At 43.5% G+C, this 119516-nt stretch overlaps 3 protein-coding genes across 7 annotated transcripts; all 3 read left to right on the top strand.

The window, feature by feature from the left end:
* Nucleotides 1-1927: 1927 nt before the first annotated feature.
* pld1b (phospholipase D1b) lies at nt 1928-41632 on the top strand. Of its 4 annotated transcripts, none has more exons than XM_086150736.1 (27): nt 1928-1981; nt 5462-5550; nt 17710-17880; nt 17962-18125; nt 18568-18710; nt 18850-18961; nt 19047-19112; nt 21287-21345; nt 21455-21547; nt 22430-22582; nt 22673-22822; nt 26258-26341; nt 26772-26853; nt 26959-27069; nt 27150-27332; nt 30019-30238; nt 31511-31639; nt 31713-31831; nt 32648-32761; nt 32855-32965; nt 34496-34584; nt 35243-35356; nt 35440-35489; nt 37479-37613; nt 38366-38519; nt 38601-38718; nt 40070-41632. In XM_086150736.1, the coding sequence occupies exons 3-27, from the start codon at nt 17742-17744 to the stop codon at nt 40292-40294; spliced, it is 3117 nt and encodes a 1038-aa protein (XP_086006862.1). In that variant the 5' UTR covers nt 1928-1981; nt 5462-5550; nt 17710-17741; the 3' UTR covers nt 40295-41632. The 4 variants fall into 4 exon arrangements, with proteins under 4 accessions (XP_086006862.1, XP_086006861.1, XP_086006863.1 ...); XM_086150735.1 differs by lacking the exon at nt 1928-1981 and adding an exon at nt 4166-4186; XM_086150737.1 differs by lacking the exons at nt 1928-1981; nt 5462-5550 and adding an exon at nt 14231-14350.
* Nucleotides 41633-45274: 3642 nt separating this feature from the next.
* Nucleotides 45275-104026, top strand: tnikb (TRAF2 and NCK interacting kinase b). Its single transcript, XM_086150747.1, is given in 34 exon segments — nt 45275-45527; nt 51472-51537; nt 62569-62625; nt 62835-62960; nt 64903-65013; nt 65143-65233; nt 66031-66161; nt 68370-68424; nt 69042-69092; nt 69095-69119; nt 69950-70125; nt 71225-71291; nt 71371-71569; nt 71667-71783; nt 72372-72458; nt 74246-74446; nt 75562-75843; nt 77951-78115; nt 79518-79757; nt 81950-82056; nt 82275-82390; nt 82820-82908; nt 84847-85028; nt 85188-85302; nt 85894-86019; nt 87372-87480; nt 88103-88285; nt 88363-88506; nt 89749-89883; nt 90828-90928; nt 92532-92681; nt 94091-94250; nt 98729-98868; nt 102962-104026. Coding segments are annotated over 34 exon segments (4296 nt in total). The 5' UTR covers nt 45275-45419; the 3' UTR covers nt 103046-104026.
* A 4646-nt stretch (nt 104027-108672) lies between these two features.
* On the top strand, nt 108673-117112 carry eif5a (eukaryotic translation initiation factor 5A). Of its 2 annotated transcripts, none has more exons than XM_086150749.1 (5): nt 108673-108813; nt 110939-111127; nt 112729-112833; nt 115037-115168; nt 115964-117112. In XM_086150749.1, the coding sequence occupies exons 2-5, from the start codon at nt 110960-110962 to the stop codon at nt 116027-116029; spliced, it is 471 nt and encodes a 156-aa protein (XP_086006875.1). In that variant the 5' UTR covers nt 108673-108813; nt 110939-110959; the 3' UTR covers nt 116030-117112. The 2 variants fall into 2 exon arrangements, with proteins under 2 accessions (XP_086006875.1, XP_086006874.1); XM_086150748.1 differs by having other exon boundaries at nt 108809-108938.
* Nucleotides 117113-119516: the final 2404 nt, after the last annotated feature.

The raw sequence follows: 119516 nt of genomic DNA on the forward strand, positions 1-119516 counted from the left end.
ATTCAACCATCCTTAAATACATATTAATGCTAATCCAAAGTATAGGGAATGAATAAATGGAGGAAGAATATGTTTCTTTTGAGTCAGATGCACACATGCAGCGACACATAGGAGCTGTCAAGCTTATTCACTCACTAGCCTTAAAAAGACAGAAACTGTTCATAACTTTTATAGCTCAGTTCTGCATATCCAATCTTCTTTCCCTTTCTGCTGCTCCCTTCAGGGGTCGCCACAGCAAATCATCCGCCTCCTTCTCACCTTCTCCTCTGCATCCCCCTCTCCCACACCAGTTTACTTCATGTCCTCTTTCACTCCGCTCATAAATCTCGTCCTGGGTCCTCCTTCAGGACTGCTGCCTGGCAGTTACAACCTCAGCATCCTTCTACCTATTCATTCACCATTTCTCCTCTGTACAAGTATTTTATGCAAGATAACAGGTCTGTATATACATGACACAGATACTAATAGTAGTACGCTTATTTTCATTTCCACATTTCTGTTTGAAATAATGAATTAGCTTGTGCGCATGATTATCGTGTCAGTGTTGATGTTGGCATTTGTATACTTGTTGACGGCAGCGACATGGCTGTACTTCGGCACAGTGGTGCAGCGGTTAGCTTTGGCCTCACAGCGCGAAGGATCCTGGTTCATATTCTGACAGGGGGAGTATGCATATTCCCTTGTATCTGCATGGGTTTCCTCCAGGTTTCCTCCCACAGTCCAAAAACATGCAGCAGGTTAATTGGAAAAAATTGGAAAAAATTTCCCAGAGTAAGGAAGTGAGTGAATCGTCTGTCTGTATATGTGGCACTGCATATAAGTAGCGACCGGTCCAGGTTTGACCCTACACGATGACAGGTGTGTGTGCAGGATAAGTGGCAGAAGATGGATGGATGGATGTATACACTATATATATATATATATATATATATGTATATGTGTGTGTATACATATATATATACACTGCTCAGAAAAATAAAGGGAACACTTAAAAAACACATCCTAGATCTACCTGAATGAAATATTCTTATGAAATACTTTGCTCTTTACACAGTTGAATGTGCTGACAACAAAATCACACAAAAATGATCAATGGAAATCAATTGTATCAACCCATGGAGGTCTGGATAAGAATCACACTCAAAATTAAAGTGTAAAAACAAACTCCAGGCTGATCCAACTTTGATGTAATGTCCTTAAAACAAGTCAAAATGAATCTGTGTTGCTTCCTGAGTGGACACTATGATTTCACAGAAGTGTGATTGACTTGGAGCTACATTGTGTTGTTCAAGTGTTCCCTTTATTTTTTTGAGCAGTATATATATATATATATATATATATATTTAGGGAGGAAATATTACTCAAAAAGGACGACACGGTTGAAGCATGTCGTTCTCTTGATTTTTTTTGCAAATATAATTTGAATAATTTAAGGTATTTGCTGCTGAAGAAGGTGTTCAGCTATGTGCCGGAGGTTGTGTTGCCTTGAAAAAATAAATAAATAAATGAAATCCACTTCTTTTTCTCATTGAACTATAATAAATATTTGACTTTGAATCCACTTGATCATAATTCATGCTGCAAAAACTTATGAAAAACAAAATCCTGGAACTACCCATGTTGTTTGCGGGGGTACGTATATTTGAACAAATTACATTATCTAGGGCTCAAGTACTCCAAGAAACAATAAAAAAAAAGAAAATTTAATTCAGACTTCCAATTGTGGCTATTCACGATAGAGGAGTGCAACTTGGTCAAACAAAATGATGCAATGAAAAAGTCTTGTTTGAATCAGCTGTCCTTTTCAAGGCAGGATCGGGTATGCTTTGCTTCTCTGGAATGTATGCTATTTACTCACACACACACACACTCATATATATATATACCTAACCTGTTTACCTGTCAGGTTTCCGTTGGTGGTGGATGCATACAGAGTGGATGTAGGTGACATTAAAACAGACAGCATTGCTTGGATATTTCTGTGAGTAAGTTTCCATTACAATCTTAACTCTGGAAAAAAAAAGAAAAACATCCAAATCCTGGGCAAATGACTGATTTGTCAGTCATTTGTTGCAGTTCTCCAAAGAACCTGAACGCATCAATTTCCAATGCAGGGGCACCGACCCAGGGTACCTGCTTCAAATTAAATTAAACGTGATTACAAATCCCATGTTCACATGCCTCAACAGCAGTAAATTAAGAAGAGATACACTTGGGGACCCCGAGAACTTCTCTTGCAAACTTACTTCTGCCTTCAAATGCAAACACCTTTACAAGGAAGTAAAAAAGCAGCATAAAGTACTTGTTGGATAAATGTACTGCGGCAGTTATATGACACCGGGCTCCAAAATGTGTCGTAGTACAACAATCTATGTTCCCCATTGCATTATTTGTGGCCCTTTTGCACCGCCGGTGAAACTGCTCTGAGCTATTTTGGTTTTAGGGTGTTATCAGCAATAAGCAGCAAATTATCAGAATGTGGCATTTAGGGGCGTGCGAAGGTGGTGGGGAATAATCACAACCGTCACATATCTGCTCTAATAACCTCCGAGGAGACGGTTTGGATCAGCAATGCGTCGAGAGGTTTCCAAAAATGTGATATCTGATTATATTACTTATTACTGAAATGTGTGTTTCAGTGCAACTTCGGCGCTAAAAGATTACTTTATTTTTGGATGGATGATTTTGAATAAAATCCTGCTTCTAAAGAAAGGGTAAACATCAACTGATTTACAAGAGATTAAAATATCATTTTAATCCATTAATCTTCTTCTTCTTCTCCTTTCGGCTTTTCCTTTCTCGGGTCGCCACAACAAATCAACCTTCTCCATCAAAGCTTGTTCTCTGTATCCTCCTCTCTCACACCAACTATCTTCATATTCTCTCTCACTACGTCCGTAAATCTTTTTTTTTCCATTAATGCCTGATTGAATCCCTTTTAGTGCAAGTGTTCTGGTCTCTGGGGAAGTCTGAGCACAAACAAGCATCTGTAAGGGAGGCTTGAAGATGTATACTTCTGCTTTATCAATGTAGTTGTGGATATTCACATTTTGTTCGCACACAAAACTTGCAAATGGAAACAAAAAGGGGCAAACAAAATTCTCATTTTTTAATCCTCGTTGGTGTCACTCCACTCGCATCATGTTTGTTTTTTTGTTGTTGTCACTCTGTTTCTGTTCTTATCCTTGTTGTTGTCATTTTGGTTGTCTATTCTCACCCATGCTGGTTTTTTTTTTAACATTCTGTTGTCTATTCTTATCCTTGTTCATGTTCACTCTGCTGTCTATTAATTGTGTATGCCTTTTGCTGTCTTTTAATTGTCTTGCTTATTCATATTTAATCGCTTATTTCTTGATACTATCACTGTTGTGCTGCTGTGGCAAAAGAATTTCCCCTATCGGAATCGATAAAGTATATCTTATTCTTATTCTTACAACAGACAAGGCCCCCGACAGGTTCCTTTGGGGACCCTGAAATTGTTCAATCAAATCAAAAGTCTGTCAAAACTTGTGATTTACAATGGTCAATACTGCCTTCAAATCTTAAAGAATTTCACGATGCGTTTGCAATGTGGTGATCTGTGGTGAACGCACTGAATTTCAAAACTGAATGCAAACAATTGAAACTATTTTTAATGTTATGAAAATTTGACAAAAAAGAAAGAATGGAAGAAAGAGAAAATTCACCAAATAAAACAAATTATGTTCAAAACTTTTATTTTCAAGCTTTTTTTTTTTTTTTTTTAAAAAAAAGAGCCCATCATTTTCTAAAAAAATAAAAGACATTTGGAATTGGTAACTTTCGTTCCAACAAGATCTTTTTAACAGACTAATTTTGGATTTCAACACTTTTTTTTTCAGCAAAACTCCACACTTTTTTTCAAATGAATTTCAAAATAACTTCAAGAATCATTATTATTTTTTTAATATAAGAGGCTTTAAAAAAAAAATCACCAACCACTACTACTACGACTACTACTACTACCACTACTACTACTACTACTACTAATAATAATAATAATGAAAATAATAATAATAATAATAATAAAAATGAAAACAAACGTTCTTCACCGTCGGTTTTATTTTGAAGGAACCGGAAATGATACTCGCGCGTGTTACCGAGCTGCCTGCTCAGCGTCTCGCGCTCCCATCCGCCAGCTGTTGGTCTCGTGCGTCCGCATCGGGAGGTAAGGACCGTGGTGCGCTCATGTCACCGCGCGTTTCCCCGCATGTCTTCGCCCGTGCGTGCGGGACCGAGCGACTCGCGGTTCCCGGGAAGTTTGCCACCGTACGCACCGTCCCGCACGTCCATTAATTGGTGATAATTAGGGTTAAAGTTACCGCGTGATTGCGGCGGCGGTGGTGTTCATGTGTGTGTGTGTGTGTGTGTGTGTGCGTGCGTGCGTGTGCGTGTGCGCGTGGGACGAGCATCCTTCCATTGCGGGGTTCCCGCACAGCATCAGGCGCGTGCGTCAGCTCGGGGGGTTCAGCGCGAGCCCGAGCGGATCAGAATGGGTCCGACCTGTAGCGGGCGCGTCCCCGCAGCCCATGCGTGTCAGCGGAATGCGCGTTCCCGCGACGCTCTTCCTTTTTTTTTTGGGCGTCATTGGCTTGATTGCACTATAACGCGAAGCACTTCCTCCTTCCCCTGCTGAAGGTGACAAGGAAAATCAAACTTTTAAAATGAATCAAAAGCTAAAAAAAAAAAAAACTTTCTAAATAATTGACTTTCTTCCATTATCAATACTGTTCCATCCTATTAAGGCCTATTGAATAATGACTGAAAATACACAGATACCCCAACAAAGTGAGGGTTAACTCAGATTCCTAACATGTATTTTCATTAGACTATAACTCAACTATTTACACAGATGAGAACAATCACAGAAACAAAAACATTTTTCTGTTTCTTTTTATTGCAACCTTTGATTTATTTATACAAAATTGCGCCGCACCAGTAATTGCCTTTGGCTCCCTGGATTAATGTTCACGGAAATGTGACTTTCTGTGTTGGACATTTGTTTTCTTGAGCTACAGCCATTCAGAGCGCATGGATCGGTCCTATGTTCGTGTGACGTGGCGTGCGTAGGGACCTGTATGCACTTGCAAGCCCCGGTGGTTATGGACCTTGTATCTGCCTTCGTGCTCATAGACCAGAGCATCCTTTTATGGTGAAGAGGTGGCGGTGATGGTGCGCCCTCCCGTGCACACCACAACACCCCCGCTTACCGGACTTGATCTGATCCGCTGATGTTCACCGGAAATATATCATCGTGGAGTAAAATTAGAAAATGACTCGTGCTGGTGAAGAGATGATCATTTGAGGAGGAACTCAAAAAAATATCAGTATGCACTAAAAAACAGCAACGCCACTCCTCAGATTAAGCGGAAAAACAATGTCCGAAAACTGCATCTGTTGGTACCCAAAACATTTTTTTTTTCTCTTCCTTTTTTATCCAAAGGTTGAAAACACAAGGAGACGGGAGCGGGACCAGTCAAGGGTGCGGACCCTCCACGCCGCTGGTTTGTCCTCGGGTTTCCTAGCGCTAAGGTAAAAACAGACTCCAAACAGAGGTTAAGTCAGATTTCATTTATCTAGCTCAAAAGCAATGTTGAGCAGGTGTGTACCACGCTCTTTCAAACTGAGCAACTGCCACTGCTAATAGCTGACAGTGATGCTTTTATTTCACGAAATGTAGCATGGTGGCAGGACGGCCGCCCCCTCGGGAACCCGCAGAGTCGAACTTCCTGCCCCAAAAAGGGTGAAAAAAACAAATCGTGTCATTTATCTCATAGAGATAGCAAACGCCCGCGCTTCATGCGTCGCCAGTGATACGAACAAGCTGAGCTTATTACCATTAAATTAGATCGCTGTCGTTTAAACGTGGAAACCGATCAGGGCGTCCCTGATATTTGTGAACCTGTCGCACTTGCAGTTTTCCCAGAATCGAGCCAACATCAGTAAATCACCTGTCTGGAAGTGTGGTGATGTTTATGGTGATGATATATCCATCTGTTTTTTTCACTTAAACGGATCTTGACCGTTTCTCCTGCTGGGGTTGTGTTGGTTTGCGAGGTCAATAGAAGTACTTTGCCTCGGGCTGTCCTGGAGCCTTCATTAATGCAACGCCGTTTGTTTTGACCTCGCCCCTCTGATCCCGCCGACGTTATATAGCCAGCTGTTGCGACTGGTCTAGATCAGATGTTTTAATGGTCTTATATTTAATCTCCCCCACAGCTCTTTTCTCGATAGTTACTGAAAGTCCAACGGCACGACTCAGCACTTTTAGTTGTTAGGAGACGCGCGGAATGTGGAGGAAGAGTGCAAAGCATTTTCTTATCATATACAGTTGTGCTTTTTTTACACTTGCTTAGCAGGTCAGTGACGTCTCGCGGATTTTAAGAATTTAATTATCTCACGCGGTTGCGATGAGAGGACAGTCATTGGTCGCCCCCGGCAACTAGCCCCGGCATTCCTGAGAGTGTTATCTTTTCAGAAAGACCTGCTCCGCAGGTGACGCCTTGTTGTTGGCGTAAGGTCAATGGCGTAACGTTGACTCTCCCATCCGGACACGGGGCGTCGTTTAGCGCTCAGTTTCAGTGCAGCCGCGCACGTGAAGGCTCTAAAGCAAGGGCGTGCACAATTGACTTTGTGGGTGTGCAGACTTTTGAATAAACACACAAACACTCGGAGTTTAAGGGTCAGTGTGCGCAGAAGGAAGGCCTCAATAGGACACAAATACCGACAACGGCACTGAACAGTTTAAAATTTTACATAGTGGTGTGACAGTGAATGCACCACGTGTCCAAGAATATCTGATATTTTTTCTTTCTTTTCAAAGTCAGTTTCTGCATTTCCGCTAATTTTTGTGGCAATTTCTAACACCCTCGAAAGACCTTTTTGGTTCAAAAAAAAAAAAACAAACTCGAATGAACAAGTAAAGAATTGTCAGAGCCAGAAATAATGCAGCAAAAACTTCGGGCTGGAATTTTTTCAGCTTCTGGCCAATCGATATTCCTCGGGATCTCCTGTGGGCGAACGGTACGACTGTTAATCAGTTATGAGAATCCTCGTTAGCCGAGAAACTAATATTTAACAACCGTTGCCATGGCAACATCCTCCACCCTGCCGATAATTGAGGTTGCCGGTTTGGTCGGAGCAGCTGCTCCCACAGAAGTGATGACACACCTGCACAGCTTTTGCGGCAGTTGATTTGATTTCTTGTTTTCCGGTATTTCCTGAAAGGTGAAACCATTTATGTGGCCGCCGTGCACGGAGCCAGGGCGCGGTACTGCTCTGACATTTAAATGCACAGTATTTGTCCCTGGGCTAGGATAGTGGTGCAGTGGTTAATGCCTCCGCCTCACAGACATGAGGTTGTTGGTTTGATTCCCTTTGTGTGCAGAGTCTCCATGTTCTCCTCCTCACAGGCTTCCTCCAGCTTCTCTGACTCTTTCCCATGATCCAAAAGCATGGAAACCAAAAGCGGAATCATATGAATAAGAGGGGGAATGGCCTACGCCTACGAATCCGCCTCCGCCTACGAATTAGTTTTCAATCAAATTCTGAATTGATTTCCAAATGAGCTTCCATGTACAAACACACAACCAAACAAACAAACAAACAAACAAACAAACTCATAGGCTTTCAGCGTTTTGGCGTTGTACTGGAGCAGTAGTCTAGTGTGCTACTCTGCGTTGTGTACATTGTTCATTGTTGTGTCCTCCTGTTATTATGCCCTTTTTTTTCTTTTTACTATTTTCAGTAAGTTGGCCCTCATTATGGCTTCCAAAAAATGTCTAGTGCTAGTGGTGTTTAGAAGAAGTTAACAATTACAGTCAATCTGATATAGTTGAGATAGTTGCTAAACCCGAGAGCGGCGTTCATGTCACAGATCTTTCCAAAAACTACAACATGGCTCAGTCAACCATCTGTAAAATTCTGAAGACCAAAGATGTGCTAAAGACGGCTGATGTAGCTAAAGGGGTGACCATGTCTAATCTTAGAAAAAGTAGAAAAGTGATTGTTAATGACAGACAGCTTGCTAGCATTAGCAAGGGGCTCAAACGCAAGACGGCTTTACTTCTGCTGATTTAGTGAAGGACACAAGCACAAGTGCTGGCAAGAAGAGAAAGAACATTAGAAACACAGTCATAATTAAGTTTTGAAAGAGCGCAATATGTTTTTTGGTGCTGGAGAACGGATCATAGGGAAAAATTCTACTTGTTCTACTGTATGTACCTATAAGTGGCCCAGGGATTGACTGACAAACTTCTTGCTCAATGGCAACTGAGAATAAACACAGTAAATGAACGTTCCCCCTTGGTTCTGAAAAGTGTGTGTGTGTGTGTGTGTGTGTGTGTGTGCGAGTGTGTGCATGCGTGTGTGTGTGTGTGTGTGTGTGTGTGTGTGTGTGTGTGTGTGTGTGTGTGTTGCAGAGTAGCAGTCGGGGTTAATTTGTGATTGGAGTGTGTTAACAGGAGGTGACAGCAGTGCCCCTGGGTTACTGAGTTGATCTTGTTACCGAAAGGTCACATGTTTCTGTCAGGATTTTGTTTGCCCCTTTTTTTTTTACCCCCGAATGTGATCCATCACAGTTTTCATCCCATCTGTCAGTCACTGTCACTCAACCTTTGGTCAGATTCTGCAGATTATCTCCTTTTTTGTTTTTTGATTGCCCTTTTTGATTTTTTTTTTTTTTTTTTGGAGTTTTTAAAATACTTTTTAAAGTGCCAAGTGTTAACTTGATTCAAGACAAGCGGAGCATCTGTCTCTTGTCATGGCGCAGTGGGAATTCTGGAGATGCCTATTGAATGAAAGGCAGCCCGTTGTGGCTGAACAGAGCAGCGCTCATGAGTCGGGAGGTGGAAAACAACAATCTGACCTCAAGACATAACGCTCAGTGTCAGACTCAGACACGTACGGACGGAGGTGATTCTGTCTTTATTTTTTTTTTAATCCTCTCTGCATTCATCGGCCCGCAGCGACTTTTAGTCGGCCTTGTGAAACAGGATGTTTTTGTAAAGGATTTCCATCAGAGCTCATTTGAATCGGTCAGAGTGGTGAAAGCAACAGTTGGTTGGTAGCAGACCAGACCTCAAGATGGAAAAATAATTGACATTAACCTTCAGTGCTTTGGATACAGTTTGATACTATTTTTTTCACAGTCACCTATTCTCTGCTAATGGGATCCCCAATTACCCATATTAGTTTGTGCTGCGCACAGTCCTGTTCATTTTACCCTACGGAGCATAAATCATGTAATCTTTGCAACCCTTCCCATTTGAACCCGAGAGAGACATGAGTGAGGAGGGAAATAATGAAGACAGAAGTCAAAATGAGCTTCAAAATGAAGACAAAGACTCGAAGAGGAAAGAGTGCAATAGTCACTAGTGTGCCTTGCTATGCTAACAGAGAGAGAGCGTCTGTTGTAACCACCTCTGTTTTTGTGACCGGCTGTTGACTGTAGACTAACACAGCGCTGTGCTGACTGACCGGGTAACTCATCAGCTTCCTTCGTGACCGCGCTGGCACTTGGTCTTTCATCATCAGATGCTACTTCTGCAGTAACGGGTTGTTGACATCCTTGCAGGAGAACAGCCAGCGTCTCTTGCCTGTGGTGTTTCTTCAAGCGAACTGCACTCATTACCCAAGGACCTTTTGTCTGCTTCTGAAAGAAAACTGTCAGCGCGGCATTCGGCTTTAGCCTCCGTTCAAAACTAGCAGCAACTTTCAGCATTATCTGGATAGAAGCGAGGAGAACACAAACGCAGAAGGTGTGTGCAATTTCCCACATTTTTCTTCTCTTCTTGTCCCTTGAAAAGCCGTGTTGACTAGCATCAGTCCCTTTGTTTCCCTCGGGCTGGAAATTGCACCCAAAAGCAGCACAATTTAGCATTATCACCATGTAATCTTGCCATACGAGAGAAAGTTAACACCACTGGAAAGCAAATGTTAACATAACGCAGCCTGTATATGTCATCAAACTAGCATTGCGCTAGTAATAGAATGGCTGGTGGTTTGATAGAGGAGTCAAAGTAGCCATCTATGTCAAAAACGGAAAAACTGTCTGAACAGAGGAGGGGACCCACATAAAATGCCGCACTGGGATCAATACCAAGACAAAAGAGCACACACGGACCAGGCCCATCTGCACCCTCCAAACAACCCTTAAAGATCCACTACCAGAACTTCCACCTGCGCCTCAGTCCATGTGACCCAACAGGTTTCATTCCTTTCTTGCTCACTCTTGTGACGTTTGGCTTCACTTATTCAGATCATTAATCGAGATGAATCCCCAAAAGTTGCACCTTTGTCCCCACCTTACAACACCCCCCCACTAGCACAACAACCCCCTTTGACCTAGTTTCCGCCTATCAACTCTACCATTTGCATAACAGGGCATCGTGAGCCAGACCCGCCCCAACCCTGGCAGTTACTGTATATCCGGAAACTCCCCTCTGGCCATTAGAACTGAAGAAGCCTCTCAGGTGAAGGGTGAGATGTCTTCAAGTGAAGAAAATCAAGTCCAGTTGCCACAACAAGAAGATTTTGACAGGGATTTTTAAAGAAATAGCATCGTTCATGTTTTGTTAACAACACATTCTAGTATGAGACAAATATTAAAGCATATTTATGCCTAGGTTCCCTTTAAAACATGCATTGTTCCATCTCCCGCAGCACATTCCCATGTTTTTTTTAAAAATATTTTTACATACTGGAAGAATCAAATTATGACTTTTTCTCTCTCCGTGACGGCAAATCTTAATTTTCTATTTCTTTTTGTATTGATTATTGTTACATCCATATTCATACATTTATACAATGAAACAATAAAAAACAAGATGAAACTAAAACTATCAAGACCTATTTTTATTTCTAAGTGGTTGCAGAATAGGTTGGTTAACATATTTTTTTTAGAAATTGAATATGTATTATATAATAAATATTTATGACTAAAAAAAATTACATCATAAACAAAGCACACTTGACATAAAATAGCATAAAGATGCTAAAAATCTTAATGAATATGAAAAGTTTATTTTGTTTAATGAAAATTAAATCAACATGCAACATAAACTGGATGATAATTAGAATACAATGAAATGGAAAATGCCTAAATCGGCCCACAATGGGGAAATATCAGTTTACTGCAATGATTTCTTGATAAACAAATCTTGTACTGATCCTCTGCCCATCCGTGTCAAATGTGGGGCTTTTATTTTGAAAAGACAAAGCTATAATATTTTTCAAGCACAGCTGGAAGCATGATTAAATGACTCTGCAGTAATAAGCTGAAGTGCAACACATGGCCACTGGGTGGCAGAGTGCACACATCGTCCAGCAGATATCCAATCCCCTTTTGTCCCACCTGGGGCCCTGAACCCTTTCACCATTTCCCCATTTCAACCAAGTCCTAACTTGAAATGTGTCAGCCTTCTTTTTTCCTTCTGCCAGTAAGTTCTTTCGCAAAAAGACGTTTTGAAAGGGCTCGTGTCAAAACCAAGGGGCCGTACCAAAGACGTGACAATACCTTCAAACATCGGCCTCATCCTGCTTGAAAATGAGCAAGAACTGAGAAACAGTAAAGGAGAAGCTGGACAGAAAATATTGCAGAACTGTGATAGGACTGCCCCAAAATATTAATTAAGAAGGTGATCGGAACAGCAGGAATTGGTGGGGACCAACTCGGTTGATTCGTTGTTGTAGGAGGACATTTTGAAGATGGTGCAATCGACTTTTAGCAAATCAACATCACAAGGGTCTGACATATTTCCTCCGGACGGTAAAGTATTTCACATGGTCGAGAGAAGTCTGCGATCGGAGATACTTCTGTGAGAAATGTGGAGGTGTAGGATGTGTGTCTGAAAAGTGTATTTAGAGTTTTAACTGTAATGTAAAACACATTCATTCAACGTTTTATGGGCAGGGATCATTTGAAATCAGCTCTTCAAAAAAGTAATGATTTTCAACGATCAACCCTTCATGTTTAGAAGGACAATTAGTGAACATTTGCAAAATCTTCCTCCGTGGATCTCCACGGAGGAAGATGACCCGGATCGCGCGTCCCTCCGACCTGAGCGATGGTGTGTTTGGCGTCACGTAAGCGCGGCAACTCCTCAGCCAGGTGGCGGAAAGACTGATTCATAATTAAACACCCGCAGAACCTCATAGGGAAAATGTGCAATTTAAGCCGAATCGTCGCTCCTCTTCCAATTTTATCTAGTCTCCTATGAGCTTGTACATGCCCTTGAGTTCGTGTGCGTGTTGCTTGTGGCCGTCACTCGTGGGTGGGAATCCAAATGCCTCGGTCCTGGTCTGGTATGTCAACAATGACTCATGTCGCCCTGCGCGTCTCCAGGCAGCGAGCCAAGCAGCTCTTCCATTCAGTCCACACTGGTTCAGCCTGTTTCCACAGACAATACCCACTCAGTCATGCACTCCACCTGATGGGGCGGGTGGAGTGTTGCTGACCTGACGCCGTCATGGCGTCTATTTCAGAATTTCTTTCTTCTTTTCAACCAGAATTGTGTTTCCTTCTACGCGTCATCCATTGGTTCATTTGTGAACTGTGTTCGTAAAATGCGACAACGGCTTTAAATATCATTGAAAAAAAAGATACATATGGCTAGGTCAGGTGATAAGGTGATCAATAATCACCAATGATGTATGTGAATGGGGTTTTCATTTTAGTGCCTTTTATTTTAAAACGCATTGACCTCCCAATTTTTTTTTTGTTTGTTTTTATTAGATTTAGTTGATAACCTTGAACAAGGGCTCCTCATATTTTTCTTCTAACTCTGGATTTATGCTAACTAAATCTTCTCAGAGCTACAACGGTGATACCCCCCCACTGGGACGAATAACCATGCACCGTTAAACTGAGCTGACTTCATTAAGGTCATGATCACCTGATTAATTGGTTAGCACAAAGCTAGCTCGTCTATTACAAGTTAGCATATGTCCAGCTAAACAAGCTATGTCAATGTTATCTGACCGTATGCTAACCACTTCAAGGCGTAGTTGTTTAGCAACTACTAACATTTCCAGGAGTACCATTCTGTCACGGTTGATTAGCATTTTAGGAGGTTGTTAGCCGGTCCCGGTTTTTGCCAACTGAGGTGGCTAAGCCAGGTTTTAACTAACTTTCCTTTGGATATCACTGTCCAGGATGTTTTTCCTCTGCTGGGATGTTCATCCATTTGTACTTAATATGGCTACAGAGCACTTAGCATACTTAGCTGGTAACGTCAACATCTTGCTAGCTGTTGTGTTGAGACATCACATTAGTTGGGCAGCAGAGTCTGAATGGATTGTTAATGCAGATGTTTTCTGAGCAAAGGTCTGTTTTTTTTTATCATTTCCCTTTTTTATAGCAGCATTCAATAATTGAAGTTTAAAACCCATTCAGCGTAATGCATGACTTTCGTCATGCTAGCAGCTTTTGAATCAATTCTAACGGTATCATGGCCAAAATTGCTTTTGTTACAAATCACTGAAATATCTATTCATGTCAGAAACCTGTGATTTACACTCCCAGTGGTACGTCTTGTAATTGCAAAGGCGTACGTTATTTTAAGTCGGTTTCAGTAAACTGAAAAAACACAGCTCTTCATCTGCTTGCACTTCATCACTGTCGACGTGAAACTGTGCACAGCGGTCTGGGGATCATTTTGAGTGCCGGGGGCTGTGACTCCTGGAAACAGATGATCTGACAGAGTTGCTCAGAAATTGTTTTTTGTTATTTTTGGTCAATGATAAAACGTCCTTCTCTGCAGATGATTTCTCAGCAACATGATCGATGTGTATAAACGGGCCCGCAGGCGAGCTTTGTACCCAATCAGCCTCTGAAAATCAAATGTTTTCACTTGGCCTTTCTAGCTGCAGTACACAATTAAGCCACAAGAGGGGGTAAATTCATCTATTGAACGACCCAAAAGAACTAAATGCAAAGGAATACAGATGTCATAAGCAACATGAAACCTTTGGCAGCTTCCTATTGCCCCTTCTCATGAGTTTGACCAACGCACAGGTGGCCCACACACTCTCACACACACAGCTGGGATTGGCTTTCTATGAGCAACTCACTGCCCCTCTGCACAGTAGCGCCTCCCATTCAACCGCCTCTTCCCTCCTCTGTCCCCACGTCGCTCCTGCACTCAATCCGCTAGACCGTCAACCAGGAGTCGCGTGAGCGTGTGTGTGTATACGCATGTGGCTGTGTGGGCGTGTCTGGGTCTGCATATGTGAGCGTGTGTCAGTTTGTAGTTTTGTGACAGGAACATTTTAGAGAAGTGACAGAGATGAGGACGTAACAAAGATGGAAAGCTCTCGACCTCCGACGGCTCAGGTCAGTGCATGCCGACATTCATGTCTGTGTGTGTGTGTGTGTGCATAAAAGCAGAAATTCCCCAACTTGTTGTGTCATCCCAGTGTCCTGTAGCGGCTCTCCAGTTTCCAGGTCACCTGCGACTGTCTGCTAAATCTCACCGTTGCAGCTGCTGCTTCTTCACTTGTTGATATTAATAATTAATGCATCAGTTCAGTTACTTATTTAGCCTTTCAAGCAGTAAAACACCAGAAGCAACCATTATTACCATTATTACTGTTATATATTGTACTTATACAGATATCAGCTGTCCTCGTGACAACTTTTTGCGCATGGCAGCCCGCGCTCCCACTTTCAAGATCATCTGTTTTTGGTTTTTGGCCTGATAAGTTGTGAAGATAAAACAAAGAGTTGTCAAATAATATCATCATCGTGAAACATATGATCGTCAAATCCCTTCGCGTGCCGCAGGAAATTCCAAAAATTCAACTCTGGAAAGGGAAAAAGCTTTTCACAGGTAGATATTAGGTTTTGATGCTGGAAAAAAACTAATAAATCTCACATTGGGTTATAAAGGATACTTTGACACTTGCTGTGAGTTCATACCATGATGTGATAGGCTGGGAGCTCCGGTGGCTTCAGGATTGGTATTAAATGTTAGCAAAAAATAAAAAACGCTTTCACAGCGTGTTCAACTGTAATGCTACATCACGTACTTAGCAGATTTAAATTTTCTGCAGGTAGGATGGCGTGCGTGTCAAATGTATTTACCCTATTTTTCCTAAAGGGACAGTATTCCTGTATTCCTTGTAAAAAACATGTTTTTTTTCTCTCCTGACTCCTTGGCAGGGATGACATTTGTCAAAACTTTTTTTTTTTTTTTTTAAGTCAGCGTCTCCGTTTTTAATTTTTTTTTATGTTTTATTTTTTTGGGACAGCTACAGCACTCTCCCATTTTCTCCACCTGGGTAAACATTCAGTCACTGAAGAGGCCAATAGGAAAAAGGGCAATGGTGCAAATGCTGCAACATCCCACCTTCAAAAAGTGGAACTCAAAATTAATAGCCCTTGGGAGCTACACACACACACACACACAGACCTAATTAAAGAAGATAGCAGCTGATCTTAGCTGTCTTTCACCTTGTGGTTCACGCTGCTGCACACAATCGATGCAAAAAAGTAGAGAATATTACAGAGAAGTGGTTTTGTTTTAAAACTGCCCTATTGTGTGTGTGTGTGTGTGTGTGTGTGTGTGTGTGTGTGTGTGTGTGTGTGTGTGTGTGTGTGTGTGTGTGTGTGTGTGCGTGTGTGTGTGTGTGAGGACTCAACGGTCTGCCACCCGGCTGGCGAGTGATCCAGTCTGCTGTTCGTACTGTACTCAATTACTGTGAGTGCTCACTGGGCACACATGCAAATGCACGCTCACACACACACACACACACACACTCACCTTCGAATATACTGTCTGACTTTCAAGGTCAGAACTGAATCTCCGAGCTCTTGTTTTCCCTTTCTGATCCTGGCTCTCCTCCTGCAGCACCCCAATGAGTGGGAGCCCCCACTGTCTCCAGGCCTCCTAAGTTTTGGTTTTCTCAGCCAGTTTCCTCCCTGGGGATGTAAAACTGTAATTTTACAGATTCAGCCGCATCCGATCCTTCGAAAACAAGCGCGTTCCTCTATAATCAGTGCATCCATATAACCATCACGCTCAGTTTACAAAGTTAGGCTGCGCATCTGTACTTTTGAATTCCTTTGGTTTTGGATGTTGCTCTTGTACAAGCCGTGATAGCGAGACCATCTTATGAAAATTGCATTTTTTACCTGTGCGATAAAAGGAGCGAGAATACTAAAAATAACATCAAGAATCTTTGTAGTCCTTATGCATAAAGAAATTCTGATCTGTAGCTCTCAGCTTTGGAAAGCACGCAGTTTAAAAATAAGGTTAAATAACTGTCAACACGCTGCAATAGACAAACCAACAAAAATAGACAACACTATGAATAGATGTAAAACAATAGCATAAATACATAAGTAGAACTGTAGCAAGAATCCGTTTTGAATCGTGGGTCTTGGTTCACAGAGTTTGGGACGTGGCGAGTGTGTGTGTGTGTGTGAGTGTGTGTGTGTGTGTCTGTGTGGGACGATAGGTTTATGTGGAAAGCTGACTTAACTGTTTGTACCTTTTCCTGTAAGGAAGAGGAGCTAACTGCCCATTTCCCAGGTGGGTGTGATAAGGGTCTTCTTGCTTGTTGTGAATCTAGATCTGGGAGGTGGAGGACGTTCTCAATCGTGGCTCTGTAGAAACTCACGTGAAGCTGAGAGGTCCATCCTGTCCCCCCAAGGAAGGGGGGCCTTCTTGTGGGCACACCCTCAATACGCAATACAAATTTCTTTACAAATGTTGGTTCAAAAAAAATTCCCAGACCCTGTTCTGGAGGTCGGTATTCTTTTTTTTTTTAAATCCCTTCATAGACAGGTTGCGGCCAAGCAAAATGCACAGTCACGGAGTTTTGAAATGACATCCTACTGAAGCTAATATATTTAAGAGTATAAAATGTGATAATTTACTGATGACTCCCAGGTGTTTTTTAGGCTCTTTAGTTTTTCGCTTTAGAAGTTTTGCTTTGGACGAAACTTTGAATCCACCGTGGCGGCCGTGGTTGCGGGTCTTGGCGTCCGACGGAGGGAAGGGAGAGCAGACGTCTCAGCACCACAGAGGTCTTTTCTTTAGACGTTCACTTTTCAAACCAACAAGGTTTTCGGGGTTTTGAGGCAAGAAGATCTTGGAAACATACCGTTTGATGTTGACCGATGTGATGGGAGGGAGGAAAAAAGACTTGGATGATCAGAGGATTAAATTTGATCCAAGTTTTTGAAGAACATACATTTAGCACAGAGAAGACCAGAGGGAGGCTGAGCAGAAGCGTGTAACTCTGTTTCCGAGACTCTGAGGAAAAGACCAGAAGTGGAGCTGGAGGTAGCAGAGATGAAGATGATAAGGTTCTCTGGAAGTGAGGAGGATGGATAGGATCGGGAATGTGTTATCAGAAGATGTTCTGGAGATAAAGTCACACTGAGATGGTTTGCACATGCAAGAAATGTCTGGGTAGGATACTGAGGTTCGAGTTGCCAGGCAGGAGGCCGAGAGGAAGAATAAAGAGATTTCTGGACAAAGTCAAATAGGACATGAAGTTAGTTGGCCTGAGAGAGGAGGATGCAGAGGAGAAGATTAGATGGAGGCAGATGGTTCATTGCGGTGATGCAGCCAAAAAGGAAGTGGAAGTGTTATTGATTATCTGGACCAAACCTGTTGCTGGGCAAGGGTTTGTTTGGATTTCTGGATAGAGGCATTGACGCCGCCCTCCTCCCCGTGTCTGCAGGTGAGCCCGGGGCTCCCCACCCAGTGCTAGCCATGCTGCGGCAGACCGAGCCAACCTCCAGCACCCTACAGCTGGTAGCCAATGACATGACCGGCATCATGGAGAAGCTGGACACCCGGGAGCTCGACCTGGGTGACGGCGAGTACGACACCACCGACGGCGGCACTCCAGGTAAGAGGGCGCTGTCGTCCTGTGGCGGCTGGTCATGCACAGGATCTGATGTGTACTAAGAGATTTAGTTTTCTTCCCCAGCGGAGCGTTTGTCCTTCATGGCCGTCTACAACACAGTGGGCTTCAAAGAGGCTGGGTCTAAGGTCTTCCTGTCCTCCCCCATCACCGTCAGGATCCTAGAGGTGGAGCGCTTCACCTCCGCTCAGGACCGTTTCAATGTCAGCCAGCAGAGGAGCGTCAACAAGGTGAATTCCCCCCTTGCCATTTGCGATTATTTCAGGAAACACATGTTTTTGTCGACATTGAGTTATACATACAACACAACATCAGTGAAAGTCAACCACTGCATTTCAGCCATCCTGGATGAACCATGAACAGTAGGCAGCTGCGTGAGTAGCACTTTGGGAGCAGTTAGGGGTTCAATGCTGCTCAAAAACACTTCAACAGGCTAGCGATAATGTAGGAATCCCAGGAATCTACCCAGGAATGAGAGCTGCTCTAACCCCCCGAGCCACAAAGCCCCAGAATACAGTGCCCAACCAGTGGTCCATAGCTTAGCGCACCTTAATTTAGTTGGAAATGCTAAGAGTTCTCAAAAATGCCACTAATGGTTGGTATTCTCAGTCAAATGTAGCATGTTTTCCAAAATGGGTGAATCCCTCTTACTGGGGCATTGGTGTGTTTCAGTCAATGCCGGCAGTATTCCGGATGGAGCTCAAACACGGAGAGTTCACCTGGATGGTGAAGAGGAAGGAGAAGCACTTCCTAGAACTTCACCGGGAGCTGAGGACCTACAAGACCTTCATGAGGCTGCCGCTGCCCACGCGTAGGTGAGCAAACAACAAACGCGCATCTAAAGCTTAATCACCCTCTAGAATGTAAAAACACCCCCCAAAAGACTGTTCTGCGAGCAACTCTTATATCTTGTATGTTCACGGCCCCTGTCATGGTTCGTCTTCCCATCTGCAGCCACACAATTAAGCGTCAGTCAGGGACTCGGAATGAGGCCAGGCAGATGCCCGACCTTCCCCGCAGTGGAGGGGATGAGCTTGTAAGGGAGGAGCAAGTTTCCAGCCGCAAGGTGACCTGCTGCTGCAGACTCCCGTAACCTAGAGCCCTGCCCTATGACCTAACCCAGCTTATGTTATCTCTGCTCCATGTTATAGAAACAGCTGGAAGACTACCTGAACAACCTGCTGAAGATGTCCATGTACAGGAACTACCATGCCACGGTGAGAACAGGGGGGTTCAGAATGAACAACAGGGAGAGATGCTTTTACTGTTCATATTTGACTGAAGCCAATGCTACTTGCAGTCTGGTTCAGGAGTTGCTATTATTTACCAACTTCTTACAAAAGGAACAAAGTGGAGAACGTCTCATTAATGAAACGCTCAGAGCATCAATAGCCACATTTGGACTGGACTAGTTCTACCAACTGTCCGGGAACTGGATTCCAGGAACTACCCTCCTCCAGGGAAACCTTTTTAGCTTTTCATTGTCACACGCCGTTAGGGACGAAGGTAGGGATGCATCTGCGACATGTACCTTAGGCGCCACACTCAGAAACAAAGCACTACAAAGAAGAAGATGACCAGGAAAATATAGAGAGCGAAGTTGTGACAGCATTAAAAACCCCACCGTGTGCTATCGCCAACCTCATTTCGGCACCCTCTATGGTGCAGCAGGGCAGAAGAGCTCGGACATCTTCGGCGGCCCATTTCTCACAGGTTCTGTCCATTTTATTGCAAGATACCAGTTGACGTATGACCACAATGGTTTGTAAAAATGGCTCTCCAATAAGAAGTGATAATGAGCGTTGCTTATGAGTTCTACCAATCACCAAGCACCTACGTCACATCGTTCCCATGGAGCTGTAAAAAGACCCTGCATCGGAATAGGAGCTTACATAAACCAAGAACTGAGGTCTGTGGTTCCCATGCTGTCCGAATGCATGAAGACATTACCTTGCTCCTGAAAAGGTTCGACTTAATGCAAAAGGTTCAGACGGTGTGAAAGTTTAACATCCCAAAGATGGCATTTGATGCCCATAGGGCTTTTATTTTATTATCCCAGCACTGTCTGATGAGCTTGGAATGAAGTGAAGGAAAGGTAGAATCTCTTTTTTGGGGGGAAAAAAAAGCCAACAAAAATACCTGTGACTTCATGTCCAGATAGGAAGGATCAGATAGGATGTGCTGAATGTAAAAATGATGCAGGGTGCTGCGGGTCTTTGATATCAGAAGGAACTTGGGGCAAACTACAAGCAGCCATGTCAGATAAATACTTCAGAATGATCCTGTTGTCCAGGTGTGATCGGGTTATTTCGGTTTCAGTTCAATTCTATGAATAGGCAGTGTGATGCCTCACCTGGCAGCAACTGTTAAGCTATAGATTGTAGTAGCACTTGGGGACCTAAAACCAGGAAGTAGCCTGGGGATGCAACTCCACATTAGCACGGCAACGACTGTTGCACCGCTGTAAACTTCACCGCTGGGACGAAGATGGCAGCATCTGGTTCCCATTTCCACACCGACACTGAAAGTTGAGGTTTGCCGTCCAGATTCAACCGCTGTGGTGTAAAGACGAATGGATGCAGCTTTGGGATAAAAGTTGCTCTGTTTGTGGAGCCAGTGCCACCAATCCCCCCTTTTATTCTATTTGGATTAAAGTTCCTTTGGGTTGTCATCCAGGGTGTTGGTTTCATGGTTTCTCCATAGTTGATGAATCAGTGTCATTGCTCTGTAGAACCAGTGCAGGAACTTTTTCCAGTTCCCAGAACCTTGACAGGAACTCAGCTGTTTCTTTGTGTGTTCAGACAATGTAGGAACCAGAGACCACGCACCCCAGTTCCCAGAACTATTTCACATTCTATTTTGAGGCTATTCCGAGGATCCATAGGAACTCATGCTGTAGGTGCTTGGTGATTGGTGGAACTCTTAAGCAACGCTCATTACCATATGCTTCTGGCAGACTGCAAGAGTGCCATTTTTAAGCTGACCAGTAACCACTATGGACTGAACCAGCGAGACTCAGATAAACATTTTGGCCAAAATACGAACGGAGTTAACTAACGGCAGGAGTTCTTCCAGTCCCACCCCTCACTGCCTGTGCAAATACATAACTAAAAGGTTCCCCTGGAGGAGGAGAGTCCCTTGAACGAAATTCAAGCCGGACAGTTCTAAAAACTTTTCTGTCCGAAAGCTACTATAGTCTAATTGGCTTCTAACCCATAGTACCTTGTACTGCTCTGTGGGTTCAAGGTAGTATTAATACTAGTAGTAGATATTATTTACAAAATGATTAAATGTCCTATCAGATTTCATGCAAAATAAACCAGGAACTTGGAAATACTGATTTATTCATTTTAATTGTGCGTTAAGTCACAGCGAGCTCCATCTCTTTCAGATGGAGTTCATCGACGTGAGCCAGCTGTCCTTCATCCACGACCTGGGACCAAAAGGCTTGTAAGGATATTTCAGTCTCTAAGCATAACTGCTTTGGTCTTCCTTGGAGGACTAACGTCTGACACGCCCTCTGCTTTCCCCCGATAAATCCCGGTGCTGCTTCCCCTAGGGAGGGAATGGTGCTGAAGCGATCTGGCGGCCACCGCATCCCTGGGATGAACTGCTGCGGTCACAGCAAGATGTGCTACCGCTGGTCCAAACGGTCAGTCAACCCTGATTGGCCCATTTGAACTCCCTTTCAGGAAACTCCCTTTACAACGTTTTTTAATTTTCATGTTTTTTTTTCATTATACTTGGGTGATACATGGCCATCAGACTGCATAACAGCAGTCTGGACGGACAGCCAGAGGTGCATCTGTGCGACAGCGACCTCACTATCTCATTTATTCATGCCCTCACTCTGTTGTCTCTTTTTAGCCTGTTGGTCTCAGCCACTTGCTTCCTGCCTATTTTTGTTTATTTTATTCCTATTATTGATATTGCCTCTGTTTATGTTGTCATTCAGTTTGTCTACTTTCACCCTTACTGTCCTCCTTGATGTTGTTACTGTTGTTTTTCTCTCTGCTGTTTGTTTGTTTGTGGCTGTCATTTGTTTTTTCCAGTTGTCTCCTGATTGTCTAATTTATATTCATATCCATATTTATTTGACACTGTTACTCTGCTGTGACAAAAGAATTATTTCTCCCTTAATCCATTAATTTAATTTAAACTCCATCTTGCATATTTTTGTTTTCTAATTTTACTCCTCCACAAGGCTTTTCAGCCAAAAGTAAATATTTCTTTTTTTTCCCTTCGCAGACCGTAAAAGTTGGTTACTTTTTCATGATATTCTAATATTTTAAGATAGGATTTTTGAATATTTTTAAGATGTAAGCCATAATCAGCAATATTAAAATAATAAAAGGCTTGCAGTATTTCATTTGATCTGTAATGAATCCAGAATATATGACATTTTTGTTTTTGTAATTGCATTACAGAAGATAAAGAACTTTATCACAATATTCTGATTTTCTTAGACAGTCCTGTACATATGTATTAAGGAAAATACATCTTAAATGACATTTGCTGCGTTTTTTGCCTTCAGCTGGCTGGTGGTGAAGGACTCCTTCCTGCTGTACATGAAAACAGATTCCGGCTGCATCTCCTTCGTAATGCTTTTCGACAAGGAGTTCAGCATCAAGATGGACTCCAAGGACACAGAGACCAAACATGGCATCCGTATCGACAGTCTTTCCAGGTCAGCCTTTCTTTGTAAATCACTTCTCCTTTTGAAGGGTTGAATGTGAAGCGGGGAAAACAAAGATTGTGTGTGTGTGTGCACATCCAGGTCGCTGGTCCTGAAGTGTACCAGCTACCGACATGCCCGCTGGTGGGGCCAATCCATCGAGCGCTTCGTTCAGGCGCACGGCTCAGCCTTCTTGACCGACCATCGCTTCGGCTCCTTCGCCCGGGAGGAGGACAATGTCCTTGCCAAATGGTAAGCGCGGCAACTAGCCAGTTAGTCATACACCATTAACGAGTAGCAGGACATCCTAAAACATGGCTGCTCAGGGTACAGGATGTGCTACTAAAGGTGGCCACTGGTAGTAGTACCGTATTTTCTGGACTATACGTCGCTACGGAGTACAAGTCGCACCAGCCAAAAATGCATGATAAAGAACGGAAAAAAAACTTATATAAGTCGCACTGGAGTATAAGTCGCATTTTTTGGGGGAAAATTTACTTAAGAAAATCCAACACCAAGAATAGACATTTCATCTTGAAAGGCAATTTAAAATGAAAATAGAACACAGAACAACACGCTGAACAAATATGGCCTATATGACGCATAAACAACGAACTGAGAACGTGCCTGGTAGGCTATGTTAACGTAACATATTACGTTAAGAGTCGTTTAAATAATGATAGCATATAACACATGCTACAACCAAACAATTGGTGTCACTCTTAATCACTAAATCCAACGAAATCTTCTTCTTCGATGTCACTTCTGAACAACTCCGCCAACTCCGAAGGTAGACAGTGCTACGCTTCCTCATCTACCGGTGCGTCGCTTACGTCAGAGTCATCGTCACTTGCAGTTCCTATTATTCTAGCCTTTCTGGATCCCGACAGAATGGCATCCTTGCTCTGATAGAGAGGCGATTGCGTTGCATGAAGCGGTAACACCAGGAAGGTCCTCCCGCAAAGTCATTTATATTCATCTCCTTGGCAACTACCAGGGTGTGAAGACGTAACTGTACTGTTGAGAAGCCTCTCCCAGCAGCACCTTGTTCAAGCACCCATGTGTGAACTCCTTCCTCTGGCTGTGGCCAGCTAGCTTTTAGCCCGCGATTAGCTTTTTTAGTTTTCTTCATTTCAGTAAGAGTAACCTCCGCTTTTCGCCAGTCCCTTACAAGTTTCTCACTAACTTCAAACTTTCTCTCTGCTGCTCGATCGCCATTTTCGGCTGCATATTTCACTACTTCCAGCTTGTAACTTGCAGAAAATTATTTTCTTTTCGTGCCATTTTTGTTCAGCCCTTCTCAGTTGTTTTTATAAGTTAGCGCGAATGTTGAAATGATCCATTGTCATAGGTACAGACGTCGTTGGTAGCGTCTTTTCTCACAACGCACTTCTGCCATGACCCGTCCCCGCTGAATTTTGATTGGTTTGCGTGTGTCTGACGTTCACTGTTATATTAAAGACACACACGCAGACACAGACACACAAACATCAGAGCAAGAGAGCTCAATTATTTCACACATAAGTCGCTCCAGAGTATAAGTCGCACCCCCCACCAAACTATGAAAAAAAACGCGACTTATAGTCCGTAAAATACGGTAGTACTCGATATTATTACTCTTGGCGAAAGGAAACCTCTTATAGGTGTGTGTGTGTGTGTGTGTGTGTGTGTGTGTGTGTGTGTGTGTGTGTGTGTGTGTGTGTGTGTATGTGAGAGAGAGCAGAGGGCTTGCTATGGACCTAACCACATCAGCAATGTTAGCTACATGCTAATTCAATTTGAGGTTGATATGCTTCCAGAAAAAAACTACAGTTTTGTTTTTCTGTACATTTGACTGTACGCAAAAATGTTTACTTTATTTTTAAAAGGATCCAAGGTGACCAAGAAGTTTTTTTCCTATTTAATCAATATTTGTAGCAGCTACACATAAATGATAATAGAATGTGGCAGTTTGTACATAATTGGAAAAAAACTCGAACCCATAGACTGCCATTGTTGTTAACGTTATAACGCTCTCGTGACGTAACATGTTTGCACTGGGCTCGGTACCTTTCATTTTACCATAAGGTGCAGAAAGCCATCATCTGTGCAACCCTTCGCATCTTAACCTAAGAGAGACGTGAGTGTAGAGGATAATAATGAAGACAAATATCAAAATGAAGATGAACAAAGACGTGAAGAGGCAAGAGTTAGCAAAAGTCCCTGGTGTGCGTGCAGCAACTATGTTGCTATGCAAACAGAGAGAGCTTCTTTTGTTAAGGAGCTCTGCTTTTTTACATCAGCTTCCTCCGTGATCATGCTAGTCTTTCATAATCAAATGCTACTTCTGCAGTAGCTGGTTGTTGTCACCCTCGCAGGAGAATATCCAGCGTCTCCTGCCTGTGGCGTTTCTTCAAGCGGGCTTCACTCTTTTCCTGAGGAACTTTTGTATGGTTGTGAAAGAAATCTGGAAGCAAAGTATTTAGCTTTAGTCCGTTTAAAATTAGCAGCACTCGTGAGCTGTTTCAGCAGCTGAGCTCGGCTAATAGCATCCGCAGAGAAGTGGCGAGAAAACAACAGTGGATCCTTAGGAAGTGGAAAATGCACCCAAAAGCAGCACAATGTGATGTTCTTACTGTGGAAACTGTACAGAGCGTAAGTTAATACTAGTGGAAAGTTAGCATAAACCTAGCATGCATTGTGCTAGTAAAATTAGGTTAAAAGGTTAAAATTAGTTTTTTTCCTGACATAACAATAATTCATGCTTTTTTTTCTAATACATCCTAGCATGAGACAAACAAGAATGCATATTGATGCCAGTTAGCCCTTCTGGTTAGGGTTCCCTTTAATTAAAAAAAAAAGGAAATCCGTCAAAGTCATGTGGTTTTAGAAGAGCAGGATCATCACCTCTGGTGTTGCTGTAAAGTTGACGGCATCGGTTCCAGACAGCGGAGGCAGATGTGGTGTGACTGAGACTCGAGACAAAACGCTTTAACAGCAGGGGAGGTGTGTGTGTGTGTGTCTGTGTGTGTGTGTGTGTGTGTGTGTGTGTGTGTGTGTGTGTGTGTGTGTGTGTGTGTGTGTGTGTGTGTGTGTTTTCATTTGTTGCACTGGAGAAATCTGACACAGAAAGAGAAAGTGAACCTCGCTTGCTCATCACCCCTGCTGGGCAACACTATACTGTCTGTGAGACATAGTGGTGTGTGTGTGTCTGTGTGTGTGTGTGTGTGTGTGTGTGTGTGTGTTTGAGTCAGACATTTCAACAATAAAATTACCGTAATTTTTTTTCCTCTACAGAAGCCCTAAGTTGCCGTCCCTTCCCATATTTTCTTTCGTTTCCGTTTTTCTTGAGATAACAGGTTAATTTTCTTCTTATCACGCTGATGACAGTCAAATAATAAATAAGTGAAATTTTAAATAGTAATGTAAGGATTAAATCGTTATCACGAGAAAACAAAGAGAAAAGGAAGTTAGAAGGGATGGCTGCCTAGGGCTGCCGCATATTTCTTATGCCACTGTTTGTTATAGGTTGCAGATTGTTTATATATTTGTGAACATTGAATCCAAATGTTGATGGATTAGATGGATTTTGGATTTTTTATTTTTTTGAGATTTTTGAAGCGGTGGTGTATCGTCTTCAGACACCGGAATATTTGGTTACATATCATTCAGAAAGTGAGTAGTGACTCCCATGCGCGTCTGCTATAGGTACGTGAACGGGAAAACGTACATGGAGGACGTGGCCAACGCCCTTGAAGAAGCCAAGGAAGAGATCTTCATCACTGACTGGTGGTGAGAGACGTGCGCACCCACACAAATACACGTGCACACACACTCATACACACACGCGTGCTTCCAAAAACCAATAGCAACGGCAGGTGTGTGATATCGATTTTACCTAATTTTTTTTTCTGTTTTCTTTTAGGTATTTGAATAATCATTTTGTATCATTCCTCTTTTTTGGCTTATTTGTATTTCTACTTAGTTTATTATTTTACAATGCATATTTCAAATGATGGTAGTAGTTTTATGATAGTGTCGTCGATATTAAAAAAATGTGGAAAATGCACAATATTTCATGCTCAAGTATGAAAAAAATCCAGAAGTGAAATGGCGGGGTTGGGGGGTTCTAGGAAAGGAAATAAGGAAATTAGGCAGTAAGTCTACATGGGGAGGGGGGGTGATCCAGTTTCTGTGTAACGTGAGCCATCGCTGGATGCAGGTTAAGCCCAGAGATCTTCCTGAAGAGGCCTGTCGTCGAGGGCAACCGCTGGCGCCTTGACTACATCTTGAAGCGCAAAGCGGTGAGTTCCTCCCCGACGACCGTTTAAATGTTACGACCTCAGGCCCACCCTACCCCCAAATCCACAGTAATGTCAGAGCGGAAATTAAATGTGCCGTTTCCACAGCAACAAGGAGTGCGGATCTTTGTGATGCTCTACAAGGAGGTGGAGTTAGCGTTGGGCATTAACTCCGGGTACAGCAAGAGGACGCTGCTACGCCTTCACCCCAACATCAAGGTGAGCGCCCCCGACCTCCCGCCCTGCATGGAAACACACCGGCTCCTTCCTCACCCTCCCACCCCGTCTCCGTTACCTAGGTGATGCGTCACCCGGATCACGTCTCCTCTGCCGTCTACCTGTGGGCGCATCACGAGAAGATCGTGGTCATCGACCAGTCGGTGGCCTTCGTGGGAGGGATTGACCTGGCGTATGGCCGCTGGGATGACAGGGAGCACCGGCTGACGGATGTCGGGAGTGTGACGCTCTCGCACATGGAGCAGGTACCTCACACGTGCGCGTGCGCACACACACACACACACACACACACACACACACACACACCAGGGGCCTCACTCGTCATCGCCGTGTATGCAAGGAAGTGTGCGTAAAGATTGCGCACAAACATTTCCAAGCGATGTATAGGATTGTGATGAATCCTGCTTGCGTGTAGGAATCAGCGTAAACGTAAAAAAGCTAGTGTTATAACAAGGAAACTACAAATAGAAGGTATTCGGAGTCACAGCGCTCAGCGATCTTAAACCTTACATGTGCCCCTTATAAATTGATTATTATTACTAATATTTCTCAATGACTAATTTGTTAGACGATTTGAATACTTAAATTATAAAATACTAAATTCTAAATGACAGCTTTGACAGGACATCCCAAAAACAACTTGAAAGTCATACGACATGGTTTATGCCGCACTACGGGGGTATCCGGAGTTTTCAAAGAGCGCACCGATCTGCTTGGCTGCTAAGCAGATACCGCTTTCTCGATGAATTTCTCAAAAATGCATCGGCTAATTTACGCCAATATTTACAACCCGCGTTGGAGCAAGAGACAAAATGCGCAGAAGCTGTCCCAGTGTGCCTCCCACTCCAGCCGACCCTGGGATTTTCGGCCACCAAAACATTTCAGCGGTAGATGTATAGGCCATTTCGTAGCCGACATTAAGCAGGCTTGTACCGAACATAATACTGGCCACAACTTACATCAAGTTCCCACGCAGCCATTAGTAACAAGTTGATGTTTCAAGTTGATCGCCAGATTCCCAAACATGATTGGAGCCATAGATTGCACCGGCCTCGCAATAAAAAAGGAAAAGGATTTAATTTAATCAGTGAACCGATAATCTGCAATCCACATATGTTTGTGAAACGTTGTTTCCCGGTGGCCCGGAGGAACGCATGACGGATCCATTCTGCAGAACAGCTGTTACAACAGTTCAAAATGTATTTTCTGGGCTCCATATGGGTATTGCAAGGTCTCTATGGCGACATGATTTTTGGCGGTGAATTTTATGTCATTTCTTTTTTATGTCTGACACTGCTCCATATCCTGAGCCAACAGAATGAACTGCAGCCGTTACCCTCCCCGTTGGATTCTTTCTTTTTTTTTCGCGTTAAATCATCCAAACAGTATTTTGTGGTTCGTTTCAACTGCCCCTACGAGAGTGTCAGTCTCTGTCTCTGTGAAATTGCTCTTCTCCGCCCTCTTGATTCACAATGGTTTTGGAAAGGAAAAAGAGTCAATTTGTAGGGATTGCCCCTTCCGTACATGGTCAGTTGGGTTTCTGAATGCAAATGAGGCTAAACGTACTTGAGCATGAGTGTTTCGAATTTATTCGGGATTTATTGACGGAGATCACTTATGATCCCTGAACACCAGTGTGTATGTGACAGGTGTCCACATTTGATACAGATTTTTTTGTGCGTACGTGCACTCTAAATCAAAATCAGCTTTGTTGTCAATTTCTCCACATGCACTAGACAGACGAACGTATCGAGAATGTGACATCAGATTAACAAAATATTATACTCTATTCAACATATTTCATACATGGACCATACATGGTTATATATTGTGTAGAATCCTATTCCACATATTTCTGCACCACACACCAGCACTTAAGAGTTTCTGAGTTTCTTACAAGTTGGATAAGAGTTTCTATGATTTATGAGCATAGAAGAAAAAGTCAGTCTCTAATATATGATACAGTCAGAGCATGATGGATTTTACAGTAACCATGTAAAAATTGCGATGTTACAAAGCGCAAAATAGTACAATAGAGTTATGTTGGTGAGTCTTTTTTAAAAGACGGAGAAATCCATGTTTCATTCATTATTCTTTTTCTCATATCATCACACATACGATTGCCATGTAGCAATGTGAAAACACATCATTGCTCAAGGTGGATTTTGGGGAATATAAAAATAGCGATAATAATAATAATCATGAATAATGATTAGAAAGTAGAAAATTAAAAACTCTGTATGCATTTTTCCCCTTAACAGCCACTTTTCTTTCTACTTGAAAAGTAGGCCTTTCAGTTGTTTTTTTTTAATGCCGGGACCTCTTTAATTTTAGAAAAAAGAAAAAGAAAAATGTAAAGTCAATGCTCTGTTTGCACCTGGTCTTTTCCTAAAAGAGCACCTTTTTAAATATTGTTTTCTAAAGATTTCTTCAATGTAAGAGGAGAAGAGGTTGTGCGGCTCTGTTTGCACTTTTTAAATTCATTTACTCTGAGGTTCCTATTTTCCTTTATCTGAAATAAAGGCCCTCAAATTATTTGTGTGGGACTGCTTTTATTTCTGGTAAAAGAACTACCTGTTAACCACACAACTTAGGCAAATATTTATTGAAACCAAATGAAAATGTGGACCTATGGTATGTCGGTTTCAAACCTTTTTACTTGGAAGAAATTTCATAACTTGGCCTGGGTTCTCCAGGTTCTCCTGCCTGGGTTCTCTTCATGTTCTCCAGCTTCCTTGCATGGTCCAAAAAGCACATTCATTGAAGACGTCTCTTCAATGAATGTAAATGACTGGTCCTAAGTCTCCATACCTGACCCAGTGATTGACAGATGATGTGCCGAGGTTAAGCTCGGCCTCTCCTCAGGTGTCTGCTGTGATTGGATCCTCCCCAGAAAAAAAAAACAACAAATAACTGTCTTCCTCCTTTAAGGCTGCAGCCTCCTCATCCAACATGGCCACCCATGCCAACGGCAGCAGCGGCGCGCACCCGAGAAACGCGCAAGCCATTTTCACCGTCACTGACTCTGCAGACCAGCCGAAACTGAAGTGCCACGGGAGGATGAGCAGGGCCAAGATGAGCATCAAGAGGCACCTGCAGAAACACGGCTTGGCCCACACCGACAGTGACAGCGACCTGGAGAACGAGGAGAGTGAGTGGAACTATGGTTTTCATTATATTTAATTGCATGCCGTTTCCAAGGATATTGCTTTATTGCATCGCTTTTTTTTGCAATTTCATTGCGTTTTTGAAGTGCAATGACAATAAATAGGCTATTCTGCTAATCTAATCTATAAATACATATATATATATACATAGGTATGCATGTATATATATGTGTGTGTATGTATATATGAGATGAGATGAGAGATGAGAACAACTTTATTTATCCCGAAGGAAATTGTTGTGCCAGAGTTTCAAGAAAAAACATAACAATAATAGATAATAGTAGGAAGGAGGGAGAATAAGAAATGCAATAAAATATAAATTGTCAAGGTTAAGGCTATCAAGTGTTCTAAGGTCTATATACGTGTGTGTATATTTATATATATATATATATACACACACACATATATATATATATATACACACACACACACGTATATATATATATATACACGTCTATATACGTGTATATGTATATGGGTGTGTGGTGTGTGTGTGTAAATATATAAATAAAAACAACAACCTCTTATATCAAACTACACAGAGCATCACAGATTATACAGAGGTTCTCCATTTTTGTAGTCTTTTGTAGTCTAGCAGCACTCTGTCTGTTCCAGAAGGCTGCAAATCGTCTGTGTGAGTGAGAGGGTGGTAGAGTGGCTCTGTGATTGACAGGTGGGCTGGTCCAGGTTAAGATTTACCCCTCACCTCAATGCAAGCTGGGATTGATGTCAACCCTAACTAAAATAAAAGTTTCCGGGGCAATGAGTTTTTTGAAAAATCAATTAAGTTGGGGTTAATTTTCTTAATTGTTCGAGCTGGAAAGTGTTGATAGGGAAAAAAAAATGGAAAAAAAAAAAGTGGCAAATGAGAAGCAGATCGGAACCGAAAATAACCCGGACTGGATGGGTTTTCGCAAAAGCACACAGCTGATATTGGAGCGATTGCAGCCTGTGGCTGTTTTTTTTTTCTTTTTTAAAACCCTCCTAGGGTTTGATTTAATGAGATTCAGGAAGCCTGTAATCACTCTCCCTTTTTATTTTCTCAAACAGTGTCATATTTCTTTCGGCACGCCGCAGCAGAACAGATGTTTTGTTTTGTTTTTTATTAGCTGCAGGGCGGATCCTGTTTATTTGCCAGGCCGATCTGGGTTCTAATCCCGGTGATCGACGGATCGCGTCAGAGATGTTTTTTTTTTTTTTCCTCCGGGTTATTTGGAACCTGGCGTTAATTAGGATTATTTGTGTGTGTGTTCCAGGAGGCAACTCAGCGGGCAACCTGCAGACGGGAATGGGGGAACTCTTCGGGAACACGCGGTTCTGGCACGGAAAAGATTACTGCAACTTTGTGCACAAGGACTGGATCCAGCTGGAAAAACCCTTCGACGGTAAGTTCCCTTCCTTCGCTCGTCACGGCGTCCTGAGAGATCACACAACAGAGTACCACTCTCCCTGTTTCAGATTTCATCGACAGGCACACGACGCCCAGGATGCCGTGGCACGACATCGCCTCGGTGGTCCACGGCAAGGCGGCGCGGGATGTGGCCAGACACTTCATCCAGCGCTGGAACTTCACCAAGGTCAGAGGTCATGATGTGGTCATCACTCAGAGGCGGGGTGGTTCGGGTGCTTTTTTTTCTTCGGTCGTTTTCAAAGAATAACTTAGTAATATGTTGGTTATAAATCCTCAAAAAAAGTCCTCAACTGGCTGTCTTCCATTGACATCACTCACACTCTGTTAGACTGTCTCACCTCTCTGGCCGCACTTAGTTCATTCACCTTACGTTCTTTAAATCCACCCCTTCCTTTGACTGCAGGTGTGCCCCAGGGCTCTGTCCTGGGGCCCCTCTTCCACTGTTACGCAAACGACCAGTACCTCACCACTAAACCCTCGTCCGCTCTCCCGCCCACCTTGCTCACTGATCGATATAAAAAACCCGCTTCACCCTTAAACATCCTTTAATTAAACAGTAACTCCTCCCCTGAGGGTGAGTGTCATCTGGGGAGCAGAGCATTCAGCCGCTCTGCTCCCCCCCCGTCTCTGGACTCCAGATTCCAACTCGGAAACATCCGTTCATTCCCCCACTTCAAATCACTACTCAAAACACATCTTTTCAAAGCGGCCTATTATTTACTTTTTTATCACCTTGTCACTTTTTTATTTTCTGCATACGTTTATATTTTAAACGTATGCATATTTTATTTTCTTTTTTATTTAGTGAATATGTACATGTCCATACTGTGTCCTTGAGTGTCGGGTGAAGCATGTTAAATAAATGTATTGTAATTATTAGTACTTCAGTCATATTTATCATCACCTGGCCCGGGGCTTCAGTGATCTCAAATCTCTAATATCTTTTTTTTGCCTGATCTCCTCCGCTATGCCACCCCTCCAGCTTGTGAAGCCAAAGTACCGCTTGATCTCGTACCCGTATCTGCTGCCCAAATCCCACACTACGGCCACAGAGCTGCGGTACCAGGTGCCCGGCTCCATCCTCACCAAAGTTCAGGTCGGTGCCTGAACAAACCCCACGGAGAGTGACCGTCCAGAGATGGCGGTTCAACCCTTCAGTATCCTTGTAACCTCCCCTCCTGAATCGCAGGTGCTTCGCTCGGCGTCTGACTGGTCTGCCGGCATCAAGTACCACGAGGAGTCTATCCACAACGCCTACGTCCACACCATCCAGAACAGCAAACACTTCATCTACATAGAGGTACCCTGTGCATGTGTAACCATAGAAACCTTGTTTCTACCCAAAAATCCATAGCCATATTTTGTTCCAGTGACTCTCAACATTCCAACCGTGATATGTTTTCCATGAGTGTATCATAAGCATATTTTCATTTTAATTATTTAAGTTTTCAAATTTTCCCCTCCCTAAAACAAAGTACAGTTCCGAAACTGTCGGTTCTACACCAATCAAGCATCGCATTATGGCCTCCGAGAGGTTAATTGAATAACACTGACTTGCTCTTCATCGTGGCACCTGTTAGCGGTTGGGATGTGTTAGACAGCAAGTGAAAACATCGTCTTCAAAGTTGATGCGAGCATAGGGATTTTAGACGACTGGGTGAAAGCATTTCCGAAACTACAGCTGTTGTGGGTGGTGCCCAGAAGGCAGAGGTCAGAAATCCAAGGAAGGAACAGTGTTGAACTGGTGACAGGGTCACGGGCGACCACGGCTCGTTGATGCACGTTGGGAATGAAGGCCGCCCCGCGAGGTCCGATCCGACGGCCGAGCTACTGTCGCTCAGATTGTCGAGGAAGTCAATGCTGGTTTTGATAGACAGAAGTCAAGTGCCCATACTGACCCCGTCCACTGCAGCAAGGGCCAACAATGGGAGCATCACATGGATGGCACCAGGATGCAACATGAGGTGAAAGGAAGCAGGGGGATGCTTTGGAAACTGCTGGGAAACCTCGGGTGCTTCCATCCATCCAGACTTAATTTTGGATAAAAAAGGTGCATGTTCCTCTTTGGGCCCTGGATATCCTACTGAGGCGTAGCAAGCCAGAACAGCTCAGATTTTGTCATCGCTTCATTTCTTGTTGGTTCCATTCAGTCACTAAAGACAACAGACGACTACAATTGTTTTTAAAAATGGCACTCCGCAATAAGTACCTGGAAATGGGCATAGCTTATGAGTTCAACCAGTCGGCAAGCTCCTATGTCATACGACTTCCTATGGAACTGTAACATGACCCTGCTTCAGAGAGGAAGCTACTTAGTCCCAGGTTCCCATGCCGTTCGGTTCAGGAACGGTCTGAGGAGCGCAACAGCAAGACTTGTTGACTTGGCCTTCGAATTCCCTAGATCTTGGCCCAGTCGCACCTCTGGAATGTGCTTGACAAACAAGTCCCATCCATGGAGGCCCCTCCTTGCTACTTAGTGGGCTTAAAGGGTCGGCCGCTAACATCTCGGTGCCAGATATCACAGCACACCTTCAGAGGTCTGGAGTCCATGTCTCAAGGGATGTCGGATGTTATGGTGGCTAAAGGGGGACCAACACAATATTAGGCAGGTGGTCATAATGTTATGCTGCTTGGGTGTATATCCCAATTTGTTTCTTCTACCTCTGTCATTGAGATTATTCCAGTTGTCACTCGTGGTGACATATCATCCGAGAGCCCCTGAATGACAATAATTCATAAATGTGTGTGTGTGTGTGTGTGTGTGTGTGTGTGTGTGTGTGTGTGTGTGTGTATGTGTGTTTGTGTTTGCTCTATTTTCCCCGCCCTCCAGAATCAATTCTTCATAAGTTGCGCAGACAACCGGCACGTGTTCAACAAGATAGGAGATGCGATCGCAGAGCGCATCATCAAGGCATACAGGTAAATCAGCTGTTTTGTTTCAGGCCGTATCAGGATTAAAAAAAAAAAAAATTGCGGATTATGATGGTCATCCTTTCAGTGTGTTTTGTCCCCACCTCGATACGATTACCTATAGAGATAAGCTGATACTGGCCAACCCCTGGCATTGTGCATGTGCACTGAGGCACTGAGTGCAATTCACTTTCCATGTGACTGATGGCCTGATTTCACTTCCTGAATATATTGCTGTTGTTTCTGAGGTGCATTTTTTTTTTGTTCTTATTTTAATCATCAGGTCTTTGGGCCCTTTTTTAGAAGGTGCTAATGCTGCTAATTCAGCATGCTTATCGCCACTCTTGTCACGAGGGTGTCGCTCCACATTACACGTCGCCATATGGCTCGGGAATAACCCTTTATGTTGTATAATAGCATTCGGGAGTAAAAACAAAACAAAATGCTGACTAGTTGGTTGAAATGATAATAAAACCGCCTGTGTGTTCGGTCCAAGTTAAACCCTGCCTCCTGGCCAGTGACAGCTGAGAGCAGGAGTTGTATGCACAACGTACAAATGGATTACGATAGCCGCGTCAGGAAATTGCCAAAAATCGGTTTAACGCCCAGGAATGACGCCCCACCCGAGGAGGTTCTAAACTGGTCTTGTGTGTGTGTTTCTTCCCAGGGAGGGTCAGAGGTACCGGGTGTACGTGGTCACGCCTCTGCTGCCCGGCTTCGAAGGTGACATCAGCACTGGGGGCGGCAGCGCCATCCAGGCCGTCATGCACTTCAACTACAGGTAGGCTTCTGTCACTGGGCGACGTATGCAAGGACGTCGACTTTCCTTCTGAAAACGGTCTGAAGACTATTGTTTCCGCACAGGACCATGAACAGAGGAGACCACTCCATCATCTCGCAGCTGAGGAGAGAGAGTAAGTATCCCGTTGGCCTCAATCCCAGAGCGGAGGCTGCGTCCCGCCTTTATTACAATGTCACAAATCAGTTACGAAGTCAAATTTGCGCGCAACCCACTTTCGCTCCAGCAGGGTTTTCGGAGCGATAGATCAGCCTCAGGTCAGGCGATCAGCTGCCACATCAAGCCCGCCGTCTTTAATTTTGGAGGGTCTTAAAGGGAAGGAAGAGAACCTATAACTTTTTTTTTTTCAAATGTAAAAACAACAGCTGGCCTGCTGTGTCAGGCGGTTCGGTTGGTAAATGCCGGGCCCGGACGAAAAACTGTAAACCGATCCCCCCGGCCTGATCAGTCGTCTGTCTGTTGTTTTGGACTCTGAGGCGGCGGCGTGCAACATCTGCATCCCGTAAAAAACCCATCCGCCATTCAGCCATCAAAGAGGAGCCCGAGGGCCTGGAAACGCACCGCCGCAGATAGAAAACCACGCGAATCTGCAGTAAAATAACAGCGACCGCTGAAACGTGCACATCTGGGCTGCGGCGGAGGCGCGGTTCTTGAAGACCCGTCCTGCCTGTAATCGCACTGCTGGGTTCTTCATGTCCTAGTCCATTAATTTCAAATCACACACTCCAGATCGGCGTTTTGCACAAGCAGAGTGTTTATTCAATCCGACTTGAGGTTTGTTTTCATTTTCTATAAATACTGAGACGTCTGTAATAAAGTGACATCGGCACGTGAGCGACGCTCGATTAAAACAAAACAAAAAGGAAAAGTGAAAAATTCAAATTTTAAAATATAAAAATTAAATTAGAAATTAAAGTTAAAATTAAAAATTTAATTTTAAGAATAATAAGCAAGAAAGTCCCCGGTTTACTTCAGACAGAGTGCCTTTTTATGTCCATGAGAGGTTTAATTTTTGTATTTTTTTGACATGTGAATGAAAGGGTGAATAGGTTTTTGTCCAATGACGTTTGAATGAGAGGGTGAATGGTTGTATCTTTATCTGCGGTCCTCGGCCTCGTACTGGTCTGCGGATCATTTGCTACCGGTCCACAAAAAAAATCTTTCTTTAAAAAATTATCATTTTTCACTTGACCTTCCGAATCCTATTTTGAAAAACGCCTGTTTTCACCTTTGCCTGACTGCCGCACTTAATGTTGTAATTGCCTAATATAGAGTGCAATCGTTTTCCGATTAAATACTGTGAACTGACACAAGTTTTTATCATTTGAACCCCTGTGCCTCTAACCGGTCTGCGGAAACATTTTCATGCAAAAAACTGGTCCCTGGTACAAAAAAGGTTGAGGACCGCTGAGCTATATGAAGTGTGAACAGGAAGGTGAATGTTTATCCATATGACGTGCGAATTGGTTTTTATCTACATGACGTGATTGGTTGTATGTTTCGATCTGACATTTTATTGATAAGGTGAATTATTTTTTCACATGACATGAATGAGCGGTTGAATGGTCTCTCTATGTGGCCCTGTGATTGACAGCTGACCTCCCCCTTTCCCCTTCCCCCAAGGAAGAAGGATAAATGAATGAAGAATAGTTGGAAAAAGATACTGTCATATTTTCTGCATTAGATAGAATCCCAAACCCACTTAAAAAACAAGACTAATAAAGCAGATGATGTTATGAGATGAATGTAATTAACAGGTTATTATCTTTTAATTAGTGATCAAATCATTCCTGGATAAAATCATGCCTCGCTTATACAACTCCAACTATATATACATATATATATGTATATATATGTGTGTGTGTGTGTATATATATATATATATGTGTATATATATATATATATATATATATGTATATATATATTTTTTTTCTCAATTTTGTTTTCTTTTAATAATAATAATAATAATAATAATACATATGATTTGTATAGCGCTTTTCACGGTACACAAGGACGCTTTTAATATTAGAAGTTGATAAAGAGGCTCTCGGGTGGAGTAGGGGTTGTTGGCATCTGACATGTGCTGTCTGCTTCCCGTCTTCAGTGGGTGACCAGTGGATGAACTACATCTCCATCGCTGGTTTGAGGACGCACGCCGAGCTGGAGGGCAAGCTGGTGACTGAGCTCATCTACGTCCACAGCAAGATGCTCATCGCCGACGACAACACCGTCATCATCGGTACGACGGGCGGATGAGGGGCTCGAAGCTGTCATTAATAGAAAAACTTGAAAAAAAAAAATCATTAAAATTATCAGTTCCTGAAGGTTTTGACATCAACAGCCCAAGTTTTTCAGTATTTTCAAAATATTTTAAAAGGTCCTGCTGATTTCCTTTTGGTATCCTACCAATCTGGGAAAATTACAGTATTCAATTATAACCGTAAAATATGAGATTTGTATGAATGCTTGTTATCACTTTATTGAAACTGGCATTGCTAGCCCCTTAGTTCTGTGTGTGTTCTCGTTGCTGCTGTGTTTCAGTGTCATCTATAGGAAAACCCAGGTAACTACAAGCCCTGTGTTTGTTGATTGGCCCCTCCAAGTCCCAACACAGACCTTTTATTACACATGCAATAAATCGTTTTTTTTCCAGCAAAATAGGGAAAAAATGTGTATATTTTTTTCCCAAACTTTTCATATTCTTTTTAAAAATGCATTTATTTTCTCTCTTTAATATCCAGGTCATTTTTTTTTCTTATTATTTTTGGCTTTTTAGCAGATGAAGCAGGAGCAGTATCTCTGATCACATTCTCTCAATTTTCATGGAGTCACATGATTATGAAAATAATTGGTCTTTGGATTAAAAAAAGATTTTTAGTTTTTTTTTTTCCATTTTGTGATGTATTTTTTGCAACTTTGTTTATTTGTAATATAATCCCAGATATGTTTCAAGGTCCGATCACAGCTCTCTGCAACCTCGTCCTCCCGCAGGCTCGGCCAACATCAACGACCGGAGCATGCTGGGGAAGAGGGACAGTGAGGTGGCGGTGATCGTGGAGGATTCGGAGCTGGTGGCTTCCGTCATGGACGGGCAGGAGTACCATGCTGGGAGATTCGCCCTACAGCTCCGGCTGGAGTGCTTCAGGTACCGAGGCAAAAAATAAATCGTTATTCGACAAACATGGCCCTGTGATTGACCAGTGCACTCGTGCCCCCTCCCCGTCAGGACAATCCTGGGCGCGCACTCTGACGCCTCCATCGACGTATTGGACCCTGTCAGCGACCACTTCTACAAGGAGGTCTGGGTGGCCACCTGCGGCCGCAACGCCACCATCTATCAAAAGGTGACAGCATCCTCCCTCTCTCCGTCTCTGACCCGCCCCTCATTAGGTTTGAACCTCAATTTGATTGGAATCTGTAGTCGGAGGATGTGCTCCAACCGCAGGGGGATCACACTTCTCAGCGTCCCTGGAAAAGTCTAGTTGGAGGTGCCGGAGAAGAGGCTCGTCCGTGTGGTTGAACCCCGGATCGAGGAAGAGCAGTGCAGTTTTCGTCCCGGTCGTGGAACGGTGGACCGGCTCTATACCCTCAACAGGGTCCTAGAAGATGCTTGGGAGCTCCAGAGTGCCCAACTAGTCTACTTGTGTTTTGTTGACCTGGAGAAGGAATTTGTGTCCTGAAAGGAATCCTGTAAAGGGTGTTCCAGGAGTACCTGAGATACCAAACCCTGTTCGATCCTTGCATGATTGGTGTCAGGGCTTAGTCCATGGTTGTAAGTTGGATTTGTTTCCAGTGAGGGTTGGACTCTGCCAGGGCTGTCCTGTGTCACAGTCTTTTCATATTTTTGATGGGACCTGAGACCATTCTGAGACCATTGTTCTCAGACGGAAACATGTGGAGTGCTCGCTCTGAGTTTGGGAAGATGTCCTGCCTCAAGTGGAGGAGTTTAAGTATCTCTGGGTTCCGGAGTGAGGGAAGGGTGGAGCTCGAGATCAACGGGCGGATTGGTTCGGCGTCAGCAGCAACTCGGACTGTGCGTCCCTCTGTCATGGCGAAGGAGCTGAGCCAAAAAACAGCTCTCGATTCAATGGTCGATCTAGGGTTCTACCCTCACCTATGGCCATGAACTCAGGATCACAAAAGATAGAACAAGATCACGGATCCGAGCAGCCGAGTTTTCTCCTCAGGGTGTCTGGGCTTTCCCTTAGAGATGGAGTGAGGAGTTTGGCCATCTGGGAGGGGCTCAGCAGAGGGGCTGCTCCTCCATGTGGAAAGCGCCAGATGAGGTGGCTCGGCCATCTGGTAATGATGCCTCCCTGGTGGGGTGTTCTGGGCATGTCCAACATGTGAGGAGGCTCCGGGGTAGACCCAGGACACGCTGAAGGGACTGCATCCCTTTGCTGGCCCGGGGAATGCCTCAGGATTCGGCAGAGCTGGAGCAAGTCTGGGCAACTTTGCTTTTGGCTGCCGCCCCTACGACCAGATAACCGGTGGAACAAGATGGATTCCATAGATTGATTGGAATCTTGATGCAATTTTTTTTTCTCGGCATGTCCAAGAGGATTACAAGGGCTTTTGTTGAGTTGATAAATGTGTAATTATGTCGTCTCAAAGTGAGGAAAATTATGAACTTCGGAGTTTTAAAGTGTACTGATAGTCCTTTTTGCCTTATTCCCCACCTCCGCCGCCCCACAGGTGTTCCGCTGTCTGCCTTCCAGCGACGTGCACAGCATCCTGGACCTTGAGGGCTACCTGGCCAAGCCGGGGCTGGACAGCGTCAACCCGCTCCACGCCCGCGAGGAACTGAAGAAGATCCATGGCTTCCTGGTCCAGTTCCCCCTGCAGTTCCTGTGCGAGCAGAACTTGCTTCCCCCCATCGGCTCCAAGGAGGCAATGGTGCCCATGGAGGTTTGGACTTGAGGATGACATGGTGGGAGGGAGGGAGGGATGGGGGGCCTCCAGGCCGCTGAGGAACTGTTTTGGAAGCCGCCATTTTCATCAGAGTCGTCCGTCAGAGCTCTGGTTTCTGTTCCGTTGCAAGAAAATGCCAGAACGGTTTGCCAAGATCTTCAACCTAAATATCTGGTATGGTCTCTCAGGACCAGAAATTAGAACTCCTCCCAGGTTTTTTGCACTACACTCAATAAGCCTCCGAACTTCCACCTTCGGACTTCCTGTTTTGTTTTGTTTTTTTTGTTTTTTATCTCGTTATTTTACCAACTGTGAGCCGAAACTGAGATTTTTCACTGCCTGGAACAACAACAACAAAAAAATTAGTATCTATGCATGAACAACAATAGTAGCCAGACAGCATTTTTGCAAAAAAAAAAAAAATCCCTAGCCCATCAACTGAATATGCATGAATTCCCGTCATGGGTCCCACATACAAGACGGGGTATTTGCACCTGGAGCTTTGTGCTGAAAGGAAGTGAGGTCATTAATGTCTCTGCTTAAGGGCCGCCCACCTCTTCCTCATATTTGTAAAATAGATAAGCTTGTTGAACAACACTATGCAACCACCAGGCCTTTGAACGCCATGTATCAAACACAGCAAGTGCCAAAGACGTTGCGCCACCGCCTGTCTTGGATTGAGTAACAGGATGCTTTCACTTTGTCCGCCGACAGAGGACGGCACGTCGGAGCGCCAGTGTTCATGTTACCACGCCAGAACGCGAAAACGTGAACGACTGAAAGGACATTGCCTGGGAATGAAGTTGTTCATTGTTTTTTTTTTTTTTTTTTTTTTTTAAAAGATACTCTATTAAATCAGGGGGGGGCGAGGAAAAATATCCAGAGTCCCTTGATTTGCTCCAGAAAAGCAAAGACGACACATCTGGATCCTCACGTTTCCGATGCCCCCGGAATGCCCCGCGACACCTGCACTCCTTTCCTGCCAGTCTTGCCTGCCGCCTGCATGATGCCGATCAGTGCTTTAAAATAGACAAACTTGTCAAAATGAAAAGCAAAAAAAACACTAAGGACCAAAGCTTGAGGGTCCCACCCACCCTCCCACAGCATTTCTACCTCCTGCTCCACAGCTCTCTGTCCTCAAACGGCATGTTCGTGTCCTTTGGAAAAAGGAAAAAAAAAAGGTTTTCAAACAAGGAGCCCAAAGTCAGTTTCACATTCATCCAAAAACGTGGGTTCGATTTTTGTCAACAGGAAAAAGCCTTGGTTGCCTTGGCATCTCCTCTGAAATGCTCTGCCCCCTCAGGCAGTGCATTGTTTTATGTGAAAATAAATGAGGTATTACTATGTCATTCAAAAGAATTATGATTTTGTTTTATTTGAACCTATTGAAAGCACCTGCAGAGAAAACTGTACAAATGGACCAGAAAAAAAAATATGCACCATGAAAACACTTTTAAAAAGTTATAAAGATGTAAAATATCTATTTATCCTGAAAACGATAAGACGTTCATCAAATGGGACGAACATGGATTAAGAAATGGAAAATTATTTTTAAAAATGAGCATATGTTCTTCGTAGATACCATAACCATTAACATTCGGGTACTGGAGTACCCGAGAGTTAGAATATGAGTTTAAGAGTTAGAATAAGCAACGACAACTGGCTACATATACAAACAATTAAAAGCTTTACAAAAGAAAGATTTGTCAGGAAAAAAAAAAACAGAAAATTCATCAGACATTTTGCAGTAAATGTATAAATGCCTTATTTATTGCTTGTTAAATATTGTACCTACATGTAATAATATTTATGTTGACATACAGAATTGAAAGAACAGTGTGAGAGAACAAAGAAAGAGCTGCAACACTTCCTGTGTAAATAAGATAAAGAATGAGTGAATGAGTGAGTGAGAGAAACACTCACTCCTTCAAGAACTGGTGCATCTTCAGACTCGAATGACTATAGCTCCAGAACAATCCAACACTGCAAATATAAAATATAGAAATATATTTACAAAATATAAATATCCATTGATCTTCTGCCACCTATCCTGCATTCAGGGTCGCAGGGGATGCTGGATCCTATCCCAGCTGTCATCGGGCGAGAGGTGGGGTACACCCTGGACTGGTCGCCAGTCAGTCGCAGGGCCACATATAGAGACAAACAATCATTCGGGGCACTTTTCCCAATTACTTCCCCCATGTTTTTGGATTGTGGGAGAAAACCGGAGAACCTGGAGGGAACCCACGCAGACACAGCGAGAACATGCAAAGTCCGCACAGAAAGGTCCCCTTTTCGGAATCGAACCGGGGTCCTTCATGCTCTGAGGCTGAAATGCTAACCACTGTGCTGCCCTAAAATATAAAAATATAAAAATATGAAAAAAAAATATATATGGAGAGAATAATATGTATAATATAAACTATAAAATCTAAATAATATACATATAAAATAAACATAAAACCAAACGTCATGTTATTAGCGCATACACACACATATCGATGTATGGTCCTGATGTACGGCTCCCGGTCCCGACAGGGTTTTTCTTTGGATTTCCCTGCCCTGTTGTTGGATGCAAGTGTTTTCCTGCCAGGCCTCCTGGTCCTGACCGTGTCCTTCTTAGAGTTCCCTGCCCCATCCTTGGATGCTAGTGCTCTCCATCCTGGCCTCCTGATCCCAAGGTTATGTTAGGGTCCAAACAAACAGTTTACACAGCATATCTACTATGATTTAATTTTTATGAGCTAAACCCTTTCAAGGGCATCAATAAAAAAAAAAAAACACTAGCTTGCAAATAAATAGCCTTATTCAGTCTTACCTATTATTTTACCTTTACTAAGGTTATTTACAGCTACTTGGGACCTTTTATTGTGTGATTACTAAAAGCTAACTGTGCCTCTATTTTTAGCAGCTGCAAGATCCAAAGTAACAGCAATGTTTAGGTAGTTTATAATAAAATTGGGGTACTGTTCTGGGGAAAATGATGTGTAAATACTATGTTACAATGGCGAAGCATCTAAAAAAAAACATCACTGTTATAGAGGCCTCTTTATATGTGTCATCCACTTCACCGTCATCTCTGTCGGCCCGGGCAACAAGTGACAATGGCTGTGCTTATTATGCCTTCGTTAGCGCTTTACTTTCATGAGCATTTCTTGGAGTCCTATCAGGGCCTCACCTCCTTTTACTTAAAGATGATTACGTGGACCTCGGTGTAAAAGAATTAGCTCTATCTTTTGTGCGCACACTGCCAGAAATGGTCAGGCGGGAGATTATTCGTCAGCAGGGGAAGCTCAGCTATCACATGTCGAAAACCGCCAACACGGCTGGCGATAAGTGAATATTTTCTCTCCTCTCCATCTCTGTTTGCTCTGGTCCTTTCAGGCTGTCAGACTGATGAGAAACCTGCCACGGATGGAAGTGAAAATAGCTCTGTCCTCAGAGAACCTCCCCTTGTCCCCAATTCTTCTCACCCGCAATTCTGCGTTTGGCCACTAGAGGGCAGTAGATGAACGCGGGTCCGAGTCGTCACGGGCGTTCGAAGCAGTCCTTGTCTCTTTTGGTTGGTACTAAATCTCTTCATTTTGTTAATCTCTGGCGCGGAACATTTTTATTTTTCCTTTTTTTTTTTTTTTTCTTTTTTAATCTGAGAAGATTTTTTTTCCTCCTCCGCTTTTCTGCAATGTATTTACTTATTTTAACCTGACGTCATTTGGCTTCCTGTAAAGACATGAGGGTGAATTACTTTTCAGATTAATTAATTAATTAATTTCAGATTAATTTCGAAAATTTCAAGATTAAACAGTAAATAAAAGGTGTAGGTAAGTGATCAGAAAAGTGACCAAATCAAACCATTGTCCACACAGCTTATCCAGCACTGAGGGTCGCAGTAGAGCGGGAGCCAATCAGAGCTGACACTACGGCTAGAGGCGGGGCTTAACCCGGACAGGTCAGCTGTCAATCAAAGGGCCACACAATAACTATAGACACAACTAGTGTATCATTACAAATAAACATAGAGAATAATACATTCATTTCAAAAGGTTGACTTTTAAATGTGTTGGAATGTTACATGTAGAAATTTGGATGTTGGTAAAAATAACCCCCCTGGAAAGATGTATCTTGTTTTTCATTTATTCTATTCTCTTTAAAAATGGCATTTTAGTGGTTTTTCAAGCGTCCCTTGGGTGAAACTGTCGGGCTGAGCTCCGCCCCATGTCACACACCTGAGGTGGCGATGCCGTCAAAGAAGAGGAAGTCCAGGCACCAATCAATAACATCGATCATATATTGAACATTCACCAGCAGAGTTTTGGGCTCCAAACAAAAAAAAAATCTAATTCTACTCTGCAGCACGTTCGCGTGGAGCCTTGACCTCTGACCTCTGACTCAGCCACGCCCTGTCTGCCTTCTTTTTCATATTTCATCCCTATAAACAAATTATAATTCATTAAAAATTAAAAACAAAACTTAAATATTCTAATATCTCCCAATTTCTTGCTCTGGGTCCAAACCAATTTTCTTCCGATTCTTTTTCCACACACACACACACACACACACACACACACACACACACACACACACACACACACACATCTGCGTGCATGTGTGTGTGCGCGGTGGGCGTCTCTTGTCTGTAGCGCAGCCTCCTGGCGGGCCACTCCCGGGGAAACGCACAAACACACACACACACACGCACGGAGAGCGTGTCGCTTCTCGCATCGGCTGCGGTGCGCTCCACACCGCATCTCATTTTGCGTGTGTGCGTGCACGCCCGCCCCCCCCCCCTTCCCTCCATATCTATTCCTCCTCCTTTTTTCCCTCCTCATCGCTCGTCTCCTCCGCCTCTCCCGCCCCGGAGGTCGCCGCGGAGGAGGCATGTAGCGCCGGACGCCCGGAGCCGAGCGAGCGGCATGTAAGCACCTGGAGCTCCGCGCCTGCCGGGGGGGGAACCAGCAACCAAGCAACGCCCGCTGAAGGATCCAAGAGGAGCCCCCCTTTTTTTTTTTTTTTTTTCCTTTCTCCCCCCCCACCCCTTTCCGGGTGGTATTGGCGTTGTTATTGGGGGCAGCGGTGGCGTTGGATTTATCCGTTTCTGCAGGAGCGGGTGCGTTGATCCCCCCGCCCCCGGTCCATGGTCGTTGAGGAAGCTTCCATCTTGACTCCCGTTCCTACCGAGAGAACCATGGCGAGCGACTCCCCGGCGCGGAGTCTGGACGAGATAGACCTGTCTGCGCTGCGGGTAACCGTCTCTCCTCCACCGCCGCCACCCCGCATGTGCGTGCGTGCGTGTGCGTGCGTGTGCGTGTGTGTGTGTGTGTGTGTGTGCGCCTGTTGAGCACCTGCCCCCCCCCCAGTTGCCGTCCTTACCGGGCACGTTGAGAAAGACGCGTCTCTGCGCACTAATCTGCCGCGTGCTCGTACGATGTGTGCGCGCCCGTGTGTTCGTGCACGCCGGATGGTTCCCTACAAACGGGGGGGGGGGGTCGGCTGATGCGCGCGCTCTTTCCTTGTTTGTTTTTAATATTTATAAGGAGCATTTATTTCTATTTATGATATTTGACGTGGTGTCACGTGCAACCCACCGCGTGCACGCGCGTGTCTGAGATGTAGGCATGTAGGCTAAGGGGGGGCGTCACAGCGATGTGGGGCAGATGTGACACACACACACACACGCGTGCACACACACTGAGACTACACGCACACGCTATTTAGCCCTCTGTCTATGTAACGCACACGCACACACAGCGTGGCAACTCCGGCGAGATCTGCAACGGTGGTTTCAGCCATTACGTGACGTTGGGGCGACGGCGGCTGGGGGCGTCCGTGCACGTACTTGCGCGCGCGTGTGAGAGAGAGGAACGTGGAAGCGCACAAAAGCAGCTGGGAGGCAGCGACGGAATGCGCGTGCACGCCGGGCAGTGAAAGAAACAATCAAGTTTGGATAGTGTAATGTGTTTGCGTGCATGTGTGTGTGTGTGTGTGTGTGTGTGTGTGTGTGTGTGTGTGATTGGTTTCAGGGGTCAGGGTGAGGCATCCAGAGGGGAATGTCAATGGTGTGTTCACAGGAAGCCCAACAGCCACACTCTTATCTCTTTGTGTGTGTTGTGTGTGTGTGTGTGTGTGTGTGTGTGTATGTGCCAGTGAGTAAATATCTCCATGGCTCTTCTTTCCTTTCTTCTCCTTCTGCCTGCTTACGCAACTCAATTGTACCTGCAGAGCAACAATCAAGTCTGGACATGAGAAGGGGTTGGATTGTGTGTGTGTGTGTGTGTGTGTGTAGGAGATGAGACGAGTAGACTTACAGTAGGAGGATGTAAAGGAGGAACAGATTTTCGCATAAAACTGAAAATCCTTCCTCTCCCTTGGTGGCATGATGAGTAGAAATTAGGTCACGCAGGACGGAGCCGAGAGCTGGCGGGAAACATTTTAGAGTGACGCAAAGCTGCACACACACACACACACACACACACACACACTTACACACACACACACACGGTCCGTGTCATGACAGGTTTAAAAACAATCTCCCAACCCTCTTTCTTCACCTCCTGTCAGACATGAACCGGCCACACGGCCCGCGATTCATGTCAACACGCTCTCACTGCGCCGCTCACGATGCTAATAGCTGTTAGCATTTTTTTTCTTGTTGTCATTGTTATTTCCCCAAGGCCGACAGTGAAAAATTTTCCCCCTTACGACACACAATGCGGTTATTGTACGCGTGGGAGTTGTGATTTCCTGTCCCCTTCAACCATTTAAAAAAAAAAGTATCATTATCTGCACATGTTTAAGCCGTGCCACGTGCTTTATCATGCTAACTGTAGGTCTTGCTAGCGCTGTCCTGATTCATTTGGATTAATTTGGAGGTACGGATGATGAGACTGTGAGCTGTTATTCATCACCGTGATGTGAGGAAACACGCGCTCCAGTGTGACTTGTTTGAATTCTTGCGTTATTCAAAAGAGCCTCCTGTAAATAAAATTTTCAGAGTCCCTCCGACAGATAATGTAAACAAGGCTAATGTTAAGCTGCTGTTAAACATCAGTTTAGTAACTCTAGATCTAGATTCCAACATTTATCACATTTACAATGCATTTATAAGTATATTGTAGTTTATTTTAAGGATTATACTGTATGTGGTCTTTGAAAGAATTTGTTGCACTTGATAAATCAGGGATTTTGAGATTCCTGAGCAATGAACCATGACATCAACAAATCAGTCATTTAGTGTTATGTAAACTCTTCACAAACGAGTCAAGGTACATATTTTTCCCCCGAAAGCGATTATATGTGCATATAACTGTCAAATAACAGGTTTATCACTTATGTAACACTTATCACACAGCTGAAGTATGAAAATGATTTTATTGAGCACCTTGTGGATGAAGTTATTCAAGCCGGATAAACGATTCGTCATCAGACTATAGTTTTTATTTCACTGTGAATGTAACTCATAAAATAAGTATTAAATCAAGAAAACACCCCAGTGCAGATTTGTCCTCCAGAAACCTGCAAAGGCACTTTCTTATTGTTGCAGTTTAAGCTAAATGTCTGATAGCCATGAAAGCATGATGTCAAATCCATCCTGAATAAGCAGACGCTACTGCTAACCGGCTAGCAAAAAATATTTTAGCTTCTGTTGCGTAAGCTAGCTAACTTGCGGTCGGCTAGCCTGGTCTAGTCTCTTTTTCATTTGCTTACCTTGCCACGAACTGTTGTGCTCAGCTGTCTGGCAGATTTGTAAGCATAGAAGCTAAATTAAAAGTTTGTGAGGTAGGACTTTGACTCACCGACCCTTGAAATATGCAAAGGCTTGCTTTTATTTTGTCAGGAGCCATGATGGTGCAATACCACTCCAACCCAAAGTAAATTTGCAGAGGTTACAATCCGTTCACTTTTTATCAGTGTTGATAGTCATCGAAGAGACTGAGCTTCGGTGGGCATGTTGTTTCTCTACTAAAACACCTGGCTCTGAAATTCAGTAACAGGTAGAAGAGCTTTTTTTATGATTGACACTAGCATGTTAGTCATTTTTCTCGATATCCTGGTTTACCTTCATGCCTTCATGTTGCCTAAGCCAAATGTGAGCTAGAATTTTCTGCAGACTCATCCAGTTAACTTGAAATAGAGAGCTTTGCTGCTGTTTGTCGTGCTTTACATTTGTATTAACTGATAAAAAAATAAATTAGCAGCATAGTTTTTTAGCTATCAGTGCCGAGTGTCACTGCAATTGCTGATGTGAGACACGTTGTGTCACAGTTTAATTAAATACAGATTCTCGCAAACTCTCAACCAGGCAAGAAATGTTAATTCTTTTGATACTTAGTGGTTAAGGTGTAGGAGAAAGTATTTTAAATTTTAAAATGTCACAATTAATAGTCCCCCGACATCACAACGTACTGGACAGTCAACATCTTAGAATGTTGTGTCCATCTGGACATGTAACAAATGTATCTAATGATGATTTTCTTCTCGATTAAATATTTGTTGACTGGTTTTAAAACATTATTTTGCTCAATAATTATCCTGCTGAAAGAGATCTAATGATTCTAGGCCTGTACATTCTCCGCAAGATAAGAGAAACCTGTTCTGTTTCTCGAGATGGCATGAACAAGAAGAAAGTTCTTTCTGGCCATGACATCTCGTACTTCGCAAAATACTCAGTGACCGGGACGGTCGGGTCAAACAGTCAACAAAGGTGGTCGTTTCACAGCGTTACGCATGAGCATCAAGCCACTGCAACGAGATGAACAGCAGTGGGATTGATTCCTTCCTGCATATTATTTGCCAATTTGTTGCAAAAGTATCGCCATTTCTTTGCTACAACTACCCGTTACTGCACAACTTACAGTATCAGAAGTAGGATTGACAGCACTTCTGCTTTTGCAGATTAAGCCTCTCAAGAGTCTCATCATAGTTTTTGGACAGCACACAAGAAAAAGTTCTTCCCCAATGACGTGTCGATAACAGAATTATATCATTTTGTTCTTGCCGCCTTTTTTAGCTGGGAAAAAAAAATCTCTCTTCTTGCAAAAGCATGTAGATGCCTTAAGAGTAAAGTGAAATTATGTTAGCCACACCGAGGAGGATGCACAGTAGGGCATTGCCTCCCCACTCCAAAGTGGTTCTTGCCGGAAAATTTTTAACATGATCACGTTGTAAAGTTGGATGCTGCTCCCAAAATGGGTCTCAGCTAATTCAAGAATCCAAACAGTCGAAGAGAGAGAAGGGGGAAACAAAACAAAACATGGCACTAGCGCCAAACGAGAAAACGTTGAACTTTGTACTTTCAACCGTACCCATGACAACGGACAATCATGCTTGTCTAAAACAAAGCAACCGATCAGTGATTGGGTGACAGCTTTCACTCGGCCTTTAGCTTGCCTAAAAACGTCTGAAGGCAGGTCTCCATGACATGAGTCCGATTTCAAAACAATTCTAATGTATCTTAAACTGCTAAATGAGCTAAATAGCGAACAATTCATTCAAAACCTAGTTGTCCCAGCTCTACACCAATCGGACATTTCTTGTTGAAATTAGACATTGTTGCCGCACGTGGGCCGCCGTTTATGCCAGCAACGATCCAATCAGCCAAAAGTACATCGCTTTGCATGTGCTCCATGGAGAATTTATGGCTGAATTTACCGAAATACTTTTTTTTAAGAGGATTCTTCAGTTAGTAATATTTAGAATCTGGATATGAAATTCATTGGTTACAGTTCAAATGTTTTAAGAGACTGTGGCGCACAAGTCTTTAGCACTTTTTTTGGAGGGGTGAGAGAATTAACCTGGTTTATGCTGCATATAATGCGTCCAATAACAGGTGTGCACGTGAGGGCCGGCCTTGCAGGACCTCTGCTTGACCTTGAGTGAAAATGATCATCTCTTTTAAATTAATCTCCCCCTGGATATCGGGCTGTAACAGTCCCATGGCTCTGCTGAGCCTCGTGCACACTCATACACGCACACAGGCACACACACACACACACACGCGCAATGCAATACCATAGGCACAGGTATGGGTAAAGATGAAAATCTGTGTTTGGGAGGTTTATTGAATTTTAATCAGTCAGACGATAAGATTATCTTGTGTGTGTGTTTGAATTATCTTGCGCACAGTTTTTTCCCCCAAACCCTCAAGTGTATTAAACCAAAACATCAGCAGGCACGTGCTCATTGTCTTGGGGTTAAGGCGTGTGTGTGTGGTGTGTGTGTGTGTGTGTGTGTGTGTGTGTGTGTGTGTGTGTGTGTGTGTGTGTGTGTTGTGTGCATGTGGGGGGGGTAAGTATTTGGCTCAGTGACTCCTAACTGTTTTCTATTGATTTGTGGAATTTTTTGAAAACTGTTTTCAAAAAGCGTCTGCTGTCAAATAATTTATCTTCATCCTCCATCAGAGCCCCCCCTTCTTCCTCCTTCATTTTTTTTCTAAAATATATTGCAATATATTGCTTTTTCTCATTTTTTACAGTTACAAAACTTGATTTCTTTTAAAATTTGAAACTAAATCCCAATGAAATTCCCCCAAAATGTCTATGAAGATTAATGTTAACTATATGCTAATCCTACAAATGCAAAGTCTGATTCAATGCTTGCACTAGCAGTTAGCCAATTAGAGAGCAGGATGGAGGAAGAGCGTCTGGGAGTCATCACTTGACACTTTAGGCCTCAAGAGATGGTTCCCTTTTGACATACATCGCGAAAGACACTTAAATTATGGATATTCTTTGGGGTCTTTGTTCAATTTTTTGTTTTTAAACATTGAAGACCCCAAAAAAAAACCTAAATGCCATTTAAAAAAATATACATTGACATTTATATTTACTGGCTGAAGATTTGATGTTTTTTTCTATAGAAAATCCAGTTGTTACGCCATCTTCGGCAAACATGGGGTAAATATGGAAAATATAACGTTGACAATGGTCACGAGAACGCATTATCATCCTGCATGGAGAGCCGCCATGCGTTGGGTCTTTTCCATCCGAACCAGCCGTGGGGCTCTGAACTCAAGATGGGACGGCTGGAAGAGTGATGACTTTTGATTAACACAAGTTGTTCGTACAGGAATGCCGGCGGGGCTTGATCGTGAGCGTGAAGGAATTTCTTGTGTACAGCGTGCGCTGTGTTGATTGCAGCCACGTCAGTTCTGCTAACTTTCTCCTCTTTGTCTCGGCCCTCTCTCCCAGGACCCGGCGGGTATCTTCGAGCTGGTGGAACTGGTTGGTAATGGCACCTACGGGCAGGTCTACAAGGTAATACGCCCTCACCTCTTCTTTATTTATGTGCTGCAGCTTCCTTGACTGTTTTTTTTTCCCAAGGATTATAACTCAGTTTACTGTGTAATTTCCCACAGTCTCAATGAATCCTTGAGTGGATGCACTTTTACTAAAATTGATTTCATTGTACGATTCTTTTTTGTTGTAGCTAATTGCAATAAATGAACAATAATTGCCTTTAGAATAACTCATTGCATGATTGTGTATGGTTAATCACAATTAATTGCTGATTAATTACAGTTTTGGCTTTGAGTACCCGGCATAGTTAATTATTAATAGTTTGTACCCAATTAATCTCATGGTTGTCGACAGCACCCTATTGTTACAGTGAGGTAATTGCCAGGTTGCTTCAAATCCATCGTGTTTAATAGTTAATTCATTTAAGTTAATTAAAATTGACAAAAGAGGCCGTGTTACATAAATCTGGTGTTTATCAACCCTTTCCCCGCCAAAAAAAAGTCTCGTTATTTGGTATTTTCTTTTTTTGGGGGCAAGTGTAGCCTCCTCCCGACCTGTAACACGGCTGATGTGTGTGTTCTTTTCCTTGAGGAGTTATCAGCTCATCAATGAAATAAACCACCATGTTGCTCAATGGCATTCTTTCCATCCCATGGCCTCTTTGTTTTTGTACGGTGTGCCTTATTTGCTTTTGTTTTCTTTCCGCATCTCAACCTTAAGTAGCGAGCAGGATATTGTCTTGAACTGTTTTGCTGATATGTCTCATAAAACAAATCCAGGTAAAATAGAAAACAACACTACGGTGCCAACCGTGGCCATGGAACGTACTGTGGTCTATTTTATACAAGTAATGGGAATTATACTTCATTACTGAATAAGCTGCATTGTCTCACCCGTGTCTTAGTCGGTAAGAATTAGATATTAATTACTAGCTGGGCTTAAATGAGGATTTTTAGCTAGAAAAGGGAATTGTGCGTGTTTGTCCTTTCCCCTTTTTTTAACACACTCATCAAATCGACCATGCTTGCTAGATAAGACAGCGGCATTGTTTGGTAAAGCTTTTTACTCAGTCAAAATGACAAATAAACAAACACTTAAATCACAGCTAATCCGATAGATAAGAGTCTTATCATACAAATTACAGTTTTTCTTGTCAAGTCTTAATCGAGTTTTTGTTTTTCAGTGTTGTTCTTATTTGCTGCCTCGGGTACTTTTTTCGTCAGTCGACAGTGTTGTGTATTTATTCAGTGAGTTGTTTATCGATCGTGAAAAGGTGTCCGCAGAAGTATCTTGAGTAGGTCTAGATAGAGGGGTCCAGAACCGGACCTCGGTTGTCCGCCTTAGACGAATGTCTGTGTCTTCAATGCAAAAGATAAAATTAATCCAGGTAAATATTCCGGCAGAGGTCCCCCCCCCCGGCCCTGTGGAGCCGCCGGCTTGTGACTGAATCACCCCTGACGCATGCCTCGGCCGAGTCTGAACAGGACATGTTACTTAACCTGTCATTTGTCAAATTGGGCCGGGGTCCATGGTGCGGGGAGTGGGACTGGGATTGGGGTTGGGGGTGCGACACCTCCTCCCACCAGATTCCCTTTGACGCGGGATTGGCCTCTGGCTTATAAATAAGGAAAGGAGGCACATTCAGCGAGTCCCTCCTCGATGAATATTGCAGCCTTTTGTTGGCCGAGGTTGAGTGTTTTTTCACCGGAGGGGAAAATATCATTCCTCTCCTGAGAAAAGTACGACATCTTGAGTGGAGCATACTGGAGAGAGCTGCCCTTAAAAGGCAGCAAAGCTAATGCCTTTCTTTTCTTTTTTAAATTTCGGGTCCCGTCGTGATATTTTCGGCGCGTCTACCACTCCCTTCCGTAAGACGAAGTAATAACACCGTACTGACCACAAAAAGGGCCATTTGGTGTCTCGTACCGTCGCCGCTCGAGCCGATCTGCGGTTACAATCATGTCAAGTATCGGGATGGAAATAAACAACACGCTGCAACATTGGTGTTTTGCTCTCAGCTGTGGGTCGACACATAGACTAATGTTCTTTTAATCATTTTTGAAGACTAAACCCCGCCAGCAGCTGTCAGACGTGTTACTTAACCAACAAGCTGCCAATCAAACACAGGATCACATTTGCTCAACTGATCAGACTGAAATCGGGGATTCACATGGGATGAGGATCGCTAATACGGTGTGGCGTCGGATGGGAACAGCTGTGGGCGTCATCTTCATCATCCTCATTGCCATGTGTAGTTAATCGAGTTGTGTCAGATCAGCGGTTGGAAGTTTTCATTGGCTTCATCCGGAAAACTGAATTTTTCATTACGCGTACAGACAAACATACACACTCATGGCTCATCTCTAGCTATCACGGGATTTTTTTAAAAAAGGATCCAGTCCTTTTATCAACTTCTTCTTTTGTGTTTTTTTTTCTTTTTTTTGTTGAATTTTGCCATCCTATAATAAGCCTGTCCCTGAGGTTGGCCACAGTGCATAATGTGTTCACTGAGAATAATGATAAAGTTTAAAAAATAAATAAATAAATAAAAATCAAGAGTATCCGGACTGTGCGCACTTTGCGTTGCAGTCCATGCAATAGTCAGTGCCGGTGTGCAGGAGCTCACATGCTAAAAGTCTCAGGAGCCCGTTGGTATTTTTAACAAGTATAAGAAAAAGAAAAAGAAGAAAAAAAAAAAACCAAAAGGCTGGGATTTTCCTTTCACCGGTGGTTCCTTAGTTTCTGTTATCTAAAGGTCAAAGTGCAAAATGTGTAAATAGGGGCATCTATTGTATTTGAAAAAAAAACCCAGCAGTTTCAGGATGTATTGATGTAAAAAAAAACAAATCAAATTATTATAACATTATTTAATTTGCAGTGTCAGATGGCGTTCTTATTTAACATTTTGCAAGCCATCTATTTCTACATGAAGCCAAATACATATTTCTGGGACAGATCATCTCTTCTACACAGAAAGGAGGTGTGTTCAAGGCCTCCGTGAATTTTTAGCTTCTTTCCCTGAAGTTCCCATCGCGGAGTGTCCTAGCCTGTGTGTTTTTGCCGCCGTGCGTCAGGGCCTGTGTTTCGGGTCAGGAATGCAAGGCTTGTCTGAACATGGCACCCGAAGTGTGTTTTTACGCCCGAGGCTGCCTCAGAAGAATATTTTGCCTCTTTTTTTTACCTCTAGTCCTCCTCCTTATCATCCTTCTCCTCCTCCTCAGCTGCCACCTTCCTCTGTGCTTGCTCTATCTATATCCACCCCTCCGCCTCTCCCTGCCGCAGGAGTGTGTGTGTGTGTGTGTTTGGATTTAGGTGTTTTAATACAGTCTCACATACACCCACTCCGAGCTCCGCGTGACCCCCGAGAGACTGAGCGTCCGTCTGTCGGCTTCGGGCGGAAGAGAGACGCTCTGATGCTATCTTAGCCCTTCGCCTCCACCTCCTTATCTGCTTTTATTGCTTCATCTGGCCGGATTGTTTCCAGTCCAGAGCGACAACTCGTGCATTTAACCTCCGAAAGGTCCCAGGGCTCCCGGGTTATCAGGCTCGGACCTCGGCTGCGGGAGGATCCCTAAACTACCGCTTTTAAAAGATAATTTGAAGACGCGGGTTTTTTTTCCATTAACACGATCTTGGACGAGGTGCGGTCCCCGGTGTCGCGCTCACCTCCTGCCGTTCCTCCCAGAGTTCTCTCCAGGTTCTCCGTCTCCCTTACGTAGTCCGTAAACAGTCACCGAAAACCCTAAATTGTCCGCAGGTTTGAAAGAGGTCCTGTGATTGACAGGTTGACCGGTCCGGGTTAAGCCCCCCCCCTCTCGCCCCAACGACAGCTGGGATTGGCTCCAATCTTTTCCTGGCTGTAGACCTGAAGTAAACCTGACAGGAAGCGTTCAAAAGGCAATTCCCTGGTTTTGGTTTTGAAAAAAAAAAACAAGAGGTGATCATTTGCATAAAGCTTTTTTCAGAGGAGCAAATGTTGAATGTTTCTATTGTCGTAACTCTGTAGGATATTGCATAAAGTATTGTGACCCAAGTTGATGTGATGAAATGACATCATTAGTCATATGGTGTGAAACGTATTAATATTGCGGGATCATTCGGCCAAAGCCGACCGTGTTAGTCAACTTGAATTCCATAGAGGCAAACTTGTTTTTAAGAAGCTTGCAGATGTTTGTTGACACAAAATGACACCGAATAATTCAGGTCCGTAAACACAACGTGCAATACTTGTTAACGAAATACGTAAAGACAGGAATCGGTTCTAGCTCTCTCTTGCTTCTTTAAACTGAGCTTTGGTACATGAGGTAAAAAATTAGAGCATCAAATATGACTACACAGCCTGTAACCTTTCACCTACTTTTTAATTCAGAAATTCCTAAAAAGAATTTAAAGAAAACACGAGTATTTTTCCTACAAGCTGTCGGGGGGTTGAAGATTTTGTGTCCTTCAGGAAGGAACGTGCAGGATTCCTAATTTCCGCTTCTGCTGCGAAATTAAAAAATTGTACGCCAGTACATAACTTGCTTTTTATTCTGTCTCAAATAGTAGATTGTCAAAAAAAAAAAAAAAGTTTTGCTTATCTCACTGCAGGAAGGCGCTCTTTCTTCAAGTCGCTAGCATAGTTAGCATGCTAAATGCTTTATTCCTTCTTCGCGGCAACACTTTCCCGACCTATGAGACTCGTGACTCTGGGTCGTAATTCAGCTGAAAATGACTTTGCGGTTCTCTCTTTGTAGAAAACCAGATACTTGCTGTCCATTTTCCATCTTTTTTGACAGCTCACTTTGTCATGCCGGATGACACGAGCATTTCTGTCCAGAAAAGAAGAGGGACCTTGCATTGGATAGGTATTTCAGGGGAAATTAATCCTCCAAATGTAAATATCTTTTGAGAATGTAGTTTGCCCGTCTGTGTTCTAGTCTCATCTGTTCTGGTCTATCATCACTTTAATATGATCATTTTTTATGAAAATGAAATATGAGGCAGATTCCGATAGAGATACTTAGATCCTGTCGCTGCACGGGCAAGAGACGAATTAAGAGTAATGGAAAATAATGTTGAATTTGAAGCACAAACTGAACAGGAAATTTAAGGGCGAAGAGGCGGCGAAAGATTCATGAATCACGACAATGAGCGGATAATCCGATTGGGAACGAGGCAGAAACTAATGCGAAGCGGGAAACCAATTTATTTCGCACAAAGAGGCAGGTGTCGAACGGGAGGACACACCCGGGACGGTTTGTGGTGATCAACCGGCAGGTTTAGACGATTGACTGGCGTCCAGGTTAAGCCCCGCCTATCATCGGGTGACAAAGATGAAGTAAAACCAGACAGGGTCAAAACACAGGAAGTGAAATGAGTCACAGACTCAAACAGAAATGTGGAGGGAAAGTACTAAAAAAAAGAAAAATTTTCATTTTGAGTTTCCACTCAAGTGTTTAAAATTCCAGTGTAAATCTTTATTATGTCTCGCTCGTCATTGTTGACGAAACTGAATGTCCCGAGCATCTCGGCTTGTTTTGTCTCAACGCTGGGTTGTTGTTTTTAAAAAGAGACGCGACCTTCCAGCGCTCTCATCGATACAAGTTTAAATAATCAGAATAATGAGCTTTTGTTTTAAATCTCACGAGTGTCCGATCAGCTCAGTCCGGATGGTCGCAGAGGTTGAGTTTGGCCGAGAATACTGCAAGTCAGCAGAGATGTTCCCATCAAAACTACCAGCCTGGAAAAAGGACATTTCAGTGTGCAGTTTTTTTTATTTTTTTTTATTTCACCTACAAATCCTGTCTCTGAAACCCGGCGCCTCAGAAAAAAACCCGGCCTGTCCGGAGCGTCGAAGGACGACACAGACCGCCGCCAAAGTTAGGGACCTCGAATACCCTCGTGCATTTTTAATTGTGCTATTTCTGGAGCTGAGATCGCAGGTGGAACTTTCATTTTTGCCGCATTCTGACCAGAAATCGTAAATCTTAACAGTTCATGTTTGATGTCAAGTGTTAAACACGCCAAAGAGCGATTTAGACCCTTTTCCCTGTAGATAAGAAAAGCCCCAGAACATCTAAAATGAAAGATTACAATACCCATATTTTTTTAAATCTTTATATGATATATATATATATATATATATATGTTTATATATATATATATTTGAAAAACGTATGATATTTTGTATTTATGAAATCAATGAACTGCTACAGAAGGACAAAAATTATTTCTGCCCGCAACAAAAACATTTTGGATTCCGAAAATGAAAAAGATAAGATGGGTTGAAGGTTATTTAAAAAAATATAAAATACTCAAGGTCTATTTGAGTCCTCCTCAGGAGGAAAAAAACAAACCAAAAAAGCCATCAGCTTCTGTGTGTCGTCATCGTTTTATCCTCCTCCTACTATGTCACTGAACAATGTGTATGTATATTTGCTAAAATAATAGGCAATTAAAATGTTTGTCCTACCTGGGTAATGGAATTTGTGCTATATTTTGAACAACGTAAAAGTGAAACACATTTTAATTTAACGTTACACAATCACCATAATCTACGAATTTAGAATAACATGCAAAAAAAATACTATAGAAGAAAAAGAAATTCAATTTAAATTATGTACTATTTATTTTCCAAAGCCACGGGTTTGCCGACCACCCATGTCTCTATCACGCCCTTGCTTTCCATCTCTCTTTTAACCCTGACCGGTCGAGGCAGAAGGCCGCCCGCAGTGATTTCGGATCTGACGTAGGTTTCTTCCCGGTAAAGGGCCTTTTTATTCCTCGCTTTTGTCACCAAGTAAGCAGAACATCTGCTAAAACCAAATGCGCTGAAAGCCAGGCCTCTCTTCGGTAACAGACGTTTATTCATGCATTCATTCATTCATTCCCAGTGGAATTGGATTCTCTTGCGCCACTTCGAAAACGCGCTTGAATTCCCGCAGATCCACGCTGGCATTTATGCCCCCGCGTGCACCGCCGACCGCAACCTTTCTCGGGGCCCACAGACGTCACAGAGATTTAATTTCAATCCGCTGACATTTACATACGCTCCCTCTCTGCTCCTACTCGGCGCAGAGATTAGCATTGCTGTCGCTCCCATAATTTGTGCCAAATCCCGATTCTTAATCTGTGCCGCATTTTTTTTTTTTTTTTTATATCAGATGGGCATGAAATAAATAAACAAACAAAACAGCGCTCAGGATGAGTACTTTCAGTTTAAACCTCAAAGGGATCATGTAGACCAGGCTTGTCAAACGTCAGGCCTGCGGGCCAAATGTGGCCCGTCTTCAAATTTACACCAGCCTGTTGTAAATCAATAGCATTTGGCCGCCAGCACTATTAACAACAGCGTACAAAAAGCTATTTTATATTTCACCAGAAGATGGCAGTAGACCTGTGGCCACGCTCTTGCTGTGAGAAACTTTGACCCCTGTCACAAGGGTCAAAGGGCATTGTGTGATCCTATCCAGCCCAATATAAAAATAAACTATAGCTAAAAAAAAAAAGGAAAGTTGACAGCGAGCGCCGCCGCTTTCAGAACAATTGAAATTTGGAGTATTTTTTCACCAAATACGAAACAACTGCGTCTGCTTCATATGCTTGGAGACTGTGGCTGTTTTCAAGAAATTCAACATCAAGAGGCACACAAACTGCAGCAATCTAACTGGGAACCAACATGGCGAAAAATTGAAGCAACTGGAAGTTGTTTTAACAGCAGAGCAACGTTTTTTTTTACAAGAGCCCACAAATTAAATGAAAATGCCACAAAGGCAAGGTACGAGGCAAGGTACTGATTACCAAGCACTGCAAATCTTTTACTGTAGGGTGAATTTATGGTGGAGAAAATTTGTTCTGAGAATTTCGTATTTTTGATCAGAGTCCTAAAATTGAAATAATGAAAGAGACTGCATTTCTCCTTATTGATAACGTGTACTACAAGGATTCATATGGCCCTCAATATTTTGTACCTCTGAATAATTTCACATTTCACATTTCATTTAATTTTCACATGTTTTTAAATGTAGAAGTTCATAATGATCATTTAATAGTGAATAATATGTAAGATTTCAAATGAACTTAGATATGTTTAATCTTTCTAAAAGTTTTTTTTTTCGTCCAGAAAGACTTTATCCTGATTTTATGTAGTATTTAAATATGAAACAGATTCGTGTTCTGTGTTAAGATAAGAAAAGTATGCCATTTCGCAGTAAAAAATATTATGAAATAGCACATTTGCATTTCCTGTTAATGATTTAAAGAATGCCGGGCTGAATGGTCCGCCCTCACACAGTTTCACCTCACCAAATATGGCCCTCTTTGCAAAAATTTTTGAAACCCCTGTTGGTGTAGCGAGCACGAGGCGTATCACGGGCCAAACTTTGGCTTCTGATTTGCATTCAGGGGAGTGTGTCCCGGTAGGGTTTGATTGACAGCACCCCTTTCAGGTGCTCCAACTTTGGAAAATCTGACAAGGTGGTTTACTGGAAGAATGAAGACAAAAAAAAGAGCTGGTTGCATGGGGTGTGCTCGAAAATCAAAATATCTCACTTTTGAATAAAGATGAGAGAATACTGCAGTACTGTTTGTGTTTTTGGAGTAATCTAAATTGTCTTTCAATCCGTGATGTCCAAAAAAAAAAAAAAAAAAAAAAATCAAATGGTGTCACAGATGAGGCCAAAAGTCAAGAAAAGGGCGGCTTCTGAGCTGGTCGCGTGACAAAAAAAAACAAAAAAAAAACGTCACCACAGTTACGTTAAGGCTGGGCACGAGATGAAAAAAAAACAAAGGGGATTCTCCTTGTTAAGTCACGTTTTTTTTAATTTGAAAAAATTGGGTCAGAGTTGAAATATTGAGAATTTCTTAAGCCTTTGAGGGACTGACCCGTGGACAGACAGATGGAGGGACAGACCGACGGACAGACGGATGATCAGAAAGCCTGTCAGACAGACAGACAGAAAGACAATCAGCTGGCAAGCAGATGGACTGAGGTGGTTTCAAGCTGTCAGATACGTTCAGTGTCTGATGCAACATCCAGTAACCCAGACAAGGTGTGTGTAAATGTGTGAGCGTGTGTGTGTGTGTGTGTGCGTCTAATGGGGGGATGATACATGCAAATGACCCAATCCCTTCCCTCTTACACAATCATTTTGCTATTTAAACAATAACTGTTAGGAAAGACTCAAATTAACAAATATTCTCCAAATCTAAAGACATGAAATCACTTGTACTTCAGTGAAATCTTATTTTATTTTGAAAATATCAAATTCAATGATGTCGTTTTAACAAAAAAATTACCTAAAAGTAAATGAAAATCTCACACAAACACACACACTCTCTCTCTCCCTCTCAGGCCCACATCACTCCTCCTCCGACCCCCCCATTTCTTGCCCTCAGTAAAAAGAAAAAAAAAAAACCTGCCAGGGTTGTTGCTAGGTTACCAAGAGGAAATGATGTGGCGTGTGTGTCGGTAGGGGGGGTTGGTGAAGAAAGGCATCAATTCCCACTTTCTCGCCTTCACAGCTGCGACGCTGATCCCAGACCAGGAGACAGAGAAGCTGTTGCACGCTCTGCGCCGCAAGGTGCCACGGCGTGTAAACGGCGCCCCTCCTTTTGCTGGAGGTGGGGGGGGGCGTCGGGGGTGCAATGGCATCCCAGTAGGCCTATCATGCTGAGGTTTTATTTTAATCTTTTTTTTTTTTTTTTTTTTTTTTTTCGTTTACGCTAACTCATAATAGGAAATGATTTGGATTTATGAAGTCACTTCGCAAGTACGAGCAGGTATCTTCTTCCAGCCGCTAGCTCCTTCTCCTCCAACTCCGCTCTGGACTTTTTGATTTAACTGAAACCACAATAGAATAAAGCAAATTGAAATACTTTAATTTTATTTTTACATAATTTGCTAATTTGCTACATGTTCTCTATGGCAAAAGCGACTTCCTCGCTTCTATTTTGGATGGGAAAGTGCTCGGCCCTCATTCTGAAAACACAAACACGACCCGGGTCACGCCGAGGAACGTCATTCTGTGTTATCGTCATTTACAAACATATTTTTACATCCGGAGGACAGAAAATTCTGCCCGCTCCCGTCCAATCAGGAAGAGCAATGAGTGTTTTTTAACAAAACTACGAATTGTCATCGTGCATCAACCTCTTTCTTGTTAAAACGAAATCTGGCCTCAGCAGCAGTAGCTCTCTCTCTCTCTCTCTCTGTCTCTTTCTCATCCAGCTGGATCATTTGTAGCAAGACAACGTTTCCTTAAATAGAAATAGAAATGTCGGCGGAAAAGCTGATGGGACCGTGCGACGCGGCTGGATCAGCAGCCGACGCCATTTCTATTTTTCGCGATTTTCCACGGGTGCTACCGTCGACGACACTTTGTGATAAACACAGAAAGTCTAACGCCGAAGGGGTTCACGACATCCGCTTGCGACACGTCCTACCGAAACCCAGCCTCGAACTCAGAGATACTGACATAATCCTGCGTGTTTTCTCAGACAAATAATGTGCAGCCGTCGTAGAAACTCTTCTCTAAGAACTCTTTGTGCGCACGCCGCTTTGAAGGCGGTCTCGGGCCGCGTGTCCCGCGTTTGAACCCGGGAAACAGTAAACCCCTTTACTCGAATGATGCAACCCGTCCTCGCCGCATTCCCCTCTCTTCATTTTTCAAACAAATGAAATCAAACGCCAGGCGCCGAGTACAGCAACACCCACCCGCCCACCCCTCTCCCAAAAGTCTGCGACTGGCTGAATATTCAGGAACGTCTTTTCCGTAGAATTCTGTTATTATTTGGTTTACAGACATTTACATTTATTGTTATGGTATAGGCTGACGTTGACAGGTGTGTGTGTGTGTGTGTGTGTGTAATTAAACATGGTGGTCGCAGGTTTGAGGGTGAAGCACATGAACACTTTCCTAGGGTTGATTTTGACAGAACATGATTAACAACACCTTCAATGGCGATGATGATAAAGATGAAGATCGAATCAGAAAAGATAATTATAATTGTTTACCCAACTGTTATTTAAGATCCTAATCATCTCAATCCTTCCTTGCTGCGTTTCAGGGTCGCCATGTTAAAACCGGGCAGCTTGCTGCTATCAAGGTCATGGACGTCACAGGAGTAAGTAACGCACACACACACACACACACACACACACACACACACACACACACACATACACACACACACACACACACACAGACACTGTGTGTGTTGCCACTAGCACACGTTGTTTACTGTTAGTGCTGTGCTTTTGCGTGTGTGTGTGTTTGTGTGTGTGTGTGTGTTTGTGTGTGTGTGTGTGTGTGTGTGTGTGTGTGCGTCCTCAGGATGAGGAAGAGGAGATTAAAGCTGAGATCAACATGCTGAAGAAGTACAGCCACCACAGGAATATCGCAACCTACTATGGAGCCTTCATCAAGAAAAACCCTCCTGGGATGGACGACCAGCTCTGGGTATGAACACGTGCTCTATATGTTAAATATAAATGCATTATATTTAGATAAAAACATCCCCCTTCCTGCTCCAGAACCTCCTGACAGATGGGAATAATCAATCATGTTGCTTAATATCCGCACGGGGCATTTATTTATTTGATATAAAAAAATAAAAGCTGTCAGATCTGAAATAAAAAGATAACTATTTGAACTGTGGGAAGGATTATCAGTAGTTTAAAGTTACAATTATACCTAAGCAGTTTTACTTTACACCCCAACCTCAGCTTATAACCGCCCCTAATCATGAAGGAATTGGCCTGTGTGCAGTATTTGCGATCAAATTTTTGAACAAAGCTACGAATAAGCGTGATAATCTGCATTCTTAACAGATTTTATCATTATCCTCTTTTATTTTTTCAGTAAGTTAGCCCTCAGTATGGTTCCCAAAAAAGTTATGTGCTCGTGTTCGTGGTGTGAAGAAGAAGTTAAGAATTACATTTTGATCTGAAATGGAAATAATAGCTAAACGTTAGCATGGTGTTTGTGTTACTGATCTCGCTAAGCACTATGACATGGCTACGTCCACCGTCTGTACAATACTGAGATACTAAGATGCACCAAAGATGGCTGATGGGGCTAAAAAGGTGACTATATTAACAAAGCAATGGTCTCAAGTTTTAGAATAGAGGTGGGCAAAAGTTTTGGCTCATTGTCTTTTAAAATTTGACAGACGGGCCGGGTCAGCACAAGATACAATACCTATAAAAATAAGAACGCATTTGTTAACTGTACATATCAGACTTGTCTGACATTTGCTTTGAAAATAAAATCAGCTTGGTTTTGAAGGCTCGGACGTTCGCTTGCATTTCATGCACAAACCGTTTTTTCCCTTATAAGCTTCACGTCCAACTCATTCATGTGTGTCAGTATGTCCAGAGTAAAGGCTAAATCACAAAGCCAATCTGTGTCATTCAGCTCAGGAATAGTCAAGTGTTCTCAAGTAGCTCCAAAAATGAAATAATCTCCTGTTTGAGCTCCCACATTCATTGATCCAATCATTCACATCAAGTATGAATTCTGTACCAATCTTTGGCCGGCCGGATTAAAAAGACCAACGGGCCGGATGTGGCCCGCGGGCCGTAGTTTGCCCACCCCTGTTTTAGAAGAAGTAGAAAAGTGATGGTTAGTTTGGGTTGATAACAGACAGCTTGTAGGAAATAGTATTAGTGAGTCTCATATGCGAGAAGGTTTTACTTTTGCTGATTTAGTGAAGGAAACGGCAAGTACAAGTGCTGGCAAGAAAACAAAGAACATCAGAAAATCAGTAATAATCAAGGCTATCCTTAATTCCTTCCTGTTCTTTTGTTTTTTTGCCACAAATAAGCCCCTGAAAAAGTTTCAAAAGAGTACAATATGTTTTTGGGGCTGGAAAACAGATCAGTGGGATTTAGGTGGTTTTAAAAATATGGAATCGCAGTCAAAGACCAAGAAAATGATCATTAAGCCAAGGTTCGGCTGTATTCGCTTCCTCATTCCTCAGTCACCTCTGGCTCATTATTTATGTTTTTAGCTCATTTTATTTTCATGTCATGCCTCAGTAAATTAATGAATAAAGGTGTAGCCAAGTGAGAACTTCACATTTTGGACCGGCTGAGTCGTTAAGCTGAAATCGAGCAGAGTGTAAGAAAACGTAGCGTCCGCCTTTGCCAAGACAAGCCTCACTGTCACGATTTTGGTTTTCCCGAAAACTAGTACAGATACTTGAATTGACTTGTTTGGTTTCTTGCAAAACACAGCCGGAAACTTACAATTAGCTAATATTTGCTGATGGATCGGCTTTTACAAACACGCTTTTCGGGAGCTAAACGAAAGATGTGAGACAAGCTGATCGGTCCATCGGGAGCTAATTTGTAAAGGAGACCGGATTTGTGATTGCTATGCTAATGGTCGTGTCGCGCAGCTGGTGATGGAGTTCTGCGGGGCCGGATCAGTCACGGATCTCATCAAGAACACCAAAGGGAACTCTTTGAAGGAAGAATGGATCGCCTACGTCTGCAGGGAGATCCTGAGGGTGAGTAGCACTTTTTCCTGAAGAGAAAAAGAACTCTAACAGGCCCTAATATTGCGCCCTGTGGGACGCCTTCAACTTAAAATCTTGGAATTTTGTACTTGTTTCATTCTTATTTGAACCTGTCTCCAGGGTCTCACCCACCTCCACCAGCACAAGGTCATCCATCGGGACATCAAGGGCCAGAACGTGCTGCTGACGGAGAACGCCGAGGTCAAACTTGGTGAGAGAATCAAAGCTCAGAACAGATCGCAGACTCGCGGAGAAACCGAGAAGTCCAAAAACACTTTCATCTCCATCTCCTAACTACTGCAGAACTTATCTGTTTGCCGCATACATACCTCAGAACATGTCACCACCCCCCCACCCCAATCTCTGATGGTATTCATGTGGAACGAGGAAGAGGAGGTCATTCCCTCGAGCGCGTTGTGGAAACGGCCTCCCCGGACTCCACGGGTTACGACTCACCATAATTATACTCCTATCCATGGCTGTTTTTTCTCACTGGCGTTGATTTATGTTTCGGATTTATCCGTCAACCCGGTCCTTCGGTTCCACCGCGACGTTTTTACTGCCACCACGCTCGGGTGTGCGAGAGCACATTTTGCGGCATTTGAAATTTCATTCCCTTCCCCCCTCCAGAATTCAGCCGCATCTCTGCACTCCTCTCCGACTCTGCAGGCCTTCGCGGTGTCTCTCCGGCGTCAGAGGGGGGCTGATGAGCACGCCAAGCTACAGCGTCTTCCTTTTACCGTGTAGATTTTTCATAGACTTTTTCATAAACTCTATTATCAAGGTCAATTTTTTCGCCGCCTGTTCTCAACACCTGTATCACCGAAAGTAAATTCAGCCCATTTGATGTGTTGCGTTACAGTAAACACGATAATACCCCGGGACTGTTGACACAGTAGCAAGACAGCATCTCAAACCCCGCACACTCAAGTATGCTAACTTCTGTGTGTGTATGTGTGTGTGTGTGTGTGTGTGTGTGTGTGTGTGTGTGTGTGTGTGTGCATATAGTGGACTTTGGCGTGAGCGCCCAGCTGGATCGGACAGTGGGACGGAGGAACACGTTTATCGGAACGCCCTACTGGATGGCCCCGGAGGTCATAGCCTGCGACGAGAACCCAGACGCCACCTATGATTTCAAGGTAGGCCCTTCCAGGAAGCCGCCGCCGTCGTTTTCAGGCGGTCTCGTGACGTAAACATCGTTATAAACGTCGTAAACACCAAACCGAAGAACTCTTTTGACCGTTATCTTGAACAACACCTCCATTAATGTAATGACTTAATACCACGAGGTGGCGGTTCCTCTACCCTCCCTGATGACGCCGCTGGACATAGAAACCGTCTGTGTCCTCCAGCATGGCGTGCATAGTACTTCTATTATGGGATGTTGAGGTTTTTTAACTGCGGTGCTCCGAGCGGCAATCAGGTGGTAGTCTGGTGGCTACTCTGAAAGGGGCACAGCATAATGGAAAGTCTTTGCACACCCGGGGTTTGATAACTTAAATAATCGATGCAGAAATGTTTGTGTGAGTGTGTATGGCGGGGTGGGGGGGGGCAACATGGTGAATTTATCGCAACCTTCTTATTGAAGGAGATGCAATTACAGGAAGTGAGTCAGGATTTTGCAATGAAAATGGAGTCACAAGCCTGAAAGGAAAAGCAGCCCTCCTTCCGTTAGCTTCCCTCTTCTCCACAGCTTCATATTCATAGACATTTGTTCATGAGTTTAGTAGTTTATTAACTACTCCTGCACATTGGATCCTATCCCAGCTGTCATGGTGCGAGGGACGGGGTTGGTGTCATACAACCTGAGAGTCGACATCGTACGAGCTTGACATCGTATAAGGTCTTTCTGTGCGGTCCATAGTGATCGGGATGTCCTTCGCTGTTGCCGTTCGTCCACACCGCAAAGAAATACCGTCTCTGCCGCCGATACTGCCTCGCCGATTGTTTGTCTTCTGGGTTTCCTTTTTCCGCTTTTGCTAAATGAGCTGGAACTCATCTATTGGTTGTTGATCGTGTTATGTCACCGCTAAGAAACAAGCACGTTTGATATTTTCATAATTCAACAACTAGGGAAAGACTGATCTACGACCGCTATAAGACTGGATTCCCAGTCATTACATAACATAAGGAAAAGCATCACTTCTATCTATCATAGTCCCTTGCCATATCGCTGTTCACCTTTTGGCGTGATTTTATATGTGGTATAAATGTATTTTTTTAGATTTATTATTTCAATGACTTTTATGCCGAAATAATAATTTTCTCAGGTGGCAACCAACCAGAGCATGGTGTTCTGTATCCTGGGCTCCGATTAGCTCAGCGAGTGCTACTCGTAGTGTTACTCTGCAGTGTTGTGTTTGTGTGAATTATATAGGAAGTGTTCGTAGGAGTACGGGAAAGGTTTTAAAGCTTTGAGATATAAATAAATCGTAAAATAAAAATATGGTCGCTACTACATGTATTTTCGCGGGTGGTTCTAGAACGTCACCCCTGCGATAAACAAGGGACTACTAGTGATGTACCTAGATGTAACTTCCTTGTGGCTGATCTTGCTAGGGGGAACATCTTTGTGTTTTATCTTGCCACCCAGACAGTTGTCTAGTCACCTGTTAATTTACCAATTTAATGGGTCACCTGAGTTGCCAAAGTTGCCCCCCCCACCTGATAATTTGGTCAATAGCCACCACTGTTCAAAAGTAATGTAGCGACATACAATCATTCATTTTAGGGTCTCCAATGAACCTACTGCATGTTTTTGGACTCTGAGAGGAAACCAGAATATTCCTAATCAGACCAGGGACGCGTCCAGAAGAGCTAATCTCTGCAACCGCTGCACGTCTGTCATACTGATCATCCTCTTTGTTTAAAAATGGTTAGAAAAAATCGGAAAGTAGCACTTCTGAAGTAACCTCACAAGGCCCTGAGCATGAAACCGCGAACGGTAGCGCGCGGCAAAAACGGCAGGGGGGAAGTGGCGGAGGAAGAGTCGTGAGTGGCGTGAAGGATGCGCGGTAATGGGGGCAGGACGAAAACCCCCCGCGGCGAACCGGAGGAGGATGAGCACTACCCCGTTAAGATGCCATTAACTCGGACTCCTCGGGGGCTTTACGTGTCGAGAATGGCTAATTTCGCCCGGCGAAATTGCCGGCATCTTAAAAAGACGCCGGTTTCCTGCACCCGGGGCCGACCGGAGAAATGTCTGGAGCAGCAGCAGGGACAGATGGATCCCGCTCGCGTTGTATTTTTATCACTTAACAAGTACGTCGACCGGCCGGCCGTCTCCCAAAAAACATGATGTGTTAAGGATGTGAAAGTTTTCTCTCCATCCCTCCCTCTCTCCTCAGAGTGATCTGTGGTCGCTGGGCATCACAGCCATCGAGATGGCGGAGGGAGCGCCACGTAAGTGTGAAACATCCGACTGATTTAACCACTTTCCCCGGACGGGCAGCACAGCTCAGCTACACTCCACTAACTCCATGTTTGTTTTTCTTCTGCTCTTCCTCCTTTCCTTTCCTTTCCTTTCCTTTCCTTTCCTTTCCTTTCCTTTCCTTTCCTTTCCTTTCCTTTCCTTTCCTTTCCTTTCTTTCCTTTCCTTTCCTTTCCTTTCCTTTCCTTTCCTTTCTTAACTTTTCCTCTCCTATCCTTGCCATTCTTTTCTTCCATTTCTTCTTTTCCATCTTCATCTCTCCACTTTCCTTTCCTTTCCTTTCCTTTCCTTTCCTTTCCTTTCCTTTCCTTTCCTTTCCTTTCCTTTCCTTTCCTTTCCTTTCCTTCCCTTCCCTTCCCTTCCCTTCCCTTCCCTTCCCTTCTCTTCTCTTCTCTTCTCTTCTCTTCTCTTCTCTTCTCTTCTCTTCTCTTCTCTTCTCTTCTCTTCTCTTCTCTTCTCTTCTCTTCTCTTCTCTTCTCTTCTCTTCTCTTCTCTTCCCTTCCCTTCCCTTCTCTTCTCTTCTCTTCTCTTCTCTTCTCTTCTCTTCTCTTCTCTTCTCTTCTCTTCTCTTCTTCTTTCCCCCCCACAGCTCTGTGTGACATGCATCCTATGAGAGCGCTCTTCCTCATCCCAAGAAATCCTGCCCCAGGCTCAAGTCCAAGAAGTGGTGAGTCATGCTGCATTATCTGGATGCGGCTCCACAGGTCCCACATCACACTGACATCTGGTCACCAAGGTCAGTCTAACCCGCATGGAAACCCTGACCAGGAGGCGCCAAAACTTCAACCTTAACTCAGACTCAAATACCCTAAACCCCACCTTAACCAGGACCTCAGGAAGCAGGGCCAATAATGATGGCCGTCTGACAAAATTGACCCCAAAAATGCATTTATTTCATAATTTTTCCCAAGAGATGACTCATATGTGACCAGACACACAAATAAAACCACACATTGTTTTTCGATTCCTTCTCATAATCTCAGATCACCCCCCCCCCCTTATAATCACAACCCTGGAATCACAACATCCTCTCGATGTGTAATTTACTGCAGTGTTGTACTTCGCTGTTTCGGTTTTCTGTACTTATATTTGTAAATTAGTGTTTATAGAAAAAAACAACTGGCGTCAGTTTTTCATGGTTTCGATATTAAAGTGACTGCCACTACCGCCATCATGCCTTTTACCACTAATACAAGTATTACTATCACTGACTCACACAGTATTACCTCTCTTTCTTCGGCGCCATGGCAACCAAGAGAGACTTTTAGGTTGATTTAAAACCACAAACAAGTATAACAGTTGATCGGTAATCGAACGAGCACTCAATTTTTTGCAAATTGTCATCCGCGAAGGACAAAAAAAAAAGCGTTTCTACATGAAGGGGAACAAACTCTAGGGTTCTAAGGTTTCAGTTTACAAAAAAAAAAAACAAGAAGGTCCTACTGTCATACACCTAAATTCCCCCACGGTACGAACTGTAACTGTTTTCACGTGCAGGTCGAAGAAGTTCCAGTCCTTCATCGAGAGCTGCCTGGTGAAGAGTCACAGCCAGCGGCCGAGCACGGAGCAGCTTCTCAAGCACCCCTTCATCAGGGAGCTCCCCAACGAGCGGCAGGTCCGCATCCAACTGAAGGACCATATCGACCGCACCAAGAAGAGGAGGGGCGAGAGGGGTGAGGCCGCCGCCGCCGCCGCCGCCGCCGTGCCGACTCACTTTACCCGCATGCCCAAAATCGCTGCGTTTTGCTGCAAACACTCCCATACAGCTGTAAACTTTCCCATGCAGCTGCTAACATGCAAAATTCGAATTAGAAATACATTATTGATCCCGGAGGACATTGGGTAATAACATAGACAAATACTAGCATACAGCTGTGAGTACTCAGAGACGGCTACATGCAGCTGCAAACATCCACGGCTGTCAACGCTTGCACTCAGCTGCATATCCTTGCAGACGGCTGCATGCAGCTGTGAGCATACGCAGACGGCTGCGCACAGCTGCAAACACACACACGGCTGCACACTCTCATAAACAGCTGCAAACACTCCCAATGCATATGCAATGTAAACACTGGCTTACGGCTGCATACATGAGCTGCGTACAGCTGCACACACTTTCACAGACAGACGCAAACATTCAAAGACGGCTGAGTACAACAAAAAAAAAAGTCACAGACAGCTTAATGGAGCTGCACGCAGCTGCTAATACTAGCATGCAGCTGCTAATACACACATCTGTAACAGGTGTAATAACTTGTGTAAGCTAAATGCAGCTGCTAATACACATGGCTTCAACTGCTGTAAACACCATATATGGCTGCAGACAGCTGCATATAGCTGCAAACAATCGCAGACAGCCTAATGGAGCTGCGCACAGCTGCTAATACTAGCGTACAGCTGCTAATAGACACAGTTGCAACAGCTGTAATAACACACATAAGCTGCATGCAGATACATCCAGCTGCAACTGCTGCAAACACTCAAATGCAGATGCGGGGATTCTTATGTAGCTGTTAATGCTCACAGGTGGCTGCATTCAAGTTGACACACACACACACACACGCAGCTGCATGCAGCTGCAGACACTTGTTTACAGCTGCATGCGGCTGCAAACCGCCGCACATGGCTGCAAATACAACGCACAAATGCGAAAAAAACAACAAACACTTGCTGACAAACCAGAACGGAGTCCTCCTCCAGATACTACAAATTCAGGCTGAGCTCCATGCTGCTCAGACACCCAGGAAGCTGCAAAACTTTGTTTTTGTCCAGATGAGACGGAGTACGAGTACAGCGGGAGCGAGGAAGAGGATGAGGAAAGGGACATCGGCGAGCCCAGGTAGGAACGCGGCTGCCGACGCTGCAGCTCGAAAAACTTGCAGATGACCTCTTTGCCCCAAACTCTGATCTTTGTCCAGTTCCGTCATCAACATCCCCGGCGAGTCCACGTTGAGGCGGGACTTCCTGCGTCTCCAGCTGGCCAATAAGGAGCGTTCAGAGCTGATCCGGCGCCAGCAGCTCGAGCAGCAGCAGAACGAGGAGCACAAGCGCCAACTATTGGCGGAGAGGCAGAAACGTATCGAGGAGCAGAAGGAGCAGAGGAGGCGCCTGGAGGAGGTGCTTTCATTAAAATGTAGAAATATGGCGCCTCGTGAAGGAATTACTCACGGGACAGGTGAATGACACGTGCGCTGTTTGTTTTTGAAATTCACAGCAACAGCGTCGGGAGCGAGAGCTGAGGAAGCAGCAGGAGCGGGAACAGAGGAGGAGGTACGAGGAGATGGAGCAGATTCGGCGTGAGGAAGAGAGGAGGCACGCAGAGAGGGAGCAGGTAGGATCACACCTAGACAACAGGCGTGGACGGAGTTTCCTAGTTTCTTAAAACTCACATCTTCGACCCTCAGCCACTTTATAAGCGTTCGTCTTGTGGCACCAGTCGGCAGAGAAAAGTAGCCTTTTTTGGAAAAATCTTTTCTTTTCGGATTGTCTCAAGAAATCCCCGGATTTTTTTGGAACCCTCACAAAAAAAGTTATTTCATTTTTTTTTATGGTCGCAATTATACAATTATAAAGAATAGATGCATGTGGCTTTAGGGAGGTATATGCTGGAGGGGGCGGGATTCCAGCAGCTTTACTAAAAGGGAACCATTTCTATCGTTTCATTCTACTTTTCCAATTTATATTTTCTACCTCTCTACCTGAGCTCTGGCTTTATTTCTCCGGTAATAAGCATGTAATAACTTCACTAATCTCACCCTGCAGCCCACTCCTTTCCTGTTTCTGAGTGAATCCCTACTTTGTTCTTCTTCCTCTCTCTCTCTCCCTCTCTTTTTCTCTCTTCAACGTCCGTCTTTCTCTCCTTCCCCTCTGGTGGCGTTGCCCCGGCCGCCCGGTGTGTGATCGGCCGCCGATTGGTTAGGAGTACATCCGTAGGCAGCTGGAGGAGGAGCAGAGGCAGCTGGAGATCCTGCAGCAGCAGCTCTTGCAGGAGCAGGCGTTACTGCTGGTAACAACACACATGAGAGCAACCGACGAAAAAAAAAAAAAAAAAGATTTTCACACGGACTCACCGGCAAGTTGGTGGCTAGTAATCACATCTGACTCGGGGAGCTCAATGGACCCCCTACTGGCCACGGATGGTGGTGTTTTACAGCTAGTGGAAAGCTCTCCACAGGAAACGTTCAAGGACTCCCTAAATTATTCACGGAGACTGCAAAACACAAAACAGCTCTTGCAATGTGAGCCCTCCAACTTCGATGCTTCATTTGAGGGATGCGCGTGATTCAACGCGGTCACGTACGCTCACGAGGCAAAAAAAGTTTGAACCTCGCATTGCAAGGATCTCTGGAGGGTTTGTGTCATGTGGAAATGTATCTTCAGCCAGCGGGTTTTAATAAAATTTACCCCTGATACGAACGCCATTGTGCAGAATTACCAGAGAAGGCGAGTTTGTCGTACACCGCAGCATTTGGCAGGAAACCAGACGACCGTCCCATCTGTTGGTTTCTCCAGAGATGAACATCGTAGGTCCCGCTAACAGCCGGCGCTTCTGCTGCGTTGTTGATGCACCGAGCGTGCTCGGCGCACGATAAATGCATATTCATATGAATACGGCTTGTTTGCTGGTAATGATTTCACTTATCTCCTAATAAATCGCTGTTAACAGCTCAATTTGTCATCTCGGACACAAGCAACGCTGCTTTTGGTCATTTTCTGCTTTCGTTGGTGTTTGTAAAATTACAACGGCGATAAATGTCAGACAGTTTGTTTACTGCACCTTTTTTGCGAATTAGTGAAGACAGTTCCATGAATGCCCACCTACAGTTCCGTCTCCGGCCACTAGGCGGATGAGTTTGCCACCTGAATGCAAACTCCGCCTTTAAAAGATGTATCCTAAAAGACACCTGCTAAACAACACATATTACAGCAAAGAAAGTAAAAAAAAAAAAAAAAAAAGAATCAAACGACAGCGACAGTTTGAGGCGAGGGCGGGAAACGCGACGCACCATCAGTGTGCAGCCCAGAGGTTGGTTACCATGGCGATGGTGCGGAGAACCAGGCGACTCGAGGAGCGCGGTCAATACTGAACCGGGGAAGGAGTCCGAGATCAGCTCGCTGTGAAACACGCAGGAACACGAAATCGAAGACGGCGGCGGACGGCTGTCACTCAGGCGGCAGGCGGAACCTGCCAACGCCGTCTAATGAAGTACATTCACTCAAGTACTGCACTCGAGTACAAATCAGTACTACAACAGGGCATCACGTAATATAAGTCAACCTTTGAGTACAAATGATACGATACTGATGATAGAGTTATCAATGTGAAAAAGCCCGACTTGGACGGCAAAAATTAGCACGTGAGACATAAGAGGCTGCGTTAAATAGCTCAAATCCTTTTGAGAAATGATTTATTCATCATATTCCGTTTATGTGATTTGGGTATTTATTTAATCATTTAAAAAAAAAAAGGAAATGGGAAAACTGGAAATAGTAGGTGATCTACTGTTCTATGTTGCATTATATTATAAATGTATATATATAGATATATATATATATAGATGTATATATAAATATCATAAATTTGCACGCACACACACACACACACACACACACACACACACACACATACACACACACATACTCATACATAAGGTGACAATTGTGAAATATGAAAATATTCGGAAGTACATTTAGATCTTCATCAACGATTACTCGAATGGTTGAATTTTGATGGCCGTGATGACTTTTTTTTATTTAATCATTTAAAACATTCAATTTCTCCGTCCTCCGCAGGAGTACAAGAGGAAGCAGATCGAGGAGCAGCGGCAGGCGGAGCGGCTACAGAGGCAGCTGCAGCAGGAGCGGGCGTACCTGGTGTCCTTGCAGCAGCAGCAGCAGCAGGATGCGCCGCGGCCGCCGCAGGACAAGAAACAACTGTACCACTACAAGGACCAGGCGCCCGGCAACAACGACAAGCCCGCCTGGGCTAAAGAGGTAGCCTGCGGGACAAACACACAAGCAGATATCGACAATATTTCAACACTTTATCTTAAATACCAAGATTTTGGCTCATTTTACTAACACAGGATGCAAAGGGGGTAGTATACTGGCATATAGTACCACTATAGTACCATTACCACTACTATAGTATAGTAGTATATTATATAGCAGTATATTATATGGATTGGTAGATTTATTTTTGTTTTTGGGACGCAAAAAAAAACGGGAAAAAATACTCTATTTACGTCAGAAGTTACTTTTGTATCTATACTTTTCGGAATCAGTCTGAAAAGATGTAAACGCATGTGGGAGTAATCAGAGCGAGAAGTAATCTGCAAGCCGCTGCGTCTCAGGGTGCATTCAGGCTCGTAGGAATTTAGAGGATGGGGTTTATGAGCCGTAAAAAAACACAGTCGCTTCGAAATAGTCCCTGAAGTTTACGAGAGGGTACGGTAATATGAGAGGTTTCTTTTTTTTGTACGTGTGTGTGTCATTTTTTTGGTTTATTTTAATCACAGGGGAAGTGAAACACCTTTGAAAGCAGCTGCGCTAACAGCTAACTGTGTGTGTGTGTTTATGTATGTGTGTGTGTGTGTGTGTGCAAACAGTCTGGTTGATGTTCGGCAAACAAAGACAGGGGAGCAAGAATCCACCTGGACACAAAGAGCCACACACACCTGAGCTGGTCCTCATCAGACTCCCCCCACTCAGGAGTGTGTGTGTGTACGCGCGTTTGTGTGTACGTATGTGCGTGTGTGTGGGCTGTTCAACATTTCCGCGCATTCTTTCCACCGTCCAGGTGTCTCCTGACGAAGACCCCGTCCGTAATCACTTCCGAAATAACACAATTTCCCATTTTGCCAGCTCATCCAGGTGACACGTGGCACTCATGTAATAACTGTGCAATAAACACCAGCTGATGTATTACACAATAATAGCAGCTTAATGAGCGGCGTACAGTGTGGAATTCATTTATTCATTTATAACACGTAGCGGGTTATTATTAGAAGCTAATTAGTTGCTAAAAACAGCATTGCGCCCTGAAGGTTATCCAGGCTATTGGTTTGGCATCCAAGCCATCTTGTGAAAAACCCCGCCTTGCTCCCCAGGTGATGCGGCGAGCGCAGAGCAACTCCCCCCGAGTCCCCCCCAAGAAATACCACTCCTTTAGGCAGCCGCGGGAGACCCACCTGGAGAACCTGCTCCTGCTCCCGGGTTACAAACCCCAGCGACGCCGCCCGCCCTCCTACCCCGCGCACGTCAGCCCGTCCAGGGATTACCTCCACGTGCCGCGGATCCGGGTCACCTGCATGCCCGATTCGCAGGGCGGCCCCCAGCCGGTGACGCGGAACCGGAGCCCCGATTCCCGGGGCCGAAGCCCCGGCCGACGGGTCAGTCAGAACGCCGGCGGCGGACTCGCTGAGGACGACCTTTCACCTCTTTAACCCTGGAACCCTGCAACCTCTTCACCTAACTCCTCTTCTTCCTCTAACTCCTCTTTTCTCTCCCGTCCTCGAAGGTTGCTGAATGGCCTCGCCGTGCAAACCGGTTTCCTTCTTCCGCCTAACCCCAAATTAAAATTTCAAATTAAAACCGGAAACCTCACAAATACGAAAGTCATCTAAAATACTTTCTTGTGTCGGTTAACGGTTATGATTTATATATTCATTCATTTATTTTTTTTCCAGAAGTAACCATAAAAAACCCGATCATCTTCATTCTTCTACACGGTGATCCGTTTGTGAGATCATTAATTTGTGGCTGAGGCACATAAAGATAAAAAAAAAAAAATGAATTGCCACTGGAAAAAAAAAAAAAATAGTTATCTAATCTGAATGATTTCTTGTATGTAATAATTAGCAGAGTTTTACTCCAAGTCCAATGGAATATTTGGGTGTTTAATCGTTTGTTTTCTCTAGAAGGTTTTTTGATGTCGGTACCCGATCTGGAGCGGGATCAACATCATGTGCTAACAGCCTCAAAAATAAGAAATTCTCACGCTAACGCTCTTTCCTCTCGCAGGCTGCCTCTGCACGGATCCATACTAACAAACATTTCTCTGCACTTATAAATAGATTCGTCTGTATTCTGGGGGCTTTTTCTGGAGGGGGGCATTTCTCTCGCTATGACAACACGTTTGACTTTCTTTTCCTCCTTGGTAACTCACAGCATCAGCATTACTGGCATGAGTGTGGGATATGGGATTAAGCACAAACCGACACACACACACACACACACACACACACACACACACACACACACACACACACGCACGCACGTGTTTGACTTCAACTATGACCATCCCACGCACAAACTTCCTCACTACACACATTTAGGGCAGAGCTCCAGATCCGCCCCCTAGTGGCAGCTGCAGGTATGGCAGCCAGAGCTATATTCAGTCTAGGGCCTCTCCGGTCATGGAAATTGACACACACACACACACACACACACACACACACATACATACACATGTGCACATACATACATACACACAAGCCTGGGTCTACCCTGATCAATACCTCTGAGTCTTCCTGGAAGCTCTAGAGGAAGGAGTGTTCGCGCCGACACGATGTTCCGAATGTTCCAGAAACGTCTGGAGAGAAATGTTATCTTCGGTTGTCATGGCGCTGTCGTCACGGACGAGCAGGCGTTTGCAGCAGCGCGGCTCCTTTCTTTCACGGATTCTGCTGCATTTTATTTAAGAAAAAAACAAAATGAAACAAAATCACCAGGGTCAGCGAATGCAACACCTGAAACCGGCGTGACCCGGGACGCAGCTGCGTTCCCGCGGATTCTGTTGGGACTTTTGGGTCGACGCTGTGGAATCCCCAAGGAGGGCGAGACGGTAGACCTTTGTCACTGTACGTGGATGCAGGGAACACGGCATAATGCCTTAAATATTTATCAAACAACAAAAATGTACTCGCACAATCATCTTGTAGTATAATCAGTTGTGTTATTCTAATAGTTATAATTTATACTTTATTAATCCTTAAATGTTGGGTTCCGAAGACGACCGCTCTACCTCCTGAGCCGAGCAAAATAAGGAATGCTTAAGAAATTTGCATCGGCATTATAAGTTGTTATTATATCTTTATAAAACAATGTTTTATACGTGAGCAAAACAACCGAAAAGTGCAAAAAGAGGAAAAAAATGACATGTTTTTAAGTTCAACTCCCTCATTGCCGAGCATATATCGTAATCCCTTCCTCACACTTTCATACTTTTCTTTCCAGGAGATTATAATCTCATAATTAAAAAGTGCAACAGCCCGCGACCTCACTGAGTAAGAGGAAAAACTCGTTCAGCGTCTGTAAAATTAGCAGAGCGTTGCTGCGAAATCGACATCTCGTAGCCAGGACGATGAACCCATGACATAGGGGACTATTTTGTGGGAGCAAAATTGAGATCAGCACGTAAACCGACAGATTATATCATCCGGTGGACAACTGGCCGCAGGCTGTGTGACTTTGGCCTGATGTGTGTGTGTGTGTCAGGTGGAGGATCGTTTCGTGATGAACAGACAGACGTCTCCGGCGCTGCAGCACAAGGTCTCCAACCGGATCTCGGACCCCTCGCTGCCGCCCCGTTCCGAGTCCTTCAGCAGCGGGGGCATCCAGCAGGCCCGCACTCCGCCCATGCACCGCTCCGTGGAGCCTCAGGTGCGTGACCCCCTCCCCCCCCCCCCCCCCACCTTTTTAAACAGGAGCGTGTTAGCACGTTAGCACGTTAGCGGACAGATGATGCATTGATGCGGGGAGGGGTTTCGGGAATAGTGCGCATGAGGACACGGTAAACTCAGGGTTTCTGCGGGTTATTAAAAAAATGTCATCAATTAAATAATTAAACATATTTTGCAAAAATGGAGGCCTTAAATAAAATAAGTTAAGTTGATGTTCTTTATTTATTTTTGATGAGGCTATAGAAACATTTCATGATTTTGATCGGAATAGTGCGATGATCGGTGATGATTGACAGGACAGCTTTCCCGTTTGTGGCCGCTGTTCCGGCGCTGCATGAAGTTACAACACCGAACGTGGCGAAAGAGTGGAGGAGAGTAGAATTTGTGTCATTTTCAAGAAAAGTGGATGGATAAGGGACTGTTCTGAGGCATTATGTAGCGTGTGCAAAAAAAAAAAAAACTTTGTACAATGGGCACATGGGTCAGAAGTTGGCAAAATGCAAGTAGCAGTTAACTGGTGAATTTTTTTACACATTAAAAGGATGACATTTATATTCGAACATTTGGACGTGGGGGTGATTTCCACAGGGAAGTGGGGACCTGCGACCCAACTGAACAAACTGTTGAATGGGTCTCGAAATACGCGCTTACAATCCCAACACAATGTGAAATCCGTGCACTTCTTTAGTTCCATTGTCACTCAGAAGGTAATTTATACAGATCTGTTACTGTGCAAAATCTATTCCGGATGCAAATGATTGACGTTATTATAAATAAATGTATCTGCAGTTAGACATGGGAATTAAATTTGTTTTAAAAAAGCATTAAATTAGATTAGCTGATTCCTGCAGAAACCCTGTAACTCAAGACTTTATCGATCCCAGATCAATCGTCGCTGATACTCCTCTCCAGATGTCGGCAGAGGTTAAATCCCATAATAATTCGTAACCCCTTCCAGGAGGTGTGTGTGTCAAAGTGATCCATCATGGCTCAGGTCTCATTTATCGAGTCTTGCGTTCGATAGGGTACCCCCTCCACACACACACACACACACACACACACACAGCCGTCAATCAAACGCTGTCGCACGCCCGTCAATAAAACTCGGACGACAGAAGTTTATCAAGTTTGTCGCGAGCCGGAACCGAGGGAGAGAACACACTCCCGATTACTGAGCCCACAGTGTGTGTGAGCCCACACCCTCCTCCACCTCCATCTCCTCCCGAGGCATGTTTCCTTCCCGCCCTCCGTCACCCTCTCCTCCCGTCACACCCATGTTTTATTCCTAACTAACCCCGTCACTTCGCGTGAACGTAAATCCTCCTTTTCCTCACCCTGCCTGCTTCCTGCTTGTGTGTGTGTGTGTGTGTGTGTGTGTCCAGATGGCCCACCTGGTACAGGTGAAGAGTCACGGCCTGTCAGGCTCCCAGTCTCTGTATGACCCCCACGGCGTGTCGTCCTCCACGGCGTCGCCCTCCCCCTCCCGGCCTCCCATGCCCAGGCAGAACTCCGACCCCACCTCCGACACCCCTCCTCCCCCGCCCCTCTCCCGTCTGGCGCCCCCCCTTGACAAGCTGGACCGCAGCTCCTGGCTGCGTCAGGACGACGACATGCCCCCGAAGGTCTCTGCATGCCCCGAACCTCTTGTGTGTATGCGTGTCCGGCTTTCTCGGACTGCCGTGCTGTGTCTCCGTGTGTGGTTTTTTTTTCCGGTTGTGGAATTTTATGCAGAATTTTAGATGTGGAAAAAAATGGCGATATTTATTTGGTGAAATTAATTTTACTTGGAAAAGAAGCAATGTTTCATTTTAAATAGGAATAGTAAAAAAAAAAAAAAAAAATCAGTGAAAATTCTATATTGTTTCAAAAGTAGTCAAAAAATATTTTTTTTAATTTAAACTTTGTCATCTGAGTTTGCAACTTTGTTTGCACCAGAGAATTCATGATGTTTATTAGCAAAAAAAAAAAAAAAGCGTCAATATTCATTCTGTGAAATAATTAAGTTAGAATTTACCTGGTGTGTGTGTGTGCGTGTGTGTATGCGTCTTTGCGTGACTAGCTTTCTTGGAACGCCATGGCGCCTCTGTGTGTTTTCCGTGCCAATTCTGTGAAAGTTATGGTTTTGTATGCAGAATTTTAGATTTGGGAAATTTATTTTCAGTTCAAACCTTTTCGTCCAGGAATAAATACATAGAAGCGACAATATTAATAATTATATGATAAAAACTAAAATGTTCATATGGTGAAATAATAAACTTGGATTTCACTTGGACATGAAGCGATATTTTACTTTAAATTGAAATAGTAGACATATTCCGTGAAAGTTCCATAACTGTATCAAAGATTTAAGATTTTTGGAAAAAATAGGCAAAAATTTATTTTTTAATTTGAACTTTTTCAACTACTTTTGTGACTTTGTTTGCATTGGGGAATTCGTAGTGTTTATCAAAAAAATCAGAAAAAACGTTAATATTCATGCGGAGCTATAATTAATTCGGAATTTACTTTGAAAAGAAGCAATATATTACTTTTAACAGGATGAGTAAACAAATTTTGTGAAAGTTCCATATTGTATCGAAAATTTTAGACTTGGAAAAAAGCTATAAATTAATTTTCAATTAAAAACTTTTTCATCTAGTTTCACGAATAGGTGCACAGTGGAATTGTTAATGACTATCTGTAAAAAGAGAAAAAAAGGAAAAGAATCAGAGAAAATGGCAATATTCATTTGGTGCAAGAAGAAAATAGGCGATAACTTACTTGAAATAGATATAAAAGACAAATGGTCTGTGTGTTCATGTGCTTCTGTGTGTGTGTGTGTGTGTGTGTGTGTGTGTGTGTGTGTGTTTGTGTCCTCGGACTTTGGCAGTGGTTTCTGGTGTGTTTTTGTAGATTCAGTGAAAGTTTTATTAATGAAAATGTAAAACAAATGTATTTTCATTTTGAATTTTATCGCTTAGTTCCCATACCTCTGTTAGCAGTTGGTAATTCATGACAACTATTAATTTTTAAAAAAGAAAAAAAATGAGAGAAAACAATTATATACATTTATGATTTATTCGGTCAAGTGATGAACTTGGAAAAGAAGCAATATTTTACTTTTAAAGAAATTGAAGAGAAATGTTCTGCGTGTTGTACATTTGTGTGTGTGTGTGTGTGTGTGTGTTTGTATGTGCATGTTTGTGTGTGTGTTCGCGGGAACTACGGCTCTTTCCCTTGTTTCCTTCCAGCCTCTGTCTCCGTAGCCTCCAGACTAACAGCTGTGGGATCAAGCGCATGTTTTTTTGTCACATGGATGCACCTTAAATCAAGTGCTGCAAATTCACATCTGTTTGCATCCATTTTGCTTTTAAAAAAAAATTTAAAAATTATACGCAACGGCGCCGCTCGGATAATTTACAGCCGGATTATTTTTTTTTACAAAACAGCCAGCCAAGTGCGCACATACACACACACACATACACACATTTATGCACGTGGACATCTTGCTCCCTCGTTGGAAAAGTAAATGTCATATTTTTCCGAACTAAGTTTGAACTCTTTCGCTTTTAAAAGGGAAAAAAAATGTTGGATATCAGGGAATTTGAAATTCTTTCCGAATTGAGCGCCTCAAAAAAAAAAAAAAAAACCTCTAGGGTTGTTTTGCTATTTTTTTCCACCAGAATTCCTATCGTCGTCTTTATTTTTCCCGTCTGTTTAGACACGGCTTAAAGCCACTGCTTTTTTTTTTTTCGGCGCGACGACGCTGGCGTGGCTCGTGAGCGTGACTGCTCCTTGAACGCATCATGACCCTCGGATACGTTTGATTTCCCAGGTTCCTCAGAGGACGACCTCCATCTCCCCCGCCTTGGTAAGGAAGAACTCCCCCGGCAACGGTCCGGGCCTGGGACCCCGGGCTGGGGCGCACCTGATCAGGGCCAGGTACACACACACACACACACACACACACACACACACACACACACACACATCAAACATCCTGTCAATTATTTGTTTATACTATTTCCAAATGGAAGCAGAGACAAGTTTGCAGTAATCACACACGTGCCCACACGTTGGTGTGACTTTCGGAGCGGAATTTCAACGTGACCTCCCCCAACCCCCATCAATGAGGCTCCTCTGTGCTTGTGTCACCGTAGCAACCCCGACCTGCGGAGGACCGACGTATCCATGGAGACACCCCTCAAGAGGACGAGCAGCGGCAGCTCCTCCAGCTCCAGCACCCCCAGCTCCCAGGGAGGCTCCAACGAGCGAGGTGCACAATCCCTGATGTGCACACACACACACACACACACTCACACATACACACACACACACACACACAAATATAGAGTATTGCCCAAAATGTACCAATTTGTTCTTGTCTTCAAACAATAATTTCTACTTTGTATTCCAAACACTTACTCATAGTTAGTTTATAAATATGTTATGAATGTGTTACTATGATTACTTTCAATCCCTAAACTAACTTTCCGCTGATGTCGTCAAGTACTTTATGAAGTTAGTGACAAGCGACAGAAATATCTCAGTTTCCAAATTCAAATTTTTTTCTTTCATTCCCAAATATTTCAGCTTCCTGTGGTCCCCACAAGCATAGAGAAGCATACCTGTTCCTTAGTAACTGTCTGTGATGTATATATGTGTGTGTGTATGTGTGTGTGTGTGTGTGTGTGTGTGTTTGAAGGAAATTCAGCCATTAAGACTGAAGGTGCACTTCCTTCCCACGAGACCAAAGACGACGGCAGAGAAGTGTCGCGACCCAGCCGGCCCGCGGTGAGCACACACACACACAGACACACACACAAACACGCAGACACACAAACACGCAGACACACACACACAATGTAGACAAACCCCCCGTCTGGGCCTGGTTGAAAGTGAAGATGTGGGTGAACGGACAGACTCTTCCTCTCCGATCTAACGTTTCATTTTCACTCTTCTGTCATCCTTCCTTCCTCCCTCCATCCTCAGAGCTATAAGAAAGCCGTGGACGAGGTCAGTGACGTCTCCTTTTTTAGGTCCTTTTCGATTTCCACCTATTTTTCGGTTAATCCCCGCTAATCTCACGATTACTTCATCATTTTATCTTGAGAGCCCATTTTGCCCATAGTTGCTAATTTTTCGGCAGTTGCTACGTCTTGTTTATTTCTTATGCGCCGCCTGTTGACCTATGGGGTCAGTTGTAGTTTATTCTTACATTTTGGGGGTTGATTTTGACGATAAGGCGACCCCTCCGGAGGATCGGCAAAATACAGGGAAACAGCTCAGTTGGTAAAATCTGATCGCCTCCAGACCTTATTCTGTCTTGTTACCGTCGCAAATCAACTGGTAGTTTGTCAGGTTTATTTAATTCCTGCAGGTTTTTTCTTTTCAACGCTGCTGTTCATTCTTGTCACTTCTCTGCTCTCATGCGTCCATTTCATGCCATTCTCTCTCTCTCTTTCTCTCTCACTCCCCATTTTCTCCCTTCTTTGTCCCTCATCAGGAGGAATTGGTAAGCCCTTTCACCCCCCGGAAAAATTAAACCTCTCCTCACCGACTCCCAATACCTTCCTGAAATATGCCATGCACAAAAAGAACTCCCTGACCTTTGACCCCGCCCCCCGCCATCCCCAAGGCATGATGTAACTTTATATAACTTTATCATATATATATATATATATATATATATATATATACATTTTTTTTAAATTTAGTCCCGTATATTTAATCTCTGGCTCATTCTGATCACGGCTGGGATTATCACGCGCCGAGCAGCGTGCCTTTCCTCCGGGCTCAATTGGCAGCACTGGTTTTAAAGGGATGATGATCCTAAGAAAAAGAATGATAGGAATTTACAACTTTTTACTCCCTGACGCCCCCCGAAAAAAATATAACAAATGAGTAACAAAACAAAACAAGTGTAACAAATGAAATTACTCCATAGATTTTAACTACATATATGTGTGTGTGTTATAACAATGTAATAATAACAATGTTCTACAGCTGTATATCATCCTGTTAGCTAATCCGTAAAGAACCTATCAGAAATATTCATTCCTGGCAGCAGGAAATTGCTTTCGGATAATCTTTATAATTAAACGTGCATTTTCTGTCTGATATAAGCCTGGTGTTTAATGAAAGGCCAGTCCGCCCCCCCCCGCTAGGATCCCCAGCGCCGCTTATTTGGTCGATTTAATCGATGAAGTGACCCGTTTGAAAGTGTTCTCCTTTGATATTTTTAAAAAAGTAGGGCTTTTTCAGTTGATCGTGATAACTTTTTCTATGAGGAAAAATAAACCTGAAAAATATGTATGTTATTGAGGAAATGTACCAGTTCAATCTTAGTATGAAGTAATTCATTTATAATTCCTCATCAGCCTTACTTGCATGTTTTGATTTGATTGACTTTCTCTCCCAGCGATTGATCACCAAATTTTTTTTTTTTTATTTCCATTGATTTTTGAGCAAAAAAAAAAAAAAAAATCAGTTTACCAGAAATTGATTTTAAAAAATCTTAGTAAGAGCCTTGCGCACTTATGCCTGATTGTTTTTTTTACTAACAAATTGAACTTTGTTGTTTGCATGTTTTGTTTTTAAAATTTTCTTTGAAGCACAAACCGCAGCTCAAACCCTCCCTATCGCCACGACTGCGTTGTTTCCACGGAGAGGCGTTTATTTTGACAGGACCCCAGAGTCCATGAGCTTCTCTGCTGCCTCTCCCTCCTCCAGGACCTGACCGCTCTGGCCAAAGAGCTGCGAGAGCTGCGGCAAGGCGAGGAAACCAGCCGCCCGCCCGTCAAGGTGACCGACTACTCTTCCTCCAGTGAAGAATCCCACAGCAGCGAGGATGAGGAGGGCGAGGGCGGGGCCAATGATGGGACGGTTGCCGTTAGCGACATCCCTCGCATTATGTGAGTGAACACTTCTTTTTCACCTAGAAGAAAAATATACTTATTTATTTTCAATATGCGTTTTTTAAAATATGACCTTCATTCATCTTCATGATTGTTCATCATCATCCTCCTCACAGAAACACTGAAAGTTGTTTTTTTTTTTTGTGTGTCTTTCAGGCCGGCGGCGAGTCAAGGTGCCAACGAGCCCTTTGGCATGATGGGAGGCCACAATGACACCCACATGGACGCTTATGGCAACAGCGCTCAGGACGGCACCCTGGTGATGCGCGAGGTGAGTCAATATCACGACTTTTAACCCGCTGAGCTATTTTTCCCTCGCTAACCCCAGTCTACTGCTAGCACTGATGTGAACCCGCAGATGCTGAAACGTGCATGTTTGCATATCTGCTAGCCACGCCCACTGAGAGCGTCCACCACGCTAACACTGACCACGCTATAATCCACGTAGCTGAAGCTAACAGCAATAGCTAGCCCTGCTCTGGAAAAACGTTAGCACGAGGACAACAAGCTAGCCCTGGGGGACTTTTGAGAAGCGAGCTAACAGCACCTTAGCTAGGACCTGGAGGTATGACGAGCTAACACAATGTCAAAACAAAACACACAACTATTTATCTTAAATTGTTGCATCCTCAAACGCGTTAGGGATCATGTTCACATTCGAAAGGCAACATTTTACGCGCTCACAACGACAAACGTCATTTTCTTGAGCAGCCGGTGAGCAGCTATAGTTTTTGTGTTGTCTTTCCTGAAGAACTACTTGGATCTACTCAGTTACCACAAATCAACATTCTCAAAGAAAATAACAGTGGGGTGTGCAACATCCTGAGCACAGTCGCCCGCCACCCTCTCTCTCTTTTTCCAGAAACGGAGGCGGAGCTCGACCGCCAGCAATGGTTTCTCCGGCCTCGCTAGTCTGTTCGCGGGGAAAGCAAACCTCCCCGATCTGGTGCAACAAAGCACCTCCCCCGGTGACGCCCCAGGCGCCCAAGTAGGTCGATCGGTGTCCGGCCTTCTTTTTATTTTTGGCCACCGAATCCCCCTGCACCTTGATCCCGGCTGCCACCCGCCTCACCCTGTCCTCACCCTAACCCCCTCCCTCGTGTCTGCCACCCGACCTCCCCACCACCAACCCCACACCTGCCCACAACCCCGTCGCCAACCGCTCCCCCTGGCAGGGTGGGAAACAAGCTAGCAATTAGCTTGCGGCAATTACCTCAGTACCGATGCTATTCTGCAGGCCGTTGTATTAGTACAAAAGAATTATAAGGAATAAAATTCACACACAAAAATATGCATCTTCTGATGCGGGGCTGAAAGGGGAAAGGGAGAGAGGGTTTGTTTGGGAAAATAAAATGCAAGGTTTCCAGACGTTTGCAGGTGGAGGATGTAGAAGTCTTCAGATCTTTGTCATTCTCCTGTGTTTGGATCCTCCTAGGAAATTCTTCCCGCCCTGCTCTGCTCGTGTGAACCTTCTTTCCCTCACCTTTTTTTTTTTTTTTTTTCGGTTTCCCAGCCTCTTAATTCGAAATGCAACGCAGCCCTCTTCCCCTCCCACCCTCTGAATGCCCGGCCACGTGCTCTTGATCAAAAGAAAGTAAACAGTGAGTTTGAAACGTGAAAATAAAAGTCGGTGAAACGATTGCAATCAGCAGGGATACTGTCATTGTTTTTATTTTTTTATTTTTTATTTTTTTCAAAATGAAATACATCATTCTTCATTCATTCATTAATCCGATGCAGAAATGTTTTAGTTCCAAAAATATTTAGAGACCCATTGTTGATTATTCCGACTTCTTGAAGAATAGCAAGAAATTTTGGGGAAATTATCGCTTCCTCTGAAAGAAGAAGAGCGAAGGAATAAATTACAAAAAAAATGGAAAAAGTGGTAGAACACCTGATAACTAAGTGAGAATGTAGTATTAAAAAAAAAAAAGGATAATATGCTAGGTTAGCTCAAAAATTTGCTTAAAATTAGCAAAATATGCTGCCAAAACATTTAAAAAATATATTACTTTGTTGGATATAATGATTCACGCTGAGGACTTAACTCGGCTCGGGTCATGGAGGATCAGACCCCTTGTGGAGCGACCGGGCGGATCTTCGTGCCTGAGCAGGTGGAGCCTCGCCCAGAGGAAGGCCGCCGCCTCGTGAACTTCACTGTTTTCTTTAATTTGACAGACACCGGCAGCTAGCAGGCTGTGGCTCGTCCTCAATGCCGCCCCCCTGGGTAAGGATCCGGCAGGTGAAGGCCAGCACTGACTCTCTGTGTGTGTGTGTGTGTGTGTGTGTGTGTGTGTGTGTGTGTGTGTGTGTGTGTGTGTGTGTGTGTGTGTTTGACAGTACGGGATGGGCGTTGGCGGAGGCTCCAAGGCTTCCTTCACGCCGTTTGTGGACCCGCGGGTTTACGGCACGTCCCCGACGGAAGATGATGATAACATCTCAGCATCATGTGTGTATCTTCTTCTCTCATGGAATCCACAAATTTTATCTTACTATTCATTTTTTATATCAGTATATCTTTTTATATCAGTAATAATGTATTATATTTATGACTGTTTTTTATTAGCAAAGTTAGGTTTAACTGGCAGACATGGACTTTTATGAATTTTAATATGAGAAAGACAATAAATCACCCACGTCTCTTTATTTATATCTTCAACAAAATTGCATTCCATTTATTACAAGTTATTCTATTCTTTTACTGCTATCATTTAGAAATAAATTACTGTGTGATTCTCCGGTTCGGTTCCCTGAACTCTGTTAGAACACCATTGAACAAATAAATACATGGTAATTTATTCAACATTAAATTATTTAATACTCACCTGAAAACGAGAGATGAAAATTTAATGGTGCAGAAAAAAGGCCGCAATTTTTTTAGAACGTAGCAAAGAAAGAAAAATATTTTACGTAATTAAAGCATTATCATAATTGTTTTATTTATTTATTTTTTTTATATATCCAGTCGTGTGAAAGAAGCCCTTCTTAGGCAAAGAAAAATAAGATCATTTGTAGCATCGCTGTGGAAAAAAAAAAAAAGTTTTAATCCTGGTGTTTCCTGGCCCATGCAGCGCTGCTCGCCGACGAGCTGCTGAAGCAGGAGCACGAACAGGAGCAAGCACGGCTCAACGAGGCCAGGAAGATCTCGGTGGTGAACGTCAACCCCACCAACATCCGGCCGCACAGCGACACGCCCGAGATTCGCAAATACAAAAAGCGTTTCAACTCGGAGATCCTGTGCGCGGCCCTGTGGGGTGAGACTTCGGCCACCCCGCCGCCTTTTTTTGCCACCGTTCTCTGTGCGCTGTAACGCCACTCTCTGTCCCTGCAGGGGTCAACCTGCTGGTGGGAACCGAAAACGGGCTGATGCTGCTGGACAGGAGCGGCCAAGGGAAGGTCTACAACCTGATCAACCGGCGCCGTTTCCAACAGATGGACGTCCTGGAGGGGTTGAATGTCCTGGTCACCATCTCAGGTCAGGATGGAGGCAATCCACCTGTCCTTTTAACAACCTTCACTTCATGGAATTTCATTCAACATTATTGTTTTCGGATTTTTTAAGGTTTTTTTCCTCATTCATAATCAGACACATTATTATCTCATTTCTAATTCTTGGGGTTTTTTTTTGCAATTTTTCAGCTGATTACGGTAAAAACTAAATACAGCTCACAGGTTTCCCAGTTACACGCACGCCATTCAATCTCAACATCTACAGGAAGAAGCTTTCTGCTTTACAATTAGCGATATTTTAGTTTAAATAGAAATAAAAGACAAACGTTCTGTGTTTTCTAGATTTTGGGGGAAAAAATTAAATAATAATTTTATTTATTTAAACTTTTTGGTTTAGTTTTGCAACATTGTTAGCACTGGGGAATTCTTGATGTTTATCTATAAAACAAAAGAAAAAGAGTCAGAGAAAATAGTAATATTCATCTCCTTGGAATTTACTCTGAAAAAAAGCAATATTTTACTTAAATAGAAATAGAAGTTCTCTGTGTCGATGTGCGTCTTTGTGAGTGTGTGTGTGTGTGTGTGTGTGTGTGTGTGTGTGTGTGTTTGTATGTGTGCGTGAGTGCATGTGTAGTTCGCAGGCCACCACGGCGTGTCTATATGTTTTCTGCGCGGATTCAGTGAAAATTTTGGAAAGTGTGGAAAATATTTTAGCTTTCGGAAAAAAGCTTGAATTTGAACTTTTCCAGCCAGGGAAAACGATTAAAAACTGGCCTTATTCATTTGGTGAAATAATAAACTTGGAACAACTTGGAAAATAACTTTAAATTGGAATAAACTTTCTGTGAGAGATCTATAACTGTCTCAAAATATTAGATTTTGAGAAAAATAGGCTTTCTATTAAAACTTTTTTATCTAGTTTTGCAACTTTGTTTGCACTGGATAATTCTTAATGTTTATCAGATAAAAAAAACAGCAATATTAATTTGGTCACTTAAAAGAGAAATAGAAGACAAACATTTCCTTGTGCGTGCGTGTGTGTGTGTGTGTCCTGCTCTCTTGGCTCTTAGCGGTGTGTTTTTGTGAAAATTCTCGATAAAAAAAAAAAATCAGACAAAAAATATTTTTTTATTTAAACTTTTTTGTTTAGTTTTGCAATTTTGCTAGCACTGTGGAAATCCTAATTTTTATTTAAAAATCGATGTTTTACTTTAAATAGAAATAGAAGGCAAAATAGAAGTGTGTTTGTGTGTGTTTGGCCAACCAGGGAAGAAGAACAAGTTGCGTGTTTACTACCTGTCCTGGCTGAGGAACAGGATATTACACAACGACCCAGAGGTGGAGAAGAAGCAGGGCTGGATCACGGTGGGAGACCTGGAGGGCTGCGTGCACTACAAAGTTGGTGAGTGTGTGTCTTTAAAACTCCCATCATCCTGAGACAAAACACAACCAACATTAAAAATAAGAAATATGAAAAAGGGGCCTTTTAACACATGTACAAGCACACACAATTCAATTCAAGGAGGCACAAGTGTTACACGTGAGTGCTAAATAATAAATAACATACAATGGGCGCTTTGGCCTCACAGCATAAAGAACCCTAGTTTGATTCCAACAAGGGGACCTTTCTGTGTGGAGTTTGCATGTTCTCCCTGTGTCTGCATGGCTTTCCTTCGGGTTCTCCAGTTTCCTCAGTTGTCTGTCTAAATATGTGGACCTACGATTGACTGGAGACCAGTCCAGGGTGTCCTCCGCCTTCATGAGTGCAGGATAATAATAATATCAATATTAACCTGTTAAGATTAATTTTATATGAAATATGAGCTCTATTTCAAAATAATACTGGAAATGTACTTATTATTAATATTACTGTTGTTCTTATTGTTAATATTGTTATCAGAGGGTTGGCTCATGTTAGATGTTTTGGAGAGAAGGTCAGAGAAGACTGAGATGGTTGGGTCATGTACAGAGGAGGGAGATGGAATATATTGGTAGACGGATGCTGGAACTGGAGCTGCCAGGCAGGAGGTCTTGAGAAAGACCAAGGGAATGATTTCTGGATGGAGTGAGAGAGGATATGAAGGTAGCTGGTGTGAGAGAGGAGGATACGGAGAAGGGTTAGATGGAGAATTGCAATTTTTGTAAGTCGCTTTGGATAAGAGCGTCTGCTAAATGACTGTAATGTAATGTAATGAGAAGGTTGATTGGCTATGGCGATCCCTGTAGGGAAAAGCCAAAAGGAGAAAAAGAAGAAGATTGGTCTGAGCTTCATTATTATTATTATTTGTGTATGTATTCCTTTTCTAAAAATTTGAAAAGTGAATTGAAAGCGATGTTCTCTTGCAGTGAAGTACGAGAGGATTAAGTTCCTGGTGATCGCACTGAAGAACGCGGTGGAGATCTATGCCTGGGCTCCTAAACCCTACCACAAGTTTATGGCCTTCAAGGTAAGAGCCTTTTCTCCGGCCTTTTTTTAGAAACAATAACAGTATTTCCGCATGGAGCAGCTAGACGAGGCTATGTTTTGTTTGGATCCCCCTTGATATTTTTGAATTTTAATAGTTTTACACCAAGTACTTAGCCTTCAAGCATTTTTTTCTTGAGGATGGTTTCTTATCAAAGTTTGTGTGCCGATACAGGATGTTTGTATCGGCACAATATATTTCAGAAAGGCTACATGGGGAGATTGCATAACAAGATCCAATTCAACTGATTTCATTTTTAAAAAAAAACTAATAAAGTTTGGAGTCGTGTGGGAAGATCAGAGGAAAGCTGGGCTCTCACTTGCCTTCTTTTTTTCCTGATTGACATGTCTAGCTAACCCTCTAGCTAACGGGTAGTTATACATCTCTTTAAAGCAGCCACGAGCTGCTCTGTTTATTTTTTTATCTTTTATTTATTTAGTTAACTTTTACCATTTTTTCTATTTTTATTTGTATTGCTTCTTATAAATCTCCATTTTGTGTATATGTATATGCCTGCACTTTGTCCTTGAGTGTCGAATATGGTGCCTTAAATAAAATGTATTACCGTACTATTATTATTATTGTAATTAACTTGCTGCGCAAGAGCGTTGCGGTCACCAAATAGTTAATATTGCATCACACCCGTGGTAAATGACACCAGGGCACTTTGGGTGATTATGCCTTAAGTGTGAACGTCACCCTGGGCAACATAGTAGTGCTAATTGATATCCTCTCGCTGACGTTGGCAGAATACGGTTAGCTGCTGATGTAGCTCCGAGGCCTCCTTAGATTTAGTCTCGTAAATGTTAACCGCACTGAAATCCTCATGTTTGTGCTTAAAATCGGACCCGAGACCTTTTACCTTTTTTCTCTTTTTTAAAACACGAGCCAACTGTCAGCTAGTTGTGACTGTTTTGGTATTGTTAGCAAAACCACCATGCAATGAATCGGGTATTCTGTTGGTAAAGGTGTTTTATCCACGATGTGGATGAGCTAAATAACCAAAGTTTGAATGCACTGCGACCCCAATGGCCGATGTTCTTCGTTGCCGATATCCTCTTACTAACGTGCACAGAATAGGGTCAGCTGCTAACGTAGTAGGCCTCCTTAGATTTAGTCTCGTAAATATCAACCTTGTGTTTGTGCTTAAAGTCCGACCCTTTACTGCTTCTTTTGTCTATAACGTGAGCCAACTGTCAGCTAGTTGTGATTGTTGTGGTATTGTTATTGAAACCGCCATGCAATGATGCGCACCCATTTAGTTAAGAACTCAATCAACCAATCAATTTGGTAATCTGTTGGTAAAAGTGATTTATTCAAGATATATATGAGCCGATTGATGATGCGGCTGAAGTTTGAATGCACCGAGACCCCGATGGTAGATGGCCTGTGTCGCTGATATCCTCTTGCTAACGTTCACAGAATAGCTGTAGGAGGCCTCCTTAGATTTAGTCTTGGAAATATTAGCCGCTCGTAAATCTTTGTGCTTAAACGCTACCCGAGAGAACCAATTTTTTGTTTTTTAAACATAAGCCAACCGTAAGCCAGCCTTTGTAGCTCCTGTGACTCCTGTGTCTCTTGTCAGTCTTTCACCGACCTGCAGCACCGCCCCCTCCTTGTGGACCTGACAGTGGAGGAGGGCCAGAGGTTAAAGGTCATCTACGGCTCCAGCGCAGGTTTCCATGTTATTGACGTCGACTCCGGCAACCCCTACGACATCTACATACCTTCGCATGTAAGTGGGTTGCGTGCGTACACGTGCGAGTGCGTGTGCATTTGCGTGGGCCGCATGTGTCTTTTGCTACTCTTATTTGTAAACCAAGAAATACAAGCATGTCCCGCTTTTTTAAGACTACCCTTGTCATGAATGAAACAGCGGATGAGCGAGTGAATGTCATTAAAGAACGAAGACAAATGAACAAGTGAGCGTTAAAGGAAGTGAGTGGGCTGATGACTAAAAGAACATGTGTGGGAGAGTGAATGAGTCATTCTGAGCCGCCGGATATGTGAAAGGGTAAACAAGTAAGATTGGGTGCAGCAAATGAGCGAGTGAATAAATCAAATCCCGAATCCCTTAACTGGCCCAGTGAGTGAAGGTGTAAATTTGGAGTACCGTGCCGTCAAGGAGTCATTCTCAGGTTCGTGCATGTGATTGAATGAAGGGCTCGGTAGCACAAATGAATGAATCAATCGGAGGCTGGAGGAAGAAAAGGAGAAGTGAGAGTGAGTGAGTGTCGGAAGGAAGGAAAGGAGGAAGGAATGAGATGAGTCAGTTGGGGGGTGTAAAAATGAATGCGCTTATTTTGCCTCAAAGAATGGGATCGCTTGTAAAAAAACTCTGAGTCACTTGTCACTCGCTCACTTATTCAAATAAAAACAGCTCCCACACACACACACACACACACACACACACTCACACACAGGCTCCTCACTCCTTTTCATTTCCTCAAAAGTTGACGGGAGAGACAGCGACATTGTGCGGGAGCAAACGTTCCCTGAAATAAAAGCGTTGAATAACGTACGCTTTTTCAAGATGGCATTGCCAGGATCTGCGTGGACTTTGTGGATCTGTGATTTTTTTTTTTAATGGGTTCTCTGATGAATGAATGCATTATTAATTGATTGAAAGGAGGGATGACCTTGGTCGATGAATCAGTGACTGGATGAAGGGTGCGATTGATTGTGCAAATGAGCGAACAAACGAATGAGATGAGCTGAAACTAATGAAGGAGCGATGCAACAAGACTTATGGGAAGAGTGCTAGAAAATACACGTGTGCGTGACGGAATATTGTCACTTCATGAGTGAGTTATGACTTCGGATTGATGTAACGGATGGATACGGTCATGATCTGATGGAGAGGATGAGTCAGCAGCATCTTCTAACCCCGACCTGGTCACAGTCAGGGATGGACAGGGGCGGGAGGCAATTACCACGGCAACCGCCTCACACCGCTGTCACGGCTCACGCTGTGCCCATGTCTGTTACCATGGTGATTGCGCGGCTGAAGAGACGGCCGACGCTACTGTTGCAGCATTTTCTCTCTCGGGGTGGGGAGAGGGGATCGAGGCACCTCAATAACCCCCTGCCCCCCCAACCCCCTCCCTCCCCCCTCCAACCCCCTCCCGTGTGTCGCCCCGGCAGATTCAGGGTCAGGTGACCCCGCACGCAATCGTCGTACTGCCCAAGACGGACGGCATGGAGATGCTGCTGTGCTACGAGGATGAGGGTGTCTACGTCAACACCTACGGACGCATCACCAAAGACGTGGTGCTGCAGTGGGGCGAGATGCCCACCTCCGTCGGTACGTCAACCAATCAGCTCGCTTCTCCCTGACCTTTGACCTCTCTAAGCAGCAGCTCATCTTTTCACCCTCACTACCTGCACTTTCACCCTCACTACCTCGCTGCTCCCGCTCTCGGCTCCACCTGCAGAACGAAACACACTGTGGTCTCACCTGTGGGTCTTGAAAGGGATACACTGACGGCATTCCTTCAATGTTCTCCGAGGGGTGAACGACGCACATCGGTCCCGAAAAAAAAAAGCTACAATGTCACTAGCTAATCGGGTGACATCAAATCTATGCCTGTCGTCGGGTTTCTCGGTTGCCTCTTCGTCGACTCTCTGGCTTGATCACAGGACACCTAGTTACACGAAAAATGTAATTAAAAGTTTACTTCAGTAGCTCTGACTTAGTTGTGGCGTTAAGAAAAAGAAACGAATACCACAAAATGGTTCAATAAAAAAAAATTGGAAATTAGAAGGAAATTAATCTGAGCTTAACATCTTAATGAATAGGGGAAAGTGACTGAAGCATTTCTTTTAACGTTTTGCAGTACAACTTGTTTTTCAAGGTGAAGGATACAGAAAAAGAATAAAGGGAAATGTTTAATTACCTTAAAGTCGACTCCGAAGAGACGTGAACTTGCGGCATCAACATGATTGTGCACTAGCGACGCTAGCTACCGCTAGCACCGGTGTCCGGATCCTCGTGTTCCTCAGCAAGACATGTAAAGAGAACGTGGAGAAAATTCAGGAAAAAGCAACCTCGTCTGTTATATAAACTCAGTAATCCAAACAATAACCTCACATTTCAACTTCGGGTTCGCTTAGCGATTTGTTGTGGAAAAACGATTGCAAGAGGGGCACAAGTTGGAAGAAAGGAATCGATTGAAGTGGAAATAAATGAAAGAGTATTCACGGGAGAGCATATCCGAGCCGTAATTATTACGAAAAGATAAAATGCCTGTTGGTTTTATTTATATATTAAATAAACGTTTCAGAACGTGGCCAGAAATTAATTTTGCTAAATTAATTTGGTGGAATTGCTCCGTTTGAAGAGTCTTACTATTGTGCATGAGACATTTTTGTTAAAGTAATACATTTTATGCATTAATTGATTACTCTTCGCTTCTAATCACAGAGTTAAAGATAAGTTGCTTTTATTTTGACGAAATGTTAAAAAATGAAATCTGTATTTAAAGCGCTTAGTGGAACAGTAATAAAGTTAAAGTTTGTCTGATAAAGATAAAGCAGTGTAGTGCATGCTGAATGGTTACCATGGCGATCACCAGCTTGTGACGTCGATGCTGTTCTTGCTTTACCCCTCGGCCGGAAACAAAGGAACCAGAAAGCTCAGTGTATCTCTTCAACTGTTAAGTGGTCAACATCCGTCTGCAGCATGACGCCAACACACACACACACACACACATGTCCCTTGGTGTTTTGTCTCCACCCCTGTCGGCTCACACCCACAAACACACACACAGACACCATTTCTCATTGGCATCTCACACAGCATACTGGCTGTCCGCTGTGCCGTGTCGGATCCGTTTCCCCGTGAAATACCACCAAACCTGCTCCACCCTTGATGGTGCGATTCCCGGGCTGTAAAGATTCGCAGGCATTTTTATTTAATTTTTATTTCTTTCATTGAACGCCAGCTGGACGCCCGTGAGGCCCACATACAAAGTATGTAAATTCAATAACTTCACACCGTAAATTATTCATACATGGGAGAAGATGAAACAGAGAGTGAGTCGATCAAGGGTGGATCTCAGATCTCACGGATCCGAGGCGCTCGATTCTGTGTGTTGTTCCATTCCCCGCTCCGACTCTCCGTGTGAAATAATCCTTATTGTTTTATTTTTATTTTTTTCCGGAAGTTCGATCTCATGGAAAAATATGTGAAATGACCGTGAGGCTTTAACGGCGGATTACACGGCTATTATGTTTGTGCGTTGGACGCACATATACTCTGGTTCAATAGCGAAACCCCCTTGGGGGGCCAACAGTAACTCGAAAAAAACAAAAGAAAGTATTTGTCAGGATTAGTACCAGCAAGCAGTGCTATTTACCCACGTGTTGAAAATTCAACTTAAATGAAGTCCATGGGACCTTTACATTGCCACATTGGTACTTTGCACATTTTTTTTTATTTATATAAGGTATCAAGATTTTATTTTATTTTATTTTATTTTATTTTATTTTATTTTATTTTATTTTATTTTATTTTATTTTATTTTATTTTTAGCTTGTCACCATCTGTTCTTGGTATGTTCTGCTGTTGGTGCCCAATAATTTCCCAATTGTAGAATAAAGTACATCTTATCTTATCTTATCTTATCTTATCTTATCTTATCTTATCTTATCTTATCTCATCTTATCTTATCTTATCTTATCTTATCTTAAACCATGACGTTTTCCTCCAGTCTGTTCATTTCAACCTCAGTATAACAGAGGGAACAACATATCCTTAAGTGGGGAAACCGTCATTCCAAAGAAGGCTAAGTCCTCTTGTGGTTAAAGAATTAAAACCTAATCCTGTTTTTGTGATGCTAAACACAATTAAGCCTCCCAAAACGTCATTTAAACAGGTTCTCAAATGCAAAAGATCTCACTCAACTTCACTTAACTACCGTCTTAGCAGATGAGGGAGGGGGTTGACACAAGATGACCTTCAAGAAGAAGAGCCCTCCCGTGATAAAAATATAAAATATGTACTACACCTCTATAATTAAAATGGATCCAAAAAAAAAGTATTTACATCCAGAATGTTGAGTTCAGCTAAGTAAAACCTTTTGTGCTTTAACCTTTGACCCTCAAAATTTCCCATCCCTGCCATTTTTTAGTCACCGAATTTTTATTCAAAATCCTTTATTCGGTTGCCGTGGCAAAATGTCCCTCCTCCAAAAATGTCATACATTCTGGATTCATTACAAATCAACTGAAATATTGCAAGCCTTTTATTATTTTAATATTGCTGATTATGGCTTACATCTTAAGAAAACTCAAAAATCCTATCTCAAAATATAAGAATATCAGGAAAAAGTATTTTTTGTTTTTTTAATTGCATTACAGAAGATACTTTATCACAATATTCTAATTTTCTGAGACAGTCCTGTATAATGGTAACATCAGCAAAAGTAGCCAGAGTCGCTAACAAAGCCGCTAACTCGTTCGTTAGCCGACGGTCATTTCATGTGTTCCTGTGAAATCAGGGTGTATGTGTGTGTGTGTGTGTGTGTGTGTGTCCGCGCCACTCCATGTAGAGGCAGTCCACCATTTCCTGTCTGTGTGTGTTTTCTGCCAGAGCTTCCCAAAACAAAAATCGCCCCACCCCCAACCCCACCCCACCTAACCCGCACCACAAAAATCTCACTGAGTGCCTCCGACTCGCTCCCCCTCTGGAAACGAGATGCCAGTGGAACTGTGGCGTGGCGCCGGTGCTCCATCTCAGAGCAGTTTCCCCACTTCGCCAGCCCGTCGTTTTCCCATTTTTCGACAGTTTCGCCAGCCTTCCCCGCGTTCCGAGCTTCCTCCCTGCCTCGCTCTACTCGCGCCCGACCTCTTCCTCCACCGTCAGCAAATCGAAGGTGCTTGTGAAGGACTGGCGGAAATCCTCTTTTCCCACCTGAAAATGTGGCTGCTCTGTCGTCTGCATTCGATGCCGCCGTCCCCGGAGGACTTTTGAACCGAGAGCCGCCGTCTGTGGCGGTGCCCACGTGCACGGCTCTTCCTTTTAGGCCGCCCCAGGTGACCTCAAGTGTCAAAATCTACTTACCAGATATAGAATTAATTAGATTCCCATTAGAATCCAATTCCTGCCCTCTTTAAAGGTGGACATTTATGCCATTTCATTCCTTTAGGAGCTTCTCAAAGTATATCATACACATTCAAAGCTCAGTTAAAAATCTATAGTAATACAGTATTATAAAAAATACCCAAATTGGAACAAAGCATGTAAACACTTTGCAGCTATTATTTCCATCTCTATTTGGTCATTAACACATAAAAGATGTTGCTTAAAGGGTGGCATCTGACGGCATCATGATTTTTTTTTTTTTTTTTTTTTTGTACATTACACCGAAAATACAAAAACTGGGGTTACACCGCTGGGCGTAGAAAACCAATACACTGAGAATGATTGCACAGAAACACACATATTTGTGTAAACACACCGTTAGGGCTCAGAATAGTATCTTGGTTGGCCAGGTTGGGGGCCCTTGATCCAGTGTCAAAATAAGAGCCGGCGACTGGGGCCGCTGGAAACCCAGAGGTTCTGCTGCTGTGACGGTGCTCCCTCAGCTTCAGGAGCTCAGGAGGTCGTTTAAGTCAGAAAATGCTGCAATAATCTCCTCCCAGAGGCCTCCAGGTGTGATCGGCGAGAGTGTGAAGTCGCCACTCAGTCTTTTCCTCCTTTCGGGTGTCTGTGTGTTGCGTATATGTGCATGTGTGTGTGTGTGTGTGTGTGTGTGTGTGTGTGTGTGTGTGTGTGTGCAGCCTACATCCACTCCAACCAGATCATGGGATGGGGGGAGAAGGCCATTGAGATCCGCTCCGTGGAGACGGGACACCTCGACGGAGTTTTCATGCACAAGCGAGCTCAGCGATTGAAGTTCCTATCAGAGAGGAACGACAAGGTGAGTGACAGCCCCTTAAAAACTGAGCTTTAAAAATGTATTATTTACCTTTTTATTTATAGCTTGTTTTGAATATGTATTTTCGGAAAATCTTAGGAACACAACCCCTGAGTTAATTTCAGAATAAGGAAGTAATAAGGGAGTCAGTGTCAGATTTCTTTTTGAGAAGCTTCCATGGAGGAGGATCCTTTTGTCAATATAAAAAAATAATTCATCCATCCTGCAGTCAGGGTTGCGGGGCGCCGGTCACCAGCTGATCACAGGGCCACATGTAGAGACAAGCAACCATTCACCCTCTTATTCATGTCATACAAACATTAAGCCATTCACTCATTCACAGAGATATAGAAGATATAAAATCATTCATGCTTTGTTTCACACATCATATAGAAACATACAACTATTCACAAGTCATATAGATGTAATACTTTACTTTATCCTCCTTTACTCTTATCAATGGACATGTTGGTGAAGGCAATAAAGGGGATGAAGAAGTGATGGGCAGATTTGGTATACAGGATAGGATTGCAGAGGGACAGATGGTGGTAGACTTTGCTAAAAGGAATGGAAATGGGAGGAGTGAAGACTTTTTTCCAGAAAAGACAGGAACATAGGGTAACTTAAGAGCGGCGGTAGGAGCACGCAGGTAGACTACAGTTTGTAGGTAACCTGAAAGAGATCAGTGACTGCAAAATAGTTTAGATGAGAGTGTAGCCAGACAGCATAGGATGGTGGTTTGTAGGATGACTGGTGACAAGGAAGATGAAGAGGACAAAGGCAAAGCAGAGGACAAAGTGGTGGAAGCTGAAAACGGAGGAGTGTTGTATGGTTTTCAGGGAGGAGTTGAGAAAGGGAGAGCTTCCAGATGATTGGACAACTATAGCTAATGTTATCAGGGAGACAGGTAGGAGAGTATTTGGTGTGTCATCTGGAGGGATGGAGACTTGTTGGTGGAATGAGGAAGTGCAGGAGTATATACAGAGAAAGCGGTTAGCAAAGAAGATGTGGGACAGTGAGAGGACTGAAGAGAACAGACAGGAGTACAGGGAGATAAAACGTAAGGTAAAGATAGAGGTAGCAAAGGCAAAACAACGACTTGTATGCTCGGTTGGACAGTTAGGAGGGAGAGAATGCTCTATACAGGTTGGCGAAACAGACAGAGATGGAAAGGATGTACAGCAGGTTCGAGTGCTGAAGGATATAGAGGGAAATATATTGACAAATGCTAGAAGACTGATGGGAAGATGGAAAGAGTACTTTGAAAAGCTGATGAATGTTGAAAATGAAAAAGAGGCAAGGATAGAAGAGGGGACTATTGTAGACCACAAAGTAGCAAAGATTAGTAAAAGTGAAGTGAGGAAGCCATTGAAGAGGATGAAGAGTGGAAGGACAGTTGGTCCTGATGACATACCTGTGGAGGTGTGGAAGTGTCTAGGAGAGGCAGTGGTAGAGTTTCTGACTAGATTATTCAACAGGATCTTAGAGTGTGAGAAGATGCCTGAGGAATGGAGACAAAGTGTGATTGTGCCCATTTTTAAGAATAAAGGGGCCGTGCTGAATTGCTGCAACTATAGAGGGATAAAGTTGATGAGCCATACAACTAAGTTATGGGAAAGAGTAGTGGAAACTAGACTGAGAGCAGAAGTCAGCATTTGTGAACGGCAGTATGGCTTCATGTCTAGAAAGAGTACTACAGATGCAGTATTTGCTCTGAGAATACTAATAGAGAAGTACAGAGAAGGCCAGAGGGAGCCACATTGTGTTTTTGTAGACTGAGAAGGGTGCCAAGAGAGGAACTCTGGTATTGTATGAGGAAGTCTGGAGTGGCAGAGAATTATGTTAGACTGGTGCAGGACATGTATGCTAGTTGAGACAGTGATGGGGTGTGCTGTAGGGGTAACAGAGAAGTTCAAGGTGGAGGCTCCATTAGGATGAGCCCCTTCTTGTTTGCAGTTATGATGGACAGGCTGACAGATGAGGTTAGACAGGAATCTCCATGGACCATGATGCTTGTAGATGACATTGTGATCTGCAGTGAGACTAGAGAACAGGTTAAGGGAACTCTAGCGAGATGAAGGTATGCGCTGGAAAGAGGAGGAATGAAAGTCAGTCGCAGCAAGACAGAGTATATGTGTGTGAATAAGAAGAACCCGGGCGCAACGGTGAGGCTACAGGGAGTGGAGATCAAGAAGTTGGAGAATTTCAGGTACATGGGGTCAACAGTCCAGAGCAATGGAGAGTGTGGAAAAGAGGGGAAGAGACGGGTCCAAGCAGGTTGGAATGGGTGGAGAAAAGTGTCAAAGGCACTATGTTATAGAAGACTATCAGCCAGAATAAAAGGTGTACAAGACAGTGGTGAGACCAGCGATGCAGTAGTCTAGAAACAGTTACAGTGACCAAAAGACAGGAAGCAGAACTAGAGGTCGCAGAGATGAAGATGCTAAAGTTCTCTTTGGGATTGACCAAGATGGATAGGATCAGGAATGAGTTTATCAGAGGAACACCACATGTTAGATGTTTTGGAGAGAAGGTCAGAGAAGCCAGACTGAGATGGTTAGGTCATGTACAAAGGGGGGTTAGTGAATATATTGGAAGACGGATGCTGGAATTGGAGCTGCCAGGCAGGAGGTCTCGAAGAAGACTAAGGAGAAGATTTATGGATGTAGTTAGAGAGGATATGAAGGTTGTTGACGTGAGAGGATACAGAGAATAGGGTTAGATGGAAAAGGTTTATTCGCTGTAGTGACCCCTGAAGGGAAAAGCCAAAAGTAGAAGAAGACATACAACTACTCACCGTCATTCATATGTAATGTGGAAACATAAAGGCATTCACTATTTCATTCTCACATAATTTAGAAATAAAACTATTCACCCTCTTGTTCACATGTCATATAGGGACATTAAGCCATTCAAGGTCTTATTATCACATATAGAGACATAAAGCCCCTCATTCTGCCATTCATGATATATACTATAGACCAGGGATCCCTCTGATGCGGCTCCCTATGGCTTTTGAAAATAATTAACAAGTATTTAATTTAAATGTATTTTAATTTACATAGTTCATTCATAAATGTAATGTTAAATTTGAAGATGATGGCAATTTTGTAACATCTAAATAAAACGTTTCAAAATATTTTTGTCGCTCTTAATAAGCGACTGCACCCACCAGTAAAAGGATGACAGCACACACATAGAGGACGGTATTTTTGGTTTGCTGTCACTGGATGATCGAAGTTTGGCTTTTTTTAAATAAATGCAAGAAGGACTCATATAGACATTGAGTACTTTGCTTAAAAGTAACCTCCAACCCGGTCCAAATGGCTCTTTGAGTGGTAGAGGTTGCCGCCCTCTGTTATAGACATACAACTACTCACCCTCTCAGTCACGTCATAGAAAAATAAGGCCATTCACCTTCTCATTCATCATATAGAGGCATACAACTCTTAACTCTCATTCACATATCATATGGACGTAATACTATTCACTTTCTCATTAATGCATCATAAGATAAGATACACTTTTTGATCCTGCAATGGGGAAATTCAGTTGTTAAAGCAGCATTACAAATAGTGCAAATAGTAGAAGTAGAAAAAAATAAAAGTAAAAAAAATATATATAAGTAAATAATATAAATACCAGAAAAAACCTAAATAAAAATATAAAATACGAGAGAAACCCAAAGAAACGCCCTGTGATTCATATAGACAGAAACTCATTTACTGTTTATTTCACAAGTCATACAGAGACATACAACACTTCACTCTTTCATTCACAAGTCAGGGCAATTTTAGGGTCTTCAATGAGCCTCCTGCATCTGTTTTAGACTTTAGGCAGACTTCAGGAACCCGGAGTAAACCCATGCAGACATGGGAGAACACGGAGACTCAAAACAGAAATCAGAATCTCTTCTGCTTCACAGCAAGTATCTTGCTGCTGTGAGACGTAATTCCGAAATAGCCATAGCCAAATCAAACACAGTCCCAGACTTCCGATCCAACGTGAACCATCTCAATTGTGCGTCGACGCGCAGCCGCCAGCTGGGATAAGACTCAGCTCTGTGCATTTCATCTCTCCCCGCCCCCGAACGCAGGTTTTTTTCGCCTCGGTTCGCTCGGGAGGCAGCAGCCAAGTCTTCTTCATGACCCTCAACAGAAGCTCCATGATGAACTGGTAAACCTTTCTCCTCCGGCCCACAACCCTCCTCTCCGATCCGAACAACGCCCCACCACCAGAGAGAGAGACAGAGAGAGAGGGGGACATCGGGATGACAGGTGGAACGTGTGTGTGAGTGTGTGAGTGCGTGCGCGCATGTGTTTGCGACGGACTTGCCGAAGAAATTCACCGCAGGAGGGAGAGACGACCCCAGCAGAGCGTCACGCTGGAGGGGCTGCAACCACCCAACACCCCCCCAAACCCCTGGGGAGGAGTCACCGCCGCGGCGCAAAGCTGTCGGATGACGCCGCCATTTCCTCCCCTGCCAAGCGTCATCCCTAACAGCCGACTTCCTGTCAAGTAGCCATGGACTTCCTGTCGTGGACAAGTTCCCTGTGTAGCACATCAACCGACTCTCCCTCGGGGCGGGCTCACACTACGGGTTCCACCCGGCTGCTCCCAACGGGTTCGGGACGATCCTTTTTGTCCAAGACGGCAAAAACGCTCTTGACTTGATGATGCAGCAGTCAGACCCGGCGTCTGACCCTCGGCGGAAACGTCTCTTCTTTTTTTTTTTTCCCCCCATGAAAGATTCACATTTGTCCTTCTGGCGTGACCCCGGCCGGACAAGTGAAGCAAGATCTGCGCCTACATTTTTCTATTTCGCCAATAAAATGTGCCGATGAGTAGCGGTATTTTAGAAGCCCTTCCCCGATTAATCCCAACAGGCCCGGATCCATTTTGAAGTGTCATTCTCAGATTTGTAAAACACAATTGAAGGGATCATCAAAATGCATTAGTCTTCCCTGTGTGTTAGCTTTGTGAGGCCCCCCCAGGGGTTTTGGGGCCCGTTCCTGTGATATGTGGTCGTTACCCAGCAGGCCGCCGCCGCCGCCGCCACAGGACTTCTCTGCTTGAATAAAGGCTTGCATGTAGAGAGGACTTGAAAAATATTCACGCAAAGAAAAACAAAAAAAACTCCGCAATCATTCCCGCTTGCTCGTACAAGAAGGTCAAGGATGCCCGGCGGTGGTTCAAGGTCGGTTCTTTTGTCCGGAAAAGAGATGCTTTTGAGGGGTTTTCCGAAGAGGGGAACCCGTATCACCAAGCAAGACCGGAGCTTCCGAAGCCACGCGCCACATGGACCTCTTCGTGAAGATCCAGCGGTCGAGGCGGAGACGGTTTTTAATGAAATCCTCTCAGTGCAGAAGGAGGACGAGCGAGATGACTCCAGGCGCTGCAATAATACAACCCTGAATTTGATGGAGAGCAAATGTGTGACAATCGCGTTGTCAAAGGGAGGGCCTCGTCCTTGGCCGGTTCGCACTTTTTCGGGAGAACGGAGGGAAGGGAAGCCGCTCACAATGTGAACACTCGGCAGAAGCACTGCCGCTGAAACATCCTCCGTGAGAAGAAAAATAATAAGCAGACGGGAGGGGATGGGGCGAGGCTTCCTCTGCTTGAGCGAGAGTAGCAGTAGGTATTATGTCACTGCAGCAGCGTCGAACCCTCATGACTCGTCTCACAAGAGCATGGTGGCGCAGCAAGGTCACCGCCACCTTCTGGGCGTTTTTTTTTCTTTGTTCCTTTTTTGCTGCCCTCCGTTCTCTCCCCCTCCTCCTTTGCCCACTATCCCGTCTTTCCCCCCCCCCTCTCCGTGTACTGCACTTGTGTAAATACTCACTTCGATGTCGAGGACAGGCTTTGCAAAGCCGGTGAGGAGTAAAAGAAACAAACAAAAAAAACAAACAAACTGACACAACAAAAAAAAAAAAGAAAAAAAGTCATACCTCTGTAAATCTGTCCGTACTGTAGTTTCTCTCAGATAGAACGTTATTTCTGACCAATGAGACATAATGTTTAGTTTGAGTTAAGACTCTGGAATTAGGTTTTGTTTTGTTTTCGGTTTTCTTTTTTTTTTTAACTCTGTGGTACATCACAGTTCATTAGTTGTGCGTTTTGCATGGGAACACACACGTGTTGCTCGGTGTCACTCAGAAAGCTGATTTATGGTAAGGATACCCTACCGATGAATTTACCATATCAAGAACGAGTGCGAAGTTTGACGATATCGTGTGTGGCAAAATTGCTTTGGCAGAAATCGGTCAAAACACTGTTAAATGAAAGAAGAGCCAAAACACATCATTTTACAAATTAAAAAAAAAAATCACAGCTGCATTTGTAAAAATGAATAACCCGTGCAATGACGGCCGAGGTTGCAATATAAGCAGAGATGTGTAACATAAAACCTGATCAATATTTTAAATTCAGATATAAGATGTATGGGTTTTGAATGTTTGTGTTAAAGGGTGTGATCGCATCGCGCACCCGCCGCCGTTCTCGGCTGCTTGCTGGACCCAGTAAATTGAGGTTGCAGGTGCAAAAACTGTCTTGAACCAGAAACCAAAATTTTACACAGTTGGCCAGGATTTTGTCTCTACGTTGGTTTCTTATTCCCCCCCACTACGCAGAAAGCCTTAAAGAGGACAGAATACAGCATTACACCAATCAGAACAGAGCAATGAATAAATAAACATGCTGATTAATTTGTTTTCAAAAAATAAACAAGACAGCAAAGATAGTTTGAATTAAGCTAATGATCAGCAGCTGGTTACTCATCGCTGTATTGACTTGAATATATTGCCAGATGGATACTTGGGATTTAGGATATAGTATTTGTAGCTGGAAGTACATTAATAGGAATTCAGAGCAGAGCCGAGTTTAGCTTCACTTGCAGGGGTTTACAAGGCTTATACTGATACATGATGCATTCGCACACATTTATAAATATATATAAACAAAATGAATCCTTGTGAAAAAATCTCCAGTATTGGTTTTGTTACCCCGCATTAGCGAAATAATTCATTATCCCAGTATTATGGGAAAAGTTAAATTAATAAAAGGATTTCCAGCTTCTTTTCCCATTCTAAGTAGATAGTCCGCATCACTGGGGAGGCTCTCCATTCAAGGGTTTTCCTTGAATCAATGGAAGCCAAAGCGTCCAGCTTTTCTCATTAAATACTCTTTTTATCTGCGGTCGAGCTCCGGGGCCCCTGTCAAGATACTTGTGTCTCTTAAGAAATAAGCCGCTTCTGGAGTCAGGACTTGAAAACAACTTTAAGCTTTTCTCATAATTCCGAAATAATTACTTTTGTTAATTCATAAAAATCAGCGTGGAATTATATTAGCGAAAATATAACAGAATGAAACAGAGCAAATGTATTTGTTCTCGTGAAAACCTCGGTCATGATCCCGACACGGGAATCTGATTCTGGGATAACTGGCTTGTTCATTCGCGTAAAGATCGAAAACCTATTCGTTCTTGAGGTATGTTACGCTTTCATAGGGATTACTACTCATATTTCAGTGACTTATATGATTTAGTCATCGTGGTTGCTGTAAAGACTGGTGTTTGTGGGGATTGTGATCAGGCTGTGGGAGAGGAAAATCGGCTCATCTTTTACTTTAAATTCTTTTGCCATCATTTTATTTCATTGGGTGTAAGTGATGCTACTCGCCGGCCAGCTGAAGCCTTTTTACACGTGCGGGTTGTTAGCGTTTATCGACATTCTGTGAATAAAGGTCAAGAGGCAGGGTCAGTTTGAGAAAACATAGATAAATAAAAAAAAATATATATATACTGTAACAATTTTCGTTATGATGATACCTTACTCATGATTTTAGGGAAAGACAAAAAAAATTTTCACTTATCAAAGCTTAGTTGTCTTTCTACAGATTAGAGAACATAGCTATAAGAAATTTCTAAAAAATAAAATCAACAATGTTTTTATTGTGGTATTATTTGTATTTGTATTTCAATTTTTGTACGTATCAAGACTATGTATGGCTGTCAGCCTGTGTGTGCGTGTGTGTGTGTGTGTGTGTGTGTGTGTGTGTGTGTGTGTGTGTGTGTGTGTGTGTGTGTGTGTGTGCGCACGCACAGGTGTGTGACATGCATGTGAGTGTATGTTTTCACCTTGTCTGAGTCACTGGAATCAGTCAAAAGATGACCTCAGTCTGGTAACACACATCTGTGATGTTGGAACTTCTGAAATAAATGTCCTCTTCTTGTACAGCAACACCTCCTCCTCCTCTGTTCTTCTTCACGTCTTCATCTCCAGCAGACTCTTCTTCTTCGTTGACCTGTACACAAAGCGTAACAGCAAAAAAAAAAAAAAAAATCAGATTTTAAGTAGATATTCTCATGACATCCATTTCAAATGAAAAGCTAAAGAAGCTGCAGGTGCAACTACAGCACCCCACATTTCACCCTCCAAGCCAGTAGAGGGCCCCATTTCATAGAAGCGGGAGATGTTTGACCAGCTTTCCACCTCCACACCAGAACCACATAGGCCTCCCTCCTTTCTTTTCAGATTTCCAGCGGATGTCAACAACAGCCGTGGCAACAGCCATCTTGTGTTTACAAAATGTGCTGACTCGCCATCAGGTGTTGCTGTTTCTTAGCTGCAATTGGCCGTTTCCTGTGTCGAACCCGCCTCCGCCTGTGGCAATCACCGAGGCTGAGGAAACTGAAATGAATCCAAAGGGGGTCAGGGAGGAGGCTGCAGGGGCTCTGGAGTGAAATGAAAGCTCTGCAGATTCCTGGGAGGGGGTGGCAGGCTAAAAGTTCACCCCTGTATCGTAAAAAGAAAATAAATATTTGATTTACTCATTTTTTTAGTTGACGGTTAAATTGTTAACTTTGTTATTACGGTCTTACGTACATTTTAATTGTTTTCTTTTTTTTGTAGTCTTTTATCATTTAATAAAGTTTGCAGTATTTTAATGTTTGATTGTTTGACTTCAGGTCACCTATAAGTTTTTTGTTAAACCCAGATCCTATATAATCACCTTGTTTTATGCAGGATTGACACTGATTGTATATTTTCTCCTTTATTGAAGAGAGAAACTTTGCACCTGTCACATGATAGGCCGGACATTATATAGCTAGGTGAATTGAAATGTCATTTGGAAATTATCAAAAGATATATTTAATGGTAAATATTATGTATTTGTAATATACTTTTGGAGCTATTTTACATTCCGTGTTATTTTTTATTTGGGCTCCTGCCTCATTTAGGTTGCTTCATGGATTTGCAAATGTATGAAAAATAATTATCTGACAAGAACCGCAATAAAAATGTCTTTGAGTAACAGAAAGAAATGAAAATTATAGAAGAGTGCACTTTCAAAATGGCTTTCATGAATTGTGTGTTTCATTCAGTTTAGAGGCTGCAAGCACTTAATTGTTTACCATGTTTACCATGTTTACCATTAGGAATTTGACCATTCTTTTTGTCATTTTGTTCAAAATGTACTTTTCATAAATATCTATAAAGTTGCTTGACTACTGATGATATCCACCAGGACAGAATTGTCCTGTCCTGCTATCGTTTAACAAAATAATTTAAAAAAATATAGATGTTCCTTTCACTTTATCACGATGGGAGTCCTTCGTTTTTTGAGTTGCGCCCTCATTTTTTTTGAACGATGCCTCCATGAGTGACGCGTATAAGTGGAAACTGATGCGGTCGGGCGGACAACGTCGTTAAAAATAGATTACATAACCCCACCTAATCCCGGAAATGTTACCGATTTTCAACTCTAATCTACGCCCAAGTATGCATTTTGCAGAGGGGGTTGCCAGGTCAGACGCGGATTTGGCAACCCTTTCTGCCGGGCGACCACCGGAAGCCATAAACGCCCTCACCCCCTCCCCTTTCTTCATCTACGGATGCTGCAGTGAAGTTCGAGGCGCATGCGCACTTGCGGTCCTCTTTTTCTTGGAAGGTAAGTGTGGCATGGCGCGTGTTTCTGCCTTGGGGGGGACAAACGGATGAGTTAACGGTTATTCTGTGGAGTTGATCCCGCATTTCAGGCTCCAGGAGTACTCGCGTAGCGGCCGGTGAAGTTGTGTAAGTTTATTTGAGCCGCGGATGTGGCCGTTCGGCCGGGCAGGCGGGGTGTGGATGTCCGTGTTCTATCAAACACCATCACGCTGAATCAAAGGGGGGACATGCGGCCTTCAGCGGCGCGGTCGCTGGAAGTCGCTTGTCATCCGCTTTTGCAAATGTCCTCGGCTCTGCGCTCGAAATCCGCGGTGTCATGCTCGATTCCGTGCCATTATCGAGGCCTCTATCCGCAAAATAAAGCTACGTATCCCGGCCGCGGTCGACCGGGCGTCAATCTCTGCGTTCTCTTGGACGAAGTTGAATGGAGAGGCTAGCACGTCTAGCCGCGCTAGCGTCTAATTAGCTTACTGGGTCGGATAACGGTACTCCTTCCTCTGAGCCCCCGGCGAGTATTCGCCGATTATCCGACGAGTAGGCGCTTTCGAACGGTCGTACATCCGACATTAGTTCACCTAACCTCGATAAATTTCCCAACTTGAGCCCGAATACCGCCGCTGCTATATTTACCGTTAACAGGCGCTATTGGCACTTGCCAACTCCAGGCCAGCTAACTAGGAACAGCGTGTGCTACCGTGCTTATAAAAGTATATTACCCCCCTTTATAACGCGAACGTCGTCCGGTACCGTGCCGTGGTAATCCCCGTTATTATCATTTGTTTAAACTTAAGCCTTCGTTCGCCGTAAGCGGGGTGGAAAGCGGGCATATGCGAGGTTTCGCATAGCAGCGGACGCAGCGGTGAGCGCTCCAGCCTCGTGTTGATCCGGGCTCCTCGCCCGTGTGCATCCGCGTCCGGTAGGAACCCGCTTCGCCATGCTTTTTTTCCGCAAAACTCCCGTGGAATTCGGTCACGGCGACATTTCGCGACTCTGCGCCGAGGCCGGGGTCTGAAAAACTGAGAGTCGCGATTCGGCGTGGATTTACATCCTAATTTCCGAGTGGTATGTGACGAATAGGGCGACGCCGCGATACCAAAAAACCAAAAGCGTCCGTATGTCGGAGCCTATCCGCGGGGTTATTCTGCTTAATTACCGAATGGAAGTTCTACGTATACACGTTTATTTCATGTATTTTAAAAAATCGCATCTAATTTATGTCACGATTTTGATCAAAGCGACTAATGGTAGACACTGTGACACTGAAATCTATTGAAATCTCTAAAATCAATAAATAGCCTGCCGTCGCAGCGTCCAATTTATTTATTTATTTATTTTTTTAATCAAGACTAAACTGGAGTTTTTTTTCCTAAGTAGGCCTGGTTTCAAATGTAACCACCCACCATTTTGGCTGCTAGTTTGGCCAGTATGATATTAATTGATTTGTTCAATTAACTATTGGTTATAAAAATGTATGATTCTCAAGTATAGCCAGAGCGACGCACCCACAGAGTTTTGACTTACTGCTCCTTTTGGGGAGGGGGTGGTGGTTACATTGGGGTGATGGGGGGGGGGCGCTTTTAAATCATCCAAAATTCATGAAGTGACTGGTGCCAATGTCACTGGAGAGCAAACCTTACACCGAACATGCTGGTGTACGATCCTCAATCGGCGGCAGCACTGGTAAAGGTGTATAAACTGAACGGGGTGGCTGTTTTCACACCTGCCCGACTTTGATGCATCGATTGAGCCGAACGCCCCACAATGGCGTCGCTCTGTTCAAAATACCTAAGCCATTCAAACCCTTGGTGTTTGGATTTCCTGTCAAACATGCCTTGAGTCATAAACCCGATCGCCTAATAATGTGGGTAACCCAGTGCGGGAGCCACATCCCACATATTAAGCCAATTTCAGTAATTCTGTGGTTGAAAGTACATTGAAAAGACCAAGGTAAGTAGACGGGAGCGTCACTAGCTGTTGTTAAACCTCCCAGACAACTCTTAAATGAGGCATATTGTTTAGGAAACCTGTCGAGGCTTTATTCAGGCGTTGGGTTTAGTGCAGTCTCACACAAAAGGGTCAGAGCTCCTATGTATGTTTTTGACATTGTATTGATTGTTGTCTTGCAGCGCCTCTGAACCATCGCAACCATGGCAGATCCCGATCTTGACTTTCAGACTGGCGAGTCCGGCGCCTCCGCCACTTACCCCATGCAGTGCTCTGCACTGCGCAAGAACGGCTATGTGGTGCTGAAGGGACGTCCCTGCAAAATTGTAGAGATGTCCACCTCCAAGACTGGCAAGCACGGGCATGCCAAGGTAGATATCATAAGTGTTCCCTGCGCCTTTTTGCGGACCAATCCGCCGAAACACGCGTCTTTCTAAATTAGGGGGCGAAATCTAAAATGGAGTTTGGAAGGAGAAACACGGCCAGTGTCAAAGATGAGCTGCCTGGCAGAGACCTGCAGCTCGGGTTTCAGAACAGGCTGACTCCAGCAGCCTGGGGTGGCAGCCTGAGTCGTATATAGGCCCCTTATCTTTTCCCCCTAGACGGTGTCTTACTGTACTTTGACCTCCTGTGGGAGGATAAAAGAAAACTCAAGATTTTGGCTGCAATTGTTTACTTTTAGTCTCTCTTTGACACCAATTGTCAGCATTGGCCATCAAAAAGCTGCACCAGGTTGGCTAAGAGGAGCGTAAAGATGCTGTAGTGCTGGGGTGTGAAAGTGACCCAGTCAACCTAAAAAAAAAAAATGCAGTACTGTGAAATTCGCTTCATTTTTCTTCAAATTTTGCAGACAAAGGGGCATCATTTCAAAACATGTACAATTGCAAAAGTAGTCAATCATAAAGTAGGTCATACATGTAAATATAAAGCCTTTATAATTGCTCCTCTCGGAGCAAGTGGGGAAAATTGTACTTGATAAGAGAATCAGCCAGAGTGAAAGGAAAGGCGTAATAGACAATTGTGAGACCAGCTTTACTATATGGTTTGGAGACAGTGGCATTGAAGAAAAGATGGGAAGCGGAACTCGGGGTAGCAGGAATGAAGATGTGGCTGTTCTGTTTGGGAGTGGTGTAGAAAAATAGGATCAGGAACGAGTCGGTCAGGGGGACAGCACATGTTAGATGTTTTGGAGATGAGGTCAGAGAAGCTGGACTGAGATGGTTCGGTAAGGTACAGGGGAGAGATGGTGTATATATTGGTATAGGGATACTGGGGTTGAAATGGCCAGGCAGGAAGATCAAAAATAATATTTACGGACAAATTGAAAGAGGAAGTGATGTTAGTGAGTGTGAGAGAAGAGGATACAGAAAATAGGGTTCGGTGGAGGAGGTTGATTTGCTGTGGCAACTGCTGTAGGGAATAGCCGTAAGTTAAAGGATTGCCCCTCGCTTGTGTAACCGTTCCCTCAAACTCCTTTTTAAAAACTAACCAGCTGAATAAGTTTCATCAAAATAAAGACAAAATAGCTTACTGTGTTCTTGGTCTGTGGGGGAATTTTCATAAACAGAAAAAATGTTTTCACATTTTTCGATCATAAGCGATGTTGGGTCGCATCTGTTTGCATGTCTTGAGTCAATTTATCTTGGATGTTTTGATTTAAATGTGTTCAAACAAAAACAGCCAGTGTTAATTCCTGTAATTGTCAGCATAACCAACTGAACAATTTTTCTAAGCTTTTGGGGAGGTGGTTTTTACTCACACCATCGCAGGTATACAGCCGCTTCTCTCACAGCTTGTCCATCTGTCGTAACTAGTAAGTGATCCGACTGAATATGTTGTCGTTGTGAAGTCATTAAATATCTCAGCTGGAAAAGATGGCCGCTCTGACTTGCGTGTCCCTGGGCTCCCGTCGCGATCTGCTGTGCTGATCCCAAAAGCTGCCTGCCACTGAAAACTTCCTGCTGTTTTCTAGGTCAATCTGGTTGGTATCGACATCTTCACCAACAAGAAGTATGAAGATATGTGCCCCTCCACCCACAACATGGATGTCCCCTCCATCAAGAGGCTAGACTACCAGGTACTTGTGCCGCCGGAGGAATGTTCTATCGTGCCGGTGTCACTGGAGCGCCCTGACGCCCATCTTGTTAGAGGGGATGTGCAACTTGTATGTCTTGCTAGCCTAAAAGTTTCTTTTAAGCTGAAAGTTCAGTCGAGCCCCTCGCACCTAGCTCAGAAATCGAATCGGGATGCGGGTAGTGATGTGGGCGGCTGGATCTCTTGAGTCCTCATCTGCCAGAGTAACAGATGAGGGGATCAGTAGCCTCCAGCAGATAGACTGGGGATTAGATATGCAATTGTCTACATCGTCACTTCGATGACAAAAAAAATTTAAAGGTGTAACTTAAATCATAGGAGATATCCAAGTATGGTAAATACTCCTAATCTGGACCAGGCTGCTGTCATTTTAGTCAATACACTTAATCATCCCTCGATAATCCGTCAAATGAAATAAAAAGATGCAATTTTTTTTCTTTCTTTTAAATGACCTAACAAGTCTAAAACTGAAGTGTATTTAACCAAGTGTCTTTCCAGCCAGCGAAAGTCGTCTGTGGCACTTTGACAGATACATGCATACACCTCTGTCTGGGATTTCAAGGGATTATCTGCACAGGAAGATAATCCAATTATATTCCTACTTTACGTTCTCTTTTTTTAACATTTGTGGCTATTACATTAAGACTCTGTTTTCATAAAGATAAGCTTTAATATTTACTTTGTCTTATCACGCGCTATTGCTCTGGTGAGGAATCTGTCATGTCTTATGGTCAAACACCATGAATTACTGCATCCTAATGTCCACTTGCACTGATTTTCCTGAAAATCTCATGTATCGACATGGAATTCTTGCCGTGTTTGGATTCTTACTCGGAAAGCTTTTGTCTCGTATGATTGCGGGCTCTCAGACACCAGCGCCAACTGCCACTGAGCCCCGGCTATCTGCCGCCAGCGGGCTCTTATCAACCTGCATCCAACCGCCTCACGCTCGTAGTTTGAAATTTGGGGAGAAGCAGCCACAACTATGAAGCTAGTCACCACTATGACTCATTTCTCCAACAAGAGTCTCCATAACTTTCATGGTGTTATCCAAGCCCACCGTAGCACTTAACCCGTCAGAATCTAAATCATGATGGGAGATGAGTTTGTGACTGACTGCTGCAGTTTTGTAGTCATTTCACAGTCTGTCTGCCCCCCCCCCCCCCATTCGAATATTCCACAGCATCAACTCGCCTTCTGCTCAGAATCGCTTCTCCGCTTGTCCCCCTTTGCCTGTGGAAATTATTTTAAAGCACGAGTTAAAGCCAAACTTATTTATTAATACTTTCCATTCCCCCATACAGCACTGACTTCTTCAAAAGGCTGAAACTACCCCAAGCCATTTTAAACTCAGATGGTCTTCTTAAGTTTCCATCAAACTTTTTTTGAGGTTCATAAAAACTGAGTGTGTTAATTCTCCTCGATGATTTCTTATACCATCTTTATCAGACCCAGGACAGGTGTGCACTGCTTTTAGATTTTTGTTTTTTAATTTTGTATTTATGTTTTAGTTTTAGCCAAATCTGAAGCTTGGATGTGTTTGATGGGGTAATTTTTTTTTTTTTTTTTTTTTTTTAATGGCTTCAATATCAATGCAAACTCTACAGAAGTCACGAGTTTCTACAACCTGTTCGCCTTTTCAGTCAACAGTTTTTGGGTTTAAAACAGTCTTTGTCTCTGTCACCTCGATTTGTCCCAGTAGAGACATTCCACTATAGTCAACCTTAACATCTGACCAGCTGTCATGTCCGATTGCAGCAGTGTTATATTAAGACTTTTGTGAAATGTCCGCAAAAGGGACTATTTGGTGATGGGCTTGTTCTATTCAAGTCAGTTACATGTCTGTGTCAGAAATACTCGAGCGAATGGGTGGTGTAGCGGCTTAAAGTCTTAAATAGCAAAGATACACTTCGACGCTTACTTCCTGGTTACCTTGTCCCGGTTGTACCTGCAGTAAACAAAATGGAGGCATGATATTTGAGTTGTTTTTAAAGCCGCCGTTGTAGTGTAAACAGTCTGCGCTTAGACAAAAATGCCTTGCGTGTTGTGTGATAAATGGACAAAAAAAAAAACAGCGCGCCACAAGCGCAAAAGTTTTTTTTTTTTTGGTTTTGTTTTTTGCTACTCTGCCCCTTTTGGGTGCAAAAGGGAGATAAAAAATAAAAGCATTGTCTTCTCCTCCTCAGCTGGTCAATATCACAGATGGCTACATGTGCTTGATGAGTGACAACGGGGACATCAGAGAGGACCTGCGCGTCCCTGACAACGATGTCGGCAAGGAGATCGAATCAAAGTTTGATGCCGGTGATGAGTTCATGGTGAGTGAGCCGCACGCCCATAGGTAGCCCCCCCTTTCTGTTTTGCAATGTGGAACTGGATTTAAAGGGATCATTCTGGCCAAGTGAAGGAACTTCCTCTTAGCTGGGTTTCTTAATCGGCCCTCACTGGCCGGGCATGAGCTGAGCTTCCCACCGAACGTGTCAAGTCATTACCTGGCCCGTGCCCTGCCAAATTCTCAGAGGTGTTATTTGTGGATTGACAGAAACCCAAACAGCTAAAAATTAGTGTTACCAGGCTTTTGTGTAAAGTGTTGAAGTGTTGGTCTTTTTTTTTTTTTTTTTAATGAAGGCTTTTTTGCAAACTTGTACATGTTCTCGGAAACGAGAAAGAAATGTCCGATAAGGAAATGACCACCGGCCCTTAAGGTCTGATTACTTTAATAAAATTTGAAACCATTCAGAATGTTTGCACGGTGACCGAAGATAATCCTGAAGTCATCAATCTTTTTAGAAATGCGCTTGCAGTTTAAGCTCGGATTATTTTGGGGATCTGCTCAGTAATTTCTCGAGACTTCGCTGTAAAGTCATCGGGTCGAAGTAAGCTGACGTCCAATCAGTAACTAGAGGGTAATACAGGCGGGCCGCGATCCCTGAAGAGAAGGCGTCTCATTTGATTTTGGTTTGAAATGTCCCTTTGCCTGTGCCACGCGGTGGCCACTTTGACAAGAGTGTGCTCAGCTCCTCGAGCAGACGCCGGTCTCTGGGGGCGAAACCCGAGGAGCCGCTTGTGTAGGGTTTCAGATGATTGACTCGGACATGTTGCGTGCCCCACAGGTCACCGTGATTTCTGCCATGGGGGAGGAATGTGCCGTTGGTACCAAGGTTCTCACCAGCAAATAGGAGAAGACGGACTTTGCTGCCCAGGCAACAAGCACCACCCACAACCAGTCTCTTGCATTCTCATTGGTTCTGTCACCAAAGCGTCGGCCTTCAGACAACCTCAATCATTTTGTTGTGATCTTTCTCCATCATTGATCTTATTTTATTTCTCCTTCCTTTTGGTTTCTCTTTTCCATTGCTGTTGGGAATGTTCCAGTGCAGCTTGCTGCATGGTCCTCTGCCTGATCACTGAGGTTTTGTTTGGTAACAGATCTACTTTATATAAAACAACTTCAAAAAAAAAAATGCTGATCAGTTGCTCATTCCTGCTCTTTTTTGCCTTCAAAGTGTTGGTTCTGCCACTCACATTCCTGAATGTTTAAATAACAACGGGATTCAGCTTTTGTATGATAATTTTTTTTATATTTAGATTAATTATAGCAGGTCTAAAGCCTTTTAGAGGGAAGGGTGGGGCGGGAGGGGGCTGTTTTTGAGTTTAACGGTGGGGTGGGGGGGTCGCCCATGTAGATAAGATACTAAATTCTGGTTTAGGTCGTCCCTGTAGCTGTACCGCTTTCCAGCATGGCCTTTGCTCTGGTTCCTGAGTGGATTGGGCACAACAAGGTCCGTTTCTCCTCCTCACGCTGGGATCGTGGCGGCTAGCACTTCAGAGCACTTGAGGTCCATCCCAGCATGTCAGACAACCAAGAAAAGAGAAGCTTTTTGTCTCCCCTGAAGAAACATCAGATTTCCCCTGGTAACGCCGGTCTCTTGTCTGTAGAAGTACAAGGGGGGTGGTGAGGCTCCTGGCGCTCACACCCTTCGGGGCAGGTGAGGGTCGCCCCACCGCCCCAGCCATCCCCAAATAATTAAAAAAAAAAGAAAAAAAGAGTGCTATTTTGTTTTGAGAGGCGCGAGTGTGTAGCGGTGTGGGCCTCCGAAATGTGCGAGGCGGTTTGCAGTGAGGTGTGTGTTTCTTTGGAGGGGCTCAATCGGGTTGGGGAGGGTGGTGGTAATCGCAAACTTTCTGTTCACTCGAGGCCTTTGTCACCTGACTGGAGATGGCAAAATAAAACATTGAAACAAATGGACAAAAACTGCAAACGATGTCTGGTTTTGTGTGTGTCTGTCTGGGGATCTCGTCAAGTCAAAAACGGGCGGACAAAGTGCTGTAATCCCTTACATTGTGTGAACAAATCCTTGAAAGTTTGGGAACTTTGTATTCAGAACTGATGTTGCCGGATAATTGTAATCCGAAGCAAAAATATTTTTAATGTCCCTGTCAGAGGCCTTACAAGCCTGTACATGAGTTTCTGCGTGTTGGCTCAACAGAATTGGCACAGTACTCTATTACTTCCAACCCTCTGTGAAACTTTGTATTGTCTGAGACTTTGTATATTCTGTCTCTCACCGTTCAGTTTTTGAACATGATCCCTGATTTATTCAATGAATTAAACTAAAATGGTTGTAATAGCTACTCCGGTCTGTGGTGACTAAGTCTGCAGAAATTTGATTTAACACTATTTTTTTCTTGAATATTGTGTTGTAAATCCTAAGAATAGTCTGGCTGTAATACACGGGATTTATTAAACACACTTAATTGGATATATTTCTGAATAAAAGCTAAGGAGATTCTTTTTTTCTCCAAAGTCCAAGTCACCTTCGTAAAACAACCTTCAATGTCATTGCAAAATATCAAACTTTCTATCATTAAAGAGTTATTTTGCCCAAATATGTACCTTCAATCGATCAATCCTGTTCAGCTACATTTAACCTGAAATAATTTAAGAGCAGGGCTTTTTTTCTTTTTTTAATAATAGACAGGAAATGAGCAAAGAAAAAAATATTCCACCTCTATCAAATCATGTATTATGGCCACATTATTAATCCCTCCACAAGCCTTTAGACTGAAATTGTCTGAGGACACTGGGGGTCTCCCTGGAGAGCCCCCAAAGGTTCTTGCCATGTTGGGACTACTTGTGAAAATGCTAATAAAAGTCCCAGAAAATGGAGTCTGCCAGAGGAGAAGGGCCTCTTGGCTTCCAAGGATCCAGAACGGCGGTGGCAGCGGCGGCCCGAGAGACACGCCCTGTCAGACGGGGCTTGACTGCCGATGTGAAGATGAATCACGCTGCATTTGGGCTGTGAGTCAGAACTGGTTCGCACTGGAAAGAAAATGTTGTCAAGTGCCTTTTTTTCTCATGCACAATTCAACTGGTTCTGAAGGCTGACTCATCGCTGGGGCAGACACATGAAGAATGCTTAAATCTGATCAAGCACCATTGAATATATTGATGATCAAATCATAGCTTGGTCAGTTTCAACTTTTTTACAGATATGTTTGTTATCAGTTCACAAATGTCAGATAATTATCCAAGTTAAAACATTTTTTTTGGTTTGTTTTTGTTTTCTAAAATCAGGGTGAAATCGTTTGAAACATATGAAACGAAATTACATAAAAAGGCTTAAAAAACATTTCCTACCACAGCTACAAATTTTATGAAATACTAAAATTACCCAAACGATACCTTGAAATGACTGTTTTTGATGAAAATAAAATAATTCCTGATGAGCAAAAATGAATCCACAACATCTGAAATATTGATTTTAAATGGCAGGAAAAAAGCTCTTTTAATTGAAATGACCTATGGATGATGTGTCACTTTTTGTGAAGGCCAAACTTAATTTAGCATTAATTAAAAAAAAAAACAAAAAAAAACAGCAGGACAGTGTAGCCCCAGTTAGAGGGGCACCGGTCCAGCGGGCCCAGTGGTTAATCCGTGATGGCTTGGGCGGGGGGTGTTTTCACTCTCGGGGCTCACAGAAATGTGGCTGAATGGAGCAGGAGTTGGGAGCCCCACCAGGGCCTGGCAGGGTCGGTCAATGATTGACCTGGCTCAGCAGCTTTATTATCAGGGTGTGTTTGGGCTGCCACTGACCTTTGGACTCCCCACAGAGAAAAAGCACAACCCTCAACTGCGCTGTCCCATTTCCAAACGGATTTTCAAAGCACCTCGGCTGAAATTACAGCTGTCGGACAATACATTAGTACACATATACGATAGTTTCTGTTATAATTGCTGGTTCAATTCAGTCGAGCACTCGTCAAAATGCCAGAGGGGAAAATAATCAAAGGCAGCATCACACTATCCTGTTTTTCATCATCAACAAACTTTTCAACAAAATAAAGGTTTTTTTTAAATGCGAGTTAAAAATGCGAGTTAAATCAATGCTGAAAGAAGAATCTTTACCTGTTTTCTTTGTGATTTTCATGTCTTACAAAACTTGGGGCAATGTATGGATTTTTTGGTCAGCTGCTCAATGTCATTTTCAATTTAATCTTTCACTAAATATTAATTAGATTTTTTTTTTTTCAGTTGAGGTCTTCAATATCCATATCATGGTCTTGAATGTGAGACCCCGATCATCTTGTTTATACATAGTAACACGCTGATATATATCACATTTGCTAGATGCAGTTTTCTACTGAAAATGAGAGAATGAGCAA

The sequence above is a fragment of the Fistularia commersonii genome, chromosome 8 (genome assembly GCF_037954325.1).
Source record: "Fistularia commersonii isolate RoL2024-O1a breed Wild chromosome 8, RoL_Fcom_v1.0, whole genome shotgun sequence".
NCBI lineage: Eukaryota > Metazoa > Chordata > Actinopteri > Syngnathiformes > Fistulariidae > Fistularia > Fistularia commersonii.

Coding starts and splice junctions, on each gene's coding strand:
- pld1b (XM_086150736.1), top strand. CDS start 17,742: ATGCTGCGGCAGACCGAGCCAACCTCCAGCACCCTACAGCTGGTAGCC. Junction 30,239..31,510: donor CGACCTGGAGAACGAGGAGA/GTGAGTGGAACT, acceptor TGTGTGTTCCAG/GAGGCAACTCAGCGGGCAAC. Junction 31,832..32,647: donor AGCGCTGGAACTTCACCAAG/GTCAGAGGTCAT, acceptor CCACCCCTCCAG/CTTGTGAAGCCAAAGTACCG.
- eif5a (XM_086150749.1), top strand. CDS start 110,960: ATGGCAGATCCCGATCTTGACTTTCAGACTGGCGAGTCCGGCGCCTCC. Junction 112,834..115,036: donor TCAAGAGGCTAGACTACCAG/GTACTTGTGCCG, acceptor TCTCCTCCTCAG/CTGGTCAATATCACAGATGG. Junction 115,169..115,963: donor ATGCCGGTGATGAGTTCATG/GTGAGTGAGCCG, acceptor CGTGCCCCACAG/GTCACCGTGATTTCTGCCAT.